This window comes from Mixophyes fleayi, chromosome 1 (assembly GCF_038048845.1).
Source record: "Mixophyes fleayi isolate aMixFle1 chromosome 1, aMixFle1.hap1, whole genome shotgun sequence".
Lineage (NCBI taxonomy): Eukaryota > Metazoa > Chordata > Amphibia > Anura > Limnodynastidae > Mixophyes > Mixophyes fleayi.
Genome location: NC_134402.1, coordinates 416,866,616 through 417,010,794, shown reverse-complemented (window position 1 = coordinate 417,010,794; position 144,179 = coordinate 416,866,616). Strand labels below are relative to the sequence as shown.

The following is a 144,179-nucleotide window of genomic DNA, read 5'->3' as shown; positions in this document are numbered from 1 at the left end:
GAGCGTTGACAAGGACTGAAGACTGAAGCGCACAGAGGCAGCGGATAGGAATCAGCCAAACAGTCACGATGAAACACAGACGGGTTGCAGGTTGAAGACTGTAGTGCACGGAGGCAGCGGATAGGAATCAGCTAGCAGTCACGATGATGAAACACAGACGAGTTGCAGGTTGAAGACTGTAGTGCACGGAGGCAGCGGATAGGAATCAGCTAGCAGTCACGATGATGAAACACAGACGAGTTGCAGGTTGAAGACTGTAGTGCACGGAGGCAGCGGATAGGCATCAGCTAACAGTCCCAATAATAAATGGTAGAGTAGAAGTGGTTAGAAGACTGTAGTGCACGGAGGCAGCGGATAGGAATCAGCTCACAGTCACGATGATACAGTAGATGGTAGAAGTGGTATGGGAACCACAGTAGGAGAAGTGGTTTGAAGACTGTAGTGCACGGAGGCAGCGGATAGGAATCAGCTCACAGTCACGATGATACAGTAGATGGTAGAAGTGGTATGGGAACCACAGTAGTAGAAGTGGTTTGGAAACCACAGAGGTAGAAGTGGTTTGGAAACCACAGGAATCAGCTGGGCTGAATAAACGAGGAAACACAGGAACACCTTCAGAGACTCATGGGGAATGAGACTCCAAGATCAGGCAATGTGGTGATGACCACAGGTGCTTAATATAGGGAGGTTGCCTGATCTGCCAATTAAGTTAAAGGAACATACACTGGAGGTATAGAAAGGGCTGCGCATGCGCAGTCCCTCAGGATGGAGGACGGCCACGGTTCCTAAATGTCCGGGAAGAAGCACTCACAGTCCGGTGAGTGACAGTACCCCCCCTTTTAAAGGTGGGCACAGAACGCCTGGAACCGGGCTTGTCCGGATTTTTGGAATAAAACTTCTTCAGAAGGGCAGGAGCATTAAGATCTTCAGCTTTGATCCATGAACGCTCTTCAGGACCAAAGCCCTTCCAATGAACGAGGAAACGGAGGACTCCTCGCGAAATTTTTGCATCCAATACCTCAGTAATCTCGAAATCCTCCTCCTGATGAACTTGAACTGGCTGCGGTGCTGAGGGAGGAGTCGAGAAACGGTTGATGATGAGAGGTTTGAGCAAGGACACATGGAAGGCATTGGAAATCCGAAGATTCTTAGGAAGAAGAAGTTTAACACATACTGGATTGATAACTTGAATGATCCTATATGGACCAATAAAACGAGGGGCGAATTTCATAGATGGAACCTTCAAACGAATATTTTTGGTAGATAACCAGACACGATCTCCAATTTTTAGTGGTGGAATAGCCCGCCTCTTCTTATCTGCGAAAGACTTATATTTATTAGATGTCTTCTTTAAACAGGTTTTGACCTGAGACCAGATATTTTTGAAGGTTTGACAAGCAGTCTCCACAGCAGGAACTTGGGTGGGCGGGAGGGCAGGAAATTCCGGAAAAGACGGATGGTGACCGTAGACCACAAAGAATGGAGTTTTGGATGATGACTCATGGTACATGTTGTTATGGGCGAATTCAGCCCAAGGGAGCAATTCTACCCAGTTGTCTTGGTTGGCTGAAGAGAACATCCTTATAAAAGTCTCAAGATCTTGATTGACTCGTTCCGTTTGTCCGTTAGATTGCGGATGGTAAGACGATGAGAGTGCTAATCGTATGCCCAAGGTTTTACAAAGGGCCCGCCAGAATCTGGAAACGAATTGTACTCCTCTATCCGACACAATCTCAGACGGACATCCATGGATGCGGAAGATTTCTTTAATGAAATGTTCAGCCAGAGTAGACGAGGAAGGTAAACCGGACAGAGGGACGAAATGGGCCATCTTCGAAAATCTGTCTACCACTACCCAAATAGTATTGTGATTCTTACTTGGTGGCAAATCAGTATCGAAATCCATACTAATATGGGTCCAAGGCTTGGACGGAATGGGTAGTGGTCGCAGCAACCCTGCTGGAGTTCTGCGGGAGGATTTGAACTGAGAACATAAATCACAGGAAGCAATAAACTCTTTGACGTCTCTCCTCATTGAAGGCCACCAGTAACTACGAGAGAGAATCTCAAAGGTCTTGTGTTCACCGGCGTGTCCAGAAAAACGAGAGGCATGGAACCACGAAAGGATTTTCCTCCTCAGAGTAGGAGGCACAAGGGTCTTCCCAAATGGTAGCATTTTGGTGGATGAAGCAGCCAGAGAAATACATTTGGGGTCTAGAATAGCATGGTTGGGAACCTCTTCTACATCAGAGGACGTCACAAAAGCTCGAGATAGAGCGTCAGCTTTCTTGTTCTTAGCGGCTGGTTTGAAGGTTATAATTAATTCAAAACGGGAAAAGAAAAGAGACCATCTTGCTTGACGAGGGTTCAAGCATTGAGCAGATTGCAAATATGACAAGTTCTTATGATCCGTGAAGATCGTCACCGGATGGCGAGCTCCTTCCAACAAGTATCTCCATTCCTCTAATGCAGCTTTGATGGCCAGCAACTCCTTGTCCCCGATAGTATAATTTTTCTCTGCGGGCAGAAGACCCCGAGAGTAGAAGGCACAAGGATGTAATTTTTGTTGCTCCGAGCGTTGGGAGAGAATAGCTCCTAAGCCCACATTAGAGGCATCTACTTCTAGGAAGAAGGGGAGTGTCACATCAGGCTGTCGCAGAATGGGAGCAGACGAGAAGGCCTCTTTGAGGATTTGAAAGGCTTGGAGAGCCTCAGATGACCATTGCTTAGTATTAGCCCCTTTCCGAGTTAGGGCCACAATGGGAGATGCAATGGATGAAAAGTCTTGAATGAAGCGTCTATAGTAATTGGCAAAACCTAAAAAACGCTGGATGGCACGAAGAGTAGTTGGCTGAGGCCAATGTAGTACAGCATTTACTTTGTCTGGATCCATCTTCAGGCCAACTCCGGAAACTATATACCCCAAGAATGGAATCTGGGGTAACTCGAATGAACATTTTTCCAATTTACAGAACAACGAGTTTTTCCGTAGTCTGGAGAGGACCTCTGCCACATGTTGGTGATGAGAAGGCAGGTCCTGTGAGAAGATCAATATGTCGTCTAGGTAGACAACGACACATACATATAATAAGTCCCGAAAGATCTCATTGATGAAACCCTGGAAAACAGCGGGGGCATTACACAGCCCGAAGGGCATTACTAAATATTCGTAATGCCCATCTCTGGTGTTAAACGCGGTCTTCCATTCGTCACCGGAACGGATTCTAATTAAATTGTAGGCACCACGAAGATCCAACTTAGTAAATATCCGAGCTCCCTTGATGCGATCAAATAGCTCAGTGATCAGCGGAATGGGATACCGATTCTTGATAGTAATGGCGTTGAGTCCACGAAAATCTATACAAGGGCGTAATGATCCATCCTTCTTTTTGACGAAGAAGAACCCAGCTCCAGCGGGAGAGGTGGAAGGTCGAATGAACCCACGCTGGAGATTCTCCTGTATGTACTCAGATGTGGCTTGAGTTTCAGGTAACGAGAGAGGATAGACCCGACCCCTGGGAGGAGTCTTGCCAGGTAGAAGGTCGATCGGACAATCCCAAGAACGATGAGGAGGAAGACGTTCAGACTGAGCTTTATCAAACACATCGGCAAATGAAGCATACTGAGGAGGGAGTCCCGGGGAGGAAGATGAGATGGAAGATCGCTGTACTTTAAGAGGAATAACTTGAGAGAGACAACGATGGTGACATTCAGACCCCCAAGACGTAACTTGAGGAGTGCGCCAGTCAATCTGGGGAGAGTGACACTGAAGCCATGGAAGGCCTAAGACAATCGGACTTGTCGTAACTGGAAGAATTAAAAACGAAATTTCTTCATGGTGTAGTACACCAATCTGAAGGGTTACTGGAGACGTACTCTGGGTGATGAGACCATTGATGAGGCGTGATCCATCTATAGCCGTCACAGTAATGGGTGTTTTTAAAGTGATCACTGGTAGGGACCATTGATTCACGAGTGATTTAGAAATGAAATTTCCTGCTGCTCCGGAATCAATCAATGCCTGTGACTCAAAGGATTTGGTAGCAAAGGAAATCGTAACATCAAAAGCGCAGACTTTAGATTTCATAGACAATGGAGAGGACTCCAGGGACCCTAACTTCACCTCTCCAGAACTAGTTAGGGCCTGGCATTTCCCGATCTCTTAGGGCAAGAGCTGAGCATATGCGTGGAATCAGCACAATAGATACAGAGTCTATTCTTTACTCTTCGTTTCCTTTCCTCTGAAGATAATTTGGAACGTCCTATCTCCATGGGAATCACAGAGGATGGAGCTGGACGAAATTGAGGGTTTAAACGAAGAGGTGCTTTGACAGCTGTTGATTTCTCAGACTCTCTTTCACGAAATCTCATATCTACACGATGGCAAAGAGAGATCAAATCTTCTAGTGACGAAGGAAGCTCTTGGGTAGTCAGTGCATCTTTAATTTTATCGGAGAGCCCCTGCCAGAAGGCGGCAACTAATGCTTCAGTGTTCCACTGAAGTTCAGAGGCTAAGATCCTAAATTGAATGACATACTGTCCTACTGTATGGGAGCCTTGTTGCAAACGAAGAATGCTGGAAGCAGCGGAGGTCACACGACCTGGTTCATCGAACACACTTCGGAACGTGGAAATGAATTTGGCACTATCTTCTAGAATTGGATCGTTTCTTTCCCACAGGGGGGAGGCCCAAGCCAGGGCTTGTCCCGAAAACAATGAGATAAGATAGGCCACTCTGGAACGATGGGTAGAAAAATTTTGAGGTTGGAGTTCAAAATGGACTGAACATTGGTTAAGGAAACCTCTACAAGTTTTGGGGTCCCCGTCATATTTTGACGGAGTAGGCAGGTGAAGCGTAGGAGCTGTAGACACCTGGGATGGCACTGGGGAAACGGAGGAAAGCACAGGAGCTTCAATATTAGTTGTAACAGTCTGTCCAGATGTTCCTTGGGAGGTTAATGATTGGTAACATTGAAGTAACAGCTGTTGGCGAGCATCCTGTTGCTCCACACGGCTGACCAGATGCTGCAGCATCTCTTTAGCGGTAGGTTCCGTATCTGGGTCTGTCATGGCCTGATCTTACTGTCACGGGCACTAGGAGTCTTTACCCAGGGATCACCAGGTGATAGGCCTACCAGAGCAGTATAGGTGGTAATATGGTACTCTGGTAGCAGGGTGATCACGGAACAGGAAATAGCAGATGATGAGATGCTCAGGAAAGTCTATGACTAGCAGCACTGGCAATATGGAGGTAGTAATACACGAGGAACTGTATGGACAAAGGACACGTGAAGGTAGTCAGTGGTCTGCGGTAGCAAGTTGTACCACTGCTATAGTGAGGAGGAATGTCCAACAGAAACGAGGAGGTGATGAGAGTCAGCGGTCTGCGGATAGCAAGTTGTACCGCTGTCTGAGTGAAGGAATGGAATCCAAGTGGAGGTATCCGGGGAGTCAGTGGTCTGCGTTAGCAAGTTGTACCACTGCTATGTGAGAGGATACTGGAGCAGGTGAAACTGGAAACAGGGGTCAGTGGTCTGCCACTAGCAAGTTGTACCACTGAATATATATGTGAGGAGGTGCACGGGGAGAGACTGCAACACAATATATACACGGGCACCTTGACTTTGATCCACAGTAATATGCACAATATAAATGTATAAATGACTGAACAATACTGCCAATATAGAAAGTCTCTTGAAGTAGTCCAGCATAAGATAACACAGTCAATGATGGCAATAGACTCAGCGGATAGCACACTCCAGAGGAGAACCAACACAGTCCAGCAAGGTATGCAATACACAGCACAGTCAATGAGAAGTATGCATACCGTGGTTCAGGAGGCAGTCAGACAGGAGTGCAGAGATACCTGAACGGCAGGAGGCCGGCAGGATGCGAAGTCCCTGGATGGGTGAAGCGGTGGTCTAGTAGGTGCAGCGCACGGGTAGGTAGACCAGCAGGGAACACAGGAAAGCGTGGAGAGCGGATCAGCAGTAGATGGATGAGTAGTGCTGAGGAGTAGCAGCAGCGGGTCTCTGCGGGAACACGGAGGTAGCCAATAGCAACCAGCAGGTGCAGTAACGATGGGACACGGGAGAGCAGAGTTGAACAGGCACTGTTGATCACGGAGAATAGCGGGTAGCAATAGTGGAGGCAGACTCAAGGAAACACGGGAGCGTTGACAAGGACTGAAGACTGAAGCGCACAGAGGCAGCGGATAGGAATCAGCCAAACAGTCACGATGAAACACAGACGGGTTGCAGGTTGAAGACTGTAGTGCACGGAGGCAGCGGATAGGAATCAGCTAGCAGTCACGATGATGAAACACAGACGAGTTGCAGGTTGAAGACTGTAGTGCACGGAGGCAGCGGATAGGAATCAGCTAGCAGTCACGATGATGAAACACAGACGAGTTGCAGGTTGAAGACTGTAGTGCACGGAGGCAGCGGATAGGCATCAGCTAACAGTCCCAATAATAAATGGTAGAGTAGAAGTGGTTAGAAGACTGTAGTGCACGGAGGCAGCGGATAGGAATCAGCTCACAGTCACGATGATACAGTAGATGGTAGAAGTGGTATGGGAACCACAGTAGGAGAAGTGGTTTGAAGACTGTAGTGCACGGAGGCAGCGGATAGGAATCAGCTCACAGTCACGATGATACAGTAGATGGTAGAAGTGGTATGGGAACCACAGTAGTAGAAGTGGTTTGGAAACCACAGAGGTAGAAGTGGTTTGGAAACCACAGGAATCAGCTGGGCTGAATAAACGAGGAAACACAGGAACACCTTCAGAGACTCATGGGGAATGAGACTCCAAGATCAGGCAATGTGGTGATGACCACAGGTGCTTAATATAGGGAGGTTGCCTGATCTGCCAATTAAGTTAAAGGAACATACACTGGAGGTATAGAAAGGGCTGCGCATGCGCAGTCCCTCAGGATGGAGGACGGCCACGGTTCCTAAATGTCCGGGAAGAAGCACTCACAGTCCGGTGAGTGACACCCACATTCAATACCTCGCCCAAGCCTGTCGCTTCCAACTCCGTAACATTGCCCGCATCCGTCCCTTTCTCTCTCAGGATGCCACGAAAACCATCATCCATGCTCTCATCATCTCCCGCCTCGATTACTGTAACCTTCTCCTTACTGGCCTCCCCCACTCCCACCTTGCCCCCCTCCGCTCTATACTCAATGCGGCTGCAAGACTCATCTTCCTCTTATGCCGCTCCTCCGCCTCTCCACTCTGTCTCGCCTTACACTGGCTCCCCTTCCCCTACAGAATCCTTTTTAAACTCCTTACCACCACTTACAAGGCTCTCTCCCAGTCTACTGCCCCTTATATCTCTAACCTCCTCTCCATTCACACTCCTGTCCGCTCCCTGCGCTCAGCCAATGATCGCTGCCTCTCCTCCACACTGATCACCTCTTCCCACTTTCGAATCCAAGACTTCTCCCGTGCTGCCCCCCTTCACTGGAACGACCTCCCTCGCTCCATCCGTCTCTCTCCCAATCTGTGCTCCTTCAAACGGGCACTTAAAACTCACCTGTTCCTCAAGGCCTACCAACCATCCATTTAACCTCTCATCTCTTCTGCTCATCCTCCCTTGACCCCTCATCTCTCTCCCCTTTGATTCACTGGCTCCCTTTTGTGCCTGACTTTGTTTACCCTCCCTTAGGATGTAAGCTCGAATGAGAAGGGCCCTCTTCCCTCCAGTCTCCATATCTGTTCTTCTGCTCCGTCTCTACTGTATCTGCCCTCCCGGAGTTTCTGAAGTACTGGTACTGTGTGTTTATTGTTCTGTACTGTTCTACCCTGTATAGTCTACTGTATAGTCTACTGTTTGTACTATGTGCGGCGCTGCGGAAACCTTGTGGCGCCCTACAAATAAACAATAATAATAATAATAATAATAATAGTTATTGTGAGAATAAATTGATGGAATTCTAGGAGGAAATTGTTAAACTCCCATATTATTAGTCTGATTGGTTGCTATAGGTAACATCTCCACTTTTTTAAACCCGCAGTTTAGTAAATATATAACTAAGTCACATGTTATGAGGCAAATGTCTGAGTTTGCTACCACCTCACCACATGTACCAGTGGGCATCTTGTTATATCCAGAAATAAGGTAGATCTTTTTGCGACATAATGGTCTTTGAGTTTAATGGTCAACTGCTATATTATCTTAAGTTGGCATTGTACCTACTTCTTCCAATTGTATCTTATCTTCCACTATTTTAAGGGCTTTGTGATCCTCCGGTGACTCTAGAGTATTCAATCCTTGTAATGTTTGAAATGTAAGAGGGTGTCCCAAGGGCAATGTAGGAGAAGTTAAGATGGTTGATAGATGTTGTTTATTCTCTTTAATTTTGGAGTAATAAACAGACACAGGTCTCGTTCCCATTCAAGACATTCTACATTTTCAACAGGAGAGAAAGATAGTCCTCAGCTGAGAAGCTCTATGTGGGTATATGTGAGTATTCTGTTGGTTAATTTTATAATGCTTATTGTATTATCTGATCTCATTTTTTTCCTGTATGACTGTCTTGGTTGCTGTGTGCTGTGTTTGCAAACTCTCTTTACTCTGATTCTCATGTTTACTCCTTCCTCTCTGTATTTTCATTTTATACTTCAAGCCCCTCGATAGTTTTGGAGTGCCCCTTAAAAAAACTCTTCCTGATTAACTCTATTACTTATTGATTGTGATGGTACCACTTTACTTTTGATGTCAGGTCCTTACCATCCAATGAATCTACGCCTGATCTAGTATAGTTGTGGAAGTCTCTTTTCTCAAATTCTTGTGGTCCCATTTAAACACATTATGGTATCAATAATCAAGTTTATTTATTCCTCTGGAATTATCGCTTCTATCTATCCATAATCATCTTTTCTGACTGATCTAATTATCACTTAGATTTTTCAAAGATTTTTGTGAAAAACCTCCAAATTTTCAATTTTTTTTGTGTGTAAAACTAATATATTCTATCTCCAGAGAATGGAAGACAAATAGTATCGTGTATCGTTGAAGCAATGTATGGTTTAGAAGCATGTAAGAATCTGTATCTCATCACTTTGCAATTTTTGCATAGTGTAAAACTATACAACATACTATGGTTGTGGAAACATTGTGTACATGCTTTTATGACATGTTCATTATATATTTGCCTTTAAGGTTAAATATCACTTGCACCACTCCTGGGTGACACTACAGAAATGCTAATTAGGGTGTGTCATCCCAGATCACACCACGGGCTCATGTGATGTCACTAACCAGTTATAAGGGCAATAATACTGTATTTCTGCAAAATATATGGTAATAAGTAACAAACTAAACAAATAAACAACAGCATCCAATAGGCAAAGGTAAAACTATGTCTCTTACTAGATTGTTTTTAAATCCACAATAACTTACTATTAACATCAGTAAATCCTCATTATAGTTGTTACATGCCTCTGCAAGGGATTCCCGTGTTTCATATATTGGACTGGGTAAACGGGCTATATATCTGCCATAATTACCGGTTATTTATCCATTTATTTATATTGTCTATTACATTATTGTTTTTGTTTTAATATAAATTAATGTTTATTTTGGCTTTTAATGTGACTTAAATTTCTTCAATGATGAGCACTATTTTCTATCTGCCATAGGTTGACCAGTGTATTTGTTTATATTGTATATTTGTTTACATTGCATATATTGTATTTTCACTCAAGTTGCAGTTTCAGTGGTGTATATATATATATATATTACAGACAAGTTTACCCGTGCATGATACTCATGCATTCTAGTCAAATCAAGCTACTTAAGGTGTTAAAAAGGTTCTTGTCATGCATTTGGGCCATAGCCCAGGCCTCCTCAGGGGAAGAGCGTTACTTCCCGACGTAAGCGCCTTTTTTTAACGTGGTTTTGTCCACATGTCACCACCTCATCATTCTTCTCCATCACCTCATCCTTCATTTTCATCGCCACATCTATCCAGATGTCTATCCAGACACAGGGATCTCTCTCAGCGGTCCTGAGTATCACACTCATCTCACTCTGTCACCCCCGACAACCACCAACTACTCCCCACTGTCACCCCCGGCAACCACCAACCTCTCCTTCAAGAAATATATATATATTTTTTTAAAATCTTTATAAACACTTTTAACAATTAACAAATTAAATTAACAAATTAGAAACATCTTAGTATACCAAATTTCAGCCCTTTCTGAATTTTTTTTTATACACACACTAAGAATTTAGTAGGTCAGTGTATAACTCCGCCCAGCAGGTGGCGCTGCAGCTTGGTTTTATTTTTTCCACACACACACACACACACAGACAGACTAACACATGCCACTAGACATTTATATTATAGATATGCACTGATATCGGTGTTTTGGTTTTTGTTTTGGTTATAAAACTTCTTCATGTTTTGGTTCTGGTTTTGCAAAAAATCCTGAAAGGTTTTAGATCTGGATTTAATAAATAATTGTGAAAAATAAATTGTAAAATTAAAATTATGTGTTTTTTTTTTAGCTGTTTCTGCACCTATATTACTGTGTATAGCATTAACATTAATTTCCAGCCATTTCCAATCTATTTTCTAATGATCTCTTCACAACTGTCCAAATTTTCACCATTTTTGGCCAAAGTCTGCAGCGAGCTGGCTTGCTAAAATTAGTGACAGAGTAGCAGCAAAAATACATGGCAGTTTAATAAAAGATAGATTCCCTAGTGGCTCAGCAGTGTGCATAAAGTATCTACATGCGGCCACTGAATGCTGCAAATTACATTCCTGAGTTTTTCCAACAGAGGTAATAAGAAGAGGTCATTAGACGGACAGTGGCATCAGTAGACATTTCGACACCCATAATAAAAATGTTCAAAGACTACAAACACAATAAATTTGGAACGGGCACAGGTCCTATATTTTCTACTGAAGGTTTGATAATGTCAGATTTTTTGCATAGTAATCAATATAAATATGTCATGTATATAAATATGGAATGTATAAATAATATATATGTTATATTAGTGAGGTTAAGTTGTTTGTGGTATGTTGTGTAGTGTAGCATGTAGGGTTTATGTATGGTGGGGTATAGTTTATGGGGTGTGTAAGGATAAGAAATTAATTTAATTAGATAAATGAAACAACAAAAAAATGTAGTGTAAGGAGTGTAAGGTGCAAGAGATAAAAATATTGAAACACTACAAACACTAAATTTGGAACGGTAGCGGGCATGCATCATGCAAAGTGAAGAGGCAGTAAAAATCAGATGTCATTAGATGGACAACATGGACTTGTCCTCGGTACCACCCACTCAACCATGTATTGAAAAGGACATGCATATATTTTAGCAAATGAAGCACTTCAGCGACAGGGTCTGACACTTTTGTGGCTGAAGTGATTGATTTGTTTGGGCCCCCACAAAAGCCAACATTTTTGTTGTTGTTGGTTGTTGAACTGGAGGACAGATATTAGCCAATTACTCATCACCATTAGGATAACAGTAGTCATCCTCCTCCATGGTGAGAAATGACAATGTCATCACCCTCATCATCATCCTCATCAAAGATGTCAACATCAATTCCATTTTCATTTTAGAAATGAAGATACACCAAGTAGATAACCGTTAGGCTGCATGTGTAACACACTGGAGAAGAACAACAGCGCCAGTATCAGAGCTCATTAGACGGACAGCGGCAGTACCAGTAGACACTTAGATGAGTAGAAAGACAGTGGTGGCCTTTACCCATAATAAAAACTTGAAAGACAGTAGACACACAATAAAATTTGAACGTTAAAGGGAATCCATCGTTGACAGTAAAGCTACAGTAAGAAAAAGAGTTAATTAGATGGACATAACATTAAATGGAGCAAGATGGAATTCTTCTTGGACTCAACCCCTGTCCAGTTGTGATACATATGTTTGACAGTTACATGATTGACATAATATATCGGGCACTTTAATAAATATAGGGTTGGAAAATCAACAATAATGACATTGATAGTTTTATTAGGACGACAACTGAAATGTACAACGTACTAATTAGGTTGACAATTCAAATGTAGACAGTATTATGTGTTTAGGTTGACAATAATATCCCTAACTCTAGCCCTATCCCTAAACCTGTCCCTATCACTAACCTTGTCCCTATCCCTAACCATGTCTATCGCCCTATCGCTAACCCAGTTACTACACTTATCCCTGTCTCTATCCCTATGGACTCTCTAGCCTTATCTGTCCCTCACCCTGTCCCTAGCCCTATCCTTAACCCTATCACTAGCCCTATCCCTGTCCCTATCCTTGTCACTAGCCCTATCCCTGTCCCTATCCCTAACCTTGTCCCTATCCCTAACCGTGTCTATAGCCCTATCGCTAACCCTGTTCCTAAACTTATCCCTGTCTCTATCTCTAACCCTGCCCCTAGCCCTAACCTTGTCCCTAGCCCTATCCCTACTAGGGACAGGGCTAGGGATTCTCTAGCCTTATCTGTCCCTAGCCCTATCCTTAACCCTATCACTAGCCCTATCCCTGTCCCTAACCTTATCCCTAGCCCTATCTCTGTCCCTATCCCCAACCCTGCCCCCATCCCTAGCTCTAACCCTGTCCCTAGCCCTAACCCTACTAGGGACAGTGTTAGGGACAGATAAGGCTAGGAAATCTCTAGCCCTAACCCTGTCCATAGCCATAACCCTACTAGGGACAGTGTTAGGGACAGGACTAGGGACTCCTAGCCTTATTTGTCCTAACCCCTCCCCTTAGCCCTAGCCCTAACCCTGTCACTAGCCCTATCCCTGTCCCTAACTCTGTCCCTATCCCTAACCCATTGTCGACATTTGAGTTGTCCACCTAACAATACTATCCACCATGTGAATTGTCGACCTAATAATTAATCTTGACACCTGAATTGTCGACCTAATGTTGTCGACTTTCAGAATGTCAACCAAATGAATGTCTAGCTGATGACTGCAATTACACAAGATTGTAGATCAACGCCAAAATGTAAAATAGTGCAAGATGGAATTGTCCCACCCACATGTTAAAAAGGACATGTGTTTAACGAACCAAGCACTGCGGTAACAGAGACTGCCACTTTTATGGCCTAAGTGCTTGATTTTGTTTGGGTCCCCACAAAAGAGAAACATTTTGGTTGCTGGTTAATGAACTGGAGAGTGGAGAAAAAATAGGGATTTTAATTTGTAACAAATTACAAATGGGCATTTGGCCGACAGTGGTCATCTTCCTCTACGGTGACAATGTCATCAGCAATATCATCATCTTCATCACTGATGTCAACATCATCATCACACAATATTAGTTCATGCCTACTGGAATATAGTGTTACAGATTCTATTTGTAATTGGCAGCATAAACAATATTCCTCATACAATTTGTAGTCCAGTTTTTCTACATTTTTTGGGAAGTAGTCTCCTCCGATGTTCACTCACAATGTTCCCAACTGTGCTAAACACTCTTTCCGAATATACACTGGAGGGTGGACCAGCTTAAGTATACCATAGCTAGTTTGTACAAGTGGCTCCAAATTGTCTTATTTTTCCTCCCTGAATTTGAAGGGACTGTCTGAGTATTTAATTTCCACTTTATCATTAAAGTAATCCTCCACCATATTCTACTAATATAAGGTGTATCGGATTGGGACTTGCTAGAGGTGTCAATATATTTGTGCATTTATTTTAAACCTGACAAGATGTCATAATAACCTTTCACATTGTGCTGTGTTGACTCATCATCACTATTAGACAAGGGAAGTTTTCTTCGGGCACTCCCACTTTTAGAAGAAGCTGAAGCGGAGGACTTGTCATGTTGCACATGAGCCGACAGCTTGCTCACAAGAAGCTCTTTTGCATCTGTGAAGATTTGTGTCAGTTGGAAATAATATTACTTATGACTTAAACCTAGGATCAAGCATGGTTGCCAAAATGTAGTGCTACAATTTCAAGATGCTGGCAAAGTGAATAAAGAACTTGATCTAGCTGGTCGACATTCTTTGCAGAGTCACCAAGTTTCATCTCCTCCTTCAGCTTTTTCAGCTGCTTTTCCAGTAGTTTAATTAAGGGTATGCTTGAACTCACTTAATTTGTTACAATTTTAAATGGTTTCAGTAGCTTGCATAAAACAGTAAGGACTCTTCAATGTGCTGGAGTAAGGGAACATGTTCCCCCACTCCATATCTCATGGTTTGCTGTGTAGGTCTTGATGGCTTGATGCCCCTTCCTCTAGTTGCTGAAGCATATAAAGTGTGGAATTCCACACTGTTTTTCTCCACTAAATACTAGTTTAGAATGAGGTCTATAATATTATATATCATCATCCTCATCATTTATTTACATAGTGCCAGCAGCTTTAACAATTGGGAACAAACAGTAATAAAACATTACTGGGTAATACATACAGACAGAAAGGTAAGAGGGCCCTGCTCGCAAGCTTACAATCTATGGGTATATAGATGCACTAATAACAACTAGTAGCCACTACTCCATCTAAACTCTCTGACAGACTGAAAACCAATTAATGAGAAAACTATTTTAGCTGACTGATTCCTACAGAAATAAAATACATTTAAATAATAACTCTGTCCCTCTTTCACCGTAATACTGTAATCTGTAGTGTAAATGCAATTTTCTGAGCACAGCCTTGCAGACAAGCTCCTCCCTACACTTTCTCTTCTAAAATAGCAGATGAGAACGCAGGGGAGTTCTATATCTGAAAATGATCGATTCAAAACTTGCGAGATCCAACATTTCCCTGGAAAGTATGTTTTGCCTCGTTTTCAGATCTAATTTTGGTGCAAGAAATCGAGTCTTGACTTTGTAAAATTCGGATCCCCAACATTGGATGCAAAATGTATCTTGTCAGATTTCTCTGAAGGCTGAATCGCTCATCTCTAATGATAATATCTTGTTTCTGTGTGATTGCAGTGTAACATGGCCACATTTTCAGTGGAGCAGAAATTTGCACTGACAGAGAGGTGAAGTCGGGCGGAGTGAATACGTTCTTACTGATGTACAGAGTAGGTGTACCAGTGCGCCCATAGCCGGATTATGGGGGGGGGACAGGGGGCATGTGCCCCGGGCCCCCCTCTCTCAGAGGGCCCCCCCGCCGCTGCGCGCATAACCTCTGATGATTTTTTTTTTCTTCCTTTTTTTATTTTTTTTTAATGGCGGCGGGGGGGGGGGGGGGTTGCGGGCGGCCAGGTTCAGGGCTCCCTTCGTTGGTGGGGGGAGCAGGGAAGCAAAAAAAAAGAAAAAAAAAAAAAGATATACTCACCTGATCGCTGCGCCGGCGTCCCTCCTCCTCCCTCCTCTCTGCACTGTTAACACTGAATGACAGGCGTGATGTCATCAAGGCACGCCTGTCATTCAGTGAGGAGCAGCGCGCAGAGGACCAAGAAGACAGAAGAGAAGAAAGAAGCTAAAAGAAAGGTAAGTAAAAAACAGAAAAGGGAATAACGCAGAAAGGCACAGTATGGAGGAAAAAGGGGTAGAAGAGAGGCACACTACTGAGGATAAAAGGGGGAGAAGAGAGGCACAGTAAGGAAAAAGGGGGAGAAGAGAGGCACACTATGGAGGAAAAAGGGGGAGAAGAAAAGCACACCATGTAGGAAAAAGGGGGAGAAGAAAGGCACACAATGGAGGAAAAAGGGGGAGAAGAGAGGCACACTACTGAGGAAAAAGGGGGAGAAGAGAGGCACAGTAAGGACAAAGGGGGAGAAGAGAGGCACACTATGGAGGAAAAAGGGGGAGAAGAAAAGCACACCATGTAGGAAAAAGGGGAGAAGAAAGGCACAGTAAGGAAAAAGGGGGAGAAGAGAGGCACACTATGGAGGAAAAAGGGGGAGAAGAAAAGCACACAATGGAGGAAAAAGGGGGAGAAGAAAGGCACACAATGGAGGAAAAAGGGGGAGAAGAGAGGCACACTATGGAGGAAAAAGGGGAGAAGAAAGGCACACTATGGAGGAAAAAGGGGAGAAGAAAGGCACACTATGGAGGAAAAAGGGGAAGAAGAAAGGCACACTATGGAGAAAAAAGGGGAGAAGAGAGGCACAGTAAGGAAAAAGGGGGAGAAGAGAGGCACACTATGGAGAAAAAAGGGGGAGAAGAAAAGCACACCATGTAGGAAAAAGGGGGAGAAGAGAGGGCACAGTAAGGAAAAAGGGGGAGAAGAGAGGCACACTATGGAGGAAAAAGGGGTAGAAGAAAGGCACACTATGGAGGAAAAAGGGGGAGAAGAAAGGCACACAATGGAGGAAAAAGGGGGAGAAGAGAGGCACACTATTGAGGAAAAAGGGGGAGAAGAGAGGCACATTATGGAGGAAAAAGGGGGAGAAGAGAGGCACACTATGGAGGAAAAAGGGGGAGAAGAAAGGCACACTATGGAGAAAAAAGGGGGAGAAGAGAGGCACACTATGGAGGAAAAAGGGGAAGAAGAAAGGCACACTATGGAGAAAAAAGGGGGAGAAGAGAGGCACAGTAAGGAAAAAGGGGGAGAAGAGAGGCACACTATGGAGGAAAAAGGGGTAGAAGACACACTACTGAGGAAAAAGGGGGAGAAGAGAGGCACAGTAAGGAAAAAGGGGGAGAAGAGAGGCACACTATGGAGGAAAAAGGGGTAGAAGAAAGGCACACTATGGAGGAAAAAGGGGGAGAAAAAGGCACACAATGGAGGAAAAAGGGGGAGAAGAGAGGCACAGTAAGGAAAAAGGGGAGAAGAGAGGCACACTACTGAGGATAAAAGGGGGAGAAGAGAGGCACAGTAACGAAAAAGGGGGAGAAGAGAGGCACACTATGGAGGAAAAAGGGGGAGAAGAAAAGCACACCATGTAGGAAAAAGGGGGAGAAGAGAGGCACAGTAAGGAAAAAGGGGGATAAGAGAGGCACAGTAAGGAAAAAGGGGGAGAAGAGGCACAGTAAGGAAAAAAGGGGGAGAAGAGGCACAGTAAGGAAAAAAGGGGGAGAAGAGAGGCACAGTAAGAAAAAAGGGGGAGAAGGGAGGCACAGTAAGGAAAAAGGGTGAGAGGCACAGCATGAGAAAAAAGGGGAGAAAAAGGCACAGTATAAGAAAAAAGGGTGATAGACACAGCATGAGGAAAAAGGGGGGGGGAGAGAGGCACAATAGTGGGGACAATTAATTAATTTAAGATGGGGTGGCTTGGGCGCTACTGAATGTGGGGGTGAGTTTGGGGAGAATGAGGTCCCTTTATTAAATGTGCCTATGAATTATTTAATGGCAGTGACGGTTGCGGGAAATAGGTATATTTCTGAAATGTAAATACTATTAATTTATTGCTGGGGCTGTTTATAGGGAGGGAAATAGGTTTATTTATTAAATGTGAATGCTATTATTTTAATGTTGGGGCTGGAGGAAGGCCTAATTATTAATCATGGGTGGTACTGATTTAACGCCGGGGTGGCTGTGATTTTCTAAATGTACCCATTTTTTTTTTTCCAAATAGGGCCCCTAACATTCCAGGATCTAGATAAGCCACTAAAGAAACCTGCAGCACAGGTGGTAAAAGTGAGAAGAACAGGTAGGAGAGAGCAGCAACGTCTGTGAAATGTTGTGATTCTAGTGGGACAATCCCAATTTTTGGTGACCGTTCAATGGTGTACACAACAATGCAGGTTTTTTTTGTCTGTAGGAGGGTGGCCTGGCCATGCCCAATGATGCATTATCAATGGTATTTTAATTTGCAGTATCATTGCTAGTTTTAATGTGCATTATAAATTTTATTTTTAAAGTGCGGTATCATTGCTAGTTTTAATGTGCATTATAAATTTTATTTTAAAAGTGCGGTATCATTGCTAGTTTTAGTGTGCGGTATCATTGCTAGTTTTAGTGTACGTTATCAATGGTATTTTTAATGTGTGATATCATTGCTAGTTTTAATGTGTGGTGTCAATACCCATTTTAATGTGGTGTTTTGGTGATTGTTTTAATGTACAGTATTTTAGTTTGTGGAAGCAATGATTTTTCTTATGCAGACAACCTAAGCGAGCCCTCTGGGAGAGCTATAAGTGTCATACTGTGGGCTGTAGGTGATGTAATGCAGAATGTGTCCCTATGCCCTTAATTTTAGATTTTAGGGGCCCCCCTGTCTTAAGTGCCCCGGGCCCCCCGAAGCCTTAATCCAGCTCTGAGTGCGCCTCATTTGTGGAGCAGCGGAGAAATGACTAATCATTTTGCAGAGTGTGGTTTTGAATCATTAGAAGCATTGGGGGACCTAGTAGATCAGAGGAAGGTAAGGTAAGTAGTACTTGGAAGTTTAGCTGTACATAGGGAACGTCATTTAAAACTAAATGTTTTGGGTATTCTGTAATGGTGTAAAAAATTCTCCATAATTTTATGTAAGATTGTACAATTCCATTTTAAAATCACTCTCTGGCTTGTTATCATTTGAAATCATTTTGTTGATATCTGAAATATCATTGTCTGTGCACACTTTGGTTTTGTGCCGGAGCACCTACTGTAGAATATCCTCCCAGCACACTACAAGGTGCAGAAATAATATCTGCTCTCGGGGGATATCCGCAAAACAAGAAAGGCGCCTAGGTTTTTGCAGGGAGGTAGACATTTCTTAAGAAGCGTATTGTATAAAAGTGTAATCTTCACATCAAGTCTGACCTCCTACTACTATAATACCACCACTTTTATTACATTAAACTTTTCAGTTTTTATCCTAACATGCTGCTCATGCTTAAATTAAACATGAGTGAGGGGACATTGTGTCTGTCTTTATTGTATGTACTTTGTGTGTTTCAAGCTTTTTTTTACGTTGGAAAAAGAGCACCTAGAAATTCTTTGAGGAAGTGCAAGTGGAAGGAACAACATGCGTCTGAATTGAAGTATAGGATTAGACCCAATCTACCGTCTTACTTTACCAACCCATGCAGCTTGGCATAAACCTAGATGCACTGCGCAAAGCAAAGTACAACATGTCACATTTATAAAGGCAGCAACTTTTTTAGGGTGAAGGAATATTAATGAAAAGTCAATCATTTCACTAGGAGCTAGGGACATCACTGACCTGACTCAGCGATGGCGCTGTTTTCTATTAGTTGGCTACACAACATAAACCTGCTTGTTGGGCTTAACCACGGGTATAAGGTATAACTTTATACCCGTGGTTGAGCCCAAGAAGAAGGTTTATGTCAATCTCGATTTCTGTCTTTTTATCTTCTTTTGATGAACATGCTATGAGAGTAGTGCTGACTAACACCCAAACAAACGTGGAGAGATTCCAACTGTGGGCTGTCTGTCTGCTTGGATGGATATTAAGAAGGGGAGATTGCCCCCCAACAACTATTACTCCTAATCGGGTGAGATCGCTACCAGTGTCTCTCTTAATATGATTTTTTATTTGAACTTTGTGACAGAGTCCAATATGATGCACAAATATGACATTTGCATATACTATTGATTTACATCCCATTAATTAACTGAACTGGCCATTCACTTTGGAACATAGCATTATGCATTCTGTCAGTGTTTCAAATGAGATCTGAGCTTGTGCACTTTACCTGTGATCGTGTTTCTGCAGGATACAGAGCTCATTACTTACATAAGGATTACCTATCTTTTGGATGAACACTTGGTTATTAATTTATATTCATTGGAATTATTATAGTCTTTTGAGAATGCTCTATTACCTTTAGTGTTGTATATTGTGTTTTTAACTTTGATGTTGTAATAAAATTGTTTTTATATAAAGTAATACTGACTCTGCAATATTTATGCTGGTTATTTTTATTTTGACATTTGATATCTATTCCCTCCTATGGTGCACCTGTCCATTTTTGATACTCGGTTGTTTTTAGGGATTGGCACCCACAAGACAGGGAGCTATGTACCTTCAGAAATTGCTACTTTAAATTAACTCCTTCAGTAGGAGCGCTTAAGAATACATTATATTTAATAACACATAATAATCCTTCTGCCTAGGCTGTAACAACGGACAAACCTGTATGTATACACTAGATAATAAGCCATGCTAGCAGACATACAGGGTGTTTCAAAAAGATGGACCCAATTTCAAAGGAGTATACTTCAAGATGGCAACATCTTACAATTACACAAAAGTTACAAACAGTTTAAAGAGTTATCAAATTTTACTAGCCATTTTATAAATGCTCTATGTGCCAGCTCTCGGCTGGCACGGGTTACGCAGAAAGCTCTCTTGAATTCTTCTCACGTTTTCCTCTTAAGTGCCTGGTCGCTCTGTGCTCTTCCTCTTACATTAACAGCCTGTTTCCTCAAAGTGTCGTAACCAGCGACAATGCTTTTTGCATTGCCAAAATGCCGTTGAAACCCACACCGCAATTACGGATTCAGTCTTGCTGAAATGCAGAATGCAAAATGCCTTGTTTGAGGGGTCGCTATCTTGTGAACGACTGATGCCAGTGGCTGTTGGTGCACTGGGAGAGGCATCGTGTGGGAGTCATTTGAAACTCTAGGCCCCGCCCTTTCAAGTGGTAAGAGTTTTATTCATAGGCGGTTCGTGGTTGCAGAGATATAGCAATTGCAGATCGGGTCCATCTTTTTGAAACAACTAAAAAAACAGTATATACAAGCTTACAATTATAATTTTTTTTAAAGAATATGCATGAGAAATATGGGGAAACAGAGGGCTAGAAAAAGTATATTCTTTTATAGTCCATACTATGAATGAGGTGCAGACTGGTTGAGATGAGATCAATACCTCATTTCATTCTATTGTATTTGCCAAATAATTTATTCCTGTGCATAAATTTATAGTAAGATAAAGAAAAAATAATATCTGTTCAAAAACAGTATTTTCTTTTCAGTTTGTCATACGTCATCTCTCATTTCTATGTTTATTAAGACCTGTCCACAATGTGCACCTGGAATATGACCTCATACACAGTGAGAACAGATTAGTCATCATAGCTCCCTGTACCATTTCTCCCATTCACATATCAATACATATTCTCAGCATGTTAAATGTTAACATGTATTCAGATATGAGCTGTGAAGGTGACAATGATCCTGAAACCACCAGGTTATCAATGGAGAGATCTGAATGAGCCATCAGGAAGCATTACTTAAGTGAAGACGTCTTTGATTATAAAGGTTTTATGAATACCAGGAAGCCAGCAATAACTGCTCTCTAATATCAGAGAACAGGTTATATCAGCATGGACTGATTAGATAAATGTACAGAATATATGTATATTTATCGATTCTTTGAATCAAACTTTCTGTGTCCTGAAACTTATTACACTGATATATTGGAACACAAGATAGTTATTCATTGTTATAGTCTTGTAAATACATTAAGGTGTGCGGTGCCACTGTTGAGCTTTAGTGTCATAAATATCTGTCTTGTGACAGTGACATTGCTGTGAAATTGACCTTTACACCATGTGCCCCAAGTATGCAAGATGAGCTCCCACAACCTAAACGAGGTGGGACAATGCATCTGAAATAATTAGGGTGCCCATATAGTAAAACATGAACCATCATCTTCATCATCATCATCATCACCATTTATTTATATAGCGTCAGTGATTCCGCATCACTGTACTGTAACACCCCCCTAGTGGTGTTTTAGTTAAACCTTTACCTCAGTGAATAGAGGAGGGGTCACCTAGAGGGTAAGATAGAAGTTTCTGAAAAGTTACATAAACTGGTTACCATGGTGATAACCCAGCCCAGCCTGTGAGACTAAGTGAGAGGAAGGAGGGGCTGTCATTAAGGGGGGATAGGAACTGAGAAGGGAGACACAAGAGGAGAGTTGTAGCTGGGGACCTGGGGTGGAAGCTCCCAGGCTCCCCCAGCATTGCCTGGAAGTCTGAGCATTGTGACTGAGCCAGGGCAAGGAATGTGTGCACTGGATGAGGGGGAGAACTCCATGCCACTATAGAGAACCCAAGAGAGAGGGGGACACTTCGCATGGAAGAGGCCCTGGAGTGAGGGCTGCTACAAGAGGCCTGGTAGCTGTAGTGTCAGATCCTGAGGCTGAGAGTACACAGAGTGACGTGTCAGAGCTGCATGGAGGAGAGGCTGCCTGCCTATTAGCATCCATGCATGTGCCCCTGCAGAAAGGGTATCTGCAGTGAGTATGGAGTGTAAGAGAGACCAATGATTTATGTTACATAACATCTGGATAACATTAAGAACTGTGCAGGAGGAGTAATGAGATATATTTGCAACCATATTCGTATTGCTCATTAAGAACTGTGCTGGAGAGAGTAAGGAGCTGTACATATATTTCTTTATTGCTGCAACCATTATGATTATCGTGCTGGAGGAAGAGTGTAAATAAAGAGTTGAGTTTGTTATAGAGATGGTCTGGCGCCCAAATTATTGTGACTTCTATTACACTGCACCAAAGTGACATTACCTGTGTCCCACTAACTACAAAGAAACACCTGCATGTGCAGGGACCCCCTGATCATTTACACCCATGCCCATCAGCTAGCCAGGGCTTGAGAAGGAGGTGCACTGTGTACCCTTTGCACCCCACACTACACACAGTGACAGGGGGTTACAGTACAGAGAACTCATTCACTTCAGTCCCTGTCCTATTGGAGCTTTCAATCTAAATTCCCTGACACACCCACAGACAGAGAGAGAGAGAGAGAGAGTGACTAGGGTCAATTTTGATAGCAGCCAATTAACCTTCTAGTATGTTTTTGGAGTGTGGGAGGAAACTGGAGCACCCGGAGGAAACCCACGCAAGCATACAAACTCCACGCAGATAAGGCCATGGTCCGGAATTGAACTCATGACACCGGTGCTGTGAGACAGAAGTGCTAACCACTTAGCCACCATAACAACATTCACATTCCTCACCACCACAGAATACATAGGAGGTTGTTTAGGTTATGTGCTAAGTGCATGCTCACATTTGTGCTAGTGATTTCCGTTACCAGTTGTGCTAGATCACATAAGTACATGGTAGCAAAAGTTAAAACTTCACTTTATGCTTCAATGGTTTTTTTTGGACTTAAGTATTATTGTACAGAAAAGTGGGTACAGAAGATTAAAAGAGAAGGGAGTGGAAGGGACAGTACATAAATACAGTGATACGGCATATCAGATAATGAGATTGATCAAGATACCAGGTAAACATAAATTTTATAGACCATAGTGACCACCCTTTCTGCTGGGCCACCAAGTTCCCCACCCAACAAAGCACCAGCAGAAGAATCTGTGGAAAGGGAGGAGCATCTCAATTTTAAAGCAAAAAATTGGACCATAGAGTTCAATTTTGTTCATAGAATAGAGTGAATTCCATGATTACCTTGGTATTTTAGAAGAGGAATCTTGCCATGCATTGTGGTATTTAGCTTAAAATGAAATAGGGACTTGTGGGAAGGGCAGTTCTGTTTCTGTAGCATTGATTGAAGTGGGGATGTATACGGTGGTATGTTATACCAGCACTTCTCCTACTGCCTTCATTGTAAAACTATTAAATTCTATTCACTTACATTCCTGTTACATTTTTCATACCATCACTTCTAAATTTCCACTTCGACCACTGGTTTGTAGTTAGACACTCTGCTGTATGTGGTTAATGTTTCTTGAAGAGCCTAATCTAAGAGCTGATTGGGGGTTTTATTTATGTCAGGGGATGGTACTAAGTTGAGCAGTTTCCTGATACTGTCAGGAGCTCGTCAGCCTTGTATAAAATGTAATTTTTAGCTTTCATAAGTCTGTATTGAGCAATACGATTGGTCTATAATTTTGGCATAATGTAAGGTCTTTGTTGGGCTTTGGGATTGTCATACTCTGGGCCTCCAGCTTTTCTGGACAAAGGGACGTGCAGTCAGGGAATATTAGTAATCAGCAAAGACATAGCTATATTAATTTTATAAACTACTTAAACTTTTCTATGTGGCTCAGTGATGCACTGTTCTGCCCCAGCTATCTGTAATAACAAATCAACAGGCATTTTACATAAGTGCCTGTTGCCCATCACTGGTATATTAGGAGCAAGAGATGGAAATGTGTATTCCTTCCCTCCAGGGCTTAAAGCTGTCGAAGGATCATATAGACGAAAGTAGGAGATTATTGAGGAGAGATCAGAGCGCATGGTGTGGAGCTGAAACATTACTTCCACTGAAGCAGCTGTTTTGGTTTTACCTTTCCTCACTGCCATGATGTCTGCAAAGGAATAGGTGAGTGCAATAAAGGTGAGATGATCCCAGGAGGCTTTTCAGAAACCAGTTTGAGAGAGCAGAGTTTCTCAGGGAGTGATGTACAGGAAGCCCTGCTTCAGCGACATGACCAAGGAACAGCTTAAAGCCAAATGCTGGGAATTAGACATTACATCTCCTCTTTAACATTTGTCAAGAAGATAAGAGAGGTGCTACGGAGATGGGCAGAACATAAGTTGTCATATGCAGAGGATGCCAACAATGACTAAGGTTACGCTGAAGCAGCATCTGTAGAGGAACATACAAGGGTCCCCAGCAGCAGCCCTTGACGCAGTTGGAACTGGAATCATCAGTACTGCAAGTCCCTGAGTATAGGCAGACAGCTTGAAGCCTTAAGAGCGAATGCATTGGCAGATGAACAGAGGTTTGTTCTTCTGAACTGGAGAACCAAGGGGGAGGCACACATTGCAGCACCCAGGGAAAAAGTGACAGCTGCTGTAGCCAGACTGGGAAACCTGCACTTTGCTAAAGTTGAGGACAAAGTTGCGGAAGTTGATAGACATTTACAGGAACTAGAAAGGACCTGCAGACGTCATGATTTGTCCAAAAGGGAGTCTGTGAAATATTTGGTCCCCACTCTGTAAGGACACACAGTGGATGCCTATTGTAGAGTGACCCCAGAGGACTGTACGAACTATGAAGAAGAAAAAGCGCCCCACGTAGAACACTATTCTATTAACCCAGATACCTGTAGCAGAAGCTTTGTGTCTTATCCAAGGTCACCTATGAGGAATTTGTCAACCAGTTGCAACAGTTGTTGGTGAAGCAGATGGATGAATCGGCTGCCCAACACCAAGGACGAGGTGAGAGACTTGATTTGTAGAAACAGTTTCACTGAGGTAAAGGAATGGGTGCTGGACTGGGAACCTTCTACCTAGGAAACAGAGGCCCAATTGGCCGACCAATATGTGGTGGTTGAGCAACACTGGTAGTAGTGCCAGTCTTACAGCCAGCCCCAAAATACAGTATGTGGAGTACTCCTATTCTGTCTACCCCCTTCTAAGTACTCACACACCTGGGTGGTTCTAGCCAGCCATCCCTCCTCTCTGTAACTGAGAGCTATCAGAGACCATGTGAGTCCAGGCTGGAGAGAAAGTGAGGCTGTGGAAAAATCAGTCACCTAAGAATGAACTGTCCCACAGACCAAGCACCCCAGACTTGTTGCCTTAATCTGTCCTGGAGCATGGTGCTTGCTTTGCCTGAACAGTGGAGGTGAGTCAACAGAGACTGTTGCCACTCTAGAGTACATATTGTACATTAGTTGAGAATGGGATACCAAGGAGGAACCATTACAATTCTGCAAATTTGACAAGTATAGTCTGGAGATTTATTGCATACTTAGGAGATCACCCCTCCGAGAGATCTACAAAGTTGGCAGTTTCTTGGGGACATGGTTATGCTAATTGCGTACATTTTGGCCTAATATAGCAGGGGGGGCAGGATGACATAATTAGCCTCACCTCCTTCACCAACAAAGCGGGCAGGATTCGGGAGGTTACCCTGCTCTCCTAGGGTTCTGGGAGAGCAAAAATTTGGGAGTTTGCCAAACATTCCGGGAGAGAAGGCAACATGATTTATCGTACACTATGACCTACTACTGGTGTAAGTGAGTGTGGCTTCTTCACTGGTGAACAGGTCAGGAGCTTTTTCTTTTTTTATCTCCCTTTATCAAATAAACTCTACATCTGGTACATAGAATAAGGAGTCTCAATGTCTTCTATATGCAGGAGTTTGGGCTCTCTATAAGCTTGCTGTACCATAGTGAAATTAGAATGCCAGGGATCATCAATATATGAAAAAGAAAGTACAAATTTGTGTTTTTACTTATCAATACATTAATAGAAATCATCTAGTCGTCACGAGTCCTAAAATGTGATAACTCTAATCTTATGTGACAATAACTCAGAACAGATTTCACTTTGTCATTATTTATTCAGCAAATAATAGTGTGTGAAAAACTAAATACAAGAAAATTTTAACCAGGTGCTACTAGTAATGTACATTTTATTATTTAAACACGGAACATTCAGGTTTGTGTTAAGACAATGCCATGGAGAAATGACATCTGTATGATCTCAGAGAAGCAATTGTTGAAGCTCATTATTCTGTACGGGGTTGTAAAGTAATATCCAAACTATATGAAGTAATTTTACAGGGAAATAGATTATTTACAAATTAAAAACATTGAGGACAGTTGCCAATCGTCTGAGGAGTGGACGTCCCAGCAAAGTCACCCAGAGACCAGCTGTATGATGATCTGAGAAACTGCAAAGAACTGACCAGTTATATTCAGCAATCTACAATATTTTGTCAATACAGAAAATGTTACAATTCATAACTATACCATCAGGAAAAGACTGAGTATGGCTTTCATGGAAGTGTAGCCAGGAGAAACTGCACCAAAAAACATTGACGTAAAGCAGTGGTTCCCAAACTTTTGCAGTTCGCGGCACCCTTAGAGTCTCCATAATTTTTTCAAGGCACCCCTCTAAAATAATTACTGAGCAGTCCCGTTTTTTAAGTATTTCATAAATGTAATAAGTATTTAGATTAGGACAGAAATACTTAGTAAGTTGTTTGCAAGAATAATATACATAAATCCAAGGGAAAATTATTTTTTAATATATTTTTTTAATTATATTTCTGTCAAATAATTTACAGCTAATATTAAGAGGAATAAGATCAAACAAAATAAAACAACAATATGTACAAAAATCATCACACTGTCTGCCCCTCCTCATCCACACATTGTGCCCCTCTTCATCCTCACACACTGTCTGCCCCTCTTCATCCACACACACTGTCTGCCCCTCTTCATCCACACACACTGTGCCCCTCTTCATCCACACACACTGTCTGCCCCTCTTCATCCACACACACTGTCTGCCCCTCTTCATCCACACATACTGTCTGCCCCTCTTCATCCACACACACACTGTGCCCCTCTTCATCCACACACACTGTCTGCCCCTCTTCATCCACACACACTGTGTGCCCCTCTTCATCCACACACACTGTCTGCGCCTCTTCATCCACACACACTGTCTGCCCCTCTTCATCCACACACACTGTCTGCCCCTCTTCATTCACACACACTGTGTGCCCCTCTTCATCCACACACACTGTCTGCCCCTCTTCATCCACACACACTGTCTGCCCCTCTTCATCCACACACACTGTCTGCCCCTCTTCATCCACACACACTGTCTGCCCCTCTTCATTCACACACACTGTGTGCCCCTCTTCATCCACACACACTGTCTGCCCCTCTTCATTCACACACACTGTGTGCCCCTCTTCATCCACACACACTGTCTGCCCCTCTTCATCCACACACACTGTCTGCCCCTGTTCATCCACACACATTGTCTGCCCCTCTTAATCCTCACCCTCTCCCCTCCTTCATTCTTTTTCCCCTCCATTGCTGTTTCCTTTCACCTTCCCCTCCGTTTCTTTACTTACCAAACTTTGCCTTCTTTCTTCTATTTCTTCTGTTTTCTCTTCTATCTTCTTACCAATGCGGCGGAGCTCAGGACCCAGCATCTTCCTCTCTCCCGCCGCTTCTCACTGAATATGTCGGGCGTGATGACGTCACGAAAAGCGAGGAGGGAGTAGGATGCTAGGTCCCGGGTGCCACCGGATTGGTAAGCTGGTTTTTGTTTTTTTTGTCCCATGTCTGCGGCACCCCTGTGACAGCGCCGCAACACCCTTGGGAGCCGCGGCGTACACTTTGGGAACCACTGCCGTAAAGAATAGGTTTACAAATGTGAATTTCAACAAACCACGTCCTCTGAACAGACGCGACCAAAGTGGAGTTGTTTGCAGTTGTTACATAGTAAAATCTGTAATGAGTTATTTACATGACCTGAAAGTTCAGATGCCAAAATGTACTTAATTGTCCAGCAATGCGGTGCACACTTTTTCTGACACTTACCTGTTTCACATAAATGGGAAGTACGTGGAGAATGGGCTATGACATCGCATTGCTTGTTTTAAAGAAAGGTGGAGTTATTATTTAACCAAGTGTAAATGTGCAATAACGTGTAGCAGCCAATACCATTTGATTACTCTGCCAGACTTTCCAACATTCCAAATTTAAAAACACGGACAAATAAATACTAGGCTGGAATGTATCTTGCTCTGCAAAATTGTGTAAAATCCTAGTACATATTTCAAAGCCCTACAAAGTCCCCAAACTATTAATTTTGCCTCTGCTGTATACAGTATGGCAATCTCAATAGGCTGTCAGGTATTTACTTATCTTGACTATATTTTATATCCTACTTGTATGCCTATCTGGAAACCTACCATTTGTATTCAGATAATACTACTAGGATTGTATCCGTTGACGTGGATTTGTAGTTTTATCAAAAGTATAATCAATTAATGACCAGTAACTTTATATGTAACTATTAAACATTCTAACATTACAGGGTTATTATTTTTAATTTGAGTAGCAAAATGGTTATCATAGTTGCCTCAAAACAAAGAAGTCGGGAGTTCGGTTCCAAATAGGGCACCATTCAAGTTTGTATGTTCTCCCTGTGTCCAAAAACATACTAAAATGTTAATTGAGCCCTGACAAAACGAACCTATGTGTGTTTTAGTGTGGTTGAGAATTTAGACTGTAAAAGCCAATGGGCCAGGTATGTTGTGAATCATTAAAAATTCTCTTTAAAGCATTGTGTAGTATGTATAAAGTATATAAATAAAGAATAATAATGAACTAATATTTTCATTCCTGTAGTACAGCACCATCTAGTGGACATACTGTGTGTTTGCCTGTACTACTCCTTGAAAAGCAGTGCAGGTTCCAAGCAACGGGGCAGTGTGACATAAATGTGTGGTTACATAAATACATACATTTATTGGCCCCTGCTATTATACCTAACTTGCACCCAAAGTGGGTTCCTCTTTTGTTTACCCCTTGGCCCAGACATAAATAGTATTATCTTTGTTTCTACAGGGAATTCATAAAATATTTCCTAGTGAATTGTGAAACTATGTTAAACTATCCAACTGATTTTATATTTTATTTTCCTTATTGTGATGGCCTATAAATAAAACATAAAGGGTACATTTTCCTTTTAAAAAGGGCTGAAATTATGCTGTAAGTTCAGAAACATAATGGTGTGATAATTAGACACATAGGGGCATATTCAATTGTCGGCGGAAACGCCGAAAATCGCGCCCTCTGCGCACTATTACCGTTATTAAAGTAATAGTGTGCGGGAAAAACGTTATTACGGTAGTTTTCTCGCTGGATTTCAGCTCGCAGCTCCCTGAGCCATTAGCTGAAATCCAGCTAACTATTACCGTAATAACGGTAGTAGTTTTAACGCGGCGGGGAATCCGGACAATTTAATATGCCACACTTACATCTGTACTTTAAATATACACAAGAAGTATGTTTTGTTTTTTCTTAATCCGGAATGGTAAGCGCCAGGTCACGGAGGTTGTGCTGGAAATAAGGAATGCAGGAAATGGCAAATCTGAAAAAATTCAAATGGGGAAGGGGGACCTCTGTTGAAGTTCTGCTAGGTATTCATATTCATAAACATATTCATACATATGAAATTGATGAGTATTTTATACTAGATCATCTGTTCTACAATTGTACTGTTGATGACTCCGATCCACCATGAAGATGTCTTCCAATATACTCTTTTTACCAATGCTGCTTCCCGCAGCCAATCATTGCACTGACTGCCTGTTTCTGTCAGACTATAATTTAAAACATTGGTCCTTTTGGGGCAGCACGGTGGCTAAGTGGTTAGCACTTCTGCCTCACAGCGCTGGGGTCATGAGTTCAATTCCCGACCATGGCCTTATCTGTGAGGAGTTTGTATGTTCTCCCCGTGTTTGCATGGGTTTCCTCCGGGTGCTCCGGTTTCCTCCGACACTCCAAAAACATACTGGTAGGTTAATTGGCTGCTATCAAAATTGACCCTAGTTTCTCTCTGTGTGTGCATGGTAGGGAATTTAGATTGTAAGCTCCAATGGGGCAGGGGACTGATGTGAATGAGTTCTCTGTACAGCGCTGAGGAATCAGTGGCGCTATATAAATAAATGGTGATGATGATGATGGTCCTTACCTTCAAAGCTCTCAACAGTGCTTCACATGTAAAAAGCAGCTGGCTGCTCTTCCTTCATGTCAGCAGGCGACTAAGGCCCTTAGGACTTTATCAGGCTTCTAAGCAGGGTCAGAAAAGATCCAACCCAAAAAAAACCTTCCATAGTTTAAAAGGAGGTGCCACTGAAAAGCATCTGGAACAACCAATACTTATGGTAGGTGTTTTTGGGTTGTAACAGAAGTGGATATCAAGAGTGCTCATAAAGGGTTCTCCCTCCCCCTCATCAGGTTTGAGTCATAAAACAAAAAAATTTCTGCATTCAATTAGATGCTGCTCTCGATTTGTCACTAACACAGGGAAGAACAGAGCTGGCTTCTGCATCTCCGAAGGGATGGATCATTCCTTTATTTCTGGTCACAAAACCAGACGATTCTTTCATACCCGGGATCATTATAAAGGAGTTAAGCAGATCCATAAGCCCAAAGGCCTTTTATATCTTCCAGTTATTCTAGTAACTTTTTTTTTCAGAATCATAATAGATGTTTAACAATAAATGTGAACATTTTTTAATGCTAAATCAATACCCCATTTGGGGTTCAACCTATATACCAGAAACCTTTCCAACTATGACCTGCTGAGGTGGAAGTATTATGTCATCCAACGGGTAAGCCTTCCATAGAACAAAACAGGGTTAGCAGGAATCCATGATCTGCAAACCTCATTTGTTTATTGGAGTGTAGGTCACCTAGCAACAAGTGACCCACCCTCCCATCATAATAAAAACTTCTGCTAGTTGCTCATTTTGGCAAGCTTAAATTTCACATTAATGCTCATGTCCTCTTTCAATGTAGGACAGATTTTAACAAACAGTGACAGCACTCGTCTATCCAATAGAATAGGAGACAAAATTCACAAGCTAGAGATGGAACCATAAGAGACCTCAAGTTGATTCTACACCAGTATTCTGGAGTTTTATGCCACGCCGTTTCCACTTGTTCCGTTTGGTGTGCACTTCTTTATTCCTGTACTTTCATTGGTGGATATTTCTTCTCTTTGGCACTATAGAGAAGGAGTTTTCCTTGATCATTTGTCTGGAGAGTCTGAGGATGGGATGATCATCATTAGTAAAGCTAGGTACACACTTGAGGTTCTTCAGCCAACATACAACCGTACAGTCAGATATCGCACTACAGTGTATACTTACACAATGAAAGACAGTTGTTCCAAAGTGCCGATCCTGGGTTCATTTGGTTGGTCGCACTGTTTAATAATCTTGTTCCAATCACCTTCCGATCATTTAGTGTGTATGAATTCATGACCGATTCCACAACCAACTGCTGGTGGTTCCTCAAACTGCGACTCCTTTCGAGAGTGTATGTAAACTTTTGATTTCTTCACCTCTCCCACATGGTGCGGTGTTCACAAGTCAGTCAAATGGCAATTATGTGCTTTTAACGGTAAACTCCATATGTTGCATCAGTGTGTTCGAAAGCAAAATCTTTTAAGACGACAATACGGCTGTCAAAAGTCGCTGGGCGGACAGTTGGTCTTCCAAAAATTGTTTAAAACGTGTCTAGTGTGTACGCATGAATCGCCCGACTGATCGGACCTTCAGTCGTACGTGCAATCATTGTAGATAACACATTGGTCGGATAATTCTCCAGTGTGTACCTAGCCTAAGCTTCTGAGAAATCTGAAATAATCGAGTATATGTTCCTTAGGTGTTCGTGTCTGATCACGTGACCACCCCCCTAGGGTGAAAAATCACTGTGGTTCAGTTATCCATGAATCTCCCACCAGCTGTTGCTAGGTTTCCATTTTTCCCTTTAACAAATGAGGTTTGCAGATTATAGATTTCTGCAAACCCTGTTATCTCCTCCCTTGTCCTCAGACTGTCCCCTAACCTTCAAAACTTCAAGCAATCCCTGAAAACGCATTTAAGCTTTCCTTATCACAATACTTAGCTAATCTACATATCTCCTTTCACAATATATAAAACTATCACTAATTTATGCTAAAGCCCGTTAGCCCAAAACATAAATAAAAAATACACCAGCCTAGCCAGTTTATTCAGTACACAAAAGCATGACAGTCATGTCAACATATGACTGGTCCATTGCTTAACTTTTGTAATCATGCCTTTTAAACAGGTGTGGAAAATATATGCTTACCGGGGAGGCTAGAATTAGGGTGTTCACAACCAGCTGCCAGCCCATTTCCCTTCTCTAACACTAATAACAGATGCAAATCTGCAGTTAAACAAGACTTCCTCCTGCACCCCCACACTGTCTGTGTTACAGACAGGACCAGTCCTGCAATGCAGAAGTCACAACAGGGCAGAATGAGGTTCAGCGATTCTCCCTTGCTCTGTTTCATTATGAAGCCCACTCAGCAGAACTCTATAATGAAAACATCAGTCACCATTAATGGCTGTTGGCGCTTTAAGACCACCAGGGGGAGAATGAGCAGCCATGGTACCGTTCATCTGCTCCCAAGTCCCTGCCTCTTCTACTGGTTGCCTCTGTTCAAACATGAACATCCACTGCCTGCTTAGACCTAATATCTATACTTTCAAATTAACCAAATGCAAATGTCTAGCTCAACAAATGAGACACTACCATAGCTAATATGTCACAATCAGTAAGACACTTGGATACAAGCCTGTTATGCCTTTGTTTATGTCAGGAGCTGTCCACTACCATTCTTCTTCATAACCTAAACAACACTCAAAACACTGCTTATACTACTTTCTCACTACTATGTCCTTATATCACCACCTTTGTGCTTAGCTATACACAAATTATCTATATGCAGGTAATGTGTAGGAATTTGCCAGAAGTCCAACTCCAATTGCAGGTAATTTGTTGAATTCACGAGATAACACCATTCAGCAATTAACAATGCCAACCTGGTGCTAAGAATTATTGCTGGTACAGGTTAGGCATTACTGTATTAATATGTCGAGCACTGCTGCTTTATGCTGAACAACTTTTCTGGGCACTGTTGGTATGTGCTGGACAAACCCAGCTTAACAATTTTGTGCATCATGCTCTGTTGGCAAAATGTGGCTCTCCAGATATTGTAACATTAGAAAGTCAATCCTCCCAATTTTTACCAAGAGTTTGTTATGAGCGTCTAGTTGATGTCCAATAACGAATGTCCACTTCCAGAGATGTGGTTCCAAAGCACAATTTGATTTATTTAGCAAAAGTAGCAAAGTAACAAGTGAGAAATAAAAAGAGTACAGCTGTTACTTATTGCAGGCGCTCTGGATCCAGTGTAGGTCATTCAGGTCTGAAGGCTGTAGTCAAGTAGACTAGCTACCGGGTCCAGAGCTCCTGCTTATATACAGTCAGTGAATACAGTAAAACAATACAGATTATGTGGCTTGCTTCAATAGATCCAGGCTTCAGGAGGGTCCAGTGTAATGCAGGTCATTGGCCAGTTCAAACGAAAATATCCAAGGGTGGGGGTCAGCTCTCCAGGAGATGCATTCCAACTTTCCCGCCAAGAATCCAGTTTAAACTAGTCTATTTACATTACACAGACAATATCATTCTAACCATTTATTCACTATCATCGATAACTATAACTAGAGAACGCAATGTGCAATCCCTTCGGCGAATGAACCGAACAACTGTGGATAATAGGGGATTAGAATGATAACAAACATGACATGTTTCCTGTAACCCAAACCTTTGATTTCACTAACATGTATATAACTTATAATATCAACCATAAACATTGCTACATTTCGACATAAATAACTATGTGTCGCAACTACCTTTAATATGAGCTACTTACAAATGTTCGTGTGAATGCGTGTAAATATGTAAAACCTGTTGTTGCCACGTGTTGCGGCTGAATACCCTTCTCCACGCCGAAGCGTGCTCTACGCATAATTTTCAGACAAACACAATCAAGTGGTTAGATATTAATTGAAATGACTTTATCCAATTTAGCTGACTTCGACAAGTTACACATACAGGCAGAGTTTGGGAGGAATCAGAGAATTTAAGGGCTGAAATAACATAAGGGCTGGTGTAATGATTTGTTTTGAGTTGTGATATGTTAAAATCAGATGTGCCTAGTTTTCTAGTTTTAAAACACGGGTTATGGTCTATGACACAATATAACAATGTAGTCAGTTACTTGGAGTAAATGTATGTAAACAATGGTAGTCAGTAGTAACGTGTGGTACAAAAAAGCAACCAGCTGGGTGTCTGGTTTATACAACACTTGATACAATAGGCACAGAGGGGATTATTAATGTATGGTGGGCAAGCCTTAAGAGGTGTCACAGAATTATAAGCAAAATTCATATTCAAAGGTAATATACCACATACAAATTTAATGTAAATTATATAAATTAAAGTCAGGATAAATATGGTAACAGTAATAGAATGCAATAAAATATAAAGAATTGCTAAACAATAAAATGCAAGAAAAACCCCAAAATGAAAATAAAATGCCAGCCATGGAAAAATTTACTAATTCGCACCATGGAGATCATATAAATAAAAAAATTATTGAAAAATTGTTCTACAGCAGGCTGAGCCAACCTGTGGCTCTCCAGGTGTTGTGGAACTACAAGTCCCACAACGTGACTGAAAGGGAATATGTGATTAAGGGAAATTGAAGGGGATTAGATTGGGGAATAAATGGTCAAGTTTCTGATCTATAATATAAGTGGACTGGAATTTTCCTAATTGTTTCATAGAGCATTTATTGTAATAAAAGAATGTAGTAAAATATGTGAGCTTAGGCAGTCCTTAAACAGCAGTATTGGTTGGGAGGTAAGAGCACGGGGAGTCCACCTACTCGCTGTCTGCCCTTTTCCTCCCTCCTCTGCAGGGCTGGTTCAGAAGCCTGTAGATGTCAGTAAAAGGCCTTAAAACGGCATTTAAAGGTTCCACTGTCTTTTGGAATGCTTATAGCCTAATCTGGTCCTGATGAATGAGTCCGAGCTGCCAAGCATGTCAGCATCTTCAAAGTAAGATGTGCCCGATACATCATACTTCGAGCCCTGATAAATATGTGTAAGATTGTGTAATATTGGTGGAAAATCAAGGAGTATGTTACATGGGTTTAGGGATCCTGACATTTTATCCATAGACCATAAAATGTACCTACAAATCCTGAATCTGAGGTTCAGGCCCTGAGAAGTCCCTGTAGGGATGCCCTATCTGCTTTTCAGATTATTGTGTCTTTTAGTATTCTTTAAAACCAGACATTTTAAAAACATGCTGTATAGAAAAGAAAAAAAGTTAAGTAATTGTTTTTAAATACCTGCACTGTCAACTCAGCAGGTCCCCAGATGCATCTAACAGTCCTAGCAGTAGATCCTCTCTATAGCTTGGATGGCCCTTGTTTTGGTAGTAAAAGTATCTCCCCTGTGAAGGAGGTGCTATGACTACCTTGATGTCAATGTGAACAATGCTTGTTAAATTTTATTATGTTTCACCTAATTGTATCCCAAAACTACATTTTTAGTTTTGGTTAGAATAGCCTTTAAATAGGGCTCATATGTCCTGGTTTTCCCAGGTGAGTGCTTTTTTTATGCACCCAAAATAATTAATATAAAATTAATATTGTCTCATAATTCAGTCTTGTACCCAAACAAGTGGGAATAGGTTCATATAACTGTTTCACCTTATCAAGGACCTAAAAGGGAGTATAGCATTAATTTTATGACCTTGGAAAACTTGAGGTCACATTAGAGTCCTTGTTTTTCTATTCAACATTATGATATCCCTAGAATTAAACACGCTACCATATTTTGGATAGTAATCCCGGGATACCGTGAGAGCATAATTTTGGCACTAACCCCACGATTGCAGCATTTCACTGCAGGGGATGTGGCCAAAATAAGGTCATTTGCTACACCATGCCCCCTGCACTTTCCATTTGACCTCCCCTCCAGGATATCCCAGAGGGGAGATTTTCAAAGTTTTCAAGTATAGAATTAAAATAAAATAATTGTTTTGCAATACAAAAATAGCTACAAATCATTGAAACATACAGGAATGAATAAATATGGATGCAGAGAATCTTACATAACAGATGCCTAAAAAGTTTCAGTGCGATAAATATGTTATGCTCCTCGTCCCACAGGTATAGTGTGAAAAACATGATAAAACTTTCCCACAGACAGACATATGGCAAACTTCCACACGCAGAGACAGATTATTTTTAGCTATGTTTACTTTATCCAGCCTCTAAGCACAAAGACATATAAAAATCCACAGGATTGATTTTATTTAATAGCTTTTGGAGGAAATTAAAAGGAACAGGGGAATAATTCCAGTTCAAAAGACAGATGGTAACATGAACTAAAGGGCAAAACTGCTGTTCTCTCGAGTCATTGAGGCATCCATTTTTGCAAGGACCACTGATAGAGTTTCAAAGCATTTGAGCTTCGAAGAAATGGCCGCTGCAGCACAGTCTCTCGGCTAGAGACATGGACATCTATTACCTACATATGTTGCCCTCTAGTGTTCAGGACTGTGATTGACGTGCAGAGCTGTACATGGGGAGCTGGAGCCCATAGAGTTGTGCAGACAGGAGCACACAGTGACCTACGTGTAGCCGGGAGACCTGTGACCCTGCGCTGATTGCTGGATTACTGCACAAAGGCGATATGAACAAGTTACGGTCCTTCCTGCAGAGGACACTGGGGACAGTGAGACACCACATAGGCACTGATCAGTTTGGCAATAAATACTATGTCATCCCAGAACAGAAAACATGGACAGGTAATCACCGCTGTCTCCTATACGTTGTCCTCTCTGTCATTGCTGGCAGAGCCTTTATGAATGAGTACATGATAATCTCGTGTCTTGTTCTCATAAGGATGGTAGTACTATGTACTATGTGCCCCCAACCACATGTGTTTCCTTGCATTACAAACTAAGCTGTGTGTTCCTACTAAAGTATATGCATGCATTTATTATTAAACTGTATTTATATAGGACCTACATATTACATAGTGATTTACAGAGAATATAAAATCATTCACAACAGTTCCTGCCCTGGTGGAGCTTACAGTCTATATTTTCTGTCACACCACTCTAGGGTTAATCTTGTCAGGTGCCAATTACCCTTCCCATATGCTTCTGGTGGGGGAGGAAATCAGAACACATTGGGGAAACTCATGAAAATATGTGGAGAACATACAGGGCCGGATTAAGGGAATCAGCGGAGCTTGCAGTCTAAATTCTCTAACACGCACACAGTTAATTGTGTTAGCAGAAAACACTGAAATCGCCTAGGTGCTAGTGTATAGGAAAAATATACAATTATTAATATTACTATGCAATTCTAATTTGTCGCTCCCCAATAAAGGTGTTTATGCCACCACCTCTAGAGTAATACAGCAAAAATAATAGACAGTTGGGGGTGCCAAATTATAATGTACAATAGTAAAACATATATATATATATATATATATATATATATATACATACATATACATACATACAAGGAATATGACAGAATGACATTCACAAACACCTGGATTGCACTTACAAAAATATCACTTTATTAAAACACATCACATTACTCCATAAATCAAACCAAATGTCTAATAAACCTTGTGATAGACTCTAAATATATCATATCAGTCTAAAACCAATTCTAATATGAAACAGTATTTCAAAAGAATAACACACTTGTAAATAGAAACTTATAATATAGACCTTCTTTGAAAAAGTCACAGTGATGAAATGTGTCAGTGGCTTGGCTAATTATATGGAACCTAGACTGTGACTTATTGGATCTGAGGATTGGAACAAATTACCGTTTTGGATACAATTACCCCTGTCTGCTTATGTAATCTTATTGAGAAGGTATGCAGCTACAAACATCTTGCCTTACCCTGAAGGGGTGTGTGTGTGTGTGTGTGTATATATATATATATATATATATATATATATATATATATATATATATATATATATATATATATATGAGATGAGCGGGCTTAGCGATTCCGCTAATCCGAGCCCACCCGAACAGTGCGGATCCGAGCACTGTTCGGATATTTCTGGCGGGCAAAAAATTGAAAACGAGGCTCTGTCTTCCAAGTCTCGCGTCGAATCTCGCGAGGGGTGGGAGGGATGGCCCAGAACAATTCCATCTTGTACCTCTTTTTTTGGCATTATGTGCTCAAGCTACCTCGGTGCAACCTTTTGGCCTAAAAACAATATTGTGAGGTGTTCAGAATAGACTGGAAATTAGTGGAAATGATTGTTATTGAATGTTATTGAGGTTAATAATAGCGTAGGAGTGGGAAAAAAAACCCCCACAAAACTGGTTTTTAGCACTTTTTATGGTTTTTTCAAAAGAAATCCGAATCCAAAACCTTAAATCCGAACCAAAACCTTTCGTCGGGTGTTTTGCGAAACACATCCGAACCCAAAACCTCAAGCAAATCCAAATCCAAAACACGAGACACCAAAAGTGGCCGGTGCACATCCCATATATATATATATATATATATATATATATATATATATATATATATATATATATATATATATATATTACACACAATTTTGCTTGTTTGTTTTTTTTACTATAGCACATTGTAATTTGGTGCCCCCAACTGTCTATTATTAACCTAGCAGTATGTTTTTGGGGTACGGAAGGAAACCGGAAACTGGAGCACCCAGATGAAACATGGGGATAACATACAAACTCCACAGATGGTCAGAAATCTAACTCATGACCCAATGCTGTGAAGCGAAGGTTCTAACCAGTAAGCCTCCGTGCTGCCCCCAAGCCTCATAGCAAAATTAGGACAGGTCAGATATGTGTCCATTCCTTCCATATAACAGTAGATCAAAAGCCCCTGTAGCTGGTGGACTGGCATAGCTGGCTCCATAACAGTTGCACCCTCTGCAACCACTATAGTTCTGCCCTTGGATAGACTCTTACCTGTTAAGTACATATTACATTGCTCCAAAAGTAGTAAATGGCCTTTCCTGTAATTACTTTGGACCTCCTTGACACATTATCCACCCAGCACACACAAAGGTTCATGACCATTGTCCGGTGTCGTTATTACAAATGGAAGTTTTTTTTTTTTGTTTGTTTTTTTAAAGCTTTATGTAATTTATTGAGTGATGCTACCTATAAGAAGTCTGATGTGCATATGGGAAAATGTGCACCCAAAGCTTTTTCTGATACAAATTAATTCTGACTTCCCCCATCCACACAGCAAGAGCTTTTCAATGCATGATTACCATTCTATTTTATCTGACACCTGCAGAGCAATATAGTAGTGACTGAATATAGCAACCTTTCAATATCAAAATAGCATCTTCAATTGTTTCAAGTTGGCACTAAAATATGCACATAATGTCTCAATTTTTTTTGTCTTAGTAAGAAGGATAATAAATGTGGATTGTTTTAAATTAGCAGGAAGCAGTACTTTAATTTAGCCTTAGGAGGGCAGCATTGGTTGAAAAATAGTTATAGTACTGCAAGGGAACTTGCACCTGTCACCATGGATTAAAATTGGGATTTTGATATGCATTCGTATAGGCATATTCTTATTTGGTACTTATTATTTATTTATTTTTTAAATTCATGTTTTGCAATGCTGTGTAATGTAATCTTGCAGAACAGGGATTGGCAACCTTTTTCTATCTGTGAGCTGGGAAAAATCTAGTTGAGCCCAAGCGTGCCAGTTGTGTGTAATTTATATATAGCGAACAAGTAAACATTCAAATCATGGCACACAGTAGTACCCTAAATTCATATTATGCCACAGTAATGCCCCCAATTCAAACTATGCCACACATTAATGTCCCCAATTATTGTTAAGCCACACATAAATGCCCCGACACATAGCAAAATGTTTATGCAACTAACCGATTGCAGACACAGCATGGGTCCGTTCCGCAATGGAGCTTGGGAGGAACTGCATAGCGTTTCAGTGTCGCTGTGATGAACTGCGCATGCGCAGCAGTTCAGTGTCGGCGAGCTAGGTTAATTTGACAGCCGGCCGGCGTGCCAGAATGCAGCGCTAGGATATACAGATTTCGGAGTGTTTTTGTCTATATATTGCCTGTATGATATGACTGCACATCGTTTATGCCAACACCAGAAAAATGTTTTCATCCCAAAGAAAAGATTGCTGCCATGTGGATTCTTTGGGGGAATGTTGGGTGGTATTTAAGGAGAATTATTTGTCTTGAATATCTTGTTTAGAAATATTTAAATATGATTGTTTTCTCCCAGGTTAGTGGGAAGGAAATAATGGGCCCTGTCCTCTATGAGCTGGTTGATGTTTTTTCATAATTGCTTGTGGCGTTCAATAGAAAGTGCCCTTTTCATTGTGTTAGTAAATAGATACAGCCTTTATTAGATCTTACTGACAATATATAGAGAAATCATATTGACTGATTGTTAATAAGAGCGTATGTTTTGAGTGTCTTAATTAAAGCAGTAGTTGTAGTCTCAGATAGACCTGTCAGACCAGCCGGTTAAAGGTCCTTTGAGGTGGTATGTAATGCTGGTCATACAGCCGAAACGACTAGATGTGCGAGCGGTTTGACACTTTTATTCCCATTTTCAGTGTTTATGCAAAAAGTCTTCTGCTGCGCACTCTGCCGGATCTGCCTTCACAGCAGCTGGACCATTGAGCACTATAGTAAATGTGTTATCGGTATACACTGACGCTTCATACATGCAGCCTTTTCGTTTCTGCTCCGTCAGCATCAAGGAACGTTTCAGTGTCCTGGCAGCAAGTTTGTTATACAATTGAGTGAACCCTATTTTAATAGTTGTGCAGGTGGCATTGCATGCAGATCCTGCAGTGTTACCTGTATAATACTCCAGAGTACCTGTTCCAAATCTTACAATGAAGAAACCAGCCTCCTCTACATAGGATTGCTTTAGTGTATACTAGCTGACACTGTTTGATTTATTAATACAGAAATGATAATGCCTTGGTTAGCGTCTCATAGTAATAGGTACTTTGCACTAGCTCTTATAGCACTTATTATTGTAGCTTTCAGAAATAAAGGTGACTTCCTCCTATGTTAAAACCCTGTAGTCCGTCCATTAAGGTAACCTAGCAGTGTTTGACCAGGAGATCTTTAGAGGTCATGGGAGGGGCGCAGTGCTGTATAGGTCAGCATCTGATTGGTTGGGAAATGCTCCCAACCAATCATGTGTCATAGCACTGAACACTCCTCCACTTAAACACTTTCCCAGCTGAATGCTGCCAAAGCCAGGTCATTCATGTGTACACGCCCTTTAATATATTCAGCTTGAGAGCCATAAGTTTATTACCAGCCAAAGGTTATAATCAAAGACTTACCAGCTACAGTTTTTATTCAGTTCACGAAAGCTGGAACAGTCCTTATGTCTTCAAACAGTAATTTCGTATCTGAAAATACTCACAGGTGTCAGACACATTTTTAGTACAGTCCTTAACTAGCAGCCTGGAGCACAGAATCATCCTGCTTCTGCCAAGCTGACAGCAACATTGGAGAGCTGTCAGTATTGAACTCTGCTTCTGATTGACTGCAGTCATTAGTGCATTACAAGTTCTCTTTTTGCTAAATATTGAGCCTCTGTTCATACAGACGTTTCTATATATTGTATGCTTTTGATTGTTTACTTGTAGTCTTGCTCCTTGCTGACCAGGAACTGATGTGATGATCTTTCTCAGAATAGGCAAAGTATATTATAATACCCATGCTTTAAGCTAGGTACACACTACAGATAATTTCTACAGATGCAATATCTTTAACGATTGTGCCAACGACTGAAAGTCCCGATCAGCATGCCGATTCATGTGTACACACGTTTCACATCTGTGCTCTTCTCTGTAAACTCTAATGAGATCTGCTTACACTGCTGGTTGTGAGTGTGTACACACTGTAGAGTTTGCCAGACATCGTTCCATCATTTATAGAGATTTTTAATCCAGTTATAAAGTCAAATGATACAACATGGTTTAGAATGATAAACTATAATCATGGGAGCGTGCACACTAATGTGATATCGGACCTTATCATGGGCAGCACTGTGGCTTAGTGGTTAACACTTCTGCCTCACAGCGCTGGGGTCATGAGTTCAATTCCCGACCACGGCCTTATCTGTGTGGAGTTTGTATGTTCTCCCCGTGTTTGCGTGGGTTTCCTCCGGGTGCTCAGGTTTCCTCCCACACTCCAAAAACATACTGGTAGGTTAATTGGCTGCTATCAAAATTGACCCTAGTCTGTCTGTCTGTCTGACTATGTTAGGTAAATTAGACTGTAAGCCCCAATGGGGCAGGGACTGATGTGAATAAGTTCTCTGTACAGCGCTGCGGAATCAGTGGCACTATATAAATAAATGGTGATGATAATCACATGCTTGGCATGATAACCGTGTGAAAAACTTGTAGTATGTACCCAGCTTTACTCTTGTTTCATAGTTGAGTTGTACTCTGCTCAACAGCCATATGGCAGCATACATTGAGTAGCTTATAATTAATTTATTCTGTTAACCAAACTGTTGGTATTATGGGTACAGTCTACTCATGAATATAAATTCTGCCTCTGCTGTAGCTAGGCAGTGGGGGTTACTTCAATAATATTTATTCTTTTGTTGTGTATTGAAATATATCCCTAGTGAGGGAGGAAAAAGACAAGTCGATCAGGTTCCATCTTGCTAATTAAGTACGTGTCTCTTTGTAGGTTAAACTATTTGTGCAAGTTGTAGAAGAAGAGTGCTGTAGGTTAGTATGTTACATGAGTGTGTGCACATCCATACACTGCTCAGTACATTGTGCTGCCTGACTTGCAGAATATGTGCATTCCACATTAGCTGCACTTTCTTACTTGTCAGTCAGAATCCTGTCACCCTGTTTAATGAGTGCCAATACCTAGGCTCGCATGGTAAGTTATTATTAAATATTGAGCTATGTCCTATTCTGCTCGTCCTCCCCCACACTTACATTGAATCATAATTTAGTTATATGGGTAAAAGGACAAAGATAGATCCTCGGCCCAGCATTGTTTTGTCTTTTTTTTTAATATTAATATATTCAGCTTTTCCGCTTATGTTAACAGCACAGGGGACTGATGGCTGATGTGTATTTATGGCTGCTGACTAATTGGTAGAGGATAATGGGGTGTGTTTGTGATATTGTTCCCCGGCTTATATCTGTCAACATTGTATTATTGTGCTTTCTGCGGTGCTGTAGATGGCACAATGACCGTGGGTAACTATAGGTGAAGATTGTTATTTTTACAAAAATAAAAAAATAAGCATTGCAGCTTAAAAGGAATAACAGGCATATAAAGTAGGAGATAGGACAAAGGCCCAACCCCATTAGAAAAGAAATGAGTTGTTGTCCTTCACTTTCCTCCATAGCCGTCTCCGCCATTATCTCTGATCTTAGATGAAGACTTATCCAACACTGCTCCAGGTGAGGTGTGACCACTAACATAGTTTATTAAAGGCTGTTTAATTGCCCAACATTGCTTCAGGGTCTTGCATCTTGCCCACTAGTAGACTAGCTTTCACCCACTATATAATTTGACTCCCAATAAGACGTGAGTTTTCCTCCTGCATGGACCGTTGCCTTGGGTCATCCAAAAGAGCCAACCGAGGAGTGCGGATAATTAGAGGTTACAACCTACTGTGAACAAGTGCTTCATTGTTTTTCCAAAACTCTGAAGCAGCTCCAGCAGATGTGTATATTGTACCCAATCATGTCACAACCCCCCCCCCCCCCTAATTTGTGCAGTGTTGGTAGCATTAAGTACCATCTCATCATGGTTTTATAATAAGTTTCTTATTGGCCTGGGAACTATTAATGTTGTCAGATGAACAGAGGTCGGAGTCTCGTTCGTCTATAAAATTGCCAGCCTGAAAGCTGACATGGTAAAGTTGGTTCTAGGAAAATGAGATAGTTGCTCATTCTCTAGGATGTTGAGGCAGTAGACTCGGAGCCCATATTTAACCGTCCCTTTTTTTTATTTTTTTTATTTTAGCTGTGGGGCCGGTGTGTATTTTGGAGGAGTTTGAAAGGGTCTCGGTGCAAACATTACAAACTTAAGGTGCTATTGGGTAATTGGTTCAGCCCACAAAAGGCTTCATTCATCAGGCACACTAATACCGAACAATCTACAGTCCCCATTTTTCCCGTCTCTCTTTGAGCAGAAGATGTTTGGAGAGCGATATATGAGATAGACCAATGACATAGATCACTATCTAAGTGGATATATTGGACCTGATGCAGAGTTGAACTTACGCCAGTTTGCTCAGTGTAAATTTGCGCTGTGTATGCCCACATAAAGAAGGGATGCATATGCCCCAAAGTAGACTTGCACTTATCTGGCACTATGTTGTGTTTGGAGGGTCAGGGGAGTGAATGGATGTGCAGAAACGTGCATGTACGCCTACTAGGAGCTGTATATTTTGCACCTAGTAGAAAACAAGTGCAAATAAACGCTGACTTCTCATAAACCACGCACACATGCTGCTGATATGGAGCTAGGCGCATCTTGAGATGTGTACGATGCTGCATATGGGAGGAAATACTCTATTTTTCTTAAAGAGTAATTTGCACCCATTTTGCGACCATATCTGCAAATAGTCACATTGTGTGCGGCTTTACAGAGACTTCTCAGTATGGAACCACAGACATCCACATATACTTCATATGGGTTATTGGTGATCTTTTTTGGATGTAGATGTATAGACATATTGAAAGCTGATGATTAGAGAATAATGAGGGTGATCTTTCTTTGTCCAGAGAGGGTTACTATGCCCCAATGTGCATTTTACTGGCACAACAGTAATTGTTATTATGATTTATTGCAGTCTTTGGGGTTTGAACTTTTTTTCTCTTTCAATCTGGTGTCAGTTCATCAATTTTCACCAACGCAAATATACAACCAATAAGACAGAAAATGTCTTTTTGCTGGCATGGTGATGTATCGAGTGCTGTTAGAGAGATGAATGACTATCTGGTACTGGTGGGAACTTTTGATGCATGGTGTTTTGTAAAACAGCCTTCCCGACCTCCAGTAAATGGCATTAAAAATCTTTTAATACCAAATATTGGACGAAGATCACAAGAACCAGCAGGTTTACAATGCCCTTCCTTTGCCAGGGTGTGTACTATGCTGTGATTGATAGAAATATAATGGGCGAACAAAATGACAGAATACCTTTTTTTTTATATTTTATTTATTTATATTTTTCTTGGCTCTACTTTGTCATTGTCACTTTCAATTACTTTTCATGGCTTGCAAGCAAAGGTGTTTTTTCTATAGATTGTAGGTCAGCCAAAGCATTTTCTTTGACCTTCCTTGTCACTGTTTTGCCTGTAAGCTCCAAATATACAGACTGCACCAGCCAGGAATGTAATACCACTGCATATTGGCATATTTTTGGATGCTTAAAGACAGTGCTGCGATAGGGATACATTCTGCAGGGTGACCTTCCTGAAATAATTGTTTTGGTTGCTTTGGGGAGTCTGCAGTTTTTAGAAATAGATGAAAAGGCTCAGTCTTATCTGTATCCAAAAAACACCCACTGGGGACTTATTTAATATTTGTATGTGCAGAAATGTGCTGTGACCTGTAGCAACCAATAAGGTCTTAGCTGTCATTTGTCTGGTGTACATTAGAAAATGAAAGCAGACATCTTATTGGTTGCTGGGGGTTACAGGCGGCCCATTAATGCACATTTCACTCATTTATTAAATAAGCCTGAGATTTAATTATCTCAATTCTAGGTAGTGCATTTTCCTTTAGCTAAGCGCAATAATTGAGCTGATATTCCCCCCCCCCACCCCCAACTGTATAGTCATTTGAATTATGGTACAGTGCCATGTTTAATAACTGTGCTTGTTTTGTCATGTTCTGTGCTTGAGTGCATTGGCCTCTACGCCAAAATAAAGCACTCTGAGATTGTTTCCTCTATAAAATATTAAAGTTCAGTGTTTCTGCTGAGTGCCCCCTGAGATGCCTCTGGTTTCTCTGACCATTGAATCCCATTACCCACACTTGGTCACATCGCCACAGTCTGGCTGGCAAGACGATCAGACAAGGTGACTCCCTAACGTGTATCTGAGCCCAGAGCTCATTCTCGGACACCGCCATCAGCGGACAACGGCTTGGCTGTTCTTTTTGGTCCTTGGGTATATAAATAAGCCGTTGTGTAGAACTGAGGTGGTGATCCATATCTATATATAGATATAGAAATATAGGTTTGATGCATGTATTCACAAGAGTGGCTTTATGGAAAACACACTAGCATGTTTGCGTGTATCAACACTGCTTGTAAAAAAAAAAAAAAAAACATTAAAAAAAAATATGTGCGTAAAACTGTTTGGTTTTTATAGAGATCAGTGAGCAGATCACGCTGCAGTCACATAGGTAACTGCTGTCACAAGCCACTGAAATTTCTCCAGTGGTACGTACCCTTAAAGAGCTATCATATCAGTCTACATAAATTATTTCTAAGAACCTCTTGATTTTTTAATTTATTTTAACCCTGTTCCCTCCGCCATCTAACTCTGTCTGTGGCTTCCCACTTGCCTCCATTCCCCTCCTCGCATGATGCCCGGTCCTCGCTAATATAATCACAGGAATGGGGAAATCCTTGTCTCTCACTAGATCTGTTGCTGTGAATATTCCAATGATCTGATTGTCTGCAGGTTGTTCTATCCTGCAAACACCTTAACAACAAAAAAAAGTGCAGTGTTTTTCTTCTGTGGATTTTAAATTATCCACACAAACTTATTTTACAATTATTTCTCATTCATTTTCGACTATTAAGCTTAATATATCTTTTTATTTTATCATTAATTTTTCTGGCCGTGCTTTGATGAGCTAACTGCAATTTGCCAAGGTCATGGCAATTCAGACAGTTCTTTCCGGATTTCAGATGTTTCCAGTTCATATGTGTACTTGTTAGTAATTAGACGTTATTAACGGGCACGTGAGCGTATGTTTGATAATGAGTACAGAGCACATTCCCCTAATTGAGGAGGGTGCGGAGACGGTCTTGGTTCTAATTTAGGGGATTGTCACCACTGTAAATCTTTGGAAAGTGTACTATGGATAACGAGGAAAAATTACTTGCCTCAAATTGACAGACAGGATGTCTAGGTGTGCACTATTTTTCCCGCAGCTGAAATTCAAACGTGAGGAAATTGCAGAAATTTACAATTCAATGTGTGTTTCATCGGGTAGAAATCCACGGATTGTTTTGACACACAGTTAGAAATTCAGCATGAAGATGGACGTCTCATGAAATTTGCAGCTGCTGATTGAATTTAGATTTCCATAAAGGCCATCAACAATAGCAGCCTTGGGGCACAACGAAAATATGACAAAAATCGTGAGGCTAGCATATTTTTCCCCAGCCTTATAGATGCAAATTATTTTTAATAAGGACCCAGAGTAGCCAGAAGTTACTGAAATGAAGCCAGTCAAAGGGAAATCAGTTTTTTTCCCCCCCTTAATTGATTATATCTAAAAATGTCTAGGCTTGACATCTAAATATATTAAGGTTTGGTCTCTAAAATGTGGATGAATTCGGTTAAAATAAGTATCTTGAGCTTGTAGTCAAATGAAACAAGACATGTTTTACTTAAATCTTTCTCTGATATATATTATGATTTTGCATAAGATCTCTATAAGTTGAAAAATCATTGTCTGGAAAGACATTGAATTCAAAAAGCCATCTGTTTGAGGTTTTCCACGGGTATTTTAGTGCCAAGTTCAAAAAGTATTACATTGTGATTTTATTATTCATAGGGGGAATTTAATTGCAAAATAAATGCATTTGCTGTCTTATAACCAATCGCTTCTAAATATCCTAGCATGTTTCTGGTAATTTATGAACAGTTATCACTCACAAATCCAATTGTATATCATCCTTCTATTTTATTTTTAGCATGATATCTGTCTTATTGTGTTCAGTAGATGTCTATACAGGAACATGACATCTCTTATTTCAGCTGACTAATGTTACTGGTGCATCAGAACTGAGGTGGGGAGTTTGCAGTGCACAGTATTCCAATGACATAGCAAAACATGGACACATACAGACAGCAATGCTAGGATATAAACTAGGAATGCTAGTCCTTAAGCCTATTACCCTGTGCTTCATAGCACAGCACTCACTCTTTATATTGCAGTTTATAAGAGAGGCTGAAACTAGTGTATACACCGTGGGCCTGATTCATTAAGGAACTTAAATTAAGAAGTTTCTTATTTAAGTCTCCTGGACAAAACCATGTTACATTGCAAGGGGTGCAAATGAGTGTTCTGTTTTGCACATAAGTTAAATACTGACTGTTTTTTCATGTAGCACACAAATATCAACTTTAAATTTCAGTGTACAAATAAGCTATTAAGTATTTGTGTGCTACATGACAAAACAGTCAGTATTTAACTTATGTGCAAAACAAAAAACTAATTTGCACCCCTTGCATTGTAACATGGTTTTGTCCAGGAGACTGAAATAAGAAACTTTTTAATTTAAGTTCCTTAATGAACCAGGCCCCGTATTTGTAATATTTCTTCTACTGCCCTCTACGGGTAAGTGTTTTGTCTTGTTTGGTTTTGATAAATTTTTTTTATCTCTGCATGTTACTCTTTATGCATTGCGCTAGTTTAGGCTGCTGTTGGTTCTGCAGCTCTGTAGATGATTGTTTCTGTTTTAGTCTCAGCCTGTGACTTCATGGGCTATGGGGAAAAACAGTAACAGTTTTACGGAGATTGAAGACTCTGTTCTAGAACATACACAACTTTCCCAGGATCTCGAACAAAGACAAAGGTTACGAGAACTGTGACTACAGTCAGCCACAACTTACTGTTGCCAGGGCTAGTTTATCTAGATACTTTTTGAGGGTGATCTTCCCCCTCCCCATCGTGGAAAGACTTCCATACTACCTCCGAGAGACAGCAGGTACAGAGAACAAAATCAAGTTTGGTTCCCTCCCTTTAATTTCGGAATGGTTCAAGCTTTGCCTGCTGCACAGAGACACAGTCTAAATTCAGAGAGTGGGAAAGGTAATACAAATTATGGTAACCCCAAAATATCTCTTTGTATACTAGATAGAAGTGACTTATGTCCTGTGCACACATCCAGCTCCTCTTGCAACCATGAATAAAAGGATGGAGGATCCATGTTGACATAAGGCATCTTCCCCCTCAATCAGGGCCATGGCTTCAGGGAAAGCATATGCACTGGTCTCTATAGTCTTTGTACATACAGTTTCCACAGCTGTGGAAATCTCACTGCCTGGGTTTAGCTGTCTGAGTAGTGGCATAAAGCATGATATATAATACAATAAAGCAAATTAATGCAGATTGGGTTTTGTTAAGATGATATAGCTGGGGACAAGGGAGGATAGTAGTATATAGGGGGAGGTATAATTAGGGAGCACCTTAGTTTTCCTGAACAACTGTATCAAAATAGGATTTATTTTTGTGATATATTGCATACAGTGTAATATAATCATCATCATCATCATCTATTTATATAAATAGGTGACCAGTGCACTTTAAGTTCCACTATCTAATCAATGGTGATTTTCTTTTGTTATTTAATTGCACAGATAATTTCATTGTGTTTTGTCCCACTTTAATTTCCTTAAATCAGCTAAACCATTCTGTTTTGCAGAGTATGTGCAGAAAGTAGCTCCAGTGAGAGGCTTTGTGCATTTGTTTTGTGTATATATTAAAATCTGGTCCTTTTTTCTTTGTATGTATTTTGCCACTGTGTTTTGTTTCCTCTATGCTGGGGCAGAGATTCGCTAGATAAGTTTCAAATATATAATAGTAATGTTTTCTAAAAATATAAATAAATATTCAGCCTATAAAATGACTGTCTACCTAGAGTGGAGGCAATGAGTAGACCTATCTCTTTGATAAAAGCCCGTTTGCAGAGAGACTTGTATGTTATGAGTCCTTTACCGCCGTTGGAAAACTGGAGCAGAATATGGGTAAAAGAAAAAATGTTGTATATGTTTCTTTTAAAAAAAAAAAAAAAAAAAAAAAAAGGTTTTTCAAGATTGGAAAACACACTTAACATTTAGCCAGCAATGGACGCGATCACATACTTATTTCCTTCATATAAAGACATGACCTAGCCTTCCTGTACAAATACATCATACGGCAATAAGTGCCCCTTCCCTCGCTCTGCTTGTTATACCTTCCCTGTTTATCTGTCACTCTGAATCTTCTGGCTACTGCCTCTAGAATGTTTTATCATTGACCTTTCTGTACTTGGTGAACATGCATATATTTCACAATTATGGCTTCTAAATGGATATTCATATTTTATTTCATTTTGTTCCATTTTTTTTTTTTAAGTATAATGTCGTTTTAACAATGTAAAAAGCTTGTAATACCAGACCGTTTAGGCAGGGGGCTGCTGTCCCAAAGAGCTTACAATCTATACTCCCTAGTTATCTGGATCAACTTCATTATGAATGTTGATCATCCTGAGTTAGAGGAAAAAACACTCTACATGTTTAATATAGGATATGTACATCATATGTTGCGTCAGAAATTCAATTTTTTTTTTTACCCTTTAACATGGGGGAGAGGGAGACATTGTGAAGTCACCTATTTAAATCAGCCTGGTACATCTCAGAGTTGCTGTCGCATTGGGTTATGTTAATTAATTGATGCTCTCTGCAGCTGTATCTTTATTCTCATTTTGAATTCACAGTTCATGCATTAGCTGTCATTTTTCCTTTGCCAATTTCAGCAAGACTGGTTCTTCCTATACTTGCACAATATGTTCCTCTAATAAAAGTACAAAGCACATTTATTTTATGTTTCTTCTGTTTAAGCGAGAGATCATGTAGCCCCAAGTTTGATATTTCAAAAGGGAGACATTTAACTTTTTTCCCCCACCACCTTAATGAACAAGTTGTCTTACAATTAAATTTTTCTTGTAATAATAAATTGTACCTTTATCACAGTCCCTTAAAGGGAAATCCTGGCTGACTAGAATGTTAGATTGATTAGACTGACTGTTAAGTCTTGTTTATATTGTTTACTTTTGTGTATTTGAAACAGTTCAACATGTGACTATTTTGTAGTGTGGGGGTTTTATTTGAACGATTAATAGCTTGTTGTTTTTTTTTGTTTTTTTTTTTTTTACTTCCGAGACCATCATTTTTGTGCTGTGTTGCCTCCCTACATCAATATTCTCTGCACAGCATAATATGTTGGCTTTATATCAGTAATGGGCAACCTGATATACTTCAAGGGACACGTGCGGCCCTCCAATGGTCTGCACAATACCCTTCTAAGAATGATAAAGAGCCCCAATTACTCGTCCCAAAATGCCCCCACATACCCCTAACTTGCCACAAAGACATCCCACTTGCTCTAAAATGACAGCACATGCACTCAGACCCCACTTGCTGTAAAATGCCATCACATGACCTCAGACCCTCCCAAGATCCCCCATCCACACGCCACCTCAGTGCAACGCACACTCTACTCATTCCTTGGTCGCCACCATTTAATTAATGTCGGTTAACAAAATAGAATTTGCTGTTTCTGGATTTAAGAACTGATAGCGCCCCATGAAAAACTGCTGAATGTAGCAGTCTAGTTCCCTAGTGCTCCAGGGAGGAAAGAGGCACCTCGGGAACATATTTTCTTGGGTGATAGTGCAGCTTGAAATATGGACAAGTTTGAAATGATAAGCACTCCGGTAGTTGGCTGGGAATGTATTATATGGGGCTGATACAGACGGAAATGTGAAAGTACACAGAGCAGCCGGGTAAACCAAAATGAATGAGCATTTATCACCAGTTTAACTTTCCACAGGATAAAAGCAATATAAATCCACAGATTAATGTCTTGCATTAAACTACTTGACCACAGTTTACTTAATTATGCTCAATAGAAAATAATACCATTTTCAGACTGCCGCTCCAGCAATATCCCAGATATATTAACCCAGGATATTGCCAGGGGACAGATCCTTCATCCCTGACAAATTCCCGGGTATTATTATTATTATTATTATTATTATTATTATCATTTATTTGTTAGGCGCCACACGGGAAAAGTCTTGGATTCTGGAGTGTGAAGAGGTGATAAGGGTGGAGGAGAGCCGGCGGTCGTTGGCCGAGCGCAGGCAGCGGGCAGGAGTGTGAATGGAGAGGAGGTTAGAGATGTAAGGGGCAGTAGAGTTGGAGAGAGCCTTGTAAGTGGTGGTGAGGAGTTTGAAAAGGATTCTGTAGGGGAAGGGGAGGCAGAGGAGGAGCGGCGTGAGAGGAAGATGAGTCTTGCGGCCGCATTGAGTATAGAGCGGAGGGGGGGGAGAGACGGGAGTGGGGGAGGCCAGTAAGGAGGAGGTTACAATAATCAAGGCGGGAGATGATGAGTGCGTACATGATAGTTTTGGTGGCATCCTGAGAGAGAAAAGGACGGATGCGGGTGATGTTGCGTAGTTGGAAGCGACAGGCTTGGGCAAGGGAATGAATGTGGGGGGGCAAAAGAGAATGAGGAGTCGAGGGTGACACCCAGGCAGCGAAGTTGGGTGACAGAGGAGATGGTGGTGGTGTTGACGACAATAGAGAGGTCATCGTGGGATGGGAGTCTGGGCGAAGGAAAGACAATGAGTTCAGTTTTAGAGATATTGATTTTGAGAAAGCGCTCGGACATCCAGGAGGAGATGGCGGAGAGGCAGTCGGATACCCGAGCGAGGAGGGTGGAGGAAAGATCAGGAGAGGAGATATAGAGTTGAATGTCGTCAGCATAAAGGTGATACTGAAGACCAAAGGAGGAGATGAGAGCAGCAAGGGAGGAAGTGTAGAGCGAATACAGTAGAGGGCCAAGAACAGAGCCCTGCGGGACTCCTACGGTGAGAGGGTAGGGGGAGAAGGAAGAACCAGATGTGGATACAGAGAAGACCGTGTTCATACTGAAGACCGGTCGGCCCGGGTCTCCCTGGCAACATAACAAGAGGAGTTCTGATTGGCTTCTTTTGGGGGGTGTGTGTGGGTTGTTTTTTTTTTTTTTACAAAAAAAACAAAACCTTTCAGTGGTGTTCTGTGCCCGGGTCTCGCTGTTCACACTAGCGGCTACCCGGGAATAATCCTCAGCTGACCCGGGTAGATGCAGTGGAACCCATTCACACTGAGCCTAGACCTGGGTCATCGGGTCTCGCCCTAGAAAAATCCCGGGTCTTTTAGACCGTGTGAATGGGGTATTAATAAACACCAGGGGGGTAAATGTATCAGGCAACGAGTTGCCAGCAGATTTGAAAAGTGGAGATGTTGCCTCTAGCAACCAATCAGATGCTACCTGGCATTTTGTAGAATGTACTAAATAAAAACTAGAATATGGTTGTTATAGGCAACATCTCCACTTTTCTACCCTGCTGGAAACTTGCAGCTTGATACATTTACCCCCAGATATCTGTTAATGAAATGCAGTAGATAAAATAATACATTTTCCTGTATACAAACAACTGTTGAAGGTTGTTTTTTATTGAATTAGAGATGGGATAGGAACCAAATACAAGTGTAAAAGGAGAATTAAACAGACTATAAACTTACCTTGGCAGCAGCCGTCCCGCAGAGGAAGGCGGGAGAGCACATGATGCAGAATACGCTGCACTAACTCCTCCTCTTCCTCTGATTGGCTGTGCTGCAGTGTGAAGAGGTCACATGACACAGAGGCCAGCTGCACCCATTCACTCTTATTCTCTACAAGTAGAGAATAAATAATATCAGGAGAAGCAGGTTGGTGGTCCACCACCACCACCACCACCACTCTATACAAATAAATAATATAACCGCTTCTAGCAGATCTAGTTTACATAGGTCTAACAGTGTTAGAAGGCAGGAAAGGCCTCACCCGGGACTCTCCTGTACTGCAATGGACTTGTCCTCTACTGGGGCACGTACTTGTGATGTCACTGCTGTGACATCACCGGTTTCTTTCTTAGAAGAGGAAGCGGCACATTGAGCTCCTGCAGAGATAAGAGGCCACCATTCCACTGTTTTAATGGGATTGACAACAAAAACGAAACTCTTTTTGGGGACCATTAATCAAATGCAAATGCTAAAAATGATTTGGTTGTTATGATAACTTCACGTAGGGATTAAATTGAAATGTGTACTGTGATTGTGAAATGAAAGTCTGATGATCCTACATCTCTCCTGAACTGTCCTCCGTTAGATCAAAGTTTTTTGGTTTTGTTTTTTTAAATGATTCGATTTAAAATAAATCAGATTAAAAACCTTTTATATCATAATGTGTATGCCCTATTGTTAATTGATGTTACAGAAATGAGGTGGGCCATTTGGAGAGGAATGGATAGAAATGTATCATCCAGTGTATAATGTGTGTAACTAGTCAGTGAAGCATGTGTCTGCAATGCCTCTGATCTCTGATCTGATCTCTTGTTGTAGATATTACATCTCTAGGAAAGGGTCCCAATAAAATATCATCTTTCATTTGCATTAGTGAAAAACCTCCAGATATAGTTTCCCATATTTACATGCCCGTAGCATTGCAAGTTTTCTCATATACTTTAAAAGATAGATGTAGCTATAAGCTGGCTACTTACCCAGCAAATATTGCTGGGTAAATAGCCACCATATAGCTATATCTAGCTAAATAATATTAAAGATAATCCTAGTATATGTAATAAAAAGCAAGAAGCTCACAGTTTTTCTCAGGAAGCATAGGAATTTGTTCAAACTGCAATTGTGTTTTTTTTTAAAAAAGTTGAATTTTTTTTCTTTTATTCTTTGGAACTTTAGCAAGTTAAGTGAATATGTGCAAATTAATTTAAAATTATGCAGCAGCAATTTGTCTTGTGGTATAGGGGAGCTAATGTAGTCTAGAACTTCAAGCTGGTTCTACTTTTTGGAGAAGTGATGTCAGCAATGTGATATTTTTTTATTTTTTTATTTTTTTTAACCATTGGGCATAAATACGTTGAATGCTAAAATTCAACTTTAAACTTTGAATTATATTGTTTGCATTATTACTTACTGCTAGCTGCGTGACAAACTTCATGGAACTCTGCCACACAGTCACACGGTTAGTGTTCTGCTAGCAGGACCCAGCGTAAGGCTGTGATTGGATGCAATGCAAAGGGTGCTGTTCTGCTAGCAGGACCCAGCGTAAGGCTGTGATTGGATGCAATGCAAAGGGTGCACCTTCCATAGTAAACCCCAGCCAGTTCAGTGTAGCCTATAGTGGTCTTTAACTGACTGCAGTTCCATGTTGTCAGCACAGTGTTATGTAAGCATTAAGGTTGTCGAATCTAAATCAGATTGTTCACCTGTAAGTGTCAGTTTATCAGTTATGAGCTCATCAGCTGGAGAGAATTAAATACACTGGTTTACACATGGTTTGAGTGTACAATAAGCTCTGCTTTATTAGTTACAAGTCCCTATCTATATAGCAAAAATCACGTATTACAGAAAACTACCCCCCAAAAGGTTTTAACCATTCATGCTCCCTTTACACAGATGTTAGTATATTCTCTCATTATCACACAGGAAAACTCCCCGGGGGGGGGGCAGGTGGCTTATCTCCTGTCTGCTATGTCCAAGGTTATAAGCATAGCCTTGCAAATAATGAATTACTCCTACAAAACAGGTGCATCTAATCTGTCTTTAAGCTATAACAGAACCAAATGGCTATAAGGCAACAAGATGGCGTCAGCTTAGCAAAATAACATTTCTCAAGGTCGCTTTCTGTAAGTATCTGGCGCCTGAGTGCATCAGGACAGCTTTGCAGAGCTGATTGCAGGATCTGGTCATGTGGCTATATGGTGGCATATCTGGGGCTGTATGTCATGGGCATGAGACTTTAATGTTGGGTGTATGTTAGAATTGTTACTGTGTGTATTGGCAATAGGAAAGTACTATATGTGGTGGATATTAGGCAGTATATCAAAGACCGTTGAGTCTGATATGCACACTTTCACATCTATGTCTCCAAATTATATCCTTGTTACCAAACCTACCCATTTTTGTCTTGCTTGGTTTGTTCTTTAAGGGAGCTTTCTGTTGAGGATTACAGAACACGAGGTATTATGGCTAACAAGGTTACATACAATTTCAGATACCTTAAGTTCTATCAGGAGATGGAACAGTTTACGTGTGTGTGTATACATGTAACATGTACAGACTGCTTTTCTCACGTTGCATTTATTTACTTTTTTTTTCAAGTTGATCCTGTAAAATCGCTGTAAGGAGTTTGTACACCTAGTTTTCTATGATACTTTATACAAGTAATCTAAATAATTTGCTGTTTTAACCAGGCATTAAGTTGTCTGTAGTTCTTCTCTAGTGATAGGAAACTTGAAGAGTTCAGTGTTCTCCCCTGAACACTTTGCCAGCCGGGTGGCATGAAGAAGTAGCCGAGTGGGGGCAGTGTAATACTTTGAAATAATATTGAAAAACGTTGGCTTTTATTGCCCACACCTGCCAGGACGGGTTAGACTGGTGGTCAGTGATCTAACACACACTGCTGGCTGTGGTGCTCACATAGTGCCTGTTCTAATAGGAGAAACAATGGTTTATTCTGTTATAATAGGACTCAGTTGGTCTCCAAGAGCCGGGTGACAAGTAGAAACAGCCGGATGGAGCACCCTTGAAATAGGTGCTGGGGAGAACACTGGAGGTGTATAGGAGAGGACATGGTTTTGGTGCTAAAAACTGACACAATCTGAGTTTTGATTGGTCTTTGATATTTTATCTTGGATTGGCTCAATTTATATGACCTTATGTGAGGACTGTAGTGGGTACTCGGAAATCACCTAGGCAAATTGTTGCAGCCAAAATGCAGCATTGGGTAATGACAGTACAGGTTATGCAGCTATACAGTTCACCAGGTGGATGCCAGCAATCATACAGAGGTAAGCACGCAGTTGCAGGGTCTTCTGATGACTCTTCCAAGGATCCAGGCCGCTCGGCCTGATAGTTACCCCTCTACCGCAAGGTAGGGCTAGCGCAGTTCCTTTCCGCTTTTGGCAGATATGCAAAGCCATAGAGTCCTATCGAATCACCAAGCCCCACACACTTTCAATTTCCTATCACAGGTTATATCCCCCTCAATATTCCCACGGTGGTAGGGCTAAAGGAGGGTAGACTGTGGCAGTAATCAATCTATGGTGGACAGGTGATGAGACCTATTCCATGGATGTCCCCCCCCCACGGTGGTTTGGAACTGTTGATTCCCTGTGGAGAAGATGCTGATGAGTCTAATTCTTGTTACTGGTGGAACAACAACATTGTTGGCTAAACATGACAAACTCAATAATATTATACAGTCGAATAATAACCGTTTAAACCAGGTGTCTCTTCCTCCCCTATCGCTAACAACATGTAAGAATAACCTGTCTGATTCTATTAACAACTTCACTATTAACATAAATACACAAGGCAAACAATAGCATGTGTTAACCAAACGCACAAGAGTAACAAATGATATTCAAATCTGTAAGGCAGCAAGAGGCAAAGGTTTGTAATAGGCAGAAAGTAAGATAGATCGCTAGGGTTGCTGTGAGTCCCATAACTGCAACGTGTGGCCTCAAACCATACATAGGCTTTTAATTGAAGTGTTTAAAAAAAAAATTACACATCATCTAATCTGTTTCTTGGATGTCAACAAGGGTGTAACAATATTGCGTTGCCTTAAATATATTCTGAGCCACCAAAACCTTATTACCTATCGTTAAAAATTATATTGTGTGGCCATTTAAGGGCTACTTAGGGTTCCTACTGATCCAAATCCTGGAGTCACTGAGGTGAAGTCAGGACAGACTGCTCCTGACAGAGGAGCAGACTTTATTAATGATCTTGCTTCTTGCAGGGCGATGTATTTTTGGACCCTGCAGACCTAGTTAATTATTTAATGTATAATATATCTTACCAGGAAAGATGCAATGGTGTGTCCATCTCATTTACTGCTGTGACCTCTAAGTGTTGCTTATTTCCCATTACACACAGCATATATTGGGGGGGCATCATTGTCTTAACTATTTTAAATTATTTTTAGGACCGCTGTACTTATTAAACAGCTATTGTATTGGGTTGGTTTTTTTTGTTTAAGTTTCAAATTTTTTTTTTGTTAGACTTGCATAGAAACCAAGTATTGTTTAATATAAATTACAGTTCCTAGCAAAAGTAATCAGACGCTCTGTAATATTACAGCTGATATGTGGTTATTGTGTATATATAGCCTTGCATTGCCTCTTCATAATCTCAGCAAAACCGATTGAGCATGTTTGGAAATGCAGCCAATATCTGATCCTCAGATGACCACTATCTGCCTTTGTGACCGGTCATCTTGCTACCACACTAACGAGCCGTTGTTGTGCCTGAAGTATCTAAGCCTAACGAGCTGACAGGTGGAATCTTGTAAAGTATGACAGCTTACATCCATGGCTAAATGAATAACTGCTATCACCAGTGTGGGAGGATCGGCGTTGAATGCCACCTGCAGAGATTTCCCCATGCAGTTGGGTTGATATAAAGCGATGACTTGCCAACTGTTGTGGGACTTGTTGCTCAACAGCTAGATGTTAATTAAGCCTAAATTTGCCACTGCTTGACTGTTTGGTTGCACCCCCTCACCTCCCATGGCTAAACCAATCGTTTTTTCATTTTATATTGTTGATGTGCCTGTTACACAGGGAAATATTGTTTCATTTCTTACAAATACATTTTATACAATTTTTGATTTATTTCTTTTTTGACAGACGGGTCTATGTTTGTTGGTATATTTTTTACATTGTGCATTCTACATTGGGAAACGATAAAATTTGCGAAAAAAAGACATACGCCAATTAAAAAAATTCTCCCTACCATGATTTTTCTTCCATATTTTAAGCAAATTGTGCTACCACATATTTTTAACCCAAAATGTTGTATGCTGATTCTTCCCCATATATATGGATACTATACATGTGTATAGAAGGTTTGACATTAGTCCAACGTTTAGGAGGCTGCCTGCGTTGTGAAGTTTTTATCGTGACCCTCATTCTGTTGGATAAATCATTTTTAGTGACCCGATTTTAAACTTGTTAAATAAAAAAAAGTAAATAATAGTTGAAACAAAACACAGAAACCTTTCTTAATGAAAATGTTTACCCCAAAGTACTTACAGGCCCCTGTTCTATGTATAGTCTTGTAATCTTGATCCTTTGTGGTCCAACATAAGTTAAAAAAAATAATAAGGTACTTTCAACCTGCTCTTTTCCAACTACACCCTCAATGGGCAGTCAAAGAAAACCAGCAGAGAAGCAACGTAACGCCACATAAAATCCCAGTTATCAGCGGTGGAATGTATGTACATCTTTCCTGGCTCCTTAATAGATCCTTCTGGATTCTACGTTGACATGAGTAGTTAGGACTACCAAGAATAAGACTCCCATCTTTCTTCTTTTTATTTATTTTAAATTCACATTGGCTTTGTGGCTCGTGGTAGTTGTCCAGCTCTACTTTTCAACATATGTACAGTCATTGTAATCCATTAGATTATTGGTGGTCCACCTAGAGTTAGTTTTTCTGACAATCCATAACGCTGCTCCTAATAGCGCACCATTGTTGCTGAAACTACCCACATCCATCCATTGTTCGCAGGGAACTCTTGGAATGTTTTGAAGTGCTCAAAAAGGGTGATATTGGACAGCAGGAAGCTAGCGGTCCTCGCAGCAGCGCGTAATCTTTGTTATACATGAGTGTCGTTGAGTGATGAAATTGCTCTTGTTTTGTTACTCACTGTGTGTTTTCCATCTAAACAAATTTATTCCCTGGCCCAGAAATGCTCTCAGCGTGCGACCCGTAAAATGGGCTTTATAGATGCAAACACAAAACATTAGAAACAGGCAACAAAAAAAGATATTTTCTCTGAAGTCATTTTCCAGTAAGTTTCCTTCCCTAATGAAGTAAAGATGATTTTAATTTATTCACTGGAGATTCGAGAAACACACAAACATCGCTTATGAAGACTTTAATTTTATTTGAAGAGAATATTTGAAGCAAAGGTTTGCTCACTAATCTCTCTAGATGAGAATATTACAATGTAATGCAATGATGATTGTTACTTCATTATTTCAATTGTAAGCATCTCTGTTTATTACCAATGAAGACCATAATATATTATAGTTGTCTCCTAGAAACCGTTACATCTGTCACTTACAGCTCGACATTGTGTTCTAACTACATACTAACTAAATCATTAATTGTGTGATGTGACATCACTTCATTACTCTACAGATTTATGGAAGAGATTGGTCCAGGCTGGACAGGATTTTGTTGTTTATCAGGAAAGATACCTCTGCTCTGTATCTGAAGTAACTGTTAATACAGCATAAAAGCTTTGCTTAGATATTTAAAACCAATATGGGAAATCTATAGTTTGGCACGATGGCTTAGTGGTTAGCACTTCTGTCTCACAGCGCTGGGGTAATGAGTTCAATTCCTGACCATGGCCTTATCTGTGAGGAGTTTGTATGTTCTCCCTGTGTTTGCGTGGGTTTCCTCCGGGTGCTCCGGTCTCCTCCCACACTCCAAAAACATACTTTTTGCTATCAAAATTGACCCTAGTGTCTCCCTCTGCCTCCTCCAATGGGACAGGGACTGATGTGAATGAGTTCTCTGTACAGCGCTGCGGAATCAGTGACGCTCTATAAATAAATTTGTAATGATCTGTTGCCAACCCCCATTACCCTGGTAAGGTGCATCAGCAGCATTGCAAAAAAAACACAATAGTGTTTATCCGTGGTAGCATATACCTAGGCAAATGATAAAAAACACATGTCATGGCTGTCCAACGTGCTATGTTCTTGGTTTTCCGAAAGCTCTATAGGCTATTAAAAGTGGCATGAGTTTTTTTTTTTGTTTGTTTTTTTTAGTTTTTAGGCCTTGAACATGTAGAATTGTGGCAATCTTCATGGGAAATCCTTGGACAGGAATGACTTATGTTTTATTGGTAATACTTTTAATTTTACAGAGTAGCCAACTCCCAGATCAATTCCATTGTTTTGCAAGTTGGTTGCTTCTCATCCTCCATTTCAGTCCATCCTGTTTTCGAGCAAATGATTGCTGAATGTTGCTCTTCCTAAAGAAATTCTGTGCATGTGTGGAGCGCTTGGGGCTTAAAGGCTACATTTCATGTGAAATCAGAAGCTGACAAAAGGCTCTGACTGGTGCAGTTGGGCTATGTTTGGAACAAAAGGACAACGTTCAACATTTAATTAAAAAAAAAAAAAAAGTCATCCTGTAAGAAAGTGATTACATTAAAGAATCTGTCGATAAATGAAAACCGGTTGTAAAAGCTAGAACAATCCTGGTCCAGGGTACATGGCAGGTGCCAAAGACACCACAAGGGAGCCACGACACATTACTGCTTAGTTCCAGATAAATATAAACATATATAAATCTAATTTTATCTTTTCAATTTGCAACAGAATAAAATGATTATATCTTTAATTGTTAGTAGACTGTAATGTCTCAGTTTGGCCTGCAGGTGTCACTGTAGCAATAGCTGTTTATATAAAGCATTAGGTGGGCAGTAGTATCTCTCCCACTCTCCCCTGTGGCACTTGCAGGCTATATAATTTTTTTTTTTTTTTTAAATAAAGATATTGATAACATTTGACTAATGTATAGCAGACCTATACCTTGTACCCAGTGCTTAGAAAAGTGTCAGCACTTCCCATTAATGCAGTGAGGCTGCATAACCGTCTCAGTCACTATAAAGTTGCCCTCGGTCGTACTGGCAGCGGCTCTATCTCTGGGCTTGGCTTCTCCATCCGGCTGACAGTGCAAACTCTTTTTGGCTTTGATCTCCTGCTTTCCTTCATATGACCTCTGCTGACAGATAATTTATTTCTTTCTAATCCATTCGAGAATATTAAATCCTTAAGGGTCAATGTTACTCTTTCTTGTTCAAAGCCATGCTAATTTGCAATGCAATTTTCATTGTAAATATTATACAGCAAAGCCATCTTGTCTTCTTAAAATCTACTCCTTTCTAAAGAACAAAGATGTAGCTTTTCCTGCAGCAGTGGAAGAGCTGGTTTCTACATTTTCCCTTTTCCAAATAAAATCCTAAGCGTAGACTATATGGAGCTGGTCTGTGCTGTGTTCACCATCTAAGATCAGAGTAGAATGTTTAGTACATAAAAAATAATTTTATAGAATTTTTCATTTATTCATAAGGATAGCATGTATGGTTGCAGCAATGTAAGTATGTAAACCTTATTCTAATTTACCTATAAAGCGCCAACATATTACATAGTGCAATATCCTTGCATTAAGGAGGATCAAGATACAAATAAAATTCCGAGACAATATATATATAAATAAGATAAAGTCAATGTTAGTATTCATAAATTTGGATGTTATTTTATTTATTTTTGCATGTACTGCAGTAATGCATGTGCATACTGCTTATCTAGCAACCGCTAATTGGGATCAATGATATATAAATCTACGTTCCTTTTCACTTTGCCTCCTTGTTTACATCATAATTTTTCTGAAGATCAAATGTGCAAAGTTTAATTCCATGCTACGTTGGTAAGACACATCATGAAGTATATGCCAGGGATAAGTTACTCTGCAAGACCAAGGTTTTGGGGAAAACTAAATGAACTTTGTTTCACGGAGCAAACTTTACGCATCTATAATCCACATGCTGTGATGTTAGCAGACCATTTGGTAACCATAGGGATCAATGATCCCTAATGATCAATGGTGACATGGCTATACAACACAGTACAAAAAAATCACTTGTTTGAATGTTTTATACATAGTTGTTCTCTTATTTTGCTTTTAGGCCAATCAATTCGAGCCAGAAGAACAGTGGAAACAATAGAGAAAGATGTGTACAAATATGAACTCGGACACATTCCTACAGAATGGGACGGTAATTGTGATTTCTCTTTGTCTATTTTTGTTGGGTGCAGCTAAACTTTTTTCTATATACTATTCTGTGTATGTGTGTATATATAATGTGTGTATGTGTATATGTGTATATGTGTGTGTATATATATATATATATATGTGTGTATGTACGTACGTACGTACGCGCATAATATATATATTTTTTTACTGTTTTCAGTTCTACTAGACTATTGTCTGGTAAAATATAATCCAGGAACTGATAATGTGAACAATGGTACAAAACAAAGACACAGCTTCTGTAATATTAAATGTAGTATGACACAAATTGGTGCCAGTCAAAGGGCGCCCAGTGAAGGTTATAGTGCACCCATAGATGACACAGTTTGGGGATTAGAACTCTTAAAAGTGTTTTTTTTATTTTGTCTCTTTTAGAGTAACATTGAAAGCTGATTTGAGCATGCTTTTATCTTCTACTTTGGATTTTTATGTCTGTAGACATTTAATAGTAAGTGTGTTTTTCCACTTGGTCATACATTATCATATGGAAAACATACCATCTTTGGATAACAAGGGAAGAACTACTTTAGGATATGAAAGTTAAAATGTAAGAGTGGACTGTTGCTGTAAGAGGAAGAGAATGTTTTCAACTTTTCTATCTCAGTGTTGTAGTGATAACAGGTAGCGGGGTCTTCATCTCACGAGGCAGTTGGTGCACACAGCAACTAATCATAGGTGATCTTATATGTAGTTTATAGATGGTTTCATTGTATTATTTTGTACTAATGCCTGGTCATTCTATTATCACCTAGCATCCCACAAAACGGAGTGCTCCATAAGTTTTAGACCATATAATAATTAAGGGAGGAATTAAAAAAAGTAGTTACACCAAAACATGTAATGAAATCGCCAATAAACAAGTTTTTAAAATATTAAATTGGTTTTATGTTGATATGGATATACTTTAAGTTTGCTAATTGGTTACCAAAGTTGTTTAAAAAAAAAAAAAAAAGCAGCAAGTTCATTCTACATATCTGTTATGTTACTGTGTACACACGTCATATTCTTCTATCTTACCTAGTGAGAGCAGTATAAAAAAGAGAGAATATCGGAACCTATTGTCTAATGTGAAACATACGTTCTCTGTATTTGGTGGTGGTATATGGGCTGAGTGCCTTTTGTAGGAACGTTTAGAAGCAATCGGACAACCAAGTTATGTGGCTACCGCCATTGGCATATTGGGTGGAGTGAAAAAACAACCAATGAATACCATTCATCCATCCAGCTTCCATGGCAACCTATGGAAGGAATTCATGACTTTTGCTTGGATCCCCACGTGGGCCATGTGAGTGTATTGCATCTAGAGCATTATGCACAGTTTAACTTCCTTTAATTTGGGCATAGAGCTTTTTAACTGTCCTCAGTTTAACATATTGTCTGGAAGAGTGATGTGACAAAACGAGGGGTTAAACTTCCCCTGCCATCAATGTACGTCATTCCCACCACAAATGTACTGCAGTCGGAGTACTTTTTACCCCTTTTTGACATTCCCCAGGTATTACCATGTTTAAAGAGGTGGGTCTAGGCAAATACAGATCCAGGGAGGGATGCCATAGCCAATTGCATCTCCAGTGATTAGGCGTCTTTTTGCTGAGATCCATTCTGCTGACCCGTTATCTGTAGACATCGTGGAGCCACTACCACCAAGGGTCCAAGATGAGGATGGGCAGCACCTGAATCCTGGTCCAACCCCTGGACTTAACCCCTTAACACTTTTATTTATGGGCTCCAACTGGCATTTGGTTTGTTGTAGAACTTACTGGAGAGAAAAACCGCACCCTCCTCTCCTCTGTTCAACAAGTTTCCCTTTACTGCAATCAAGGTATTTTGAATACCTTTAGATTAGACACTTTCTCCTCTCGCTTCCTTCTTCTGAGGCCCCAGTACGGCACAAATGGCGTTCTGGCTGCTGCAAAATGTCTAATCGCCAGAAGCTTGGAGCAAGTAACATCCACCCCCTCCAACCTGCTCTGTTACCTCCCTTTAAAAAAAAAAAAAATGATGGCGCATTACATGCATGGGAAAAATCCTGTATCGCCTGCATGACAAAGGGTGCACATTTAATGAAGGAGGCATCCATCTGTCCCATTATCACACGTTCGTATATCCCCATAGATATTCAACCCCCTACCCAGTCTTATAATTCAGGTCTGCATCCTGTCAACCTCTATTTTGCAGTATCATGGCAATTATATCTTCCCTCACCAATCCTACCTGTATTCCCACCCCCATTTGCACAGGGATACCTTTGCTTGGATCTCGACACTTCCTGCTGTTTGACCTTTTTGTGTTTTTGTGTGCCTTTTGTCCGTGCTATGTCTGTATAAATAAAACAAAAAGCATTTCTGTGTGCCTAAATGAGAATCATTCATTGTAAACATGACAGTGACTCTACAAAACCAGAGTGTGGTTCGTTGCCAACTTTATAGAGCTAATCTCAGTCATCGTGTTTTTTTCCCCTATATTGCGGTGTCTCTGAGATGCACTCTGCAAATTACTCTTCTACAATTTTCATGCTGAATGGTCACCTACTGTCTATGCTGATAGAATATTTTATTTACCTCCTAGTGTCAGCAGCGTTCCTGAAAGCCTATCCATCATTACTGGGGCCTATGGAGATTTACAGAGTGCATGCCTCTTGCAGCATTTTACTGCCTGCTTGTTCCATCCTCCCAATTTCCTGTAGCATTTAGTGATTAATGGCAGTTTTAATTTGCATGCTCACTTTTATGCTCATTAAAGTGTATTATGTGCCAGTAGGAGTATAAAAGTTCAATGGAAATCTCATGCATACTAATCAAAATGCAAATAAGCACAGATGAAAGAATGCTGGGGTCTCGATAGGTATGAAATGTCCAGTTATCTCTGTAAGCCCTTCTCGGACGTGACCAGCGCTGTTTAATACAGCCAGTGTTGTGGATACACCACACTGCTATCATTGACAGCACAGAGTATAATTGAACTTCAAAAACATGGGCACAGAGGTGTTGACTGCAGTCTAAATCCCCTAAGTGTGCGTTCAAAGAGTACATACCTCCTGAATATTTTATGCTTGGCTGTATTTATTTATTTAAAACGGTCACCTTTTCTACTAGTTTAGCAGATAGTATTTTTATGTTTGAACTTAAATAATTATTGTCTCACTCATAAAGATTTGATTTCATATTATGCAACGTATAGCTAAATCTTTCCAGCATGTTCTACTTTCCATTCTCTTGCTAAAAATACCTGACATGTACAGAATCTCTGCAGAGGGGGGTTGGACTTGCCTATTGTATAGTGTGTTTTGTGTGTAATTAATGTGGCCATGTTCCCTTTGGCACACAAACTCTGTCCCAAGTATCCATGAAGTGGGCCACTAGAAGTTGCTTTAACGGGGGCCTAAAATTCCTCTCTGTGGCCGTAGTGGAGAGCTCCTGTTTTGCAATGGGAAGGGCGAGTGCCTAAACCTCAGTTAGAGTAAATGTTTGCCTCTGCTCAGATTGTTGGGTTCACATATGGGTATGATAGAGGTAATGACTACAGCAAGTAAAATGAAAATGGATTAACTTACATACTGCCCTTTGCAGCAGAGTGTTTGTCCTGAAGGGATAACACCATAGTATATGTCACTCTATATTGATGGAAAGTCATGAGAAGGTAGAATGTTGTATTTCAATATCATGCTTTAAAACTGAAAATGTAACACTTTAAGTTTTGTTGTCTTCTCCTCTGTGGTTTAATTGTGTGAATTGATTGTCCAGTTAGCCGTGCTTTAAAGATGCTAGCATAAAATGTGATAAGAATTTATAATTTTATGCATAAAAAAATAACCAAAAACGCAATCATAACTATTGTCTGTGATCTTAGATTAGGCAGGTATTCCTGGATGATATCCAGTAAATAATGAGAAAAAGCCCAAAGAGATGATATAGCAGGGGTGGATCTAGAAAATAATTTTACCGGGGGCAATTTAGGGGAAGGGGGGGGGGGGATTTAGTCCCCGCCCCCTTTTTGACAGCTAAGGCTGCATACGGCTGCACACTGTGCAGGTCCATTTGGCAGAGTCAGGCAGGGAGAGTGTGCTGCCGGGCCACTCTGTGTTTAAAACACAATCGGAGCAGCCGGGCAGAACACTCTCCCTGCCTGACTCTGCCGAACGGACCTGCACATAGTGTGCAGCCGCCGGGGGGCCCCATGATGCAGCCCTCTTTATCTTTCAAAAAGGCCGCACATTGCCCTTAATCTCAGTAATAAGTTAATATAATTACTGTTAATTCTCTCTCCCCTTCTTCCTCCCTTCCAGTCGGGGTCCCTCAGGGCTCTGTCCTTGGACCCTTACTATTCTCACTATACACCTCTTCTCTGGGTGCACTCATCAGCTCCTTCGGCCTCAAGTACCACCTTTATGCTGATGACACTCAACTCTACCTTTCCTCTCCTGATCTCTCTCCCTCCCTTCTTTCCAGGGTATCCGCATGCCTCTCTGCCATCTCCTCCTGGATGTCCTCTAGATTTCTTAAACTCAATCTTGCTAAAACTGAACTCATTGTCTTTCCTCCCTCTCGTACCTCCTTCCCCTCTGACCTCTCCATCACTGTTGACAACTCATCTATCTCCCCTGTTCCCCAACTACGCTGCCTAGGTGTCATCCTCGACTCCTCTCTCTCCTTTGCCCCTCACATTCACTCTCTCGCCAAATCCTGCCGTTTCCAGCTTCGCAACATTGCCCGCATTCGGCCCTTCCTCTCCCAGGATGCCACCAAATCTCTCGTCCACTCTCTGATTATCTCCCGCTTGGACTACTGCAACCTTCTCCTTATCGGCCTCCCCCTCTCTCATCTCGCTCCCCTTAGATCTGTACTTAACGCCGCTGCTAGGCTTATTTTCCTCTCTCGCCGTTCCACCTCTGTATCCCCACTCTACCAAGCCCTTCACTGGCTCCCCTTCCCCTACAGAATCCTTTTCAAGCTCCTCACTCTGACTTACAAGGCCCTCGCCAACTCCACTGCTCCCTACATCTCTCACCTTCTCTCTATTCACACTCCCTCCCGCTCGCTGCGATCATCCAACGATCGTCGCCTCTCTTCCCCTCTGATTACCTCCTCTCACGCACGTATCCAAGACTTCTCCCGCGCCGCTCCCCTCGATTGGAACAAGCTCCCCTGCTCCATCAGAACTTCCCCTAATCTGTCCTCTTTCAAACGAACATTAAAAACCCACCTTTTCCTTAAAGCCTTCCAGTCTCATGCCTAAACTCCCACCGGTCGGCTACCTCTCTTTCTCATCCCTTCTTCCCTTCTCCCCCTTCCTCCCGTCTCTCCATCTCATCCATGTGTCTGTCTGTCTTCCCCTCCCTTTAGATTGTACGCTCCTTTGAGCAGGGCTCTCCTACCTTCTGTTTCCATCACTTTTAACTGCGCTCTCCAGCTACTCAGCTCACCTCCTCTCAGTCCCTCTGCCCTCTGTCTCCTCTCGCTTCTCTCCGCTCCCCTCAGTGACTCTCAACCTGTCATCCATGCCCACCCTCTTGGCCATAGTTACCTGCCTGTACTCACTTTTCCCCTCCCTCCCTCTCTTTCATGCTGTGCCTAAGCCCCCAGAGTTATAGTGCTTACTGTTACTTGTACTGTGCCGTTTCACCTTGTACTGTGCCATTGTTTGTCCTTGTACGGCGCTACGGATACTTTGTGGCGCCCTATAAATAAAAATTAATAATAAAATAATAATACATTTAATAAAGAAAGAGACATCTGTCTGTAATAACATAACTGCAGACAGTTTCAATAAGTGTAACAAGCGACGACAAACACTATAATGCAGGAAGGAGCTGGGGGCTGCAGGTGAAGGCTCGGAGTCCAGAGCTGCTGTAGTGGAAAGCTAGCGCCTAAAATTAATGTGGATATTTAAAGTGTACATTTTGTCGTTTAAAAATAGAGATGGTCACTGACCCCCGTGTTTTGGTTTTGGTTTTGGATCTGGATTACCTTCGTGTTTTGGTTTTGGCAAAACTGCCCTTGCGTGTTTTGGTTTTGTTTTGTTTTGCTATTGTTGAAAAAAAACCAAAATTTTTTGGGCCTAAAATAACCTAATTTAGTGCTTCACCAGTTTCTTGGATAAGTGAGGTAATTCTAAAGCTAATAAATTATGAAAAAAAAGGTTTAATCCCTGGTAGGCCGTCCTTAATTCTAACACTTGCCTGCAAATTATACAGACAAACCTGGTTGTCTTCCTCTCCATCTTTGACTATTGGCAATGTAGCCATCGTCTTTGGGTGTATATTACACCCTCCACTTGTAGTTAAATAGAAAAAAATCAGTCTGCATTGACTGTACGTTAAATAGAAATGGACAAAGACAGTTTGGTTTCTGTCTGCATCAGACCCCCCTCCACTAGTAGTAAAATAAAAAACTATTCAGCCGTTATAGACTGTAGAATATAAATATAAATGGACAAAGGCAGTTTGGTGTCTTATTTTTTTCTTTGGGTGTGTGTTTTTTTTCCTGACTTAAACAGACAATGTACTTTTACATAGGCTTCACCAGATGACGTACAGGGAAGACTACCATCAGGACTGCTGCCAGCGCTTGCTTGCTGATCCTGCTCATATGTGGACTGCTTTGAATCCATTTTCATTAGCCCAAAGCACTTGCAGTGCAAAATATTCAATAGATAGTGCTGCTAGATATGACTTTTTGCAGCCAAAAAAATTATTGTTTCACACTGGGGAATATGGGATACACCAAAGCACTTGTAGTGCAAAGTATTCAAAAAAAATGACTCCTCTATCCTCCTCTCTTCCTGCTCTAACAATTGCTAAAAGAATTGCTAGCAGAATTTCAATAATAATTGAAAGAATAAGGTATACAATAATTGCTCTGTCCCTGCTCTAATTCAGCCTGTGACCTAACCCTGCTCTCTCCCTCTGTCAAATGGCGATGGATTGCTGTGGAGGCGGGTATTTATGCATTTCAAATATCGCGAGAACCGAGCTCTGAGATCCGACGACGTCACAATGACGTTTTGCCTCGATTTCGAATCCGAATGGGCGGTACTCAAATAGGTGAAGTTTGGGTGGGTTCGAATCTCGGGGAACCGAGCTTGCCCATCTCTATTTAAAAACCACAAGCTCTAAATAAAACACCAAGCCCCATAAGGAACTCCATAGTTAACCTGGGAGACAAATGTACCTAAAAGGTGTATATGTTACGTTTGTAATAAAGCTAAGTATAATTTAACTCCTCTATAAGCAAATTCCTACTAATTATTTACCACCACTCTTAAGTGTTTTTCGGGTTTTCCTGAGTTGATATTCCAAGGCTGCACAGTACTCAGGCTTTCCTGCTGCTGGCCTCCAGGCCCGATGACAGACGGTCAGTTCATGATCAGAGTGGTCCATCATCCCTCCTAGGATCAGAGTGCATGCTTCAAATCACCCAGTGCAGTGCAAAGACTGGTATCCATTCCTTCCCAGGAGCTAGAGAGGGACAATGGTCTTCTCGACCTCCAGAGCTGAAAAACCCCTAAGGAGGCAAGGGTCTTCAGGCCCATCTCTGCCGCAATGCTCCCCTTTCTCCCCTAGGTAGTTAGAAGTTTTCCGTAGGGCAACTGGCTCCTCAGCTCCCCCAGAAGGAGGTAGCCTCATAAAACTTGGGGAGAGGGACGCCCATATGGGTCTATAGCCAAACCACTCCAAAAGACATGACACAAATATAAAACATAGAAAGAAATATCCGTAAGTTAAAGAAAAGTGCCAGAAGGACACATCCTTTCAGCTAGAATGTAAAAAATGTTTCTGCTCCAGCCATAAGGCCAGAGCAAATAAATAAAAGTGTTGCCAGAAAAAAAAAAATGGTGCTGTGCAAATTGCCTTAGTAGGGCAAAGGTGTTCCCATCCACCAGTGCGTGTTCGGGCACCCCCGACTCGCGCAGCAACGGGGCGTGCTGCATCTCGGGCATCTAGCAACTGGTCAGAGGACCAGGTAACGGCCCCTTTACAGGTAATGTCAAAAAGTGACTTATGTGATATGCTCTTCGGTTCTGATTTTTATTAGGTTTTTGTACCTGTACAGTCGGGACAGAAGAATATTATCTGTAGTAAACTGTGCCGAGTGAGCCCAAAAGCAATTAGAGAGGTGTTAATCTGCTTGGAATTTTATAACTTAGTTTTCCATGCTCTAAATGGAGATAATTTTATCTTATTTAAATCATATTCAAGCATCCAGAGAAAAGAGATTAGTTAATAAGTCTAGAGTTTTGTTTAAGCCAATACTGTTAATATGAAACACTAATGGAACAAACCTTTATTTTAGCTTCTACATATTTGAACTGTGCATCTGTAGTAACACACTTTTCCATGCAGCAACAGAGCAATGTACAGTAACATACATACTTGCCTTTATTAAGGAACAATATGCTGAAAAAAACATCTCGGACTTGGGTGTTTCCTTTTGTTTGTTTTTTCAGCACTAAAACCTCAAAGAAGGATTTTAATTTTTTGTGTACTGCTATTTTAACATATTCATTTCAGACCATCAGTTTATTATAAATCGGTGACATGAGTGCCGATGAAATCCTTCATTCTCTGCTTCTGCGGGAAAGAAAAAAAAATACTACTAACAGTCTACTACAAGTTATGTTCTATGCAAAGGTCAAAGAAGAAACCGTACATGGTGATTGGATGAAATCAGACAGTGATTTTAGTAAAGTGGTATTTACCACGTGGGACATCAATGCAGATTTTAAGTTTTAAGATTTTTTTTTCATTTAATTTTAGTCCTTATATTACCTTCCGTTTTAGTATTAAAAGGGTTAAATGACATTAAAAATACATTAAGCAAATAAATGCAAACTTGACCTTTGGGGTACTTTAACCATTTATGTTCAATTGTTTATACAAACCATTGACAAAATGGGCTTTTGAGAAATAGATATGAACCTGCCATTAATCAGGTTGACTCGTAAACCATGGCCTTCCTAATGCCGGTTTATGGTGCGGTTGCTCTTTGTCGGAAAGGTTATGCGATCTAGAAAATATCTTGAACTTTCCTCTCGCCAAGCTCTGGGAAAAATCAGATCAAGCGCTCCTTTACATTAACCAGAGAGTTCATTTTATTGTCTGACATTTTTGCTGCTTGGAATTTGTCCACAAAGTGTTTTATCTGGTAAATGATTTGCTCTTTTATGTGAGAAGACAAACTTACTTCCTATTGGGGCAAGTCATTTGGATGGCCGTGTCTTCACGTCTGTCCAGTTAGCCCATCGCTAAAATATATTGTGGTTTTTTTGCCAGTTCTGACTGACCTGGTGACAAAAAAATAAGATGATAGTCAGTCAATGATGTCCTTTTATAATGCATTAATTTGTATTTTCTACTCATTAAAGAACACAAATACATTGCATTTATTGGGATTCTTGTCTGTTTCCTGTAGCAAACTTGACATATTTTGTATATTGATGCTTGGTTCCACCTGTCAAATTGGCTGTCCAAATTACTGCATTGAGGAGCAGCTTAAAGGCTAACTCTACACAAAACTAAAATTACTTCTACTTGCCTGCACTCTTGTCTATCAGAGGCCCTTATTAAATCTTGTAACTGTCTGAGCAGTAGATCCTCTCACCTCAGTGGTGGATCCTCTGACATTTAGAAACCATCTCATATTCATTTTAATTTCTTTTTTTTTTTTTTTGCATTTGTTGTGGATTAAAACCACCTGCTTAATATTGTATAGATTCCCCTTATGTTGCCAAAACAGCTCTGACCCGGCGAGGCCTGGACTCCTCAAAAACTCTACATGCGCCCTGTGGTATCTTGCACCAAGATATTAGCAGTACATCCTTTAAGTCCTGTAGTTGCAAGGTAGAGCCCCCATGGCTCTGACTTGTTTTTCCAGCACGTCCCACAGATGCTCGGATTAAAATCTGGGGAATTTGTAGGTCAAGTCAACACCTTGAACTCTTTGTCATGTTCCTCAAATCATTCCTGAACATTTTTTGCAGTGTGGCAGGGTACATTATCCTGCTGAAAGTGGCCACTGCCATCAGGGAATACCATTGCCATGAAAGGGTGTACTTGGGCTGCAGCAATGTTTAGATAGGTGGCACGTGTCAAAGTAACATCCACATGAATGCCAGGATCCAAGGTTTCCTAGCAGAACATTGCCCAGAGTATCCCTCTGCCGGCTTGCCTTCTTCCCATAGTGCATCCTGTGCCATCTCTTCCCCAGGTAAACGACGCTCATGCAGCAAGCCGTCCACATGATGTAAAAGAAAACATGATTTATCAGACCAGACCACCTTTTTCCATTGCTTCATGGTCCAGTTCTGGTGCTCACGTGTCCATTGTAGGCGCTTTTGGCAGGGGTCATCATGGGCAGTCTGCAGCTACGCAGCAAGCTGTGACGCATTGTGGATTCTGACTTTCTATCGTAGCCAGCATTAACTTTTTCAGCAATTTGTGCTACAGTAGCTCTTCTATGGGATTGGATCAGACCGGCTAGCCTTTACTCACCATACGCATCAATGAGTCTTGGGCGTCCATGATCCTGTCGCCGGTTCACAGTTTGTCCTTCCTTGAACCACTTTTTGGTAGGTACTAACCACTGCTTACTGGGAATTTACCGTCTAGCCATCACAATTTGGCCCTTGTCAAAATCGCTTAGATCTTTACGCTTGCCCATTTCTCCTGCTGCCAACACATCAACTTCAAGAACTTACTGTTCACTTGCTTTCTAATATCTTTCTCTGCCATTGTAACGAGATGATCAATGTTATTCGTTTCACTTGTCAGGGTTTTTAATGTTGTGGCTGATCAGTGTATAGTTTTTGCATTTTTCCATTTTTACTTTCCCTCCCCCACATTTTAGATTTCAGTCTAGATATGACAATATGATGTATAATTTCATTTGTACATTTTATAGTTATTGAATATTTTGTGCTCTGAACTTTAAAAGAATCACATGTATTTTGTCTGCACTGATCTGTTTTTGTTGTGGAAGCCAGACTTGGCTTTGTTACAAAATGAGACTTTCAATTTGTCATCCATTATTTATTAAGCCTATTCTCTTTAGAGAGCTTTAAAAATAAAATTAGACTCTTTACTTCTGTATGAAAAAATGGTCTTATACCATTCACAAAATTATATGGGAATGTTTCCATGCCTTGAGGTAATAGAAGATGTTGATATTATTTGTGGGGTTTCTCAGTCGTTCAAAGATGGTCAAATCCTTTAATTTTTGTTTTACCTCACTTTCTAGACAAGGCTTGTCCAACCTGCAGGCCGCATGCGACCCAGCAGGCCTGTAAATGTGGCCCAGCAGGAGTTTTGGTTGTGGCAAGGGGGCAGCGCTGTTAATGGGGGGGAAAAAAAAAATCCTGCAAAAAAAGAAACTACTTACCTTGCGGTTACGTCAGCTGGTGCTCCGGCTCCCTCGCTTGTCTCCTCTTCCGTGCGGCGCTCGCAGTGAATGTCGGGCGTGATGTCATCACGCTCAACATCCATTGCGGAGCGCAGCACGGAGGAGTCACCCGCGCGAGAACTATCAGCAGCAGAGAATTGGAGAAAAGAAGAGGACAGGAGAACAAGCCGATTAAGGGGGATTTTTTTTATTTCAAGGGACGCTGACAAGGGAATAAAAGTCACCTGGTCCTGGACCTTATCACCCTGCTACATACTTCTACTTGTAATACTAATGGGGCATTATATATTATTCTCTTTGGCCCATTATAACATTATAAGTTGTTATCCCTTAACTAACATAGTAATGTAATTAGCAAAACAGGTCACAATTTGGGGTCACAGTGGTGTATATGTCAGGTACCGCAGGCCTGGTCAGGGCACCCTGATATACAATGAATGGCTTAAATGCACTTTATTGATATTGCATCGAAACAATACAAAAAGTGATTATAGTATAATAACTAGAGAGGATTTTTTGAACAGGGCGATTGAAAAGTAAGTATAGGGGGATTTGAAAAAAAGTGATTGATTGAATATATATATATATATATATATATATATATCAATCACTTTTTTTCTCATGTATATGTTAACTATGTTTTCTATGGTTTTTTGGATGATCAGCTATCGTTATTGTTAGTGTATCTTATGTGCGGCCCAAACCAACTCGTCGTCTTCCAATGTGGCCCAGGGAAGCTAAAAGGTTGGACACCCCTGTTCTAGACTATCACTTATGTACAGCTTCGTACTTTGCTACAGATGAGTTTTTCAATATGTAGTCTGTTGATCTAAATTGATGATAAAACTATTGGGGTAGAGGCTAGTTCTATACATTAAGTAAACGTTAACCCTAAAGTCTCCTCCGTCCAACCATTCGCTCTATATAGGTCCCATGTTCTGTGACATATTTTCCTGCAGGTTTCTGTAGTGAATAATTCAGCTTTGATTTGTTAAGATCCATTTATACCAGTTGGGGTAATGAGCAGGTTTTTGGGATAAACATTACCTAATGCCTCAGGTTAATGTTTTAAACATAATATCCATTAAGGAAAATAAAGAGAACATCACAAGTAACTTTGTCTTGTGTCAACAACATGCGCCAGGATGAATAATCTGATTCAGTAAGAAAATAATAATAAAATGGAGGGCATACAGTGATGTGAAACCCCGTTGCTGTGCGATTGGAGGGGTAAAGGGGCACTATACAAAGTGGTGCTGGAACAGAGAAATTGTGTGTGTGTGTACATTGTGTGTGTGTGTGTGTGTGCGTGTGTGTGTGTGCGTGCATGTATATGTGTGTATATATGTATAATACTCTACTAACCTTATGTACTCATTTTTAATAAATTGAAAATGTATTGCATTGCTTACAAAGCAAACACAATGCTCAGATAGCATATTCCTGGTGTATGATTTATACTTTAGAATCTGAGAGCACACAAGCAAGGAACAGTCGGTTAATGGCAGCTTTTAGTGAAGAAGGTTTCTACGTACTTTAGGGATTTCTTAGTGAAATATTTATATATTTTTTAAAGGCGTTTAAAAAAAAAATCATTAGCCAATCGTTTGTAGAAAGCCGTAGATCTGGGATCTTTTCAGAATTCATTTGCTTGTTCCTGAAGATTCGCACAACTTAACCTTTTTGTTCTGGTACCAAGTTCTACAGATCCCTGTTTTCTGTCATCAGCCTTACTGGATGTCCAAGACCCATCTCATGTATTCTCTTGTGTTCTCTTATAGCATGGATCAGAGGCCGAAGGAAAGATCCTCCAACAATTGAGGTGAGCTTCCAGATGTGCTAATCCTTAAACTTATCCAATACACTTAACCACTATAAAAATATAATGACTTACCTGACATTTAATTTTGCTTAGATACACCTTCTATTAGAGTTTTATTAGAGAGGAAACCATTTGAACTGTGGTGGCAGAGGGATATACACTGCCTGACCCAGCCGCATCATCACTTGAGGTTTCTGTATAGAGATAAAGGTGGCTGGGGCCATATCGGTTTCCCCTATAGTTAAAATGGTTTTGTTTTCTGTGGAAATCATCTGTAAACAGAGGCGGGAAAGGAGCTGTTGGATAAACTAGTGGGGAATGTATGTAACCAATAATGAATAATAAGACATGTTTTGGTTCATCCAAGTGTTACTTGTATAGTAGAAACACTGATGAGCAAGCAGCAAGTAATGCACAGCCCAGGTTGACCTGCCGATAATTCACATAAGTTGGAATATCCTGCATTTGCTCACCATGTAAATTCTGTGTATAAGAAATCCTGAGGATGTTATGCAGTGATGGTGAATATAAATCCAAATATATTAAAATGTCATGGCAGTCCTTAGGGGTGCCCGCTACACTTAGCGTGACCATGACATCTCATCTTGTAAAGGACATGAATGGATATTAACAAATCCGGTATTTCTCTTTGGTGGATGTAAGAAATGGATTGTAAGGGGTCACTTGTTTGAGGAGAGTCCTCCAACCAATTGCCTGATTATGTCAGTGGGCGTGTGGTAGCTTTATTCTCTGTGTAATGATACATTTAAGCTTTCTCCACAGGGTTAGATGAAAAAGAACCACTGTACTTGCATTATAGTGTAGAAGTTTCGTAGATGCGGTTGAGGCAGCCACTTTGTGGTGTGAACCAATATTAAGTCCAGCAGTTCACTAGACATTGGTGAGACGCTGCAATCTGAATATTGTTCCAGCCCACAAAGTTAAGTTCATTTAAAGCAGCAGATGTTGTTTAGCAAGTTACGTAACCTTTTAAAGCATGCATCTGGTACTCATTTTTCTTAGTTGTCCTCCAGCAAATCATTATCTGATTTTTCAAAATCTCTCTGGAGGTTACAAAATATGGCTGCTAGTTAAACAGGCTTTCAGCATGTCATCTAAAGGCAGGGGAGGATTTTATATTACATTGAGCTCTTCATCATGTGCCATGTGACTGTGGTTGCCATAGTAGTCTATGACACTGTGCAGAATTCCAAATCATCAATAGCAGCCTGAAGTAACAAACCAGGGAAAAATGGTAAATAACATTATTCTAATTCCCTTATAGCCCGCCACAGTTTAAAAAAAACGCCTAATTTTTGTCAGGGGTTTGCTGTTTAATACATTTTGATTAAAAACTACTGTATTTGCCAAACTTTTTTTTTTTAATCCTTTCTTACAGTGTGCCTTATAATAACAGTGTAAAATGGCATAGTTTGATTAGAGGTTAAATCTTAAAGGTAATATACTTTTTTTTTTTTTCCCCCTTCATAGTCTTTAGGCCCTTTTATCTTAGTCACTACTGTTTTGACAGGTGCTACTTTAAAGATATGATGAAAAAATGTACTCCTGGTAATCAAGAGAATGTGTGTTTTTAAGTAATTGTAATACCTAGCTGAGAAAATGTGCAATTGTAAAATATGAAAAAGTAATTCTTCTTTTCTATATACTTGTGTCTATTCCTTCACTGTATCTTCCATGCTTTGTTATAAGTCTGACCAAGACCCCTTGGAGCCGCTAAGCAGGATGCGGGTTTCAGAAATAGGACCGCAATATTGGGTCTGGAGGGATTTTCCTGATTGAAACAGCGGCTGCCGTATCTGGATCAATTTCAAATACAAGAGAGGGATCGCAGGAGATCCAAAATAGGTTGAATTTTATGGACTGGTGTCTTTTTTTTTTTTTTTTTTTTCCCCAACCTCATCAACTATGCACCTTGCCATAAGAAAAGCCACATAAAAATGGACTCAAGTAATCTGCACTCCTGTTTACTGCCCTTTGGGCTGTAAACAGCAACCTAGGTTGCCTAATGGATGCGCTGGCTCTAGTTCCTCTATAAAGTCATGATATTTGTCATTGTGTATGACTGGCGGGGGAGCTTACATGTGCTAGAATACTTATGTGCTCAAGAATCATTAAAGACAATGAAAATGGTCTGTTGAAAAGCCATAAAGTGTCACCTGTACAATTTTCTGGCTAGCGTATAAAGCGCTACGGAGACCCCCTCACTGAAACAATAAGAGCTAGGGAAATCTTTAATGAACATGTAGTCCAAAAAGCAGCAAAACGTTTGTAATATTTGATAAAACTTGTCAATTAACTGTAAATAGAAATAATAGCTCTCCTTCCCTTGACCCTATTATACAGATCCTTCCTCTGTCACTGACATTATTATGCAGGAACCTACTCAGTGGTTGTGATTATGTTATATAGGCTCTTATGATTGCTTACAACCCCAGGCCAGTAATAAGCTGGTTTACAGAAATAACAAGGCTTAGGCTATATAGCTCCATGCCTCCTTGCTGAAGCTGAGAAGTATGTGACGCTTCAGGGAATCACAGGCAAGGCAGGACCCTTCATTCCATATTTTCAAAATATAAATTTTCATAAGCGTGTAAAGTAGCAAATGTTGCAGTCCTTTCATTCTAAGGCTTGTTCCAGTGGTGGTATCTTTGTTACGATCCTTTTGGTCAGCATGTGATGCACAGTCAATCTGTAGATGGATATTATGTGTCTGCATAAGTTGTCATGCTCTAAATCCCAGTGGGCAAAGCATTGACCCAGAGCCGCCTCTGAGTTGGTTTTCCAAGTGGTCTGTTCTGGCTGGGAGAGACTTATATGTACAGTCAAGTCCATAAATATTGGGATATCGACACAATTCTCATATTTTGGGCTCTATACACAACCACAATGGATTTGAAATGAAACAAACCAGATGTGCAGACTTTCAGCTTTAATTTGAGGGTATTTACATCCAAATCAGGGGAACCCTGTAGGAATTACAACGGTTTCTATATGTGCCTCCCACTTTTTAAGGGACCAAAAGTAATGGGACATTCGACTCAAAAGCTATTTCATGGACATGTGTGGGCTATTCCCTCGTTATTTCATCATCAATTAAGCAGGTAAAAGGTCTGGAGTTGATTCTAGGTGTGACATTTGCATTTGGAATCTGTTGCTGTCGACTCTCAATATGAGATCCAAAGAGCTGTCACTATCAGTGAAGCAAGCCATCATTAGGCTGAAAAATCAAAACAAACCCATCAGAGAGATAGCAAAAACATTAGGTGTGGCCAAATCAACTGTTTGGAACATTCTTAAAAAGAAAGAACGCACCGGAGAGCTCAGCAACACCAAAAGACCCGGAAGACCACGGAAAACAACTGTGGTGGATGACAGATGAATTTTTTCCCTGGTGAAGAAAACCCCTTCACAACAGTTGGCGAAATCAAGAACACTCTCCAGGAGGTAGGTGTATATGTGTCAAATTCAACAATCAAGAGAAGACTTCACAAGAAATTGATGATGTGACTGCTGACAAAAGCAGCAGGATGAATTCTGAAGTGTTTCGGGCAATATTATCTGCTCATATTCAGTGAAATGCTTCAGAACTCATTGGACCGGGCTTCACAATGCAGATGGACAATGACCCGAACCATACTGCAAAAGCAACCAAAGAGTTTTTAAGGCCAAAAAGTGGAATGTTATGCAATGGCGAAGTCAATCACCTGACCTGAATCCGATTTGAGCATGCATTTCACTTGATGAAGACAAAACTGAAGGGAAAGTGCCCCAAGAACAAGCAGGAACTGAAGACATTTACAGTAGAGGCCTGGCAGAGCATCACCAGGGATGAAACCCAGCGTCTGGTGATGTCTATGCGTTCCAGACTTCAGGCTGTAATTGACTGCAAAGGATTTGCAACAAAGTATTAAAAAGTGAAAGTTTGATGTAGGTTTATTCAGTTTGTCCCATTACTTTTGGTCCCTTAAAAAGTGAGGCAGATATAGAAACCGGTGTAATTCCTACACTGTTCACCTGATTTGGATTTAAATTCACTCAAATTAAAGCTGAAAGTCTGCAGGTAAAGCACATCTTGTTAGTTTCATTTCAAATCCATTGTGGTGGTGTATAGAGACCAAAATATGAGAATTGTGTTGATATCCCAATATTTATGGACTTGACTGTATATTGTCCTAATAGGTGTAGCTTAAATATCTCTCCAACTCTTCTCGTTGTTTCTGTGAGGACACCACAGTTGACCAAATCTTGAAAGTTACAGATTTGCAGCTCTCTTTATAATTAGGACATCCAAGAAACGCAGTGAATGTCTGCATTAATTATGCTCATATTTTAATCATGGCAGCTTCTTTTGCTCTCATAGCAGAGGTATAACTAATCATAGAGGACGTTTCCATAATTATTCTGTACTCCTAAAAAAGTTAGTAAAATTAACTATGTATTTCAGCTGCCCGTTTATTACCAACGTAGGATACCAATAATAATTTATAGTCCCATAATGCATCCACTAATCCTAATAATACACTAACATTAAAACATGTAATAAAGCTCTGATTAATCAGTCATTTAAGTGACTAATTCGGGACATTTCCACTGGAAAAAGTTGCTGTAAGTCCAAGTGACCAATCAAATTCTGTCATTTTCTTAGTAGTTTTTAGAAAATGAAAGTAGATGTCTGATTGTTATAGATCACTTCTTCCTGTGCTACTCAACCAGTGTTATATATCGATCTCGCAGAATTTCAACTAGAAAGTTTTCTATTCTATACCAGAAAGGCTTTTGCTTTACCTGTATTGAAATCATTGAACATAATGTAAGTAGGGTTTATGTACTCTGTATTTTTCAGTGTAACCGCTTCCTCATTTACAGTAAAGTAAACTATTAGTTTTGGGCTGGTTACCCACTGGCATAGAAGTAAAACCCATTCTATACTACACTATAGGGCCTTCTAATTAGAGTGTTTGGCCATTTCCGCCAGACCATTGCTAACAGGTGCATAAAATCCGTCATACAGCCATGTTATCCCCATAGTCAAACATTAAGAGTAGAATAGGGTGTACTCTGTGACTTTTAGTATCTCACTTTCTTAGGATGCCACCTTTACAACAAGTCAGTTTGTCAAATTTCTTCCCTATTAGTGCTGCCCTGGTCAACTGTAAGTGCTGTATTTTTCCTATTCATGTTGACACCCCGTTGAAATGAACGGGCCAATAACATGAATGGAGCTGCTGGACACTGGTAATTGTTTCAACAGATTCAATTGATGTGTGATCAAAGGAGAGAGTCCCTGAACACCACCTTACTGCCAGCCAATCGTATCACAGATAGCATGGGAGGCTGAATTGATGTTTGTTTTTTTCTGCAGCAGGTCTTTGAGCAAAGCAGTTTGCATTGTTTCTTATGTTTTTATTTTCCTCCCATGGAAAAATGACAATTGCAATACTAAAGAATATAGAACATTTCCCATTTGAATTACAAGAAGGTGATCATATTTGTTGGAATGCAAGAAAAACCTATTAATAAATTGGTGAATAATGGCTCGTAGAGTTCTTAGTTCACTAAATAATTTCTCTAGTGCCCAGGGGTGTAAGGAAGTGGTAGTCTTTAGGAGGGACAGGGCCATCTTAACATATATATATATATATATGTATGTATATGTTAAAAACTCGCCACTGTCACCCCCGGCAACCACTCCCAACTGTCACTTCTCCTTCAAGAAATATATAGGTCAGTGTATAACTCTGCCCAGCAGGTGGCGCTGCAGCTTTTTTTTTTTTCACACACGCCACTAGGCATTTATATAGTAGATAATATATATATATATATATATATATATATATATATATATATATATATATATATATATATATATTAGAGAGAGATAGATGTATATAGATAGATAGATGTACTTGCTCAGTGACCCTTGAAGGGTTTTTTTGCAGGATTATTTTTTTCTAATTAGGAGCCCTGCCTATGGGGCCCCCTTGCCCGTGGGGCCCCCGGGCACCTGCCCTTCGTGCCCAATGGAAAAGATTGCCCTGAGGAGGGAGAATGGTCACACTATTGCTGGAGTAGTATTCCTGTTTCTTACAATGCAATCAAAAGCCTGGTGATGTAATGTGTTACAATAAGCTAGGTCAACAATGTGATTGACCTGCTTTAAGTTTCTATGGGAGGACTGGGTAATCCTAAACCTTGGTCCTTCCATAGGTAGTGAATGTTGGGGTGTGTACTCGTATTCTGTTCACAGCTCAAGAACATATCTAGATCAGGACATTAAAATGGTCCTTATGAGGATCACGGTGGACGTTCACACTACCACTCGGAGCAGCAGAGGGTGAGCGTTCAACAGAGTATAGATGGTAAAGAATACTTTGATCCTGAGTTGCACCAAGTGCACAGCCTCTGCAGTCCTTATAGGGAGCAAGAGACCACTCTTTAAAGTTCAATCAAAGGGCAACATGGGCCAAAATTCCCATGTGCCAGGACCCTAGAGGAGTTGTGTTCATACCTAATCATCCTGTATTAGCTTGGGGTATTAATGTCCAGCATCTAGGAGTGATTCTATAACATTAAAAGCTATTGCTTTGCAATATGAAACTCTTAGCAGTGAACAGTTAAAATGATTAGTTAAAATGTATAATTGTTTGGAATATTTTGATTCAAAAAGCTATTTTGTGTCACAGTAGTGCAGAACAATAAAGCTTTAGCAGCGTTGAAACATTTCACATAATATACAAAGTACAAAAGCTCTAAAATCTGCAAGTAATAAAATGCAGGGACACAAAATATAAACTCTCACTGTTAACTGAAGTAGATGCAAGATGACACATCTATAGAATAAAAATGAGTTCTGTGCTCCTTCCATGCTGCAAGTTTCCAAATTACTCAGACTTCTGCTGAAGATGTGGTATTGCGGAGCGATCTCTGAGTCCCAGCTCGTACATCATCTGAATGCAGCTAGAATCCTTATTCTGGTTATTAGAAATCCACTAATGCTATCTGTGAAGGTCTGAATGTGGTCAGTATGGTGGTGATCATCATTTTATATGATGCTGTGTAATAAATACTGTGGAATTGTTATGGTTCTGTTCAAAACCAATTCCTTGATTACAGCCATGGAGCCAGACACATGAAATAAACGTTTAAACTGTTTATTGCAGTAAAGTAAAGTCCAGGTAAGGCAAAAATAAACAGTAACAGTTCAGGCTGAATGGAACAATGGATTTCCAGATCTTGGCAAACAAGCAGTAAATAATAAAGAAATGCAGCAGATGACTTAATTGAAACCAGTTTGTAGTAGCAGCCAGAAACATGCAGGTAATCCAGGAACAGAAAGACACATGAGCAGGCTAGGAACATCAATGACCAGCAAAGGATTCAGGAATAAGCAGGCATATATAGGCCACAGACAGGTGAGGATAATTAATTAGCAGTGCTAGTTAACCCCTAATAGAGGAATGGCCGGACAGCAGCTCCTCTGGAGAATCACAGATACTGCAGGGTAATGTGCACACAGGGTAACAAGGCAAATCATAACACAAAGAATCAAGGCAGATCGTAACAGGAATTGTATAAGATCCCTAAAATGTATATATATGGGAGCTGTAAGTCTTCAACCAGACACGACTACATTTACAAGTAACATGAAGCGCTCTGCAGACCCACATACAAGGCTTTTTTTGAGTAGATATTGTAAATGAGTGAGTGGAAACCTGATGACCTTCAAGGGTCTGCATGTGCACTCCTCTTACCTTCAAAAGGGCTGCACTTTAACCATAAATAAGTTAAAACAATGTTCAATCGAACATAGACTCTTTGGCCTGTAATAACCCATCAGTAGACATGTTAATATAAGGTAAGCAAGTGACACAATTAATCAGAAACAAATGTGACTATTCGATGCAATTTCTGTGGGACCAGATTTTCCACCAGGTTTTGAAAGTTAGGTGTAAGGCTGGAAGAAACACAATGTGCCCAGTGACAGAGATGTCTGTTCACAAAATATAGTCCTCTTCACAGCACTCCTGTGCATAAAAGGGCCTGCCTATCAAGTCCTTGTCTTGCTTTAATGAAGTAATCGACAACCTCACTAGCTTAGATGAAGGAGGTAGACCTCATGACGGTCAGATGTGCTGCTGACGCTGCGTGATCTCTGCGTCGTGCAATGGAGGTCACATGATGAGGAGGTCCCGTGATGAGGTTGGCTACTCCAGGGGAACGGAGAAGACAGAGTTCAGATTTATTCTCTGCTTATGCCCCACTCATAGGCAGAGAATAAGAGCTGGAGCCGAAGAGGCAGAAAGGATCTGGGGGCTGCAGGTGAAGGCTCAGCGGTCAGTAGGTAGAGCTAAGGATGCCCGTCGTCTATCACTGCTTTAGATTTACAGCGCTTCTGTAAGGGATCATATATGGAGGTAGATGATAAAAGATGAGGGCACCACTTAAATTACTTAAGATTATAAAGTAAATATGGATTATTTTTTCCTATGATGGTGTACTTTTCCTTTTTACGGCTACAAAACCTGTTTGCTTCTGTTTTCTGTGTCCTCTACATTAATGGTAAAAATAATTTTTTTTGACAATTGATTACTTCCTAAGAGACATATAACCTTAAAATGTGTTTATTGGTACATGTTAACTATAAGGGCACCAGGATCAACAAGCAACCCCGTTATTTCATATCTTGCACAGCTTGGCTTTCAACTTTGACAGCCACGTTACAATGCATCAGGTTCCATTTACTTTGTGTGATGGGATTTTTATGGGTTTTACAGTCTCGCTGGTCAGTGGTTTCAAATCGCTGCAGTGATCATGTATTCACTAAATATGACCAGGCAATAGGAGATTTAAAACGGCAACTTGCTCAGTGTTGCTGGGCCGTTGACCGTGGTGGTGCCCATGTAATTAACAAGTACCATTCCATTCGCTTTGAAAATGCATCTTGATGGAAATTTTAATTAAAGTGTTCATTGGGACCACAAGCATTTGCTGTATTGAGCAGGGAACTTACATGAAGCCTCTATCATTCACCTTTGGCAAAGCTCAGTCCACTCCAAGTAGTTTTAATCTGACAACAAAGGCTGGCTGCTAATTGTAAGATCCTCAACCACTGGCGAAGATTAGTGACAGACAAATATGGCATATAACACCCTTAATATTACTTTATTTGAATCCACAATCGGGACTCTAGAGTTTTGCTTTGCAGTTTTTGTTTTCTCGTGTTATTATTATTATTATTATTATTATTATTATTTTACTTGTATGGTGACTAATCAAACATTTGCAACTTTAAAAAGCTCCTACAGGTCCCTCTCATGTCCTTATCTGTATCTCACCTGAGCCCTCTTCACATCTCAATAAGTTGAAAAGAGAAATTAGGAATTAGACTTCATCCAGCGTAAATCTAGTTACTTGCATCTAACAAAGTGAAATAGATAACAGGAGCCAACTGTTCACCCAGCATATGCCAGGATACTTTGATGCTGATGCCAAGAAATTAAACCGCAATGTAGCTGGATATTGGCTGGCACCATAATGTGCTTGCGGAAATGTTCTGTGTGTCAGATGTGATTTTGTCCAGGACTAGTGATATGGTATCACTTCCAAGACCAGTCAGACATCCTGAACAATTACATGTAAGTGAACAATCGCACTGTATCTCTTTTCTGATATTACAGGCTTTGGTCACTGAACATCCAGGAGACACAGGATCCCTACATAAAAGTCTTGACTAGCTGAAAGGTGTAGTTCCCAATTTTTGGCAACCCTCTATTCCTAAGAATGAGCCTCATATTTTCTTTATTTATTTAAAAAAAAAAAATTGTATGTTAAAAATACCTGCTGGCTGTAGATTTTTGATGTGGGCAGCTGTCTACAAAGATGGTTCCAACTGCTCCTTATTGGTTTTTGGCTTTAAATTAATGATTTAGGTGTTATGTCAACCACTCACATTAACTATTACCAGGTGTTCCATTGAGACTAATCGGAAGAGCCCGTCCCTAACTTAACGGGGCTATATTAAGCTGACCACACACTCTGTTATATTGGCCCAATGTTGCTGCGTGGGGCCCCAAAACACACGGGTGTTGCCAAATTGCATCTTGTCTTGCGGTGGCCAAGCACTGGATCGGTCAGAGTGAGTCCAGCTTAGTGGTGGTGGTTATGTTACATATATTTTGAATCCTGGCTTTTTTCTAAATAAACAAAATCAGTGTTCCTAAGGAATCATTCACTAGTGTGGCATTAGTTCTATTCCTCCTTCACTTCAAGCTTACTTTTTCAGAAAATATTTCATCCACTCTGATCCTTAATTAGCTTAGTGGAATCGTAGATGCTGCCCTCCTTGTGACATCTCTGGTTCAGTTCATGGTACCTCTCTTTGTACTCCTTGATTCACACACACACACACACAAACACACACACTCGCACTTCTTTTCCGAACCCCACAACCTTTGTATCGGTTCCTCTTGTCCTTTAGTGCAATTTATTGTTCTGGGGGCGGCAGATTCATGATAATGGTGACGGGTAAGGTGTGGTAATTATATTTTTAAATTTGTGTAGCAGCTAAAAATGACAATAAACTTAACCCTGAACCCTAGACGTTCCAGTGACACTGATCTCATGTGATCACTCACAGCCAGTGTGCTGAAAGCTGCCAGCTTTATGATGTCACAGGTGTCTCAGGAGCAGAGTGAGCATACTCCTGCCAGTACATGTACTTCCACACTCGCTAACACTCATGAAAATGTATAGCTGCCCTGAAGATAACTTTCATACGGACATGTAAAAAGGAGAATGTAGAGGAAACTATACAGCTGTAACACACATTATATGTGACATGTTCTATATTGTCTCTACACATATCTGTTAAATGTGAATTCTGTGTAGGTACTAATTAAGCTGGATTACATTGATGCAATATTTTGAAACATTAAACAATGTTTTTATTAACCTGGTACAGATGGCCGTGTACTGTTCACTTTTTTAAAAAATTATTTTTAAATAATAATGTCACCCACTGATAGAAACAAATGGCTAGTTGTCCCCAGGCCCCAAGGACTTAGTTTAAAATATGTTTTCAAAGAATCCAAACACATTTCACATTTTAATTATTATAATTGATGAAAGGATGTTTGCTCTGAAATTGAATTTGAATAAATTAGGGCTGACTTTGATTTGGCAGTGTTGTACATCTCCGCTGGCAAGTGTTCAAAGAAAATGCTGCTTATATGAGACATTCCTGGTATTGTCTTTGTTGTCTCGGGCAGATTCCCCATGGTGGCCTTGGTGGTGTTCCCTGGTGTCAGATAGGCATAGGGAAGGCAGTCTATGACTGCAGCGGCTGTGGATCTGCAGGTCTTTGGCTGGTAGGGCATGGTAGTTTCACAGATGCTGGTGTGTGCCATAGACTGCCATGGCTTGGACTAATATGCATGAGACATCCAATGCCCGCAGACAGCAGGTTCCCTGGGAGTTGTGGATGGCGCTCACTTGCGCCTCAAATCGTTTTTTGGTCCCGTGCAAAACTGCTGAGTTAAAAGCGCTTTCATTATTATTTTATGAAACAATTAGCAATGTCCAAATATACATTTTTACTCCTTATTTACTCATAATAACTAAAATGTCGTCCACACCCATATTTCAATTGCACAAATATGCAGAGTAACGTATGTCACAACGGTTTATTTCAATTATAAATTTATATCTGGTAATAACTGTTAGGAATGTCCACCATCATTGTCAGACATGTACAAGTTTGTCCACATTGCTACCTCGAACCCGGGGCTCCCCCCAAAAAACAAGCATGTAACAGTGCAATATGATGGCGGATATTTACCGCACTTCAGTAAGCCGCTGGTGCAGGACCTAAACCTAGGTACCAAGAGTTATAAGGAACTGAGGCCAGGGTCAAACAATGGTACTTAGACCCATGCACCCCAGCATGGTTCCATAAGCTCTGGTGTGTGTCGTTATTTAGCAGTAGTTATAAGAATGTATTTGCCTTTTGGGGAACAGAGAGCATACAGAAGTGATATTCAGAGATGCGATCCAGATGGCTGCTTGTAAATACGTCTTACGCTGCATATTTTAAGTAGTATTTTTTATTTTTTTATTTTTTTTAAGAGTATGATTAATCCTAAGAGTTAATGTGTCACACAGGGAGAGACACGAATAGTCAGCCAGAGTTATGGTGAAATTGCAGCAAAAAATGTTTTGAGAAAAATGTTGGACAAATGTTCTCACCTCTGCTATTAGTAAACAAAAGTCCCTTACTCAGCATAGTAACATTTTGGAGACATCGGCATTAACAAGTCTTTTTTAATAACAAATTTTATTTTGTATGACATTGCAAAGATGAAGCATATCTCTAAGATATTGTGCAGGGACAGTATAACTATTGTAAATGGCCAGAAAAACATTATTTTGCATGTTTCTTAACATTAGTACAGTGTTGTAAAAAGTGATAAGACTGACCCACCTGCATTGTTGCATACTTTTCACAGTGAATATGGTCAGATAATTTTGTCGGTTGTAGTATTTAGACGAGAGCTGCATAGGAAAAAGAAATACAACATTTGGTACCTTTTTTCATTTATTTGATGTGCAAGCCAATTAAGTATGCAGTTGTGAAAATGTTATTGCACTGCTTGGGTAACTTAACCTATTAAAAAGGGCTTACTTGGGAATAATTGTTTTCTAAAGTATTCAACCAACAGGCTTTGTTTAAGCAAGCCAAACATAAAAATTTACATTTTTTTTTTCCAAATGAACAATTGCATTTCTGTGTATTCACATCATTATACACTAAAGGCACACACATTCCTCCAATCATCAGATTCTATGTCACAAAACAAGTGACTGTTACAAAAACGTATTTCTACTGACATCTAAAGAGTGTGTGTGTGTAACAGAGTATTTACCACAAAACTGTTAATTGTTTAATTACAATACACACACTTCAGCTTCAAACCAATCTTTTTGGATGATAGATTTACACCTAATTTATTACTGATCAATTTGTTCATCTGACTTAAATTATAATGGATCTTTTGTCACCAACAAACAGAAAAATATTGGCTTGAATGATGATTGCAATATATGTGGTCATTTTTTAGCTAGCCCCGACCAGTATAAGTCTAGGGCTAGATTTACTAAAGGCCGGTTTGCTCAAACCGCTGCTTTTAAGCTTTTAAGCTATTTTTCCTGGCAGTTTGGAAACTGCCGTAGTTACTAAAACCCAAACCGCCATCCCGATTTTAACAATGATGAACATACAATCAGCCGTATTTACTAAGATGGGGTATTCAAATCAGCCGCAAAACAGCCATCTAAAGGGCCAAAATGAAAGAGGTGGTTGCAATAGGCGAGATTGATCAAACTGCTGCTGTTTGAGCTATTTTACCATTCAGAACATAAGAGAAAGCACCATTGACATTTTAATTATTTGGACAATCATTATTTATTGATTAAGGGACAAAATGATTTTAATAACTTATGAGGGAATTTATTTTTTATTTAGATTTTTTTTTTTAAGGGGACACTATTATAGCATTATATTATGGGGGAACTGTGAATATATAATATTAACTGATTGTTATTGGTGGATATAATTATGTCGCACAATTTGTCATTGCGTATGGTCCGAATAATATAATAATTAAATAATTTTATCCCCTTTAATATAATGAAATTTTGTTGCCCTCATAAGTTAATATTTAATTAATTTTGCCTCTTAATAAATAATGATTGCCAAAATAATTTTAAATGTTAATTGTGCTTCTCTTATGTTCTGAATAGCAAAATAGTTCAAACAGCAGGTTTAAGCTATCAGCCATTCTGAAGCAGGATTTAGAACTGTCCTGTCCTGTCCTTTGGATGGTGGTCTTGATGGCGGTTTCATCCAAACTGCCGTCGGTTTAGCTTTTTCAATCTGTCATACAACGCCAGTCATTTTAAATTGAAGCCTCAAACCGCCCTATAGTAAATGCAGCTGTTTAGACCATTAAACCGCCGTCGATTTGAAACCACCACCCATCTCGATTCTTAGTATGATCAGAGTGAAGTTGTAAGCACATAGGGTCTAGACTCCATTTATCTATTCTAGTTATTCAGTAACAGTAGTTTAATATACAATATTTAATCGCTTAAACTGCATCTTGATAAGAAGGGTCATGAATCAAAATAAAATATAGAATTAAAATTATATCAATTTTACATTTTAATTACTACGTGAAGTGTTTTATTGGTTGCTTTTTCTCAATTATAATTTTTCTTATTTCAGGAAATACTCAAAAATGAACGTCTCAGGCAGGAAATAAGCGCCAAAGGGGAGGAATTTTTGGAGAGAGACAAACGTATGCAGAACTTAGAACACAAAAATGGACTTGTTGCTGAGCCAATGAAAACACAGATTAAAGGGCACGCCTCTGCCCCAGATTATGGCAAACACACACCCACTGAGGAACCAACAAGCACTGCAAATACATTTGTACCTGGCACCTGGAACCCGCAAAAGAAATAGCTTGGCATCTGAAAACTAGAATGAAAAAAGGTTTAGATTGCTGTTATTTGTTTCCAAGAAAAGCAAATGTGAAAATGCACATTTATGTATGAACCCAAATGGCTTTTTAGTTTGACTTTTACACATGTCCCCACCTCCCTCTTGCAGCTGTGTGTTAAAGATCCAGAACAAATTTAGTGTGGGCTGTAACTGGCAATAACATTTGCTGCAGCTGATCTTCATATATTACGATAAAGTTGTTTATTGAAATGCATCAAGCCGTATATTATAGCAGCCAATTTTACATCTACAGTTCATGACTGACGGGTTTGGTGTCTTATGTAAAGCTGCCGACACACAGTAGGATAGAGATAATATAAGTAAGATAGATTAAAATCAGACCATTGGCCCTAAGTGCTTGATATTGTTCCACATGGGTAGACTAATTGAACCATAATCCTGTCTCTCAACACAATGGTCATGCGTTTGGATCGGTCCAACTGTTGCTAGGTCCAAGGTTGACAAACCTCCTTGATTCCACCAAGCTTAAGAGTTTGCAAAGATGTGGCATTTTTTGTAACGTATTAAACGTTGAATACATATTCACATTGTGGAACAAACCTAATGATTTGTATAGTCCCTCCACAGCAACATTAAATAAAAGGCATAAATATAGCAGAGAAAGGGCACAAGATAAACAAGGGTGTTTGTATCAAGGGGAAGAGTACATTCTGCTGGCATTTATAATATATGTTTTGTGTAACTCTTTGTGCAGAATACAAGAAAAAAAATCTGCAACATATTTTAAGAAGATGAGCTGAATATACATCTACTGACGTCAATAGAAAGGACTCAACAAAAAGTTGGATAACAGCAGTAATTTAAGCACATTGGCTACCTAGCTCCTGTTGTTTGTGCTACCCTGGACTTAAACATAATTTACACTAAAGTTTATTAAATATTGGACATATGAGACAGAAGCCCATTAATCTATATGCAAATGTGAAATTAATAAATCTTTAAATCTTAGAGTGGTCAGTACATGTGCTAGGAAAAACTGTTGCCCAATGTAAGAAAATGTTGGTACTATTATTAATTACAATATTTTTCAAAGCTTGTTGCCCTGTGTTAAAAAGTAATTGGCCCTCTTTAATTCAGTAACTGGTGAAGCATTTATTCAGAAGCATTTGTTTTGCAACCAGATATTTCCTTTGGTTATTGATCAGTCTTTCTCAGACTTAGAGGACTTCTGAACCATTCTTCATCACAGATGTTGGTAACAATTGTGATGTTTGAGCATGAACTGCTTAGTTCCGGTCCTGCCATAACATCTCAATGGACTTTTGAGTATGCCATTTCAAAACACATACATTTATTGTTCAACCATTCTGATGTAGACTTGCCTGTGTGTTTTGAATCATTGCCCTTTCACATGACCTAGGTTCATTTTGAGCTTCAGACATTTTCCTGTAGAATATATGGTTACTTCAATTATGGCAACTATTGACTGTCAATAGGACGTTCTAACTGGGGACTACACTGTTGGCTTTTCTCCAGACTTAACTAGACCTATGCTTGCCAAAAAGTTTTATTTTTAACTCCTCTGGCCATAGAAGACTGGTCAAGAACTCCAGAAATTTCAGATGCGCACCCCTATAGTGATTAGGGAGCAGTAATTTCTGCCTGGCTACTCTGCTGTACATTACATTTTTGACTAGTGTCTTAGACAAGGCAAGAGAGGCATTCAGATCTTTAGATTCTTTTCTTTGTCACTTCATCCATGATTTTAAGTTTTGCTCTTGGAGAGATTTGAGGACGATGAACTACTTTCCCAAACTTTCACCATTTAGTGGACAGTATAGCTTGGACTGTGATTTGGTGAAGACTTTGACATATCTTTGTAACCCATTTGAGATTAATGTCAACAACTGTTTTATTTTTATGGAGGCTTATAGAGATTTGATGATGTACCTCGAGTCTAGACCCTATGTGCTTAAAACTTCACTCTGATCATAAGAGTCACGATTTACACTGGTCCGGACTAGCTAAAAGCTGATCACATATGTTGCAATCTGATCATTCAATACAAATTTTTTTTTTTTACATGAAATTTGTAAGTGTGTGGGTGACAAATGATCCATTGTAATGTACGTCAGATGGACAAATTGATCAGTAATACATTAAAAGATTGGTTTGAAGCTGAAGTGTGTGTATTGTAATTGTACAATTAGGTTTTATGGTAATTACTTTGTTGTAAAAGTGATTTTCTAATGACATTTAAACTAAAATGTGTGTGGCAGTCACTTAGGATCTGATTGGAGGAATGTGTGTGCCTCGAGTGTATAATCATATGAATACACCAACAGTCAATTGTTCATTTGGAACAAAAAAATATCTAGATTTGCATATTTGGCTTGCTTAACCTATTAAAAAAGGCATACTTGGGGGTAATTGTTTTCCAAAGTATTCAACCAACAGGCTTTGTTTAAGTCGCCCAAGCAGTGCAATAACATTTTCACAACTGCATACTTAATTGGCTTGCACATCAGATAAATGAAAAGGGTACCAAATGTTGTATTTCCTTTCCGGCTCTCCTCTACATGCTACAACAAACAAAATTATTTGACTATATTCACTGTAAACTATGCAATAATGCAGATGGGACAATCTTATCTCCTTTTAGAGCACTGTACTAATATTAAACAACATGCAAAAAAAAATAATCTTGGCCATTTAAAATATTGTGCAGGGACAATGTACCTATTTTAGAGAGAGTCATTAAGTCTTTTTTTAATAACAAATTGTATTTTGTATGACATTGCAAAGATGAAGCATATGTCTCCTAAATCTTCGTATTTATGACTAATATTTGTGGCTGGATATCATAATTAGCCAAAGCATACACATATGTACAGGTAAATACTGTTAATAACACCCCATTTAAAAAGGCCAACCTCCTTTACCACCAGGCATATTCTCTGCACAGAAGTACATTAAATTTTATTTATTCCATAATATATTGCCCTCCCCCCTAACGCCAGTTCAGACCTGTGTTGTAAGGTGGCTGTAGTATATTATTTTTTTATAAGGCGCCACAGATTCCGTAGTGTTGGATACAGCAGCAAGTAACAAATAGATGAGGTAATACGTGTCAGCAGCACAGATCAGTGTGAGTAATGCTATGGGGACTTACACAGAGTGCAGCATATGACGGGACGTACAAGGAACAGGAGACAGACGTAAGCAACCACTGAGCCACTGTGCTGCCCAACTATATGGACAAGTGTTTAGCCACACCTGTTAATTATTGAATTGAGGTGTATAAAATCAAGCACCTAGTCATGCAGTCTCCATTTGCAAATATTTGTGATACAAAATGGGTCGTTCTGAAGAGCTCAGTGACTTCAAGTGTGGTACTGTGACAGGATGCTGCCATCTTTGCAATGAGATTGTTAATGAAATTTCATCCCTGCTGGATAGTCCATGGTCAACTGTGTGATATTATTAGAAAGTGGAAGTGTTTAGTAACAACAATAACAGCCACGAAGCGGAAGACCACGTAAAATCACAAAGTGGGGTCAACTAATGCTAAGGCATATGGTCCGTAAAAGTTACCAACACTCTGCAGATTCCATAGCTGAAGAGTTCTGGATTTCCACTGGCATTAATGTAAGCACAAAAACTGCGGCAGGAGCTTAATGGAATGGGTTTCCATGGCCGAGCAGCTCCTTCCAAGCCTCTTCACCAAGGCCAAGGCCAAGCGTCTGTTGGAGTGGTGTAAAGCACACGGACACTGGACTTTGGAGCAGCGGAAATGTGTTCTGTGGAGTGACAAATCGCGCTTCTCTGGAAATAAAATGGGAGAGTTTGGGTTTGGCGGATGCTGGGAGAACGTTATGTGTTTTTCAGGGATTGAGCTAGCCCCCTTATCTCCAGAGAAGGGCAATCTTAACGCTTCAGCATACTAAGTCATTTTGGACAATGCAATGCTTGCAACTTTGTGGCAACAGTTTGGAGAAGGCCCTTTTCTATTTCAACATAACTGTGCCTCAGTGCACAAAGCAAGGACTACAAAGACATGGTTTGATGAGTTTAGTGTGGAAGAACTTGACTGGCCCACACAGAGCCCTGACTTCAACCTCATCGAACACCTTTGGGATGAATTGGAACGGAGATTGCGAGCCAGACCTTCTCGTCCAACATCAGTGCCTGACCTAATAAATGCTTTACAGAATGAATGGACACAAATTCCCACAAACACTCCAACCTCTTGGGGAAAGCCTTCCAATAAGAGTGGGAGCTTTTTTCTCTGCAAAAGGGGAACCAACATTGTCATTTTTCAAATACGTTTGTCAGAGTGTATGACCTGCATTGAATATAGAAATGTTTCATATTAATCTTGAATATTGGAAACGAACAATATTGTTTTCTAACTGTATAAACATCTCTGCATTAGTGAAATAAGGAATGTAATGGACATGGGAGTAGATATCCTTATAAAGTCTGAACTGCTTTCTAACATCTAGCACTTAGCTGAAGAGCATTCACACTAGTTTACATATGGACGGGCACGTGAAAATAAATTCAACACAATAGTTACATACGGCCTACAGAAAAGTGGTTAAAAATAAGCAAAAGTCTACCTAGAGTAAAGAAAAGAGGCACAAAGTGCTTAACATCATGAAGCACACTTTTCCTAATGTAATGAGTACAGAAAAGGAGTTTTATTTTAACAGAAACAAGAAAAACTGATGTATTCAGACACTGGATTAAAAAAAAAAAAAAAAAACAGCAAAATGTCACTTATGTATTGGGAATTCCTGAAAGGGTGATGATTATACATAGGAAAATAATATTATTATGAAAAGTGTTTATTGTGGGTAAAAGATAAACAGCAGCAGCATTGATCTCTCTCATACACTGACTACTCCTATCTGTCCCACTGAATGTTCTAATCACCTCTTGGGAGTTCATGGTTATTACGGGACCGTTGGGAATATTTAGAAAAGGGTGAGAATCTACACTGGTAATGGTTTTCCAAGCAATGCTTCAAAAATAATAATCTGATCTTAAACAAATCTAGAATAAGGTTACATGTAATACAGCCAGAAGTGGGAGAAGCTAATGAACCTATAACATTACACCTAACTGTTATGACTCCTTCAGATGACTGTATAGACAGAATATGCTTATGCTGAATGCAGTGTGATTGAACTGCTCTATATATCACGCCCCTAATCAAGCATGTATAATCAGAGCAGTTTGCCCACCTCTCACACCACATGAGCGAATTCTAACTAAATGCTCCTATGGACCTTTTGGTTTTATTACGTACATAAAAGAAAATAAAGAATGTTTCATTTTTCAGCAACTAACTGGTTGTTATAAATTATACCCTCAAAGTCATGGACTACGTTGATTAATATGTAAAAATATGGTGCTCTTTGCACATATATGTTCTGTAACCCATAATAAACATGTTTGTTTGAAAAGTGAAAAAATCTGATGCTTTCTAAATAAAGCACATTACATGAAGTTATTAAATAAGCCCTATATGTATCTTGTCCTACAAGCTCATTCGTCTTTTGCTGTCTTAGTAATTGTTTCCCAAAGCCTGGATAGTTCTTGGAAAGGAATAATATTGTGCATGACTGCAGAATTAATGTTGTCTAATCACACATATTATATAAGACCTGGACAGTGGATGTACAACATAGTTGCTTCACACAATACGAGACCTAGCAACCATCTTACCCCTTGAAATATTTGACTGTGACATCTCATCTGCGATCTATCGAATGTGCTGCCAGTTTCAACGGGTTATGTCTAGAGGAGATTTTTTTTTTTTTCTCTTAAAAATGTATAACTTCACAAACAAATACTTTGTTTATTCTCGTAACGTCTCAAGTCCAGTCCTTAATGCCTGCTAATGGGCGGATGTACAAAATACTCCAACTTCCACACTAACTCAAAATCTGGCATTGAGGGGGGGGGGGGTAGATTTTTATCAAACCTTCCTGGAAGCCAAAGAAACCAATCAGATTCTAGCTATCATTTTCTAAAATGTGCATGATAAATGATCGTAACAATCTGATTGGTTGCTATGGGCAACACCTTTTTAGAATGTTTGATAAATCTACCCGGAGCACCCAAGAAAAGACTGTAAACCAGAAGAAACTATTTGCATTGAGCAAGGCCTTGGTTATAAAACTTTACCTTAAACCACAATAAAACAGGTTTTCCTTTGTTTCAAAAAGGTGGAGGCCACCTTTAAAATCTGGCACCTATAACCGCATTTTAATTTTTACATTCGTCCTTAAATTACTTTACGTTTTGTTTTACCAGAGATCAATGTAAACCAATGAAACTCTATGCTATAGCATACATTGCCAACAAGGTAGTTTATTTATTGACCCTGGTCAGTTATGGGGGATGAACTTTTTACAGGCATATGGCAGCAATCAAGGAGCAACTGCCATAAGATTTTTCAGGACTATTTCCATTTTAAAAGATCAAACAGTTCAAATTACTGCCCATGCTTAAAAAAATATCTGTTATATGTTCAAAGTATACAAAATAATAGTGACACTTCTGAGCATTAGACATGCAGTTAAAGAACACTGGCTTCTGAAATTATCTGACACTAATTTTAAAAAATACCAGTAAGTGAATCCATAAGAATTCAGTATGGAGGAGAACATATCATTGTAGGGACAAGTGTGTAAAGCACCGATAACAATATCCAATTGGTCAAACATTCTAGAATGATTAGAAAACAAGAAGAATATAAAGAACGTCTTTAGTAGTTGAACAGTTTTTGTGATGTTGTCAGTCGGCTTTTTCCCTGTCAATCCTTCTTTGTTCTCTTGGCTTTTGCAATGTTTTCCTGTCGTTTCTGCTTCTTTTTCTGCTCCCGTTCTTTGGCCTCAATCATTTTAGCCAGTTTCCACGAGAGTACCGCGCTTGCAATAAACAGCGGGGTGAGGGCCAGGATCACAGTCGTTAGAAAACCATATGGGTCTTTGGCAGCCCATTCTACTACGTACTCAGCCCAGGCCTTTATATCAATCATGTCTTCAAGAAATGGTCACTGGGGAAACAAAGGAACCACCACAATTAAATGATTGTAAAAATATTTTTTACATTTTACAAAAAAATACTTGAATACAAAGTTAACCTATGTAGCAGACAAACAACCGTAATCCCATTAATGATAAGTTACATTTGTCTAGAATCTCTGATAAAAGATTTTCTGAGTTCTTCAGCTCTTGTTAAACAAGATCCCACGATGCTCTGCCCAGTTGCCTTCAGATGGCCACACCATTTTAAATTTTTTTTTGTTTTATTTTGAAAGCTGACCTGATATTATATGGTTTGTGGGCACCTCAGACTTTAAGTTGGCTGGTAAGTATGTGTGGCAGATGATTACATTATTATAGGTACAATGTCAAAGACATGGCTGTTTGGCGATTATGCTGAACAACCAAAGTGTACCACACATGGCCAACCCCAAGCATGACATATCTTTCAAGTCCTTTGAATTTCCTTATTAACATTCAGATTACTCATCGATGTATAAATAAGTGAAGCAGTCCGATTAATTAGTGAAATCCAAAAAGTCTCAAGGTCTTCCTGTCTACACTAGTAGAAACAGGGTACAATGTCAAATAAGCACAGACTGAGAGGACATGTAGAAGTCCCCTGCTTCTGAGTTTACTTATTATTACTTTGTGTGGCTTTATTGTACAGTAATGTAGTAATAGCATTTTATTAGTGTTCCCCCTACAAGGAACCATGAGAGTATCACAATAGAGGGGAACCAGTGTTTGGTTTATGTGATATGCTGCACCATCCACCAATTCATCTACAGCCTATTCGTATACTGCCTGCCGGGAAACAGCTCTGTGTGTACTAAAGGAAGCAGGCACCATCGCTGTAAGCCGGGCAAAAAGATGAATAAAGGAGAGAGTTATTGGAGTGGGACTTACATAATGTAGCAATGGTGTGACACATGATAGAAAAATGAGAGACACAGAACAGTGATATAAAGGAAAATTTCCAGTATGCCCTGGCAACCATGGGCATGCTGGCGCATGTGGGGCAGGGACCCCCCCCCCCCCCCTCTTCCCCCTCCCTTATATTTAGTGCTGGCTATTTTTTTTTTTTTTTTTATTACATACATTAATGCTTTAATTTTGAATTTACACATTTTCCATTTTAGCATTATGACTGTAGACATTTTATATCCAACCCATCAAATATCTTGTATACCAACTGTTGTATTCATTTGGATGCCGGTATAAAAAGTATACAGGGCAGTAGCTGCATTAATAGAGTGTGTGTTGAGGAACAAGGTAATGAACATGCTTGAAGGGTGTAATATTTGTGTTATTGCAGAAAGTCATATGGTAGAATGTGTTTGAACCAGTTTAGAGGGAATTGGATCAAGCCGGCCAGTGGCAAGATTAGCAGATGGAACATGAGAGAACTCAGCCTCAGTTTGATGGAGATAAAGGGAGCTGCGGACATCTTTGTCAGATGTTCCCAATCTCCTCTCATTAGTGACATTATGTGCTCTGAGAACAGAAGTAGTTGCCATTTAGGCTAGGATGAGAAGTGGGAAAAGTGGCACCAACAGTTGCTCATTGGATGTTTATTTCATCATCATCATCATTTATTTTTATAGCACCACTAATTCCACAGCGCTATACAGAAAACTCACTTACATCAGTCCCTGCCCCATTGGGGCTTACAGTCTAAATTCCCTAACACACACACACACAGACAGACTAGGGTCAATTTGTTAGCAGCCAATTAACATACCAGTATGTTTTTGGAGTGTGGGAGGAAACTGGAGCACCCGGAGGAAACCCACGCAAACACGGGGAGAACATACAAACTCCCCACAGATAAGGCCATGGTCGGGAATTGAACTCATGACCCCAGTGCTGCAAGGCAGGAGTGCTAACCACTTAGCCACCGTGCTGCCCTGTTTATTTAGATGAATCTACAAATATCAAAAACTATACTATGTTGTGTTAGTATTTGTTGCTTTCAATTAAACATGCTTTAATCGGCAGTTTATAGGTTATATTATATAATGTAATATAAGTAATAAAATGAAGAACTTTAAAAAGGGCATTCCACTTAGGTTTTCAAAAAAATGGATTTCCCTCTCCCCAAATGCCCATAGTCGGGACCCTCTTAGAAGAAGGTAAAATATTGCCTCTTAAATACAGAACCGTATCCAAACATCAGTTTTTATAATAGACTGAAATAATCATCATTGGGGACTAGCAGAGAAATCTGGCCTCCAGATAGGAGCAAATGGTTTTGACTGCGGCAGAGTTCTATCAGACCACCGCCACGTCCAGTTGTCTCTATTGTAGTAGCATAGTCAAATTACCGTGCTGGGACTTGCAAAGCTCATTATATCACTACTGCACTAAGTGGATGTTCTTATCCACACTCTCCTTGTACTGAAATGCACAGATTGACTAACTTACATTGAAAGGCCTAGACCAACAAGCACAACATTACTTCTCAGACATAATGTATAATACTTATTAGCTACCACCATTGTATTTATGCGTTTAAGTCTGTACTCTATTTAACAGGTGAATAGGACTGGCTTTTTTTTTGTGAATATTGCAGAATATGATTAAGTTTATTTATTCTTATGGAGTAAGAGGAGGAACAAATGAATCCACCATAATGATCGGAATAACATTTAGCTATCCAAAAAGGGGGAAAAGTCTCAAAGAATAATATTCTGTATAATGAATAACAAGCAGAAACCTGACACTACCGACATTCCTCCACAACAACAACAATAATAAATTAAGCATCAGGATATCTGCACAGTCTATCCCAAACACATTCTGGAGTTATATTACTGGATGCAGAGGCTTTTTCCAACATCAATACTGCTCTGTCCTCATACGAGATCCCACACAGTGTAATGTAATTGCCACAAAACAGACTTAATAAGAAATCATCGCTCCTTCACTACTGTACCCTCTTACACATACAGACACGACAAACCATCAATATGTACAAACATTTCCTTACTCTGCATTTACAATCTCATCAGGGTTTGGTCAGAGGAACCGGTGCATAATCTTCCATTTTCCTCTGATTTGCATTTAGTACCGATGTATGGGAGGACAGCACTTGTCACTCATCCCGGCCTATGCAAAATTTTCTAACTTGTCCTTCACACATCCGGACATGCAATGGTCCGTAATGCATCACAAATAAACAGTGCAACTGGAAGATGGAATCTGCGTCTCATTATAAACGTAGAGATGAGACCTCATTTCCGGAACCTAAGAGGTTCTCTGGTCGCCCTGCTGCAAAATGTACCTTTTGTACCGCTTTAACATTTAAATAATCCAGCACCTCACAACCAAGGGGTAAATGTATTAAAGTCCGGTTTTTTAAACTCGCCGGAAATCGGCGAGTTGACAGCTAAAATTTAAAGCGGCGCTGCCTTGTAAAGGCAAGTTTGCCTTTACAAGGCAGCGCCGCTTTAAATTTTAGCTGTCAACTCGCCGATTTCCGGCGAGTTGAAAAAACCGGACTTTAATACATTTACCCCCAAGTCTTGTTTTTGCACTGCATGGCAGGATCACTTGTAGGCTTAATGTGCACTATGCAAGGAAAGCCCTCATTCCACCTGCAAGTCCATGCTCTCCCTGCAGCAATTACCTTCAATATGAGAAAATACAAACTTGCTAAATGATGTATTTAAAAGGCAAATCATTTATCACAGCGTAACAGCTGTATATAGCAGACCCAGCCGTTATAGATGCTGGGCTGATATAGTGCAGAGTGCAAACTGCATCAAAGGGGCGCCAATATATCACAGACACCAGCAGCAAAGAGTTGGGCCACCATAATTTAGGTAATGAGACATCTGAAAATGGAGTGCAGTATCCTTTATGTTTAGATTCACAACATAAGTAAAACAAGTATGCCAAGTGATGTGTTACCAATATAAGTTATTTTTACTCTATTATTCCTGTTGTACGAGGAGAACATTGGATCAGAGGATGATCTAACATTTTGCACCATATGGAGAAGGTAAAACGATGTCTAGAAACTAAGAAAAACCACAAAGTACATACTGAATTATTATTAAACGTTAGGACAATCACCAGTTCAGACAATGGTAAGCAACAAAATTTATATGTTCTTAATAACCTCCCTCAGAGAAAAGGTCGATGCTCTCCAAGCTTTAAACCCTGTCTCCTACAAGATCTAATACATTTTGTTTGGTTTAGAAGGACTGAGCCAATGAAGATACGAAACCACTGCCAAATAAAACTTCACATTGCTTATTTTGTGCACAAAAACTGAACTGCACATTCTCCCTTCTCTGTACACAATGTAATGTGTCATCCAAAAATATTTTCATAGTTTTCTAATTATCTAAAGACTCGCAATTTCTTTAATCCTATAATCCCTTTTTATAAATTCAGAAAAGACAGTCTCTTTCAATTAACTTGTGTCGTTGTTAATATTAACATCACCGCACCTGTATTATGGATTACTGCATGCTCTGCCCCATTAAAATCATTTCTATATTAAACTAGATTTCAAGATGAAAAGAATTTGTAAGTGTGTCTTTGAAGTGAACATGGCTATTGGCCAATCTAAATGAACATTTTTTTATTTTAACCAGGATCCATGATCAGGTTTGTAAACAAGGATTAGAATTTTGACATTAGAACTGTATTGGTTTCTAGGGTACTTGACTGCGATAAATACAAAAAGCATGTATTTAATACAGGTTTTAAAGAGAATCATCCTAGTCGTCATGGAGACCATTGTTGCACACATAGAAGAGGTAGCCATTTTTGTGGGGTGAACCAATATTCACAAAAATGCACCCTATCAATTCAGTAGGAACTAGGGGCATCGTGGATCTACCTCATGACCAATATTTAATGCACCAATTTCTAGTAAATTGATCATTTGCAGTCTCATGAAAAGCCTCTAAAATTGCTGTCTTCACTATACAGCCTGCAGCGGCTGTTCCCAAGCTTGTGATGATGTAGTTCCTTCGATTGGGGGGAGTATAGGGTGAAAAATGAGAAAATGTACAGATACAGAGAGAGACCACACAATCCAGCACCAAAGATAGGCAAGTGTATGCCCCCCAGAATTAAAAACTAGAACATATGTGATATATTTGGAATATCTGCAAATTAATAGTTTACTCTTAGTGTTTAATTACTATCAGTACTTGTTAAATATAAGTTCCACTTGAAACACTAACGTTGAAGCACAGGACTAAGAACATAAATCTGTCAACCACTGCTACAATGTTAAGACTCTTGCTAATACCCAGCAAGTAACTGAATGTGGGGTTTCTGCTAAATTGGTGAATAAAAAAGAAAAAGAAGAGGAACCAGTATAAACTTCCTGGTTTCTTACTTGGCTGAGTTCATGTGGATGACCAGAATAGATAACGGAGATCACTTTAGTATCAAAACAGATGATATAGCTTAATTATATCCCTCAGTGCATGACGTACACAAAGACACTCACCGTTTTCTGAAAGTTGAAGTGGCACCCATAAAAGCAACATGTTACAATTACTCAGTTCTAGGTGTAAGGTGATCAGCAAAAACACTCCGGCTGGCGTCATAATTTATTCACTGACTTCACCCAGGCAGCAAGAGATTTAAAGCTTTGATAACTTATAGGGGGTTCAAATAAAAGTGGTGCCCGCATAATTAATAAGTACCATAAGAACTTTAGAAATTTTCTTAGGAGCTCAATTTCACGTATGATACATCAATAAAATTACTGTTTTAGGTTCTCCTCAATGGAGCTCTTCCTTCCCATGGTGTTCTTTTACCATAATCTCACCTCCCCTAACTACCATGGAACCCAACAGCGATTCCCCGCCCAAGCTAAACTCTCACCAATTGCATGTGGCATGGATGTTTCAGGCTCAAGTGCTATTCAGTGCAAGCCTATCTTTACCCACTCTTCTTAATGAGAGGTAGAAGGTGTGTGTCCACACAAGGAAACCTTCATGCCAGCACTCTTAGCTTAGCACAAGCCTCTTGCTGCCCACTCTGGTGCGTACTAAGCATGCGCTTTTTCAACATAAGAGAAAACAGTGAAAGAGAGGACGTGTTTTTTTTAAATTCGCATTATTTTTATTTAACTATTAATGCTTTTGTTCTCCTTACTTATGGCAGAGTACAGACATGCTAATCTCTTGTGGTGATGCTGTCTTTAGATTAAATTACCTCACCTATTAATGTGCTTTCTTGGAGGATTCATTGAAATGACATTATATATCAGTCATTGCTGTTCCTGAGTATTTCATTTACTTTCTTGTTGGTATCTACACTTGGGATATATGTGGGGAGTGGTACTAAAGTTATGTTTCCTGCCCTAATACGAGGTGGTGCTTCAGTCCTGGAGGAAGGATAGAAAGGACATTGCCAGGTTATTGCATATTTTATTTATTCCATCTATGTATTCCCAGGACCCACCTAATATATTCTGTGCAACCTGGGACACAAATAGTAAAACATTAATTATTTAATTAAAGTCTTATATGCATAGATATGCAATAATATAAATATTACCCAGTTTATTCTTAAAAACAAAAACATTTTAGCTAAACATTAGAATATTTTGCGGAGACCAGATATTGGGTTCACTACACAGAAGAAACCTCTGGTGATATATAAAAATACAAGATATCTCATGGTGTCCTCCAGAGCGTGGCTTCTACTCTTCTGTAGTGTTCGAGAATCAGATGAAGCAGTGACTGTGTTACAACTCCTCTCTGTTTTGGGCTGTCTTGAACAGATAAGCAATTACATTTATTTTTTATTAATGTATGGGTTTTGAACCTGACTTATTGTGGTTAAAGTGTTTTACTACACATATGTTTTGTGTGTGTCTGGTTAGTATGTGCGTTTCTTCTAGAATTGGTATTACATGGCAAGAAGATATATGAAAACTCTGAACCCAGTGACAAAGGATGACAATAGAATAATAACATTGTGATTTTCAGATCAGTCTGCTTTTATAGGACTTGAAATACTAGTCAGGCATTCTTTCTTGTTCTTATTAATAATTGAATAAAACTACAGTCTACAGAATATAGCTAGCTTATATATTCCATCTACAGCTGTAACTCACAATCTGCAGCACCATGTAAACAATGTGACTCTCTTCAGGTTTTAGTGAGTCTAAGACCCCCACCACTCCCCTAAATATACAGTATAAATTTTAAACCACTCACAGCATATATATATATATATATATATATATATATATATATATATATATACACACATACATACATACATACACACACACTGGAAAACAGAATGCAGAAATCACTATTGGAGATAAACCTCTTCATCCCACATATAAAAACAATATTTTGCCAGTCAATCTCTTTTAAACGTCTTCTATTATAATAAGCACGTGAATATCATTGACACATCCTTTTGGGATGCAATACATACATTGCACACAGGGGTACGGCATTAGTAATGAAATAAGTGGAGTGTCATAATGATGATACTTCTCTACTGCATGCACTAGTACCCCCACTCCATTTCTGGTTGCCTAGGCAGCAGTTTAGGCAACCTGCTCCTTTTCAGCTCTTTGTGGGACTACTAGTCCCAGAATGCCCTATCTGGCAGAAGTTATTGTGTTATGCTGGAACTTTGAAGTTCCCCAGCAGCTGAACATACAGTTTGCCCATCCCTGCTGCATGAGATCCAAGCACAATAATGATGTAGCATTTATTATAACGCCCCCAGTCACCAGTGATGCGGTCAGTGTTGGAGTACATACCAGCCAGCTCATGGAGGCTCACACACACCCAGACCCCAGGAGGAAGCAGGAACTCACACACTGCCCACTGATTCCCTTCCTGCCAGTAACACTCATTCACAAGCACTTCCTGGAGTCAGTATGTAAGAGCTATGGTGATTGGACGCTCCCCACTGCTGCTCGTTGGATAGAATAAGAAACCCGATCTGATTGGTCACGAAGCGTCAGTGTTTCGTAAGTCTTGACGTCTCTTCCCTGACTCTGGCAGGAGGCGTGCTGATGACGTCACCGGTCCCTGGACATGTCAGGCACGCGGAAGATGAGCAGTGTCCTCGGAGAGTTTTACTACAAGCCTAGGAGTGATTTACCATGTGCCCCTCATCACAGGCTGGAAAGGGAAGTGTGACTAAAGTACACGTTGCAGTGATGTAAAGGATATGCAATGTATGTATGGGAAAGTCCCTATCACACAGGGATGGTTAAAACATAAAAATTACTATCACATATTTTCCTGGATCCTTAAACAAGACAAAATCTGCACTAAAGTGGGGTGGTGTAAAGAGGTTGTCTTGTAATGGAATAATTAAATATAAATTTACTTTAGTCCACAAAATATACCTGGTGGTAAGATGGATTTGAGGGGACTGTCCCATCTATTTGGACTTTTAGCTGGATTCAGGGACATTTGGGAGATAGGTGATGCTCCATCAAGGCCATGTGTAACAGCAGCAGGTGTGTGTGACGTTTTTAGGGGATGTTCTCAGGAGTAGTCCAGCGTATACGAAGCGCAGGGCACCCCCCTAGGGAACGTGGTACGCCCCCAATGATACGTGACCATGGCCTAGTCACAAAGCAAATACTTGTGTACTCTACTGAATTCTAATTCATAAATGTAAGGATGTATGGGCGAGGGGGTTTATTAAAAGGAAGCACTGTATCTAATGCTCTTTGTTAACGAAAGAGACATTGCGTAGTTCATTAAAGTGATTGTCCACATATCATCAACTACCCTTCTGTGTGCTTCATTAACGTGCGCAAAATTAATGATTTGAAATGTTCTCTTAGTCCTCATAGCACTTGATTTGTGCTGGTGCACCTAGTTATCCACCAAAGTGTATTGGATTGCAAAGAAACATGGAGGTGTTTGTAGACTAGCAAATGTTTGTATCTCCTTATAAGCCTCAGTGCACTTCTAGTTGGCGTTGTATTGTAATTGAACTTGGAAAAACATATTGCCATTATTTTCTTTGGTCAGTAATGGGTGTCTTCATTCATTCCACATAAAGCCAAATTATTGTGGGCCATGGGAAAATCTAAAGGCAAGGGCACATGATTGTACTGAAACATAATGCAACTCTGCTTTTCAAATCTCATATGGCCTTGTCTCCTGTAATACAGTTATTAGGCTTTATGCCAAAAGCCACATTTTTCATTTCAAAATTATAGGAGTCCTAGGTAAGGAGCAATTTTTAGTAAGTAAATCTAAAGAAGTAATCCAAGTATATTACTCAAGTATCAAATTAATGAACATAAAATAGTCTGGGAAAGCCTGGACGTGAGGCCGTTACAAGACAGTGAAAGGCAGATTGCTAGATATTAATAAACAAATTCTGATCTGTACTCCTGTACTTTAAAATGAACCTTCTGGTATTTATATATACAATGGGCTTATGTCTATAGCCATACCACCCAACATTTAGCATCCCAAAAGTCGAACATTCTAAGCCCAAACTCGGCCCACAAATGGACAATTTTATGTAAACCCCACCTACTTTCTTGTTAAGCCCTGCCCTTTAACAGTCAGCGAATCATCCCGCTTCGTTCCTCCTAAAGGCAAAAAAAAAACCATGTTACAATGCAAGGGGTGCATATTATTTTTTTATTTTGCACATATGTTAAATACTCATTTTTTTCATGTAGCACACAAATACTTGATAGCTTTATGCTTACACTGAAATTTAAAGTTGATCTAGGACATGCCCTACCCCAACTATAAATCTGCCATCGCATTTTAAATTTAGCTCCCCCTGCAATGCAACATGGCTTTGCCAAGGTGCAAAGTTGCTAATTTTAAGTGGAGTTCAATAAGCTGAACTACAGAGTGTTGCAATATTCTTCCGATCAGAAGGGACGCCTCTACTGGTCCAGTGCTGATCTTCCCGAAGCTTCTACGTGCTGCTTCGTTTCAGACAGGCAGCTTAGGAGTTGATGCTTCTCGCCAGGACTGGTTCTGGAATCTACAACGCACTCCCCCTGCCGGGAGTTGGCACATGCACCATGAAGCCCCTTTGGTGTTTCACTGCTCATGCGATGCTCTCCTTCACTTGTTCAGACATCTGCTCTGTTCACGGGGACACATATTTTATTCAGGGCTGGAGGGGTGCCCCAGTAAGTGTGGCGCCCTTCTGTCGTATTACTGGACTGATGGTGTTCCGATGGCCCTGCCCCTTGCCCTTTGTCTGTCTTTTTACTGGGCAAGCTAGTTACAAGTGCCCTGCCTTTTTGTGTGCATATGTAAACCTGTGTCAGCAGTAATTTTATTATTATTATTGTTATTATTATTATTCATGACATGTGATCAATTTTATGTTGTGTGCTGAAAACCTGCATAAAGTTTTCTTCAGCCAAACGTCACCATTCCCAATTTCTCTTCTAATATCATAAATATGTTTCTTCCCCTTGATCACAACACACTAGACTCCTGATTGCTAGCTCCACATCTGCTGCAAGTTTCTCAAGGACAGACAATAGCGAGAACATTTTAATCATGCACTAGTGTGAGGGTACAAGGAGGAGACTGCTGGCAGCATGAACTGAATGGATCTTTCATCCTGTTTTTCTGGCAGACTATTTCAGTCATCCAACAAAAATTCATCTAATTGACCTAGGGGCCAACCAGATGTAGACTGGCTATAAGCAAAAGCAGATACAAGATGAAAATAAATCAAATGAAAGCATTGAGTCACCTTCAAATAATACTAATAAAGCATGCAGATTTCTTGAGGAAATGAAAAAGGATCTTTCATAAATCTTGCATTTTATATGTTTGAGCATATGGTAACGTATAAATATATTTATATATATATATATATATATATATATATGTGTATAGTGACAGGGGCATACTTCAGGTGACGCGCACACGAACACCACTTATTATTTTGCTTTTATTGTCAGGATAGTAAAGTACAGTGACAGCATAGAGTTCACTATCTGGCATTGGTCACAACTGAGCATTGGAACAGAAATGTTTAAATAGTTTACACTCCTCCCACAGCCCTAACTAAATGGACAGTTGCCACTCCCACCTTGCCTTTAAAAAGGAGTTTGTTGCAGGTACTCTGTTTTGATTGCAGACACACCCTGTCAGGTTGCTCCTTGCTGTATTAAATATTTTTTTAAACCACTTTAAAACATATAAGTTAAATCAGACTCTTTACTATTATTTTGACGCACATACTGTATATCCTCCACCTGTATCTCTTTAACTTAGGTGAACTATTGTACAAATTTATAACTCTGACGCTCTTCTCTGCAGATTGCCAGCTAAATACCTGCTGTTTCCTCTATACACCGATCAGCTACATTATTTAAACCACTGACAAGTCAAGTGAATAACATTGATTATCTCGTTACAATGGCATCTGTCAATGGGTGGGATAGATTTGGCTGGAAGTGAACAGTCTGATCTTGAAGCCAATGTGTTGGAAGCAGGAGAAATGGGACAGCATGAAGATCTGAGTGACTTTGACAAGGGCCAAATAGTGATGGCTAGACAACTAGGTTAGAGCGTCTCTAAACTGGCAGGTCTTCTGTGGTGTTCCCAGTATGCAGTGGTTAATACCTGCCAAAAGTGGTCTAAGGAAGGTCAACCAGTTGACCGGCGACAGGGTCATGCGCGTCCAGGACTCATTGATACACATAGGGTGCGAAGGCTAGCCTGTCTGTCCAATCCCACAGAAGAGCTACTGTAGCACAAATTGCTGAAAAATGTAATGCTGTCTTTGGTAGTTTGGTGTCTGAACACACAGTGCATCACAACATTCTGCGCATGGGGCTTTGTAGCCACAGACCAGTCAGAGGTCCCATGCTGACCCATTTCCACTCCCGAAAGCGCCTACATCTGCATGTGAGTGTCAGAGCTGGACTATGGAGAGGGCACCAGGATGCATTATGGGAAGAAGGTAAGCCAGTGGAGGCAGTGTGATCCTCTGGGCAATGTTCTGCTGGGAAACCTTGGGTCCTGGCATTCATGTGGATGTTCCTTTGACACGTACCACCCAAATAAACATTATTGCAGACCTCTTCATGAGAAAGATATTCCCTGATGGCAGTGGCCTCTTTCAGCAGGATAATGCACCCTGTCACACTGCAAAAATTGTTCAGGAATGGTTAGAGCAACATGATAAAGAGTTCAAGGTGTTGATTTGGCCTCATATTCCGAGAACTTAATCCAATCAAGCATCTGTGGGATGTGCTGGAAAAACAAGTCAGGACCCATCTCGCAACTTATAGGAATTAAAGGTTCTGCTGCTAACGTCTTGGTGCCAGATACCACAGGACACCCTCAGAGGTCATGTGGAGTCTAAGCCTCGATGGTTCAGAGATGTTTTAGCGACACAAGTGGAACCTACACAATATTAGGCAGGTGGATTTAATATTGGGGCTGATCGGTGTGTATATATATATATATATATATATATATATATATATATATATATATATTATAAGGGCACAGTCTTAAATTAAGGTTGCATCTAATAAACGACATTCTGCCATTGGAAATCTGTGAGAGGGGGGTCATGGTGTTTAAGGGTCTACACTTATTAAAGCTATTAAGTTGAATTTTGGCATGCGAATGGAAAACTGTCCACAGGTGCCGCATGCCAAATTTCAGAAAAAAGAATAAAAAATGACAACTTAGGAATAATGTAAAGTTCAAAATCTCGTCGTTTTTTTTCCACTTCCTGTTTTGCAAAAGTCGCTGTTTTTCTGTTTTTTTTGGGAGAGAGTAACTCGGTGTACAGGGCCTATAAAGACATGCGGTCAGTTATGTTAGAAAGCTATTAGGTCTGAGGAGTGCCTTTGAGGGTTCACAAGTTTGACAAAGTTAAAGTTTTTTTACAATTTGGTAAAATATGCCCCATTTTAAAGATAGGGGATTTCATAACGTTGGGCATGTTATATTGAGGTGTGTGCTGGGTGTACTCAAATTGGGTTCACTTGAAAGTACAAATATGGCTGACTGACCCTCGCTAAGAAATTTTCTAATGTGAGAAGGAGAATTTAGCCATATTTATTGGGTACGGGTGGGCTGGTTGATGTTTTGGGGCTGAGGGGGGGCACACTATACTAGTATTAGCCCTGGCACCACTCTCATTTCGAGCAGTGCCAGAGCTGTGTTACAGAGCCCGTTTAAACTTCCCACCCCCTAGTGATGTCAGTTAATTTATTCACTGCACTGAGCTAGGGGGCGGGAAATTAAAAGTGGTCTGAGGTTTTCTGCGGTGATTTAAAAAAAAAAAAAAGCGTGGGGTCCCCCCTCTATTCCATATTAACCCTAGTGCTGCTAGCCTGGTGCTGGTTCCGTGAAATTCGTGGAAAAAATTTGCGTGGGGTTCCCCCTATTTTCACGGAACCGCCACTAGGCAAACCAGCCGGGGTTGGTGGCACTATAGCAGGGGGACACACGGTATGGGTCCCCCTACCATAATGACAACCCAACCCTAGTGCTGATAGCACTAGGGCTCTTCCTACACCCCTGGGCGGTGGGTGTAGGGTAATAACAGCGATTATAAGTGAAAAAAATCAGACGCTATTTTGTTTTGTGGAACTACAAGTCCCAGCCAGCCAGGGTGCCATAAATAGCGTGGGCATGCTGCTACTTGTATAACTACAAGCACTAGCATACCCATGGCAGCCAGGGCATGTTGGCACTTGGAGAACCACAAATGCCAACATGCCCTGACACCCACGGCTGGCTGGGACCTGTAGTTCCACAAACCAAAATGTTTACAAAACCACAACACCCTCATTAAAACCACTAACATTTAAAAAAAAAATAAACCCACAATAAAGACACTAAACACCCTCATTTACACCATATATTTTTATTAAAAATAATAAATTCCCAGTGGTTTTTATTGTTCTGCTGTATGTAAACACGTGTTATCTGTTTCTGATTAACCTCTCGATATTCTCTAATGCTCCCTTTTTTTTTTTTTACTGAAAAAATATGTTTCTAATAAAAAGTTTTTAAAATAAATAATAAATTCCCAATATACTCACCACTGAAGTTTTCTTCTGTCGTCAGCAGATTTTAATCCTAAAATGGCTGTCAACCAAGTCCAAAATAAATTTTTCATTTCCAAAGTCCGGTTTGAAATGTCCAAAATAAATTTGTAGATCCAAAAGTTCTGCTTGAAATCTCTTGTGATCTTTTTGGGAACGAAGCCCCCCTTGTTGATTGCAGTCTTCAGCCAGGAGGGCCCCTTGTTGATTGAAGTCTTTTTTGCTTCAGCCAGGAGGGCCCCATATTTGTAAAATCCACGATTCTTCTTTCTTGATTGCAGAAAAAAAATAAAACAGCAGGACCGCCGCAAACAGCTTCTACTAGGTAGAAGCTCCGATACAATTGGGAAACACCTAATACTGTAAATAGACCTACTGCAATGAACTAAGTTCTTTGCGTATTGGAAGTTCTACAGCTTCTACACTAGAAGGTCTGTTTTAACAAAATGTATATATGTCTCTGTTAATGTTAAATTATTCAAGTTAGGGAGATTTATACATTTATTTGAATTGGAGGTTATAATATACTTTAATTTATATATATATCATCATTAGATGCTTATCATTTGGTTTTATTGTTTATACTAAGACTTTATTTGAAGATTAAGTGTATTTCTCCTAAATCTGAGAGAAAAAAATTGCATATTCATGGTATATCTATTAAAAGAGGTTGGTTGTCTCCAATATCATCTGTTACCATTTATGTGCTGTTTGTAGTTTGACAGCACAATGGTTTACAATATAAAGGAGAGATATGATTATGGAGCTCTGTGAATATGTTAGATATAATAATTCTAAATGATCGAAATTATGTTTTAAATATATATTTTTTTATGTTTTTCTTTTGAAATGTATATTGATATATTTATTTATTTTTTGAATTTATATGTATATATATTCCTGTGAATGTCGTATTATTCAAGACGGGGAGATTAATACACTTATCTGAATTGGAAGTTATAATATATTTTATATATATTACTATTAGATATTGACCATTTGGTTGCATATTATAAAGACCCCTTTTGAAGTTTAAGTGTACTCCTCCTGAGTCCGAAAGAGGAAAAATTTGCATATTCGCTGCATATTTATTGAAAGAGGCTGATTGTCTTCCTATCAACTGTTTCCATAGACGTGCAGCCCATCACACACACATATTTTACTGACATGCAGCCCATCAAACACACACACATATTTTACTGACATGCAGCCCATCAAACACACACACACACATTTTACTGACATGCAATCAACTACCCTCTGACACACGACTGAATACCTCTCTGGGTTTTTTACCAAATACACAGAGTGTAGGGCTAATTTGTTTTCTTTATAGTTGTTGTAATCAAGGATGCTGGATACTGGTGCAGAGGCTGTGACAATTGAGAGAAAAGCTGGTGTGCAGGGGGTAATGTGATAAAAGCTGGGGCACAAGGTGTGACGTGCTAAAAAAAATCATGGGCACATAGGAGTAATGTAAAAGAAAATTATACTGCTGCAAAGGCTGTGACAATTGAAAGAAAAGCTGGTGAGCAGGTGGTGACATGTGAAAGAAAAGCTGGTACGCAAGGGGTGACGTTAAAGCAAAGCTGGTATGCAAGGGGTAACATGAAAGAAAAGCTGGGGTACGATGTGACATGAGAAAGAAAAACTTGTGTACATGGGGTGACAATTGTAAAAAAAAAGCAGGGGCACAGGGTGTGATGTGATAATAAAAAATTTGAGAACATAGGAGTAACGTGAGAGAAAATTTGGTGCACAGGGGTGACGTGAAAGAAAAGCTGGTGCGCAAGGTATGATATGTGAAACAAAAGCTGGTGCGCAAGGTATGATATGTGAAAAAAAAGCTGTTGCAGAAGTGGCGATGTGAGATAAAATCTGGTGCATAGGCAGTGACAAGTGAGAGAAAAGCTAGTGTGAATGGGGGTGACATGAGAATAAAGCTGGTGCATCTGGCGATGGCATGTGTGCATGTGATCACAAAGCTGGTGGGCATTGGGGTATGTGTGAGAGAAAGCCATGCGCTGGAAATGGAGGGTGCTAGGTTTAGAGGAAATCTTAGGAAAAATTACTTTATCAAAACGGTAGTGGATAGGTGGGATAGTCATCAAACAGAGGGGGTAGAGGTTAGTATAATAGAGCAATATTAAAACTCTTGTTTTTTAGGGATTAAGAAAAATAGTGGAAATTAGATGGGCCAAGTTATTCTTAACGGCCGTACATTTCTAGGCTTATAAATTTGGATTGAGAAATGCTCTGCAGGGTTTTTGTAGTTCTACTTTTTCATGAAGTTGCTCTACTGTCTCTTTCCAAGACACGCAGGCCCTAAACTAAAGCTAAACTAAGAAAATGTAATAGTACTGTATATGTGTATTCCAGTGAACACACAAATCTGTGAATTAGCAGCTCCACCATTTTGTGAGTGACAGCAATCTCACTCCATGATAGTGCTGAAACTGCAGCTAACCACAGGATGTGATGGCACCATGTCTGTATTGTGCAAGTAACACATCCATTAAGGTTTCTGCCTTAATCGTTGTAATCTCATTGCTTTTTGGAGTTTGAGTGGAAGAGTTTCAATAGTTTTCTTACATTTTAGATGGTGTATAAGGAACTTTAATCGGACATGTTAAACCGTAAGGTTTTTTGTCTATGGATATATATATATATATATATATATATATATATATATATATATATATATAAATTTGGGAATTTGTTAGTTGCTTAGTTTTAGCAAAATAATGCTGTATGGCATGGCGCCCCATCTTGCATGAATAATCCATCATTTCTCAGACACCACTCTCTTATCTGGGGGATAAGACGACTATTAGCAAGCTCAATGTATTGCTCATATCTCGTTGTGCCTTTAACAATGTACAATCTCCCTGATGTACAAACCTTAAAACGACACAAAAGATTTAGGATGTCAGATGCAAAACTCTCAACATTCAGCGCTCCACACAAAGGTTCTCATCCAAAATTCTATAATGGGGTGGAGATGGTGCTAATGGGATGTAAAGTGGTTAAAAGATATGCAAAATGACATATACAATCACATAGAAAATACAAAAAATAATAATAAGCTCAAATTTCTCACAGTTCCTTCCTGCAAAAATAACTGAAACGAGGTCTGAAACGTGAATGTGTAAAATGTTCTCTTTTTCTCCTGTCTTGTTTCAAATTGTCAGGGAATGCACTTTTCAAGGCTCAGACCAACCAGCTATAAGCTGCCGGCCTGGGTTTAGTTTGTCTCACAGGCCAGGGGCGCACCCAGGGGGGGTTTCCTAGTCCCCAGAAACCCCTGTCCTACCTGGGGTGTCGTATGTTTACAGTGGCTGGCCCCTCTCCCAGGACCAGCCGCTACTGCTTGTAACTTGGGATCGTCTCCCAGTCAGTCCCCTGCTGTGTGAGCACAGCTCTCTGCCGGCAGATTGGCCCCGCCCCTTCCTCCCACATGGCCTGCATGGGTGTTATGCAGGAGGCAGAAGAAGAAGGTAAGAATGTGTGTGTGAGTCTGTGTTTGTGCATATGACAGCTTACATGTCTGTGTGTTTGTGTATGTATGTGTGTCAGTCTGTGCTTATCTGTGTATATGACAGTTTACATATCTTTGTGTTTGATCCTGTGTGTGTTTGATCCTGTGTGTGTCTGTGATTATCTGTGTATGTGGCAGTTTACATGTCTGCGTGTTTGTGTATATGTGAGTTTCATGTGCAAGCTAATTTTTAGGCATAAATCTGCAAATATGTGTTTGTGAATTAATTCCTAGAAATAGTGTGACATGGCTCAGAGAAGCTGTTAGATCAATGGGTTTTGTTTATGTTAAACTACCCAGAGGGGCCTGGTCTTGCACGCCCTATGCAGGGGAGGGTGGAATATTGCTACTAAATCATATCACTAGGACACAAACATTTCCCCAGTTCTCAGACTTAGCGGGCCGCTGCGGGCTTGTGATGAGACAGTTCCACCAATACTTACAGATTAGACACTATCACCAAAAGGTCAAGGCTCAGTTATCATCTAGGCCTCCCACTCGGTTTGAGAATCTATGCCTTTCTGTAGCATCTTCAAAAGGTCTCATTTCCATGCTATACAACGCATTACTCCCTACCTCCACAGAGGTCAAGGACCGATTCCAAGCACAGTGGGAAACCGACCTGGGAACGTCCCTAGATCTGGAAGAATGGTCGGACATTTACGAGTGGACAGCGCGTTGTTCCATAAATGTCCGTATCAAAGAAAATGCACATAAATTGCTTCACAGATGGTACTATGTACCTGCTAGGCTTCATGTTATATATCCACAAACAAGTCCCGCATGTTGGAGAAACTGTGGCCAAGTTGGCACCTTTATGCATATCTGGTGGGACTGTCCCAGAATACGCTCGTACTGGACAGCGGTTCTCGCACTAGCTACAGCGGTCCTCGACACTCCCATACCCTCTGACCCTAAGCATGTATTATTACCCTTGCCTCTCCCAGACCTCCCTACACACACGCATAAGCTCCTCCGGCACATAATTAGCGCGGCCACTTGTCAGCTGCTTCCTGGAAAAATCCCACACCCCCTACTCTCCAAATGGTCTGTGGTCGGGTTTGGCACACTTACCAAATGGAGCACATCACTAGTGTGCTGAGGGGCTCCTCCGTGTCTTTCCATAAAGTCTGGTCTCCATGGGCTTCACACCATAATCAACCTCTGCTTCAATTCTAGTAGAGGCCGGTCCTCTATTGAAATTATCGGATTTGACTACTCCTTCTTGTTAAAGGAGTGAATTCATTCCCCCCTACCCATCCAATTCACTTTTCCCCCCCTTTCTTGCCCGCCAACTTTACTTATCTCCCCCTTCTCTTCTTTTCTTTTTATTATTTTTCTCTGTTTTGTTCAAAATAAAAAACAGCATCTACATGGTACAAGATTAACACGCAATCAAATTTGCTCTGTAAAAGCATGGTGAGAAAAAGTTGTACATCATGTCTATCTTAATATGTACAAGTATTTGTCAATGTACCTTTTGGAAAATTTTGTAACTTTGTTAAAGATAAGATGTTATTATTAATAAAACGTACTTTAAAAAAAATACCCAGAGGGGGCTGGTAGTTAATAGTAGCACCTTGTACCATTTATGGCAGGACGCAAATGTGAAAGCCTTTGAGGATATCTCTTGCAAGACAATGAAATCTAACACATGTTTGGGAGGCCCCGGACATGCCGACTGCAGAGACAGGGTTGTATGTTAATGACAGATTCAAGCTGAATAGGTTCACAGGAAAATATATCATTTTCTCCAATATCATACATACCAGAGACATGTGTGGTATGCAGATGAAGGGAAACTTATGACCTGTTGTGTGGAGGTAAAATCATGTATCTAAGTCATACGGGTGAATAGTTAGGTTAGAGTGCCAAAAACCTGTCTCTACAGCAGAATCATAAAACCCTAATTTGCATTCTACAGTCCTGTTGGTTCTGACCTCACAGGAAGGGGGGCTGAGGGCCCTGTAGCTTGGTTTTAAAACTGTAGTATAAAAGTAAGCCTTGGTTCACTCTTGAGGGAGTCAATTTGATATTGAAGAGGGTCCCATTTTTCCTGCTTCTCCCCAGCACCAGAGACTTGATTATAAGTGAGGTATCAATTCTGTGTTTTATCCTTTTTATTTTATAAGAAACAATTGCTTTTTATTTGTATGCCTTTTTATTAACCATTTTATCTTAAGCATTGTGGATGTATTTTCCATATTAAATTACACTTAATAAGTTCAAGTCTCTGTTCTTACGAATTCACGCGACAGTTTGGTCGAGACGCTACATAATTGAAACCGGGAGAACATTGTGGTTTATGTGAACTCTGGTTAAAGTAAATTGTGTTAGATTAATGCTAGGGAGAACCAAAGGCTTCCTAAATAAGAGTGTCAGCTCTTGTCAGAAAAAACCTTGGTGGTGGCATAGTTAGTACCGCAGAGCTAGTGTGTGGCATAGATAGGGAAGGATTTAATCATTTTAGACAGACCAGGTGATTGTTTTTTGGTTAACCCTGTGTCACACATGCATCACGCAGGCTCAGGTGAGTGCTGTTCTTGACAGTGAGTCTGTGTATGGGACAATTTACATGTCTGTGTGTTTGACCCGATGTGTGTTTGTAGCCACGCCCCTACACATGCTGGACACGTCCACTGGTATTGTGGCGTGGAAACCGCCCTCCTCGAATCCTGCGTTTGCCCCTGCAGGCCTCTACTAATTTTCTATTTGTAAAAGTTGTTTCTTGGGATGAAGGGGAGGATCATGGGGACTCTTCTTAAATTGAGATTTCAGAGCATGAGTAAGTGCATATAGGAAACTTAAGCAGTCCTAGTGCTGTTCTCAAAAGTGCTGGTTAGGTAGAGAGACTAGTTCATGAATATTAATGTTTTCCCATAAGTGCTGCGGGCCATGCTCAAGCAAGTGGGATATCTTCCTCACCTTGCATGCAGTTTTGCAGTAGCACTGTTTTACTTTGTGCACTAGCACTCTTTGAGATTAAAGCTATTAAAAAATTATCATGACCGCTGCTATTTCAACTTCCAGGGGGGCTGCAGAGATAATAGCAGGATCTTGAATCCATGGATAATGGATATACTGAAGCAGTGTGGCAAGGAAGTATAGGAAGAGATTGGGTAAAGCCAGATCTCTTACAGCATTATGGAGCGTTTTACACCTATATACCCAAAGCTAGCTCTTTCTCCATTCCAAATAAATGGGCTCAATAAACTTTTAAGATGATTAAAGTGTTTTTTAAGGATGAAACTCAGGGATGACTGAAATATACACTATATGGACAAAGGTATTCGGACACTTGACCATTACATCAACAGGGACTGTAATGGCACTGTATTGAAATACATATACTTTAATATGGAGTTGGTCCCCCTTTTCCAGCAACAACAGCTTCAACTCTTCTTGGAAGGCTTTCCACAAGATGTTGGAGTGTTTCTGTGGGAATTTGTGCCCATTCATTCTGTAGAGCATTTATGAGGTCAGGCACTGATGCTGTGGATGAGAAGGCCTGACTCGCAATCTCCCTTCCAGTTCATCCCAAAGTTGCTCGATGGAGTTGAGGTCAGGGCTCTTTGTGGTACAGTCACGTTCTTCCACATCGAACTCATCAAACCATGTTTTTGTAATCCTTGCTTTGTGCACTGGTGCACAGTCATGTTGGAATAGAAACGGGCCTTCCCCAAACTGTTTTACAAAGTTGGAAGATTAGCCTAGTCCAAAATGACTTGGTATGCATTAAGATTGCCCTTCACTGTAGTAAGGGGGCTACCCAATCCCTGAAAAACAGCCCCATACCATTATCCCTCCTCCACCAAAACTTAACAGTTGGCATAATGCAGTCAGGCAGGTGACGTTCTTCCAGCATCCGCCAAACCCAGACTCGCTCATCTGACTGCCAAATAGAGAAGCGTGATTTGTTACTCCACAGAACACATTTATACTGCTCCACAGTCCAGTGTCAGTGTGCTTTACACCACTCCATTCGGCGCTTGGCATTGGTCTCGGTGATGTGAGGCTTGCATGCAGCTGCTCTGCCATGGAAACCCATTAAGCACCTGACGCACAGTTTTTGTTCTTACATTAATGTCAGTGGAAGTTCGAAACTCTTCAGCTATGGAATCAGCAGAGCGTTGTTGAATTTTATGCACCATGCACCTTAGCAGTCGTTGACCCAGCTCTGTGATTTTACATGGTCTTCAGCTTTGTGGCTGAGTTGCTGCTATCCCTAAGCGCTTCCATTTTCTAATAATATCACTTACAGTTAACTGGAATATCCAGCAGGGATAAAATTTCACGACCAGTCTTATTGCAAAGGTGGTATCCTATCATAGAACCAAGTATGAAGTCACTGAGCTCTTCAGAACGACCCATTTTGTATCATAAATGTGTTCAAGTGGAGACTGCATGACTAGGTGCTTGATTTTATATGCCTCTGGCAACAGGTCTGATTGACACACCTCAATTCAATAATTAACAGGTGTGGCCAAACACTTTTGTCCATATAGTTGGGCAGCACGGTGGTGACCATGGCCTTAGCTGTGTGGACAATAAATTTGATTAAGAGATTAACCCTGTCAATAATGGTCAGCGGTAACTTCCATCACAGCATCGTCTGTTGCTTGATACGTCTGTAGAAGCATGTTTAGTTGTACAAATTCTTGTTTTAAAGAGTCATTTATACCAAGATATTTAATGCAGTCCATCCAAATGACCCTATTTATTTCTGACCTCCCCATCTTGTGCAAAGAAAATGTACTTATCCCAGTTAATATGTAGAGTGTAGTATTGGCCAAACTTACATGCTAAACATTTCCATGGGATGAGTGAATATTCGCTAAATAAAACAGCATAGCAATATTTTCTCCTATTTCATCTACTAATAACCCTTAAGTATTTTTATTGTCCCTTTTATTGCCACACAACCAGTACTAAGAGTGCAGGGGAAAGAGGGCACCTTGTAATTTGGACCTCTATTTAGGAAGTAGGGGCCTGATTCATTAAGGATCTTAACTTGAGAAACTTCTTATTTCAGTCTCCTGGACCAAACCAAGTTACAATGCAAGGGGTGCAAATGAGCATTCTGTTTTGCACATAAGTTAAATACTGCCTGTTTTTTCATGTAGCACACAAATATCAACTTCAAATTTCAGTGTACAAATAAGCTATCAAGTATTTGTGTGCTACGTGAAAAAACAGTCAGTATTTAACTTATGTGCAAAACAGAATATTAATTTGCACCCCTTGCATTGTAACTTGGTTTGGTCCAGGAGACTGAAATAAGAAGTTTCTCAAGTTAAGATCCTTAAGGAATCAGGCCCTAGATTCTTAACTGAGGTTTGGTATACAATTTCTGAATTCACTTTATATATATTTTTTTTTTTCTAAAACTCATATTTTTCAGGAGAGCCGCGGGTCCTGCCAATTAATAGAATCAAAGGCTTTTACTGTGTCGATTCTATCACTGGAGCCTTTGTTGAATGTTTTTGTTTGTTAATTGCTAAATACACTACTTAGATAAATTGCCATGGGACTCCTAGGCATAAATCCTGCTTTATCCCTATGGATTAGAGCAGTAACTACTATGTTGTGCCTGACGGACAAGATTTTCACCAATACTTTTGTGTCAACATTATAGACGTGAGCGTATATGATCTGCGTTCAATGGGGTCTTTCCCGGGCTTTAGTTGTGTAATGAGAGATTCTCTCGGCTAAGGAGGAAGTTCCTATTTTTGAAATGCCTCGGAATATAAGTCTTATAGTTTGTGTGCATTTTTTTCTGTGCCTTATACGATTCCCAAGGGAGTCCATCTATCCCTGGTGTTTTATAGGTTGGAAGTAAAGCAATAGCTACATCAACCTCCTCAAGTGTAATATCTGCCTCCACTGCTAATGGGGCATCTGGTGTAATGGTTGGTAATGAAATGTCTATGAGATAGGTAGGTTTCAACATCTACCTGCAGGACATTCAGTGAGATGAATATAATCTTTTGTTAATTGCTCCGGCACAGTCATTCATTAAAATAGGTATGGTTACTAATTGTCCATTGTTATCTCTTAACTCCATGATTGCTGTATTTACGTGTGACTCTCTAGCGGGAAAAGCCATAATTTTGACCACTCAGTCTCCACTTTCAAACCATTGTGCCTCACATAGAATAATTATTTTCTGCCCTAGTCTATGTGTGCGTTTTGCCTCTGGTAGGGCTTTATGTATATTGGACCTTGGTGAGTCTGTATTCTGCCTCTGCCAACTTTTTAATGTTAAACTCCACCTGGATTTTGTCCCTTTCATTATTTTTATTATAAAAGGCTATTTGTGCAATCATATTGCCGCTAGTAAAAGCCCTAAAGGTGTCTCATGCAGTCATATTTTAAGTTGTACCAATTTAATCTGCAAAGAAAATTTCCATTTCCCCTTTGTGTGCTGTGTGTGGAAGCTTTAACCATTGATGGTGGAACCTCCAAACTCTGTTCGGAATATATAACTGTATGTCTCTGACTAAAGTGAAATGGTCAGAGATACTGCAAGGTTTATAGTCTCCTATATTCGATATTTACCCCAGAACCATTTCAGAGAGGAAATCCATGTCTATATGAGACAGTGAGACATGAGCGGACTGACAGGAGAACACGTTTTTATTTGGGTGAATATGTCTCAAAATCTCTGTGAGATTGAAAATGCTTAGAATTATTATCAGACCAAGACCAGTATCTCCTAATTTCACCCTTCTATTCATTCTCCCCAGCCTGGAGTGCAACATTAAAGACTTCCATCATTATAGTGATTGTAGTTTGTAGATGAATTTTCATTTTGGCAAGTTCAACTACAATCTCATTAAGCAGTTCAAGGTCAAATATTAGAGGACAATATATCTTAACCAACAATAATTCAGTGCCAATAATATTGTATTCAATTATGACCTACCTACCATTGAAATTTAGTTTAATAGTTATTGGGGAGAAGGAGATTTATTTTCTAAGTAAAACTGATATTCTGTCTATGTCAGGGGAGTATGTGGAGTGGTAAGCTTATGGTTTTTGAAGGGCTAACACTTTCTGCCCAATTATATGTGTTTATTGTAGCATGACTATATCAGATCCCAGCTTTGACAGAATTAAGTATCAGTGCTCTATTTAGTTTTTCATTAAGGTCTCGGACATTCCATGTGTAATAGTTGAAGCAGTGATAATGGAAATATTATAGCTTTATCCATAGACAAATGTACCTATATGCAAATTACCTATATTAATGCATTTTAGTATGTACTGTGAGGCCCATTAATGTACAAGCAGAATTGAGACGGCAACGATATCTGGTTGAATAGATGTTTTTTAACCTAGCAGTCCCCTCCAAATACTTTTCGGGTGCCATCTGCGCAATCACTGTGCTGCTGTTTCCCTAAGGCAGGGGTGGGGAGCAGAATTACCTGTCTCCTCTATATCTGTGAGTGATAGCTGATATCTGGCAGCAGTGGGGTAACTTCTCTCATGCAGGGCTTCTTAGCAGCATGACTTCTCGTGACCCCAACATGTTTAATTTTTAAAGGACCACTGAATACCTAAATTTAAGTTTTCAGATATGAAGGATGGAGATAATATACATTGTTCGGTGTAACTCTGAGATTCTACTGCAGCTCTATCTAAAGTAAAGTGTTACCTCTACATTCCACTACAGACAGCTGAAGCTTCTCCTGATGGGATTTTTTACAAGTCTTAAAGCTGTTTCTGCAGGCATTTGAGCGACCGTGAGATCGCTGACCCTACCCCCAGATGTTTGACTCAAGCTGTCCCTATTTCTCTCATATATTAGGCATTATCCCAGTTACCTCCAGTGTGCGCCCTAATCCCTTTTGGGATAATTTTTTCTGTATACGACGGGGCTTTGTCTCCATTTGCTCCGCTAGTGGCTGCCTAGGAGAGGGATAATTTAACACTTAAAAGTACTAACTATGGCTGAGTTTGTCAGCTGCAATGAGAGACATAATAGGAGGGACGTATATCTTAAAACCTTTAAACAGAATGGTCCCCTAAATTCAACTGAGATGAATGGAGATATTAAATGTATGTTTTATAAAATGGAGGATCTCCTCAAGAATGAGATGAGACACTGGTGGGACAGTGTGTCCCTACAGAAATACATTGACACCAGAAAAATACCGAGAGGTCTTAGGTTGTTTAAATCATTATCTATTAATGATAACCTAGAACTGTCTGACAGATGGAATAAAACACTTGATGATTGCTCATTTTCTTTAATGAGACTATTGATTGAATATAGGGACACAAAAGTTAGTGAAACAGTTAAGAATATAGAAGTTCTTAAAGAGGAAATGAAACCTTTTGTGACCCATAGTAACTTTAAGGAAATGGACCAGATGGTTAATAATCATGTTGAAAAATTTGAACAAGATCTCATTTTTAAAAAAACAGCTAAATTCGAGAGGGATACCACTGATTATGATCTAGATAGGGTGAGGACCTATAATAAAAAATTGAGTGGCCCAAAAGGCCCTAATACCAAAATGTTCTCAAATAAAGAGAGACCTGATAGAGGATATGGGAACCGTACAGGCCCTTATAATGTTAGATCTAGATGGAATCTTCAGAATGAGTCAATTCCAACCAATAAGAATACTCTAGAGAGGAAAGTTAATTCGGATCAGGGGGCTCCGGTTTCTCCTCACTATAAGAGAGACTTTCAGCAACAAGGAGCCAGACCGAAATATATGGAACGTAGACTAGAGGATTCTAATGATTTTTTTATCCCAGAGTCCTCAATGGAGGAAACATCAGCACCCCAATCGATACGGGGCCCTCCACAAAAGGACTCCGAAGAGGTTAAGAGAAAGAGAGGAGGAAGAGGAAGGCCCCAGGAGAAAGAGACAGGAGTAATTGCAAGTGGTATCTTCAATTTATCGAGTAAACAGTTAAATAAAGACCAAATCAATTTATTATCAAAAGGTCTGAGTTTTGCTCCTACTAGAAAACCAGATCTTTTTGACTTGTTTCTAGACTTGAATAAATATGTCCGCAATTTGTGTCGTAAGAGATACTTTGCGAGTAAAAAACTGAAAACTATGGGGGAGGACTCCATTCCTATTGTTCTAGATAGCGGTGATCTGGAAAGTCTATCCTAACTAGAACCGCTTTACAATGAAAATCATGTAGAGGAGGATGGCCCTAATTTAATATTTGATATCAATAAATCGAGTGGAGACTCTCAACATTCGGGAAAACCTCTGTTTAAAAACAAATCATGTTTTTTTCCTATCCAACATAAGAGTTCAGCCATTACATTATTTTATAATAAAACCCTACAAGATTTTAGATCACTTTGTAATAACCAGTCACTTAAAGGTCATATGAAAAAAGCTCATGGTCCAAAATGGCGTGGGAAATCGCTACGCTATATGAAAGGTGACAACTTAACCGGGAAAGATAAATTAGCCCTGAGAGATTTGCAGAAAGACTCTACATTGGTTATTAAACAGGCGGACAAGGGTGGAGGGGTTGTAGTTATGGACCGAGATATGTATATTAATGAGAGCAATAGACAGCTTAATAACCATCTTTTTTATAAAACTGGATAGGGATCCAACCCTGAGTTTCCAAATAGAGTTAAAGAAATTTCTTTTGATATACTATAATTTGGGAACTATCACTAAGGTTGAATTCCTTTTTCTGTATAGTGAACACCCTATAGTGCTGGTGTACTATCATCTCCCGAAAGTCCATAAGTCTGTTACAATGCCACCAGGACGCCCGATTATATCGGGAGTGGGGTCCCTTACGTCTAACCTGTCTATGTTTGTAGACCATTTTCTTCAAGACCATGTTGTTAGACAGAGGTCTCATGTCAGAGACACGTTACATATGTTGAGATTACTAGAATCGGTTGAGTGGGATGTCACCTATAGTTTTCTCACTCTGGATGTGCAGGCTCTGTATACTAACATTCCCCATTTAAAGGGCATTGAAGCCACAAGTACATATCTCCAGAGTGATAATACAATTTCTGATGATAAGAAGAACTTTATTTTAGAGTCCATTGCTTTTATCCTGTCACACAATTATTTTGTGTTCGAAAAGCAGTTCTATCTACAGACAACTGGGACTGCGATGGGGACCAGGTTCGCGCCGAGCTTTGCGAATCTTTATATGGGCGTCTTTGAACAACTATTCTTATGGGATGGCCCTTTCGCCGTGAACCTGGTCCTCTATGGCCGCTATATAGACGATTTGTTTATAATCTGGAACAGCAGTCAGGATCTAGCTTTGGACTTTATCAACTTTCTAAATATTAACCCGTTTAACCTAACGTTCACTTACTCTGAGTTCTCAAGAGATTAATTTTTTGGACATTAATTTAACGATTAAAGAGGGTAAAATAGTGACAGCTAATTTTAATAAACCTGTGGATGTCTGCAGTTTTTTGCACTATAGCAGCGGACACCACAGACCCTGGGTCAACAACAAACCCAAAAGTCAGGTAGGACGACTTCGGAGAAATTGCTCTGATGAAGTGGAGTTTAGGTGTCAACTAGAGACTATGCTGGAATCATTTAAACAAAGAGGGTATCCTGAAGCTCTCTTAGAAGAGACCAAAAAACACGCCCTGTCTTTGGATAGGGATAATCTGCTGGTGCACACAAAAAATAAAAATAAAAATAAGAACAAAAAATGTAAAAATAATGATATGTGTGTTAATAACAAGACCCCGGCTTTTGTTTCTAAATTCAATTGTAAGTCTAAGCAAATCACTAATATAATCAAAGCTAATTTTGATTTGCTCAGACTGGATAATATCCTATGTGACTGTATTGATGATAAGCCTACTGTGACATTTAGGAAAAATCTGGATCTTAAGAGAATATTGGCTCCTAGTTCATTGAAACAAGTCAAAGTGAATCCAAGCAATCGCTGGTTATCAAAACCTCCGGAAGGCTGCTTTAAATGTGGGAAATCAGTGTGTTTAACGTGTAAACACATTTCCAATAGATCTAAGACTGTTGTATCCAACCATACTGGTGATACATTTCCAATTAAAGGGTTTATCAACTGTGAGAGTAACTATGTGGTATATGTTTTGGAGTGTGGTTGTAAACTCCAGTATGTGGGGAGAACCACCAGATCCCTTAAAACACGATTTAGGGAACATAGGAGGAACATCTGCAATAAAGTCCAGAATCATAGTGTATCCAGGCATTTCGCCAAACATCACGAGGGTGACCCTAGTGGATTGAAATTAGTGGGAGTAGAACTTATAACTAACATGGAGAGAAGGGGTGATCGCTTCTCAAAACTCTGTCTCTGTGAATCCTCGTGGATCTTTAAATTGGCCACTTTAAATCCATCTGGCCTGAATGAGGCGTTGGATCATCATTGTCTAAACTGATATTTCCTAAGTACATCTGGCATATGCTGACTCTGACTACACACTGAATAGTAATATCGCTGATGTTTTACCTAATATACTGATGCACATTATCTATACACATGGGTGCTTGACATTCATGAGTGTTTAATTATACATGTGTGTATATGTATAGCTATGTGATTTGACATATGGTTGTATGTATGTTTTTTCTATTTTTACTTTTAAAGATGTATGTATGCTGTGATCTAAGCTCTGGAATGGGATAGAATAACTCCTGTATATTTGCCGATATGGGTCCGTATACTAACCCACTGCAGTGTTAATTGTGGTTAGGTGGTAATTTTGTAAGATGTTTATTATACCATTACATGACTATATCATGATTTTTTTTATTAATGTATCACTCCTCACCACGTCTATTCTACACTGCAGTGAGACACCTTTACATACCAACTGTGAATATGGGGCGATGGACATTAGTCTGTGTCTCTGATTATAGATTGTGACTAAAATAGATTTTGCTGGGTTTTTTTCTGGTGTCCATGTATTGTGCTGATAAGAAATGAGGTCTCCTTAGAATGTTTATGTACTTTGTGGATATACTTCATTAAATAAGATTGTTACTCTATTAGTAACTATTTGGATAACTCATTATTACCTATCCCCTGCTTACCTCTCCCCTGTGTTATGGATGTTTTGAAGGTCAGCATGGGAACGTAAGTCACTAATTGAATAATCTAACACCTTGGATGAGATCTATAGATAATGAACACACCAGTCCTCTATTTAAGGACATCCCACAAACCCCTTAGTAGCTTTGAAAAAGTGCTCTATAGGGGCACGAAACGCGTCAGCGGGGTTTCTGTGTACTCTATATCCGGATCTGCATGTGCCTTTTACTGAATTATGTATGTGTGGCATATCTAACTGGCAAAATATCCCCCACTACTAATCAAGTGTTTCTGGGGACTTGAGTATTACCTGCTGGTCCATACAGAGGGCTTTCATCATAATTCGCTCCAAGAAAACCACCCGAGTGTGCTGAATAATCTCCAGCTGAAAACAAGACGGCATTGTATCTGGGATTTAAATCGCTAGTGGAGCCGGCACTCTGGAGGTGAGCCGCATTTGGAGACAGCAATATTGTCCGTAAATCGGATTATTAGATCCTCTGGTGGACCACTACTATATCAGGTGACTGAGAGTTTGTTGTTACTTGCCATACACATTGTCCGTATATGGAGGAGGCCGTTACAACGGGCGAATACTCATAGCAGTTATTATCTGAGACCATACTATCGATCAGTGCACAATATTAAGTTTGATATTTGGATCCATAATCAAGGTTCTACGTGTATATCTGGACTATTTTTTATGTGTACACCATCGTTTTCTGCAGCCGCGGTTTTTATTTGTTCTGTTTTTGTTTTTAATTTATTGTCAGTTTATATACGTGTTTCTATACAGGTTATTTGGATTATTAAGTGACTGTAAATTTAGCTGACTTTGAACATAAAACCATTGTCAATTTTATTAAATACAGAGTTATAATCTAACCAATGTGGATTGTCTTTTCTCAATTGACAGGAGAACCTCCGAATTAATTGTTTTCTAAACTGTTCACTACTAGCAGCGCGACCCCCATCTGTTGTTTTGTGTTTTCTAATACTATTGTGGGAGTGAGCTACCCATTGAGAGTCTGCAGCAGCGAAGTAGTATACCTATTAGTAGGTTTCTCCATTCCCTATTTCTCTCATATATTAGGCATTATCCCAGTCACCTCCAGTGTGCGCCCTAATCCCTTTTGGGATAATTTTTTCAAGCTGTCACTTTTAATCTGCCTGCTTATTTAAAGATGCACCATATTTCCTAACATGTTAACCTGTTGCAGAGAAGTAATACAGAGCATGGGCAACATATTTAGTTAAGTATTACCACTCCATTTATTTCACGTATATTATTCAGTTCAGTAATACACAGTCTTTGCTGTATATAAATGTCAAATAGTGGTTTTACTTGCTCTTTAACTTCTTAATCTGGTGAGAATTGTTTCATCTCATATATATATAATATAATTGTAAAGAGGAATGACTGTCTTTGCTGTCTTTAGTGGGGAAAGGTGTGTGTATTGTGCTGTACTTTCATTTAGGTTAATAGTAATAGATAATTGGTTCAACCCCTCAACGCACAGTATGTGAATAAAGATTTTAGCTAGATGGAAGATAGCAAAATAAGACCACATAGATAAGTTATAGTATACAGTCACTTAATCGGTATTAGTGTAACAGATATAAACTTTACTTATCAAATATAGTAACAAAGAACAATGTATGTGTGCACAGAAATCATCATTAGAGTAGAAAATAGCAATAAAATAAATTGATGATGGTCCAGATATAATCCCTTTAGTGTTTGTATAACTTTATTATATCCTCCTGTATCGGATTTTATGCAAATCACAATATAGTTTGTGTGTGAGTACAATCCATCGTTATGAAAGTAATATTCAGTTCTAAAGTTTAAATGGTGTTTCTGTACCCTTCGATACACTCACATGTGTCTTACAGGGGCTTCAGCCTCCGGTGACGTCCTTGTTGCGATTCTAGATCTTCCATGGAAAAATTTCTGTCTTTCCTCCTGCCAGGTTGAGATACCGTAATGAAACCATTCAATTGCTACACCTGCCAGCACACACATGTGCTTAAACTTGTTCCTGAAGAAATGCATTGGACTTTGGACTTTATGAGATCTTGAAAGGTTGCCTTTGTAAGTATCAATTATTTGTTGCCTCATCTGCCTCCCCCTCTGTATTCTCTAGCTCAAATGATGGTAAAAGCACCCCTGCTTCCTTGCTGTGTACTGTGATTTAAAGTGAAATTATGCAGTAGACATCAAGCCACCACAATATCGGCCGCCTTACAGGCGCATAGAGAAGTACAGCACCAGATTTATCAAGGCACCTGAACCTGCTCTTCAATAGTTCTAAGATACTCAAGTGGTTATATGTCCCTCATTATATTTGGTGTTGTGCATGAGTCTGTAGATTCAACAGAGATGTCATTAGGTAGGAGCAACACACATCTCCTGAATTACATGTTATACGTCCGTTGTATGAAATAAAGATTTTCTAATGTGATGGTTTCAAAGCACAAGAGTTTTAGTCGTAAAATATATTACAGGGCAGAGTATCGCATGGATATGCTTGCGCAGTCGGCAAAGAAAACAAGCTTCAATTTATACACTGTACGGTCATAAAAAGCAGTGCAGTGCCCTGTAATATAATTTACAAATTAAAACTCTTGTGCTTTGGAACCACAGCAATCGCATCGGAAAATCTTTAATTCACATGATACAACAGGCATATCAGCTTGGGGCTCGTGAAGAGGACTCCCCACTACTCTAGGACTCGCAGACCTATTGATTTTGGTTTCTCAACAAAGGGTGGAAGGCGTGTCACATTATTTTACCTCTTGTGTTGATAAACCGAATTCCTGCTTTAAGAGTCTATCAGAGGTGCTGGAGTAAGCCTGAAGGGACAATGTAAATTTTTTTACATAGTCCTATTTGTGACTACTATGCACAGCGCTTGATTGTTTAAATAGCACATATTATGTTTCTATACTGCCACAGATTTAACTATAGATATATATAAGAGATTTTGTTGTGTTATAATATAGTAAAGTAAATTCTTAAACGTATCTAGGAAAGAAAGTTGTCAACAATAGGACATTTTTCAAAGTATGTATCTTTGTATCTGACCGCGTGTATATGTGGATATGATGCGAAGTGGATAGTTGGTGTTGGTACACAACGCCATGGTTAATAGTACTGTCTAGCTAAGCGATTAAACCATTAATATAGTATAAAGTGTACTATATTTTATATTATATATTATACATTAAAATTATAGTAGAGATAAACACAGCTGGGAAAAAAGTTTCCACACGTTAACGATAAACCTTGCTGGGAGAATGTTTTCAGACAGGAAAGGGGATCCTCACTGGAAGAAAGTGTTTCCAGTGGGGAGAGTGAGAGAACATTAGTTTAGAAGTGTCTAGCCTCACGGACGTGAACCCGTGGGCCAGTACCTGTATTGGTTACAATTTATTTTCTTAACCTATCCTTGCGTTCTGAAGGACCACAGACCATGGGAGCCAGCAGACATGACAGGGGGCCACATTAAAACAGGATAAGTATATCCTAATGTTGGTAGCTTTGATCCTGAGATATTGAATACAATTAAATACCAGGTTTGTGTGCTGAGTTCACAAAAATTTCAATTCAAACATACCACATGTTTAAATTTGTGGCAGTGTGAGAGCAAAGTTTGGTGTGAAAAATTAGTACAGGCGCAGAAAAACAAAGAATTGTTCAAAACCTGAGCATGCAACAGCACCACCTCCACCTTTTGTGGATAGTGACAAAAGTACAGCCAGGGACAACAGTGAACCTTGTAAATTATATCCTGTTTTGTGAAAAAATAAATATTAATTTGATTGAAGGGTGACGATCAAGAGAGGACTGGGCAACCTCTGCTCGGGGGCAAGACTCGACTCGGCATTCTATTTTAAAGGGAAAAAAATGCAGGTGACCCAGCCCACTATGGTATCGGCCCAGGCGGCTGATTGCCCCTCTGCCCCTCAGCCCAGCCTGCCCCTGGTGATGATGAGCCTGTTTTAATCTCTGCAGTAGCTTATACAGTACAGTTATCAGCAGGATCTCAAAGATTAGAAAAGGGGGATACTGTCCCACCCTCATTCTGTGATACAGACACCAATAAGACTCTCCCACATGCTAGTAAGCACAGGAATATCCATTGTGCAGAGACAATAGTTCCAGCTATTGACTCTGGTTGTAGTGATACTGTAGAATTACACCCAGTAAGAACAATATCTGTTCCCAATGGTTAGGCAGATAAGTTTGGGGTGGTTCAAGTTAGAAATGTAGCCATGCATTGCCCTTGGAGTAGATCTGATTGCATTCTATTATCACTTATTTCCCTAACCCTAGGATAGATTTAGCCAAATGTCAAAAATGTATTAAGGATCAGCGGAATGCAAACGAACCAACTATTAAAGATTGGCATATAGTGTTGAAGGCTTGTCTCCCTCCCAATATTGATATTCAAAACTATCAAAAATTGTCAACTTGAGAAGGGTAAAACTTTAACTGATGAAGATAATCAGACAAATATAAAGAACATTAATATCCAACTAAGTGTATAATTTCCTATGGATATTAACACAAAATATTTACCATTAAATAAAAGCATAGTGAAAGTCCCATAGATCACTTTGCAAGGGCAAGACATCGCTATGTACACTGTGATCCAAGACATCAAAGATAATGTTCACCGCAGGGAAGTAGTGATGTCAGTTTTAATGGATGGGCTTAAAGAAATGTAAAAACTAGGGGTACAGACAGCCATTCCAAATTGGAGAGGTATAACTGGATGCCTTCCGGCAGTCTGCTGTTAGTCATGATAAAAATATTGCTAGAAAGAAAGAAATGGAGAGCGATAAACTAATGGCAGTAAATATACTAGCTTTGCAGGAACAGCATTCGCTAAAACAAACACGGGTACTGAAATAAATGTTACAGTTGTAGGAGAAAATAACATCTTGCTAAACAGTGCATAAAGTATAAGAAACCCTTCCATTCTCATCCAAATGGCAGAAGTCTAAGCAATTGGCAAATGATGGATTATAGGTTAGGGAGTTGCGAGCAAAAAGTAATAGTAATAGCAGGCCGCGTTACTGTAGAAAGTAACGTGGCCTATAAATATATAAATTATAAATATATAAAGGATCTGGCTAAACTAATTGATAATATTACCAAGATTATTATTTTATTTATTATTTTTATTTATAGGGCGCCACTAGGTGTCCGTAGTGCCGTACAGGGACAAACGAAATTACAATACGAGGTGAGACAGCACAATACAGTAAACAATAAGCACAGTAACTCAGTGAGCTCAAAGCACAGCTAGGGGGGGCGAGGGAGGGGAGAGGGGAAGGACCTCCTAAGACAGAGTCCAAGAGGGAGGGCCCGGGTGACAGGGAGACCCCCAGAGGGGGGAGGAGGGAGCGAGAGGGGACAAGGGCAAGAGGGTCCTCAAGGAGGAGGATGAGGTAGCTGGAGAGCAGAGTAAAAGTGGTGAAGACAGGAGGAGAGAAGACCCTGCTCAAAGGAGCGTACAACCTCAGAGGTGGGGTAGACAGACAGAGAGACACGGGGGAGGAATGGAGGATAAGGGAAGGGGAAAGGCAGAAGAAAAGGTAGGAAGTTAAGTGGGAGACTGGAAGGCTTTAAGAAAAAGGTGGGTTTTTAAAGTCCGTTTGAAACTGGACAGATTAGGGGAGGTTCTGATGGAGGGAGGGAGCTTGTTCCAGTGGAGGGGGGAAGCGCGGGCGAAGTCTTGGATACGCGCATGGGAGGAGGTGATCAGGGGGGAAGAGAGGCGACGGTCATTGGCAGAACGGAGAGGGCGGGATGGAGCATGAATAGAGAGGAGGGTGGAAATGTAGGGTGCAGTGGCATTGGCGAGGGCCTTGTATGTAAGAGTAAGGAGCTTGAACAGGATTCTGTAGGGGAATGGGAGCCAGTGAAGGGATAGGTAGAAGGGGGAGACAGAAGAGGATCTGCGAGAAAGGAAGATAAGCCTAGCGGCTGCGTTAAGTACATATCGAAAGGGAGCGAGATGAGAGATGGGGAGGCCAGTAAAGAGGAGGTTGCAGTAGTCCAAGCGGGAGATGATCAGAGAGTGAATAAGACATTTGGTGGCATCTTGGGAGAGGAAAGGCCGGATGCGAGCGATGTTCCGCAGCTGGAAGCGGCAGGATTTAGCAAGAGAGAGAATGTATGATGTATGATGACACAGTCCGGTATACGGGTAAGGAGCTACAAGCTTGTAAGAAGGAACTGCCATTACTGGAGGATATTGTGTGATGTTAACCACCCAATTCAGTGTTAAGTATTGTACTTACATCATTAATAATACAGACGGCCCTAAAGAAATAATCAACCGTAAAATGGATGAAGTAAAAGGTATATATTAAGAGAAATGGGCGCTACCAGATATCACATAAGAGAACACAATAAAATCAAAGCTGTCCTGCTTTAGACTATGGAATAATCTTACAATGTCTAAAATATAAAATTCAAAACACATACCAATTTGGATAAAACCTCATCGAAATTTAAGAAGAAGTCTGTCTTTTTCCCCACCTATTGTAAAGGTCCCATGGTGGAAACCTTTGAGAAATTGGTTCATAATGATTTATCTAAATTGAAGAATAAAAAGAAAAAACAGAATAAAATTTTTAATATCACAAAAAAAGAGAGGTTGGCCCTAAAAGATCTTAGAAGGAATGAGGATATCATTATTAAGCCGGCCGACAAAGGGGGCAGTGTAGTTATACAAGATAAAATCAAATATAAACAAGAGCTTGAAAGACAATTGAATGATGAGAAAACCTATAAGAAATTAAGAGGAAATCCATCTGAAAAAATCAGTAAGCAACTGCTCCAATATGTAGATAAGTTTTTTCTAAAAGGAGTTATTGACCGAAAAATGAGGGACTTTATTATTATATCAAGTCCTTCTATTCCGGTCATATATACTCTCCCAAAGGTCCACAAAGACGCCACATGTCCCCCTGGAAGGCCTATAGTGGCGGGAATAGATTCTATTACTTCTAATTTGTCCCAAGTGTTAGATAACTATCTTCAAAAACATATGTCCTCTATAAGATCATACTTGAAAGACACTCCTGATACTTTGAAAAAATTGGAAAAAATAGTATGGGAGGATACATATATACTGGTGACTGCAGATGTCAGTTCCCTATATACAATCATCAACCATGAACATGGCATAGAAGCTGTAGAGTTTTTTCTTAAAGCTGCAAAAACCAATAAGGACGAACAGGATTTCATTAAAGAGGGAATAGATTTCATATTGAAGAATAACTTTTTTTGGTATGAAGATTGTTTCTACCTACAATTACAGGGAACGGCCATGGGAACCAGGTTTGCCCCCAGTTACGCAAACATCTTTATGGGGTGGTGGGAGGAATTAAACATCTGGAATGATCCCACCGTGGGGGCGAGCCTGGTTTCCTGGCATCGCTTTATAGACGATATCCTGTTCGTATGGAAGGGGGATAGAATTTCACTGTCCAATTTTTGTGAGAAATTGAACAATAACCCCTTAAATATCAAATTAACTTTCAACATCAGTCAACAAGAGGTCAATTTTTTGGACCTCAATATTTATGTTCAGGAAGGAAAAATTCTTACCAAAAACTACCACAAACCAACTGATGCCAATTCTTTTATACCTATTAATAGTAATCACTATGTCCGGTGGTTGGACAATATTCCATTAGGCCAGTTTCAGAGAATTAAGCGAAACTGCACAGATAATGAAATTTTTCAGTTGCAGGCAAAAAGATTGAAATGCCAATTCTTAGAAAAGGGATACAAGGAAAAAAATCTAGATGATGCTTTAACCAAAGTCTCTAATATGGATAGGGGAGAGTTACTGATTCCCAATAAAATAAAACAGAAAATCCAATTAGAAATGGGGTCAAGCAATATACCTTTTATTACAGGATACAACACTCAATATAAGGAAGTAGAGAGGATCATTAAACGTCATTGGTCAATTTTGAAAAATGACGAAGACCTTAAGGATGTTATTCATGAGCAACCTCGGTTTATTTATAGAAAGGCCCCCACTTTAAGAAATTTGTTGGTAAAAAGTGCCATCACCAAACCACCAAAACCATTTATTAAAAATAAGGGGTTTTATAGATGTGGATTTTGTACGGCATGCAAACACACAAAATCACTATCAAAAAGTATCACTGAGGTTAAATCCAACTCTAATGGATATATATATAAGATAGAAGATTTTATTACGTGTGACACGAAAAACTGCATTTACTTAGTGGAATGTATGTGCGGTTTACAATATATAGGTAGGACGGGGAGAAAATTAAAAGAAAGATGGGCAGAACACGTTAGAAATATTAAAAAAGGTCAGGAGAATCATTCATTATCCTGCCATGTAAAAAATTCACATCAATGTAATATGGGATCTATTATAATGTTTTGTAGGTTAAAAAAAGTTGTTAGTCACTGGCGAAAAGGTGAAACGGTTAGTGATTTAGCAAAGGCAGAAATGAAAACCATTTATAATATGGGCACTTTAGCCCCGAACGGCCTTAATGCCGACTTTGAACTTAAATGGTTTTTAGAATAACCAATGTTGCTAGTATTACATCAGTAGAGCATGCTTTCCCTTTAAATCAATGGTAGATGTTCATGGGAGATATGTATACCTTAGGTTATTACTATTTTTCAGTATAAATATTCCAGCTCCCCCCAATATATATTGGGGTGGATCTTTATGTAGAACCCCACTGTGTCTTTTAATGAGGTTTAGGTTGAGGTTCTAACATAGTATTCTCATGTGGAGAAGATTTGACTAGTTGGAATCAGGCAAAAGAAGGATTGTCCGTTTTATTCACCCATTATGCCTATATAAAGATTACTATGTGGAGATTCACTGTGTCCCAGATAAATATGAAGTTTAGATCTAGGTGAAAATGTTGCATTATATGTAATGTTGTACCTTTACGTGGAGAAACCAACAGAAAGACCTGATTGGTTGAAGAAATGTGTAAAGGGATTGTCCGTTTGTTCACTTACTATGCCTGGATAAAGATTATTGAATCGAAACGCGTCGGCAGTAAGTGACGTCAGACGCTCCGACCGGGACTCTGTTGGTGCGAGGACCCTGTCCCCTTTTAGGAAGCGATAATTGCGGGAGTTTTACCCGGGACACTCCGTGCTGAGCTGTATTTTAACATCATGCTTATCGTTTTCAGCTAAAGGGTAAGAGGCCACCTACCCTCGGTGCAGGAGTATTTTATGTCAAGAATGTATGCATGAAATTTTTTCATGTATAAGAAACGTCTTTTAGCTTTTTATATGTTTAAAATAAATTGAAAAAGGATTTTACACTATGGAGTACTGTTTTTCTCCCATGTTTATATAACGGTGGAGTGGAATCTGGTGTTCCGGATACAAAGTGAACAAGAAGATATCTGTTCAGTGATATGCTTGATTTCTAGCTGATTCTAGTGAGTACATATCCATAAGGGGTAAAGAAGATTGGATACACGAGGTGGCTGTTTATTTATATGCTCTCTTTGAGATTGGTTCTAGTAAGTGTGTACCCTGAAGGGGTCTAACACCTCCTCCTTTTTTCACGTGGTGTTCCTATCTACAATATTCCCACACGGGTCTAAAGGATTTTTATCCCCTTCATATATTGATATATATACAGGTTGCACTATGTTTGTTTATCTTCTTTTTTTTCACATGTGTATTCATCTGACCAGCGACCATAAAAGATTTGGAGCAACAAAGAAGAATGAATATACACAGTAGTTGAACTTTATAGACTTTTTTGAGCATCACAATTGGAATTGGTTTATTGCTTCATGTGTTTTGAATTTTATATTTTAGACATTGTAAGATTATTCCATAGTCTAAAGCAGGACAGCTTTGATTTTATTGTGTTCTCTTATGTGATATCTGGTAGCGCCCATTTCTCTTAATATATACCTTTTACTTTAACCACTATTTCTGCACAAATTGGGGATTGTGCATTTTAAGAGGAAAGGCAGCTTTGTAGATAGACCGCGCAGAGAAAACATCACTATATATTTTATCGTAAAATGGATGAGATCCTACAGTTAAATCCAAACACTTCCTCTTTATATGAAATAGGAGAGAAAGTAGTAGGTTAGGTCTCATTGTTGAATCCTGTTAAATGGTTTTCAAAATAATCCAGCAGCATGTAAGTAATTTTAATCTATTTCTTTTAGTAAATATAAAATATAATGTCATGAAGAAAGAAATTGATGTTTCCAACAAGTCAATTGGTCTCATTCTGTTGGCAATCGCATGAAAATCGTGCGATTGGTAGTATTTATGAAGCGTTCACACATTGCGAACGCTAGGTATAACTAATATTACTATATTTCAAATATATAACTCCAAATAGCAACTCCAGAGAGGTCATAAAAGAACCAGTTTATACAGGTATAGAGGAGGGAGCCTGAGGAAGGACACCTTGCCACACATGGAAAGATGACCCCCACCTCAAGGAACAATGACCAGAGGAATAAGCCAATGGGGTATCGAGTTCTTATGAGGTCATAATCCATCGACCGATGGATGTGGACCATAATACTGTAACTGTATCTTTGTGATGTCACTGCTTTTTATGCCTGTACAGTGTATAAATTGTTTATCTCTGGCTTTGAAAACCAGAATGTTTCTGGCTTTGAAAACCAGAATGTTCTGATAGAAACTTGTTGTTGGTGCCGACCCCGCAAGCGTATGCATGTTACTTTTACCTGTAATCTATTTTGCAAATAAAGCTCTTGTACTTTTGAACCACAGTGATCGTATCAGAAAATGTTAATTTCATATGTTACATACGGGCGTATCACATGAAATGACACACAAATTAGATGTTACATTTAGTTAACATATATTGCAGTACACGCATGTAAAGCATATAAAAAAAATGTACATGTTTAAAGTAATAATTCTTTTTATATACTCGGTAGCCATCCTTTTGGCATTTCCCCTCTCTCAAACTTCCCATAGAGGGATGAATGAAGCAGGATATATGAGTCATGACATGAACCAGGATAGCCTGCTACTATACTCATAATTTACATGTTTGCATCTCAGACCAACATGCATGCATTCTATAGCTCCTTAGACATTAGGTATTCCTGAGAGACTATTGAAAGCTAATTTTAGCTCACACCACTGTGCCCTCTGGCTGGGGAAGCAAATATATGTATGTGACAGTCTTTTTAGTGCATTTGACACTTCAGAAAAGTGTCTTGAATACATCACCTGTGTCAAACACTGCATGGGTGTGTGTTGTCAAAGGCTCCAAATCATCATTCACATACTTATAAAGATTCAGGAGGTTCCTTTAGTTTAGCCGAAACATATGAATAACTGATCTTAGAGGTATTCTAGGACAAACTGTACTCAAAACACATGTCACCTTCAGAGCCACTGTAAACCTAGGTGCCGGTCCTCCTCACTCCTTCTCTCCACAACCATCACACCAGCTACTGTAACACCATGAATTATATTGCTAGAAAGTGCCATCAGTAGCAGAGAGGTTTTGGGTCCTTTTTATAGACCATCTTTCTGTTTCACGTCTTTGTACGTTATTTGTGTCATGATTCTGTCAATGTACAGCACTGCATGCTATGTCAGCACTTTAGACATTAAAGATAATAATGGGTAGAATAACAGAAAATAATAATAATGAGAATTGAAAAAATCAACCTACTTTAAAAAATGCCCTACACTAAGTGGCACAATGTCTGCAAATTAATTAATTCACAGACTGACTTTGTAACAGTTCAGCACCTCTATCCAATATGTGATGGGTAGGTTGAGACATGGCATCAAGAGAAGAGCCAAACAATCAGCAGGAAAGGGACTTAACACATTTTTAACCATCCCCAACACGATCTACTCTAGTCCAAAAATCTATTAAGCCACTCTACATAAATATAGCAATTTAATGAACATCAGGGGGTAAATGTATCAAGGTCCAATTTTGACAGTGTGGTAAAATCGCGGCAAGTCGCGGGTGATAACCCGCGATTTTAGGCAAAAAAAACCTGAAATGTATCAAGCTGCGATTTTGACCCTGATGTTCAAAATCGCTGATCATCTCTGGCGATTTGCTGCGATGTAAACACGCCCGTGTTTAGCTAACTCTCCTGTGTTGTAGCAGCGAGTTGTAAACACATCACTGTTATACTGCATGTCATACAGCTGCTGGAGCTCAGGCAGCTGTCAAAACTGTAAAGAATAGATGAAAGTGAAAAAAAAAAAGCGTGGGGTGCCCCCTCTATTCCTGCTTAACCCTAGTGCTGCCTGACTACTGCTGGTTCCGTGAAAATCGGGGAAAAATTTTCCGTGGGGTCCCCCCGATTTTCACTTAACTAGCACTAGGCAAACCAGCCTAGGTTGGCGACACTATAGCAGTGGGACACGCAGCAGGGGTTCCCCTGCTATAATGACTAACCAACCCCAGGCTGATCAGCCCTGGGCTGGATTTCCTAGGGAGTGGGGTCCGCTGAAAAAAACGAGCGCCCCCCCCCAGAGACACCCAGCCCAGTGCTGATAGCACTAGGGCTCTTCCTACTACCCCTGGGCTGTGGGTAGTAGGGTAATAATGTCGATAAATAGTTAAACAAATAAACGGATGCCATTTTGTTTTGTGGAACTACAAGTTCCAGCTAGCCAGGTTGCCCAAAATAGTGTGGCCATGCTGCTGCTTGTATAACTACAAGCACCAGCATACCCACGGCAGCCAGGGCATGTTGGCACTTGGAGAACCACAAGTGCCAACATGCCCTGACATCCATGGCTGGCTGGGACCTGTAGTTCCACAAAAGAAAATGTTTAAAAAACCACAACACCCTCGTAAACACCACTAACATTTAATAAAAATAAAAACCCCACAATAAGCACAGTACGCACCCTCATTTACACCATCATTTTTAATTAAAAATAATAAATCCCCTAATACTCACCAATAAAGTCTTCTTTCTGTCACAAATGTCCCAACACAATTTGTAGTTCCAAATGTCCGGCTTGCCCCAGTCCCAAAGTATTAATACCATCCAAAGTCCAGGCTTGAAAAAGTCACAAAACAAATTGATGATCCAAATGTCCATGCTTGCCCCAGTCCCAAAGTATTTATACCATCCAAAGTCCTGGCTTGAAAAATCTCTTCTTTTCTTCGCCCAAGAGGGGCCCCTTGTTGATAGTAGTCTTTCTGTCTGCTATTGGATTTCTCATTGATATTGAGGTCTAACATTTTTTTAATCTCCTGTTTCACAGCTATGCGTCTAGTGTCAGGAATGCGGTATGGTCTTGCTCTCACCACCACTCCTGGAGGCGTAACTGTGTCGTGTTCTATGAGTGTGGTATGTCCAGGTACCTCAGAAAACACATCAAGGTTCCCCTGAACCATTTTCATGGTCTGTCGTCTCTGCGCTGACAGATCGTCCCCTATGGGAACCTGTGTTTCCTGCATCACTGCGTTTACCAACGCGGCTGGTGGCTCCTCCCTTTCATGCCATGGTTTCAATAAGTTGACATGATATGTCTGAATGGGTTTCCTTCTGCCTTCCTGCCTGACTTTATAGTTAACAGGCCTGCCAATGGGTGAAGAGCTAACATTCTTATATGGGTACCAAGACAAGAGCTTTGTCACCTGGTTGGAAAGCCCTTATTACAGCTGACTTAGCGTTCCTTTTTTGTCTCGCCTGTGCCTCATGCATATGTGTTTGCACCAACAGGGTGATCTTCTCCAACCTGTCATACAGTTGGGACACAAATTGGATCACATTTGGTTCTTTAGCACTCTGTTGCTCCCAGCCCTCCTTGAGAATATCCAAGATGTCCCTTGGCTGCCTGCCATACAATAATTCGAAGGGGCTGAACCCTGTAGATGCCTGAGGTACCTCACTCACTGCAAACATTAAATAACATAATAACACATCCCAGTCCCGTTTTTCCTGCGCCACTGCCTTTCTCACCATGTGTTTGAGTGTCCTATTAAAACGTTCCACTAACCCGTTACTCTGCGGGTGATATACTGACGTGTGTAACGTTTCTACTCTTCACAACTGCCATAGTTCTTTCATTAGACAGGACATAAAGGGAGTACCCTGATTAGTCAAGATTTCCTTGGGCATGCCCAACCTGGTACAATACAGAAGGAGTACTTTTGCTATTGTACTGGACTTTATATTGCGCAAAGGTATATCCTCGGGATACTTGGTGGCATAGTCCACTATGACCAATACATACTGATGGCTGTGGGTCGAATTCTCTAATGGGCCTACCAAATCCATACCAATACGCTCAAACAGGGTCTGCACCACAGGGATGGAAACTAGCGGGGCCCGGTAGTCTGACTTTGGACAGGCTTTGGACAGGCTATCTGACATACTGGACACGTTCGGCATAACCTTTTTATTGCCTTGTACACTCCCGGCCAATAGAACCTGAGCAATATCAGCTCCCGTGTTTTATCTTCTCCTGAATGTCCACCACACGGATGTGTATGTGCAGCTTTGAGAACAAGTGGTGTATGGATTTGTGGCACTAACAATTGCTCTACAGTTTTACCCTGTACATTAGCAACTCTATACAACAGATCATTCTTTACCATATAATAGGCAATACCTTCTGCAGGCTTGTTAGCCTTCTCTACCCCATTAATCTCAACTACATTCTTATAGACATCTCCAAGTTGGTCTCAGCCAAAGTCTCTTAGTGGAAACAAGTTAGACAATCCTGCCACTTCACCCGAAGTCTCGCCAACGAACGATGCCAGGAACCGGTTCTGCATTGGGACTTGTGCAGCTCTCCTTTGTCTATGCTCCAACCTCTTAGCAGGTGTATTTTCCTGAACTGTCTGATTCAGGTTTCGTAGTAGATCATGGCACTTTCCATTTTCTGTTCCCTCAAGCTCCTCCATCAAGGCTGGACTTTTGGCCGGTGTTTCAATTGCCGATGTGTCCGGCTGGATTCACTCCTGGAGGATCTGCTTGAACATGTCACAAGCCACGGCGGTACGGCGCATCCTGGCGTGAGGTAGCAGCCGAGCACGTGCATTAGTTTCAATGCACTGTTATCTTTGTGGCATAGAGTATGAGGGTGTAGGGACATCCTCCAACTCCAGGGGAAGCTTTCGCATGATTCTAATCTGTTATTTATATTTTCATACATGTTCCTGGTTTGTGATATGACCTATGCTAGTTCTAGCTAGTAATTAATTAGCAGCCTCCTGAGGCTGATTTTCAGCCCTGTCCTCCTTTCTGATTTGTCCATCAGAGTATTTAAGGCAGTGAGGACTGGGCCTCACTGCCAGTTATAGTCCCTGCTCCCAAGCATACTTCTCCTGCTGTTGTGTTCCTGCTGTTTTCCGTATTGCTGTTGCTGACCCCTGGCCTGGATTTTTACATTGCTGATTTGCCTGTGACCCTGACCCCTTGCTCGGATACTGACGCTGCTGTTTTGCCTGTGACCCTGACCCCTTGCTTGAATACTGACTCCGCTGATTTACCTGTGACCCTGAAACCTTTGCCTGGATACTTGATTCCTCCTCTTTGTAATCACCTGCGCTATGATCTCAGGTTATCAGCTCCTACTACTAGAGAACAAGACCTGGGTGCATCCGAGTACCTGTGAGCGCGTCTAGCTCTACGGGAAAGGCGGCTGCTAAAGGCGAAGACCTTTGAAGTGGTTCTAGGAGTTGATACCTGGGGCGTGAGCCATAACAGAACAGAGGAAAGTCTCTGCCCAGAATTAAAGTGTATGGCAGTTTTGGGGCAACTGCCGCTACCACTGTCCATTCACAGTAACAGGCAAAAGAGTCCTGTCATATACCTTGTCCGTCATATGGACACAAAGTACCTTCACTTTGGGCAGATTATGCGTCAGTTTCTCTGGTAATATGGAGCTGGAAACCAAGGACAGTTCACTACCCTCTCTCCCCCAGTTAGTACCACCCTATTTGTGTCTCCTCCTTCCCTTTAGGATGTAAGCTCTGATGAGCAGGGCCCTCTTTCCTTGTGTGCTCCTTCTACTTTTCCATCACCCTCTGTACCTCTTGGCCTGCTTCGCAAGCCCTGGTTTCCCTGTTTTCTTAAGCTTCGGCTTTCTTCTCGCTGATTTCTACCTTCCCTTTCACTATCTGTCCTAGAAATAATCTGATTTGCTTTACCCTGTCACCTGTGTTTGTATATATTTTTGCATCATGTTGTGTCTTGATTCTCTGTTTTCTGTATATGTAATGAACGACGCTGCAGACCCTTTGTGGCGCCTTATAAGTCAAAGATAATAATATTAAATAATACCCGAATCTACCAGAGCCAGCACTGGATGGTGATTCACAAACACAGTCACGCTTCCCGGTAACTGGACTTATTGTACAGCAGCTCGGATAGGTTGGTTGTGTGTGTGCTAGTGAACAATCCATAAGTTCTGCGAACGTTGGGCACTGAGCCCTCAAATGTCCAGGCTCTTTGCAATTGAAGCAGATTGGACTTAATGCAGGTTTGGCTGCCTTTTTATGAGG

The 144,179-nt window shown here is 40.2% G+C and overlaps 2 protein-coding genes across 5 annotated transcripts; one reads left to right on the top strand and one right to left on the bottom strand.

Annotated features, from left to right (window-relative positions):
- The first annotated feature begins 36,778 nt into the window (after positions 1-36,778).
- On the top strand, positions 36,779-93,139 carry NDUFAF2 (NADH:ubiquinone oxidoreductase complex assembly factor 2). 2 transcript variants are annotated; one of them, XM_075183099.1, is made up of 4 exons: positions 36,779-37,019; positions 63,072-63,161; positions 76,374-76,414; positions 90,717-93,139. In XM_075183099.1, exons 1-4 carry the CDS (start codon positions 36,905-36,907, stop codon positions 90,954-90,956), a joined length of 486 nt encoding a protein of 161 aa, XP_075039200.1. In that variant the 5' UTR covers positions 36,779-36,904; the 3' UTR covers positions 90,957-93,139. The 2 variants fall into 2 exon arrangements, with proteins under 2 accessions (XP_075039200.1, XP_075039210.1); XM_075183109.1 differs by lacking the exon at positions 36,779-37,019 and adding an exon at positions 60,036-60,155.
- Positions 93,140-97,310: 4,171 nt separating this feature from the next.
- On the bottom strand, positions 97,311-105,890 carry SMIM15 (small integral membrane protein 15). 3 transcript variants are annotated; one of them, XM_075183119.1, is made up of 2 exons: positions 105,777-105,890; positions 97,311-98,025 (listed from the first exon to the last, which is right to left on the bottom strand). In XM_075183119.1, the coding sequence occupies exon 2, from the start codon at positions 98,005-98,007 to the stop codon at positions 97,783-97,785; it is 225 nt and encodes a 74-aa protein (XP_075039220.1). In that variant the 5' UTR covers positions 98,008-98,025; positions 105,777-105,890; the 3' UTR covers positions 97,311-97,782. The 3 variants fall into 3 exon arrangements, with proteins under 3 accessions (XP_075039220.1, XP_075039240.1, XP_075039231.1); XM_075183139.1 differs by lacking the exon at positions 105,777-105,890 and adding an exon at positions 101,301-101,319; XM_075183130.1 differs by lacking the exon at positions 105,777-105,890 and adding an exon at positions 101,007-101,235.
- Between the last annotated feature and the right edge of the window lie 38,289 nt (positions 105,891-144,179).

Excerpts from the sequence above, each read along its gene's own strand:
- SMIM15 (XM_075183119.1), bottom strand. The coding sequence starts at position 98,007 with ATGATTGATATAAAGGCCTGGGCTGAGTACGTAGTAGAATGGGCTGCC.
- NDUFAF2 (XM_075183099.1), top strand. The coding sequence starts at position 36,905 with ATGAACAAGTTACGGTCCTTCCTGCAGAGGACACTGGGGACAGTGAGA. Across the intron at positions 37,020-63,071 it reads AGAACAGAAAACATGGACAG|GCCAATCAATTCGAGCCAGA; the intron begins GTAATCACCGCT and ends TTTTGCTTTTAG. Across the intron at positions 63,162-76,373 it reads CATTCCTACAGAATGGGACG|CATGGATCAGAGGCCGAAGG; the intron begins GTAATTGTGATT and ends GTTCTCTTATAG.